At 41.7% G+C, this 144,179-nt stretch overlaps 1 protein-coding gene across 1 annotated transcript; it reads left to right on the forward strand.

Annotated features, from left to right (window-relative positions):
• Positions 1 to 18,613: 18,613 nt before the first annotated feature.
• Positions 18,614 to 84,319, forward strand: GLDN (gliomedin). The gene is made up of 10 exons (XM_060098378.1): positions 18,614 to 18,976; positions 48,754 to 48,805; positions 63,364 to 63,381; positions 63,752 to 63,859; positions 74,255 to 74,392; positions 76,682 to 76,810; positions 79,474 to 79,557; positions 79,655 to 79,780; positions 81,325 to 81,475; positions 83,842 to 84,319. The coding sequence occupies exons 1-10, from the start codon at positions 18,614 to 18,616 to the stop codon at positions 84,317 to 84,319; spliced, it is 1,647 nt and encodes a 548-aa protein (XP_059954361.1).
• The last annotated feature ends 59,860 nt before the right edge of the window (positions 84,320 to 144,179 follow it).

Raw genomic sequence — 144,179 nt, forward strand, 5'->3', positions numbered from 1 at the left:
GTTCTCCATTTCTTCTAGAATCAGGTGCCAGGGCTAATTAAATTGCTGATTAAAGCCCAAGGCACCACTAGGGGGCTAGCTGGTGAGCTGGCTGTTTAGAAAGCACAGAACAGTCCCTTCTATTTGATTTCCACAGACACTGGGATTAAATTAGTAAAGCAATCCAATATTCCCTCCACATGATATATCCACTCATTCATTCATTCATTCATTCATTCATTCAACATCCTTAATGAGCACCTTAGGACACAGGACACATCAAGCTCTCCCCTCAAGAAATTTACAATCCATTTGAGGAGATGATAGGAAATGAACTCATGGAAAGAAGTTAAGATGGAGCAAGCGTAGGAAGATCAGGAGAGGCGAGAGAGAGGTTTCTTGAGGTGGAACTGATCCAGGCAGCCTTCATGGAGGAGGCAGAGCCTATAAGCTCCTGGGAGGAACTAAGCAGGAAGCCTCTTGATCCTTCCACCCCTTGGTTAAACAAAGTAATATCTCAGTGACACTAAGGAGCAGGACACATCAGCCACTTGCCTAGGGATCTGTTAATTTCTGAAGTTACCACAAAGTGGAAGAAAAAGTTATTGGGGATCCAGTCTCCTCACTCTACACAGGCCCCCTGGGGCCAGGCTTGGGACTGACAGACAGATGAGCATTTCTTCAGGACACTGGCTCACTTGGAATAGTGGCTCTCTGTCACATTAAACCCAGTGCTCTTTTTATAACAAATCATTTGTAACTCTCCCTTTGTTATGCTCAAATGAAAACCAGAGGTAAAACAATCTGCCTATGCAAAGAATTTCCCTTCTAAAATCCATAATTTCAGAAAAATTAATACATTCACTGCATTATATTCAAGAAACAAAAGCAGTTTTAAAGTAAAATAATAAGTATGTCAATACCTGAAAAAAATGTGTACACAACTACAACTGGAAGATCTAGTGAGTAGCTGGATGTGTGCACCTACATGCAGAATGACCATGAATGCAATAGATATAAATGCACACAGATACACATGTGTTTTAAGGGCCACTCACCCACTGTGATTGACATTGCCATTCATATTATTTTCAAGAATGGTGAACAACCCTCAGTAAAAATTCTGTACAAAATTTACTACCTTCATTCAATCTTGCACTCCTGAGAAATTCAATGTATGTTAAAACTGTTAAAAAAAATCCTTTGTGTTTATATATAAAATGAAATTGGAGGCTAGACCCAGATAATTATGAACAAGATTTTCACAGACGTGAACATCCAGTGGGATGTTTGAAAGTCAAGCAACATAGTCCCTTGGGTGTGGACTGTCCTGACCACTGTAGAACATCTGACATTTCTGCCCATGTCCACTAAGTATCAGTGGCACCACCACCCCCATCATTGTGACAAATGCCTCCATAAATTTCCAAAAATGCCTCTTAGGAGGTGGAACCACCCTCTCTGGGAAGTCTAAATAACAGGGCAGGGGTGTATGTTGTTGGGGGAGAATCTTCCAAAAGCTAGAGTTAGGAGTTTTCTGCTCACCCTATTGCTCTCTGTGATGGTTAATTTTATGTGTCAACTTGACTGGGCCACGGGGTGCTATCTGGCCAAACATTCTGGGTGTTTCTATGAGCGTATTTTGGGATGAGATTAACATTGAAATCAGCTGAGTAAAGCAGATTGCCCTCCCTAATGTGGGTAGGCCTCATCCAATCCATTGAAGCCCTGAATAGAGCAAAAAGCCTGACACTCCCTCAAGTAAGAGAGAATCCTCCTGTCTGACTGTCTTCAAATTGAAATTTTGACTTTTTCCTGTCTTAGGCCTTGAACTGAAACATGGACTCTTCCTGGGCCTTGAGCCTGCTGGCATTCAGACTGGAACCACACCATCAGACTCCCAGGTCTCCAGCTTGCCAACACCCTGCACATATTGTCACCCCCCATAATGACATGAACAACTCCTTATAATAAATCTGTGTGTGTGTGTGTTTATGCGTGTGTGTGTATACAGACTATCTAAATATTATCTATACTTTTCCTATTGGTTCTATACACATCCTATTGGTTCTGTTTCTCTGAAGAGCCTTAACTAATACACTCTCACACAAGTTTGAGCCATGTCCTTGCCCTGCCCTGCCTCCTGCCTTCTGGTCCCCCATCCCAGAGCCCTGGGCTCTCACCATCATAGCCATAGTCCACCCTAAGATACCCTGAAGCGCTGTATGAGGAGGCTCCAGCTTCAGCACACAGGACCCCACCCCACCCCAAACTCAGCATGAACCAGGCAATGGCAATCAGGAAGGGGAGGGAAGGCCAACAAGGCACCCTTTAGAACTGACTGGCCCCTGGGGCTTTGGCCCCTTTTTCAGTATCTGCTTGGACATTCAGGCTTAGAGTCTCTTTTGAAACAGGGAGGAGCTTTGGGGAAAGACATCGGTATTAGTAGTGCTTCCCCAGGAAGGTCAAGAGGGCCAGGGCCAAAGGCAGGGAAGTTTTACAAGGTAGGCAGATGTAGAGGACCCCCTTCAAACACCACCTGGGATGGAGAAAGTTTCTCAAAGGAGCACCCTCTCTCATTGGGCAGAGGAGATGGCAGTGTGCAACTGTGATTACTTCCCCTTCTGCGAGTGAATCCTGTGGTCAGGAAAGGAGGCCTCAGAAAGAAACTGTAGGAAAGATATTTCATTTTATCAGGTATTTGCTCACTCATTCAAAAATGCATTAAATGTCTACTGTATGCCAGGCATGCATTAAGTTCTGAGAATATAATGATGAGCAAGATGTAGGCCTACACTTAAGGAGCTCACAGCCTGGCAGGAAGATAGGTAAAAAGGCAACTGTAAAATGATGGGATGTACACCAGGATAGGTAAACACAATTGCAGTGGGAGCACATAGCTGGGGCAGCTAACCCTCCCAAGGAGGTGGGGTCAGGGATGAGGAAGGCTCTCCAGAGGGACCACCAGGGGTGAAGTGTTTTATTTATTGAAGTATAGTTGACATACAATATTATGTTAGCTTCAGGTATAAAACACAGTGATTCAATATTTTTATACATTATGAAATGATCACCACTATGAGTCTAGTTACCATCTATCACCGTACAAGTTATTACAATATTACTGGCTATGTTCCCTCTGCTGTACAGAACATCCCCATGACTTATTTTGTAACTGTAAGTTTGTACCTCTTAATCCTCTTTACCTATTTTGCCCATCCTCCCACTCCTCTCTCCTCTGGCAACCACTAGTTTGTTCTCTGTATCTGACTCTATTTCTGTTTTGTTATGTTTGTTCTTTTATTTTATTTTTTTTAGATTCCACATATAAGTGATATCGTATGGTATTTGTCTTTCTCTGTCTGACTTATTTCACTTAGCGTAATTTTGAAGAATGAATTTAAGTTGGGCAGGTAGAGAAGGGAAGAAGGACAAAACAGGCTAGAGATGAGCGCTGCTGTGGCAGGGAGCAGGGAAGGAGCAGGTACCTCCAGGAAGCTGGGAGAAGGAATATAAGGCACAGTGTGGAATGGTGAGAGACAGGCCAGAGGGAATAGGCAGGGGTCAGATCATGGAGGGCCCTGTGTGAACCATGCCAGCAAGTTTGTTTTTCACTTTGAAGGCAATAGGAAGCAACCGAAATATTTTAAGCAAGGGAGTGACATGATCAGATTTGTATGATAAACATATCACTGGGACTGAAGAGTCAAATATAGGTGCATTAACTAGCAGACTGGGAACAGGAAGAGCATTAGGGAAAGTGCTGCAGTAGTCTGGTTGAGGCATGATGGGGACCCAAATTAAGGCACAGGGCAGGGAGGAAGGAAGGGGTATAAGGAATATCAAGTGGGGAAAGGATTCGTGTACACACACACACACACACACATGCAATTGATTGATAAAATATTTTTTAAAACCTTGCCATCACTAATAAAGTAATAAAAAGTAAAATGATATGCTGTTTCCTTCCATCAGCTTGATAAGGGTTTTTGTTTTGTTTGAGGGAATAAAGGAGCAGGAGACTTGGGGAAAGTTTGGATGTGTTGAGTTTGAGGTCACTGTGGGCCTCCAGGTGGAGGCCATTGGTAGTTGGCCCTGTGGGTCTAGAGCTCAAAAGAGAAGCCTAGGCTACAGACAGAGTTTGGGAGTCCTCCATGGTAGGTGGTGGTCAGAAGCTTTGGAAGTAGGTGAAGTCACCAAGAGAGAGTCTATAGAGAGGCTGTAAGGCAAAACCCAGGAGAATACTGGCCATTGAGGTGAACAGAGGTTGAAGAGCAGTTGAAGGAGGCTGAGAAGGAATGGTCAGAGAAATAGGAGGAAAACTAGAAGAAAGTAATGTCATGGAAGCCAAGGGAGGAAGGAGTGTCAAGAAGGAGGGAGTGATGAAGAGTGCCAAAGGTTGCAGAGAGGTCAAACAAGACTGACCTTTAGGCTGAAAAGTATGTATTGTATTTAGCAAACAAGTCATCAGTGACCTCTTTTATTTCACTTAATGTTCATTAGTTATTTCATCCCTCCCCCCGATTTCCTTTGTATTAATTAACTCAAGTTGCTATTCAATTCTTTTATTTTCCTTGTTAGTTTGGGAGCTGTACTCTTCCATTCTACCAGCTGCCTCCTTTGTGTCACTCAGTCAGACCCATTATATGAAGATGTATCCAACTATTTCCTCCAGATTCTCTATTCTCCTGCTGTTCTTCCTTCTCTGCAGGATGAAATCTTTAGAATGCTTTCACTTCCCACTCTCACACAGCAACATGAGACCTGTGGAAAACTTTTACTTCCCCTCTTTCTCCTTCAGTACTTTTAGTTCCAGGCTATTTCCCTTGAAATATGTCTCTTCTATTTTGAGCACTTCTATTACACATTCCTAAATGGTCTTTTATTATCCGTCCAAATATAACTAATTATATATTGTACAGATTCTTGCTCAACATTATTTGTTTTCTTTTCCATCCTCCCTCTATCCTGAAGCCTTTAAGCTGATTCATTTATTGTTTGGTTAGATCGTTTCTTAACATCTTTTTCTCTGATGAAAGATGTGGGTGACGTGTCCTTTGAATCCTTGCATACCCTCAAATATATTTCTATCACTCTGACAGGGGAGTAAGACCTTGCTACAGTATTCTCAGTATGCAGTTTTTTTGTTTTTTTCTGGTAATCTTTACATGATTCACTCCAGTCTTCTCTGCCTCAAGTGTTATAGATAAGAAAGTTGATGCCCCCGTGATACTTCTTCCTCTGTAAGTAACTTGTACTTTCTTTCTGGAAGAGTATAGGTTTTCTTTTTATTCTCAGACTTCAGGAATTTACCAAGCTATGACTCATTTTTCTTGCCCACAACTTACTGAAACCTTCCAATCAGCAGACTCAGTCCTTTAATTTAGCTTGGAAATTTTACTTCGTATTACTTAAGTACTACCTCTTTTCTATCTACTTAATTTGTCTGCAGATCTTATCTTCTGGTTTCAGAAAGTCTTTTTGTGCTCTACTGCAATCTTTACATCCTAGTCTTATTTTTAAAGTTATCATTGTTCTCTATCGGCTTGGTTTCATGCAAGCCTCTTCTAAGTATTGCTCGTCACTCTTATGGTAGTCTTTTCTTATGTCTGCTCTCTGGGCTCCATTCCAGCCGCTAGGGTACCTTAAGAAGGAGCAGACCCACAAATGGTGGGTATTAGTCCCCTTATCAAGGCCACAGGAGGAAGACTCTCATTTCCCAGATTTCTCACACCTCCTACTCTCAGGAACAAAGATAAACTCAGTGCACCTGTATGATTCCTCTCCCTCTCATCTAGCCAGGTCCCTTTGCCAGGATACCTACTGGTGCCAGATACTGGTGCCTTCTTATGAACACAGAAGAAGGGGCAATTTAGAGATCAGGTGCTTACATGCCCAGCTTTAAGAAAGCAGTATGATTCCATTCAAGAAGTCATCTCAGAGTAATATCTGAGAAGGATACCAGAGTAGGAAGACCTGGGCCCTCCTTCCCCCGACAAACACACCAATTCAGCAGCAATTCATCAACAAATTCCCTCAGTCAGTGAGAAATCCAGAAACCAACTGAAAGTCTCATGCACCCCAGGCAAACAGTAAGCCAGACTTACTGAAGCTACTAGGGACATCCTTTTGCCAGAATTGCTACCCCCAGCACAGCTCTATATGATCAAGAAGAAAAACCTTAGCTCCCAGTTTCTCCTAGAAAGGAAGAGTTGTTTCACATGTCCAGTGCCCCAACTTTTCTGAGGGGGCTTCCCATAGAACTGGCTTCCGTCTTGCCAGTCTTGGAGCTCTGATGTGTCCAGCACAGTCTAACCACACAGAGGAGAACAGAGACAGCCATGTGGACTGGTAGATACCATGGCTTCTCCCCTCTACTCAGCACAGAGTGAACAAACAAAAGCCATAGCTGCCTGATTCTCCTTGGCAAGGGAAAGGTTTCTTCAGGCTTCTAATACCACAACTTTCTGGAGGTTTCCTACAGGACTGGCTTCTGACTTGCTTGTCTTGGAATGTTGATGTGACCTGGCAAAATCTAGCCACCTGGGGGCTAGTGAGAACAGAGACAGAGATTTGGGCTGGCAGTCACCATAGTATCCTTTCATGTTTCAGCATAGAGCAAGCAGGTTTTTTTTTTTTTTAAAAAAAAAAACCCAGTTCCCGGATTCTCCCTGTGGAGGGAAGAAGTTGGACAGAGTGTCCAATGACCCTAGACACCTGGGGACTGCAAAGAACAAAAGAAATGGACTAGGTTAGCATGAAAGACTGAGAGGCCCTCAGAATTGCTAGCCAGGCTGATTGGTGGGAGTCTCCTCCTGTACAAGGCCAGTCTGCTTTGTCTAGTGCACAGACACTAACACAGAAAGCTGAGGAAAAGGTGTGCCAAACAATGTAACAACATACATCTCCAGAGAACTACCCTAATGAAATGGAATTATATGATCTATCTGACAGAGAATTAAAAATAACTGTCATAAAGATACTCACTGGGTTCAAGAGAACAATGCATGAACAAAATTATAATTTTAACTAAGAGATAGAAAATGTTTTTAAAAAGGACCAAGCAGGAATCATGGAGCTGAAGAACACAATAACTGAACTGAAAAATTTACTAGAGGAGCTCAGCAACTCACTAGATTAAATAGAAAAAAGGATCAGTGAACTCAAAGACAAGTCATTGAAAATAAGTCAGAAGAGCAAAAAGAAAAAAAGAATGAAAAAGAGTGTAGAAAGCTTTATGGGACATTGTAAAATAGACCAATAGATGCATTGTGAGGATCCCAGAAGGATCAAAGAGAGAATGGACTAGAAAGTTTATTCAAAGAAATAATGGCTGAACACTTCCCTAATATGGGGAAGGAAATAGACATCCAGATCCAAGAAACCCAAAAAACATCAAATAAGGTGAACCAAAAAAAAGAAACCACAAAACCCCACATTGAGGCACATTATAATCAAATTGTCAAAAGTCAAAGACAAAGAATTTTAAAAGCAACAAGAGAAAAGCAACTTGTCACATACAAGTGAGCCACCATAAAACAATCAGTGATTTCTCAGCAGAAACCTTGCAGGCCAAAAGGGAATGGTATGATATATTCATAGTGCTCAAAGGAAAAAACTGCCACCAAAAATACTACACCTGGCAAAAACTGTCCTTCAAAAATGAAGATAAGGGACTTCCCTGGCCATCCAGTGGTTAAGACTCCGTGCTTCCACTGCAGGGGGCATGGGTTCGATCCCTGGTTGGGGAACTAAGATCCTGCATGCCATATGGTGCAGCAAAAAAAATAAATAAATAAATAAAGAATTTCCAGACAAACAAAAGCTGAGAGAGTTCATCACCACTAGACCTCCTAATAATAAATGCTAAAGGGGAGTTCTTCAAATTGAAATAAAAGGCTACTAAAAACAAAATAGTATAAGAAAGCATGAAAATCTTGGTAAAGGTAAATATATACACAAATGCAGAGTTCTGTATTCCTGTAATGGTGGTGGGTAAATCATTTTTAATTCTAGTATATAAGTTAAAAAACAAAAGTACTAAAAATAACTATAACTAAAAAATGTGTTAAAAGAGATACAACATGAATACATGTAAATTGTGACAACAGTAACATAAGGAGGGTCAGGAGAAATTAAAGGGTGGAGTCTTTGTACGTGATTGAATTTAAGTTATCAGCTTAAAATAGATTGTTACAACTATGAGATGTTTTATGTAAGCCTCAAAGTAACCATAGACACAAAAATACCTAAAGTTACACAAAAGAAAAAGGAATCAAGGCCTATCAATACAAAAATAAAAATCAACAAAATACAAAGTAAGACAGCAAGAGAGGAAAAAGACAGGCAAAAGAATTACAAGATTAAAAGAAAACAATTAACATAATGGTCATAGGAAATCCTTCCCTGTAAATAATTACTTTAAATGTAAATGGATTAAACTCCTCAATCAAAAGACAGAGAGTGACTAGATGGAGAAGAAAACAAGACCCAACTACATGCTGTCTACAAGAAACTCAGTTTAGATTAAGGGCATACGTAGCTGAAAATGAAGAGATTGAAAAAGATATTCCATACAAATGGTAACCAAAAGAAAGTAAAAGTGGCTAAGCTTATACCAGACAAAATAAACTTTAAGGCAAAAGTTGTTACAAGAGACAAATAAGTATATAAGATAAAAGTGTCAATCTACCAGGAAGATATAACAATATATATACGTATATACGCACCCAACATCAGAGCACCTCAACATATAAGTAAACATCAACAGAACTGAAGGGGAAAATAGACAGCAATAGAAAAATGGTAGAATATTTCAATACCTCACTTTCAATAATGGATGGAACATTCAGACAGAAGATTGATAAGAAAACATGGGACTTGAACAACACTATAGAACAAATGACCCTAACAGATATACAGAGAACATTCTGCCCAACAGCAGAACACACATTCTTCTCAAGTACGCATTGAACTTTCTCCAGGGTAGATCACATGTTAGGTCACAAAACAAGTCTTAACAAATTTAAGATTATTATCTTTTCTGACCACAGTGGAACTAAACTAGAAATCAATACCAGAAGGAAAACTGGAAAATTCACAGATGTCTGGAAATTAAACAACACACTCTTAAACAACAATTAGCTCAAAGAAGAGATCAAAAAGAAAATTAGAAAACTACCTCAAGACAAACAAAAACAAAATACAACACACTGAAACATACGGGATGTAGCAAAAATATACTAAGAGGAAATTTTATTGAAATAAATGCCTACACTATAAATGAAGGAAGATATCAAATAAAAACCTAACTTTACACCTCAAGAAAAACAAAGAAAAAACTAAGGCCAAAATTAGTCAAAGAATGGAAATAAAGATTAAAGCAGAAATAAATAGAGTATAGAAAATCAACAGGAAAAAACAACAAAACTAAGAACTGGTTCTTTGAAAAGATAAATGAAAATGATAAACCCTAAGCTAGACTAAGAACAAAAGAGAGAAGACTCAAATAAATAAAATCAGTAATGAAAGAGGAGACATTACCACCCATGCTACAGAAATAAAAGGGTCAAAAGAGACTATTATGAATAATCATACACCAACAAATTGGATGACCTAGAAGAAATTGGAAGTTTCTAGAAACATACACTCATGTATGTCTCATGAGACTGAATCATGAAGACAAGAATCAAGACTGAATCATGAAGACAGAAAATATGAATAGACCTATAACTCATATAGCAATTGAATGAGTAATCAAAAACCTCCCAAAAAAGTAAAGCCTAGGACCAGATGGCTTCACTGGTGAATTCTACCAAACATTTAAAGTAGTATTAATGCCAATCCTTCTCAAAGTTTTCCAAAAGATTTAAAAGGAGGGAGCATTTCCACACTCATTTTATGAGGCCAACATTACCCTGATACCAAAGGCAGATAAAGACACCGCAAAAAACAAAAAACAAAAAAAAAAACCCCTGCAGGTTAACATCCATGATAAATATAGATGTAAAAATCCTCAACAAAATACTAGCAAATTGAACCCAACAGCACATTAAAAGAATCATACACCATAACCAAATGGAATTTATCTCTGGGTTGTTAAAATCTTTCAACAGATGGAAATTAATTAATGTGAGCCACCACATTAACAGAATAAAGGAAAAAAATCTCATGATTGTTGTAATAGATGCAGAATAATATTTGACAGATTCAACATTCTTTCATGATAATAACCCCTCAACAAACTAAGAACAGCATAAAAGTACCTCCATATAATAAAGGTCATATATGAGAAGCCCACAGCTATCATCATACTCAATAGTGAAGAACTAAAGCTTTTCCTCTAAGATCAGAAATAAGGTAAGGATGCCTACATTCACCACTTTTAGTCAACATAGTACTGGAAGTCCTACCAGAGCAAATAGGTAAGAAAAGAAACAGAAGGCATCCAAACTGGAAGGAAAGAAATAAAGTTGTCCTTCTTTACAGAAAACACAGTTTTATAAATAGAAAACCCTAAAGACTCCATTAGAAACTGTTAGAATAAACAAATTCAGTAAAGTTGCAAGATACAAAAATCAGTTGTGTTTCTATATACGAACAGCAAACTATCTGAAAAGGAAATTAAGAGAACAGTCCCTTTACAATAGCACAAAATAATAAAATACTTATGAATAAATTTAACTAAGGAAGTAAAAGACTTACATACTGAAAACTACAAAACTGGTGAAAGAAATCAAAGAAAATACACACAAATGGAAAGACAGTTTGTGATCATGGATTAGAAGACTTAATATTGTTAAAATGTCCATAGTACCCAAAGTTATCTACAGATTCAATCCCTATCAAAATCCCAATGGCAGTTTTTTACAGAAATAGGATAAACAATTCTAAAATTCATATGGACCCACAAAAGACCATGAATAGCCAAATCAATCTTGAGAAACAAGCACAAAGCTGGAGGCATCACACTTCCTGATTTCAACGTATATTACAAAACTATAGTAGTCAAAACAGTATGATACTGGCATGAAGACAGAAGTATAGACAATGAACCAGAATAGAGAACCCGGAAATAAATTCATGCATATACAATCAATTGATCTTTGACAGGTGTGCTGAGAAATACACAAAGGGAAAATTATAGTCTCTTCAATAAATGATGTTGAGAAAACTGGATATAAATATAAAAAAGAATGAAATTGGACCCTTATACACAAAAACCAACTCAAAATGGATTGAAGACTTAAGTGTAAGACCTGAAACTCTGTAACTTCTAGAAGAAAACATAGTGGAAATTCTTCATGACATTGGTCTTGGTAATGATTCATGGATCTAACACAAAAAGCACAGGCAGCAGAAGCAAAATAGACAAGTGAGACTACATCCAACTAAAAAGCTTCTGCACAGCAAAAGAAACAATCAACAGAGTAAAAAGGCAACATATGGAATGGGAAAAAATATTTGCAAACCATATGTCTGATAAGGGGTTAATCTCCAAACTATATAAGGAACTCCTACAACTCCATAGCACAAAAAGTAATAACCCGATTAAAGAAATGGGGTAACCACTTAAATAGACATTTCTCCAAATAATACAAACAAATGGCCAACAGGTACATGAAAAACTGCTCAGCATCACTAATCATCATGAAAATGCAAATCTAAACCATAATGAGATATCATTTCACACTGGCTATCATCAAAAAACCAAAAGTCAACAGTGTTGGTGAGAATGTAGAGAAACTAAAACCTTTGTACACTGTTGGTAGGATTGTAAAATAGTACAGCTGCTATGGTACAGTATGAAGTTTCCTCAAAAAGTTAAAAATAGGACTATCACATGATCCAGCAATCCCACTCTTGAGTATTCACCCAAAATAATTGAAATCAGGATCTCAAGGAGATTTCTGCACTTCTGTGTTCATTGTAGCTTTATTCACAATAGCCAAGATGTGGAAACAACCCTAAATGTCCATCAACAGATGAATGGATAAAGAAAATGTGGTATATACATACAATGGAACATTATACAGCCTTTAAAAAAGAAAGAAATTCTGCAATATGAGACAACATGGATGAGCCTTAAGGATATTATGCTAAAAAAGCATTATGAAAAAAGTCATCATGAAAGACAAATACATGATTTCATTTATGTGAGGTATCTAAAATAGTCAAGTTCATAGAATCAAAGAGTGGAATGGTGGTTGCCAGAGACTGGGGGTGAGAGGGGGAAGATGAAATAGAGAGTTACTAATCAAAGGATGTAATATTTTAGTTAAGCAAGATGAATACATCCTTGAGATCTGCTGTACAACATTGTACCTATAGTCAGCAATACTGTATCATATACTTAAAACTTTGTAAAGCAGGTAGAGCTCATGTTAAGTGTTTTTACCACGATAACATGTTTTAAAAAGAAAGAAGGTAGGGCCTCCCTGGTGGCGCAGTGTTTGGGAGTCCGCCTGCCGATGCAGGGGATACGGGTTCGTGCCCCAGTCTGGGAGGATCCCATATGCCGCGGAGCGGCTGGGCCCGTGAGCCATGGCCACTGGGCCTGCGCATCCGGAGCCTGTGCTCCGCAACGGGGGAGGCCACAACAGTGAGAGGCCCGCATACCGCAAAAAGAAAAAAAAAAAAAAGAAAGAAAGAAGGTAAAATGACACACAAGAATAATTCATTCCTAATTGTTTTGCAAGATCATGAAAAAAAGAAAGAGAGAGAGAAGGATAGGAGAGATAAAGCCCAGTATCACAGCTGTGCACATCTCTTAAGAAAAAAAGAAAAAGAAGTCATCGCAGTCAGGGTCTGTAGTCTGATCTGCACTCCCCCTGGCTGGGGGCAGTCCTCCAATGCCTGGCTTCAGTCCCCTGGCTCTGTAGATGTAGTGCCATCTTCTCCAGTCTTGATATTGGCAGGAATCCCTTTTGGTCCCTCCCACTTAGCCTCTGGAGAGATGAGGTATATATAATCTTGCTTGTCACTCTGGCTTCTGATCCCAGGAAGAAAAGGTCCTGGGCTCTCAGACTCCTAGTTCACCTTTCTTTCAGATTCACTATTCATCTCTGAGATGCAGAGATGGTGGTTCCACTACCTAGTCTCCAGGAAATCATATTCTGACATCATTGCTCTCTGTGAACCCTCCATAAAATGTTAGACTGGGGACTGGTTTCCTCTCCCTTGTGAAGCTCACACATTCTAGCATTCAGTGCGTACGCCGCCTTTGTTTTTAAGCCTTGGAGCCAAGTGCCACTCTAAGCCCTTTTCCATTTCATCATATTGAATCCTTTCCCTGCCCTATTTTTCCCTACTTCCTGCCCATGATCTTGAGCATTCCTGACTGGCCAAAATTTGGACCAAGAAGGTTCCCACTTTCAATGAAGAGGGCATGGATAAATGCTGGTGAGGTTACAACAGGATGATCTTGAGCAAAGCACTTACCCAACCTGAGCCTTGCTTTTCCATCTGTGAAGTGGTTGTAAGACTTACCCTGCTCACTTCACAGGCTTATTATGGGGTTCAAATGACATGAGAAAGTACTTTGAAAACTGAACTGCTCTACACATATAAAGCTTTGTTTTGTCCTTTCAAAAACAGCGGTTCAGGTTTCTTAAGTGGAGCTTTGCAGTATTATCTTACTTCCACGGATTTAGCCATTTCAAAGCCAGTCTTGGAGCTCCTCTTCATATTTTTCCTTCAGCCTCTGAAAACAATCACTTCTTTGATTTACTGAAAGGCCATAACTCCAGATGAAAAAGAAGACTTCTCTCAACAGTCTGACAAGGTTACAATTAAGAGTCTACTAATGTTGGAATTTGGGGACCTGTCTGTCACTAATCAGGTGGAAATGTGGACATGGAGATGTGCCCATGTCCCCCTTCAAGGAAGAACTTTCTGCAGGGAGTAAGGTCAAGGTGTGCCTCAGCTTCAAGAGCCACCTGGCCCAAGGCCACCCTCCCCAGGGCAGCCCACATCTGCCCCGTGACCCAGAGAGAAGAGGGAGGAAGCCCAGTCATTCTGGCCTGACACAGGACTGATGGGCAATACTCAATCCAGAGCTTCCCAGTGGGCTGGCCAAGGCTTGGCAGGACTGCACTGAGTTGGACTTCTCCTTCTGCCCAATCCTGCTTCCTCTTTCTTTCCTTCATAGATGCTGATCCCTAATATATATCTTGCACCCCAAATTCCATCTCAGTATCTGCTCCAGGGAACCCAATCTGTGACAATTGGCTACCATGTGCTAAAAGGGCAGGATGGGATGGGGGGGTATGTTTACTGCAAACAAAGGAAACAAAGCACAGAAAGGGTAGAGGGGAAATTTGAAATAGCACTACTCTACAACCTTGGACAGCTCCATGTCCAACAATAATTGGGCTGCTCAAAGGCCTAAGAAACTATAACTATGATAGGTGGAAATCTGTTACCTGATCAACTTAGACCAAAATCTCATAAGGGAAGCAATATCATATAGCCTTATTCCTAACCCTAGGCATAACCTGATTTGGTGGTCTCAGCCTGAAGCACCAAAGGCTGACTTCTCAGAAAATGCAAATATCTGCTGGGTATTATATAAAAACTCCAGCTAGTATCAAGATTAGCCAAATCATCTAAACGTTAGTTGCAGTTCTATTTTTTAAATACCTTTAAATGTGCAGTGAAAGAGAAAGTGGCACTTTCTAGAACTCAGTGTTTTCTTATTTCATTTGGAAAAGTGGATTTAAAGGCTGAGATTTAGCCTGGTGAGGGTCAGAGATCATACAGTTTCTGTAGTGACAGGAGCCACTGCACATCCTGCAAGAAAAGGTAATCTTTGAAAACGAAACGCTGTCATCTGTCATCCACCAAACCAACCCCCCCCACACACACACACATACACTTAAAACCCTTTACTGGCTTCCCACTCCTCTAACAATAAAGACCCCAGGCCTACAAAGTCCCACCCACAGAGACTGGCCCATAACTCTGTCTCTAGCCTCATTTCACTCCCTCCCCTCCTTGCTTCCAGTGCTCTCCATGCTGCAGCCACATTGGCCTTCTTAATGATTCCTCAAATAAGCCATGGCACCTCCTGCTATAGGGCCTCACACATGCTCTCCCCTCTGCCTGCAACTCTCCCACCCAAACTGTCACCTAGTTAATGACGACTCACCTTTAGTTTCCAACTCAAGCACCATCAGTTCCTCTGGGAAGCCTTCCCTGGCACCACACTCCACGTCTAGGACAGGTACCTCGGTGATATAATCTCACAGAATCACACTCCTTTATTTCAGGGCATCCATCTCATCATCTCATTTAGAATTATACCCTCGCATCTGTGAGTACTTGGTTAATCTGTCTCCCCTCTTAGACTGTAGGCCTTCAGGAAGGCAGGAATGGTGTCTGGGTTTGCTCTCTATCTTATTCCTAGCTCCTGGCACAGTTCCTGGCAGATAGTAAGCACTCGATTCGTTAAATAACTGGATAAATGAATGGTTGAATGAATGAACGAGTGAACAAACAAGGAAAATGAGAGAATTTCTAACTTTGGTTGGGTGGCTTGAAGTTTCTTGGGGTTAAAATGTAGAAATGGGGAGTTAAAACCAGAGGTGGTTGGATGGAAGATAGACGTACATGCTGGCAATTATTAGAGAGACTTTCTCCCTAACCAGTGGCAAAGAGGAAGGGTGGGGCTGGGGAGGCAGCAAAGCACCATCAGAAGTCACAACATAGCTGCCAACCTTTGGACCAAAATACCTAAGTGCCAGGCCTTAAAGTAAATGAAAATTATTCACTTCACAATCAGGAGAAAATGCCATGGAATTAAAGTTGGAGTATATTCTTGAATTGGATTTTATTCTCCAGGGCCCTAAAGTTAACCAGCTGGAATCATTTTCTAAGGACCATTCTATTTAACCTTTGGAAATGAAGCATCTGCCTTTTAATGGAAAAACTACTTCTCATTGTAAAGATAGCACATGATGTTCTTGGCTTCTTTGGTCTCCAGAAAAGGAAACTCAGATACCTCCCCATGTCCTCGCTGTATCTTGAACCCCCTATATCAACAAAACAGGCCAGATTAATAGCTAACTTTATTTTTTAATAATAAGTAGAATGTACCAGCTCATCCAGAGAATACTAGACAGGGCAGCCTACAGAGACATATCAGCCTCTCAAAAAGTCTCAGGAGGCTTAGGAAGCCACAGATTGAAGTGTCCCACATAACCAACCTCAAAGTCACTGTATTCAGACAAAAGGCCAAGTTTACCACCCACTCAAAGTCCTGTTCCTAAAAAAGCATTGACAATTAATCAAATATTACTACTTCACCCAAGTCCATGCTGTGATGGACACAGTGAAGAGAGGTCCCTTCCTTAAGCATACTATAACCCAACTAAAGAAACAAGATCTGGAAGAACTAAGAAGTTGGTCAACAGCGCAGGCACAGTATATGGATATCAGCAAGTTCAGACAGCCCACAGCCAACCACACTAAAGTCCATTGAACATCTTCTACTGCCTGTGGGCCCTGAACCAGAAGGGGTGGGGATGTGTGTGTCAGGCTACTTTCACTCTCCTGACCATTAGACAGGCAGCCTTCCAAGGAAGGTGGGGCCTGTCCTGTGGCATAAGCAGGGTTTCATTCTTAAGCCCTACCACCACTACACACACATCATTTAACATAGCCTCGCCCTCACCATACAGCCTTTCATTTGTTTGTTCATTTGCTCATTTAACAGGTAATTATTGAATGGCCATTTTAAGCCAGGGACTGTGCTGGTTGTTGGGGGGGGGGGGAGACAGGGTTAAACAGGATGTGACCCCTAACCTCAGGAGCTGTATACTCTGTTGTTAATGGTGGTTATTGGTGACAGATAGTCAGGCAACAGAAACTATGAATGTTAGGATAAAGAGCTCAGGAGGCTCCATGGGACTCCAACTGCTTACACTGCAAAAGCTGCTTGTCTTGTTCATTTCTGTACCTCCAACACCCATTACTGTGTCCAACACACAGTAGGCGCTCAGTAAGTTTTTAGTGACATAATGAAACTCTTACTGGGGCCGACCGATCTCCAACTCTGTCTCTCCATGGCTTCTCCCCATTGGTCCTAAGCCTGACAGTTGGCATCCTATGCCTAGATGAAAAGAGATGAGGGCACATGGCAATTCTTCCAATAGGTCATAGTATGTTGGAGTTGGGAGGAACTGGACAACGTTTTCTGTATCACCCCCATCCCCTCCCAGACATCATGTCCCCATAGTTGAGGTCCTTCATGAACCACTTGGGCCTTCATGCTTTCCTGATTCCTCATCCTGGATGTTCTTTTAAGAATATGCAAGTTGGTCAATGTCCCAGTCAAAACTCAGGAATCCAGACCTTGACACAGAACCTTGAAGCTCCAGCTGGCTCAGTGGCAGGGAGCCACCTCCTTCTCTGAGATAATGGGCTGTGGAAACCGCAATCTTGTCTTCTAGTTGTGGCTTCCCACACCACCAGGGCCTCCTGCAGGCCCTGGGGCCCCAGGGAGGCAGAGCCATTCTAGAGAAAGCTGAGAAAAATAGGGATGAAGAGGTCCTTGGAGGAGACGGAGAAGTGACTCTGCATGGGGGAGGGGGATACAGTGAGCCTTGAGGCACAGCAAGCAAATGAGCTAACAGGAAATGGTGGAGGCTGTAAGGGGTAGCCAGGAGGTATGAGGCAACTGCCCCCCTCAAGTAAGACAGGCTAAGTAAGGTAAGGTCCAGCAGGGACCCAGAGTCACAACCCTTCAGCCAGAAAGCACCTCAGAATCAGTCCAGAGTGGTCTTGGGACATGCTCAGAGTCCCCCAGCTGGGTAGCAGCAGGATAGGGTTAGAACCAGTTCTCCTGATTTCCACTCTGGAGGTTTTTTTCTCATCACCTTGCTACCTCCCAGATATGGGTCTCATGGGAGAGTTCTTGGCCTGTCACATCCTGAATAATCTCCCTTCACAGATGATTCCTGCTTGTCATGCAGAGCTGGGCTTTTCTGGTCCTGATGGGTGGCTTTTTTAACCCTCCAATGCCAGCCGTTTCCCTGTCTCTAGCCATTCCCTTCCTAGGAAAGATCGAGTGGGGTCTTCAGTAGCCACATGAGGCCTTATGACCCTGGGGAGGAATGATAGGCAGCCTGGGACCCAGCCCAGCAGCAGACCTCCCAGGAACAGTGGGCACATGCCTTGGCATCTGGGCATGCTGATCCTTTTCTCCAGAGAGGGCAGTGTGGGGGGAGGAGGGGGTGGAATCCAGCGACTTCTCAGGCCATAAGAATTCCTGCTCTCCCCCTCAGTCTGACCCTCGTTCTGCCCGTCTGGGCCACGGCAATGCCCACGCGCAGGGCAGCGGGGGAAAAAGAAGGAGAGACGGGTTTGCTGGTTTGCTTGGCCGGGCACCAGGAGCGTGAGCCCTGCCACCCTCCGCGGACTGTCTCCACTCGCTCCTCTCCCCCTCTCCGCCTGCCTGTCCCTCCGGGCTGCTCGGGCGCCACCACTACTGTCCCCAATCCGCCCCGCCAGCCGGGCCAAAGGGCGGCGTGACTCACGGCGCTGCCACCAGCCCACAGCTTGCCCACAGGGTATAAAGGCTGCGGGGTTGAAAGGCGGCAGAGCCTTGCCCGACCCGGCCCGAGGCGCACAGAGTATGGCCGGAGGCGCGGAGCGAGGCCGCGGGGGCGCGGGCTGGGGGCTGCGCGGCGCCCTGGCCGCCGTGGCCCTGCTCTCGGCGCTCAATGCTGCGGGCACGGTGTTCGCGCTGTGCCAGTGGCGCGGGCTGAGCGCGGCGCTGCGAGCGCTGGAGGCGCAGCGTGGCCGGGAGCAGCGCGAGGACAGCGCCCTGCGCGCCTTCCTGGCGGAGCTGAGTCACGCACCTCACCGGGCGCCCACGCCACCGCCAGACCCTGTGAGCGCCGCGCGCAACAAGCGCAGCCACGGCGGGGAGCCGGCGCAGCACATCCGCGCCGAGAGCCACGACATGCTGTTGATGATGACCTACTCCATGGTGCCGGTAGGCGGGGGCTCAGCTCCCCTTGACGCGCCCCCGCCGGGGTGGGCGGCGTACAGTGTGGGGAGAGAGCCCTAGACGCCATCTCCTCCCCTGGCCAGATGGCAGAGTGCCGTGGGGAGAGGTCCTGGGTGTGAGCCCTCTGGGGAAGTCACCTTGGCAAGCACCTTAGCCCTCTGGGGTCAGTTTTCTTCATTGTTAAATGGGTGAGGGAGTGAAGGGTTAAGTCTTCCATCTCTGACGTCGTTCAGCCTGCAGATAAATGAGGGGAGCAGGCAGTGTTTTTAAGAGCCTACTTCCTAACTTTGGACATAAGTTTTCACCTTCTGATGTGCCAGGAGCCACAGCAGCCCCGGGCTGTGCCTGTGCAATTCGTAGGGGCCCCCTGAGAGCACGGAGGTAGCATTTCTGAGAGAGCGCAGGCTTCTTCAATAAAGGGATTATTTCCCTGGCATGATCTAGTGGTCTGGCGTTTCACCTGGCCTCGGGTCATCAGCACAAGACTGCCGACCTAATAGTCTGTTTAAGTGAAAACAATCAGCCCTAATTTTACCAACCCCCGGGACCTTTCTACAGAGAAACTTAATCTTGTGTCTAAAGTGGTTATAAATAGTGGAAATCAACATAGAGCAATTTTCTTAAAACGCAATGTCAAAGCTGAGGTTCATCATATGGGCTCTGAGCAGTCTATGGAACTTCAGAAAATGTCAGCGTGTGCTCTCGCAGGAGCGTGTATCCAGGGAGAGTCCATAGCTTTTCGTTAGATTTTCAAAGGGGCTCCATTGCACTACCCCCAGAAGGTTTAAGAAACGCTGCTGTTAAAAAAAAAGTCTTTAAATCAAAGCCTCAAAAATCTTTTTTCCAGTGTTAACTTTCTTTGCTTTTGCTGATTTTATCTCAGTAATTAACAATTACATTTAGATCACATTGCAGTTCCCCATTTCATTTCATTATCCGTTACAACCGCTATGGTCTTATTTCACTTTAAAATTACAAAGATTTCAGTTCTGTCACCTCAAGTCAAGTGTGAGCCATATTTTGGAATCCTAGGTATTTGAAGATAAATCCACTTAAACCTGTTATAGAAGCTTTTAAATATCTTACATGAGCTGAAGTGCTTTTAAAACTACATGGAAGACTTCCCTGGTGGCCCAGTGGTTGGGAGTCCGCCTGCCAATGCGAGGGGGGGAGGGGGGAGGAGAGGAGGAGGGTGGGGGAACAGTTCGAGCCCTGGTCCGGGAGGATCCCACATGCGGCAGAGCGGCTGGGTCCCTGCGCCACGGCTGCTGAGCCTGCGCTCTGGAGCCCCCGCGTGAGCCACAATTGCTGAGGCCCGCGCGCCTGGAGCGCATGCTCTGCGGTGGGAGGGGCCACCGCAATGAGGGGCCCGAGCACCTCGGCTGAGAGTGGCCCTGGCTCGCCGCGGCTGGAGAGGGCCCGCGGGCAGCGGCAGGGACCCAGCGCAGCCAAAAATCAATCAATCAATCAAGGAGTATTTTATATAAAAAAGATAAAATAAAACTACATGGAAGTACTATACACTTCAAACACATCTTTTGAGAAAGATCACATTTTCCATTCCTGGATTCAGTTTTTACCCACGTTATCATTTAGAAATCTGGGCCCAAGCAAAAATTTCAAAAAGAACTCTGTAAAACGAAGAAATCTCCTTAAGGGAATTCACTCTTTCTTGGCTCTCCACCACGCATTTTGAGGGGTTTTTGAAATCGTCTGAGAAGGATGCATCTGAACATCAACATTTTATATTTTTAATCCTGCTTTTAAGGTAGAGGCTTATGTATCCAAATTGCATCCTGTTCAGTCATTAACCCAAGAGGACGCAGAGACTCATTTCTGTGTCAATATGAAAGCTGATTTAACTATCGCCACCTGCTCTGTTGCAAGTCAGCAGAAACATTACATTTGTCAGGCTGAGAAGCACTTGTAGATTATTGCCAACTCATCCCCCACTTGCAGTGGGTGTGCTTTGACCTTTTGGAGTCACTGAGGGACTTTCTATGCAGGCCAGGAGAAAACCACTATCATATTCCTCTTGGGAGTAGTTCTCAAACAGTAGGCTTAGGGATCACCTGGGAACATATTAAAAATGCAGATTTCAGGGCCCCACCCTCAGACTTGTAGAATTATAATCTCCAGAATCGGCTTCCTTAAGAAGTCCCCTGATCCCCATTCCCCCACCTTCCCAACCCCTTGATGAGTTTGATACAGGTGGTCTAGCTGCCACACTTTGAGAAAAGCTCCTCTAGACCATGGCTTCTCTAACTTTAATGTGCATGTGAATATTTGGGGGATCTTGTTAAAATACAGATTCTGATTCAGAAGGTCTAAGTTGGGGCTTCTGCATTTGTAGCAAGCTCCCGCTGACATCAGTGCTGCTGGTCTGAGAACAACACTTTGAATAACACCGTTCCAGAGCAGTGGTTGCACATTGAAATCATATGGGGAGTTTAAACATGACTGATGCCTAGGCCCCACCTCCCAGAGATTCTGAATTAATTGATAAGGGTGGTGCCCACTCACCAACACAGAGGACCTTAGCATGCCTTCCCGATGACGGTCAGCTATGTTAAGCATCTCACTCTCATCAGTTCTCCCTCGAGGTCTCTACTTTGGGCAGAGGAACCAACTTAATTGGTGAAAAGCCCTTTACATACTTTATTTTAGCAACACTCTCACCATTCACCTTTGCAGATTTTTTGCATTTTTACTCTCTGTTTTTCTCAGAACAGAGAATTATTCACATGAGGAAACAATTTTTAAGAACTTTCTCAGGGAACCTTGAGCAGAAAAGCTGCTAAGAGAACTACTTAGTGTACAGCATGGAGGTCAATGTGCCCACTTCTGAAGGCTGAAGTCTACACTTTCCCTCGCCCTTTTATATAGCACCAGTAGGTCTTGAATGAGGGTGAAATCAGAAGTCCCATGTCCTTAGAGATCTAGGAACAAAGAAGTAAGCTGTATGCAGACTAATTTCAGCATTTCAAAAAGTCTTCCAAAATGGCTCATTTATCCAAGATGAGCCTTCTTAAGCCAACTGACACTTCTAAGTTCTGTGCTTTTGGCCCTAAGTACATCAACTCAGTGTGGTCATTCTGGTTAGCACAGTCTGTCCGGAAACTGATTGGCAGCTGTAAATGACTTTGTTAAAAGGGCAACATAACTAATTATTACTTAATTACAGTTAGTTTGGTACAGCCAAACACATTAAATCTTTAAAAGTAAGTGGGTACTTTGGAGAAAAGTAATAAAAGGGGCCCTGGGTACCAGTGACTTGACCAGTAATGGAACCCATCTGCCAGGAACTCCTGCAGGAGTTGCTGCTTCTGTTTAGTCTCCACTCCCTCGCCACCCCTCTTCTCCCTCTTCCTCTCATCAGCTGCTCTCTCTCACCCATTCTTCAGGTCTCACTCCTATGGATGTTCTGGTAGCTTTATCATCCTCCCTGAAATCTTGGGTCGAGCACCCAAGAAAGTTTTACTTCTCACAATGTGCACCTTAACAAGCTTTAAATGGATCAAAGATTTACATTTAAAAAATGAAAGTCTAAAATTGCTAGAAGAAATATGAGTAAATTCATTTTTAATTTTGGAATGGGGAATACCTTTCTTTCAAACTATAACTCAAAAGACTGAGGCAAACAATAAATAAATAAGTAAATTTAACCACATTTAAAAAGCACACACAACAACAAAACTGCATCACAAACAATAAAAACAAACGCATACACCATAAACAGAGGCAAAAGATAAATGACAAACTGGAAAGAAATATTTGCAGCTCATATCATAGGTACAGGGCTACTCTTCTGAATATATATAGCAGTTCTAGAAGTTGATTTAAAAAGATAAGAATTTAATAGGGAAATCTGCAACAGAAATAGGAATCCAGTAGGAGTATGGAACAGATAGTTCTCAGGAAAAGAAATACAAATTTCTCTTAAAAACACAGGAAAAGAACTCTTGATTCAAAAATGCAAATTACAACTGCTCTGAAATATAATTTTTACCTGTCAGAATGACAACTGCAAAAGTTTGTCGACATATTCTGTTGGGGAAACTGAAGGGAAACAGACATGCTCTTGCATTGCTGTTTGGAGTGCAAAATGCTACAACCCATATGGGAGCCAATTTGGCAATACCTTTGAATTACAAACCCATTTACCCTCTGACCCAGTAATCTTGCTTGTGGGAATTTATCCTGCACAACAGACTTTATCACCTCTGAAATGACGTATGCACATAGTTATTCATTGCAGAATATTTGTAAAAACTAAAGACTATTAACCTGTGTCCACTACAGGACTAGTTAAATAAACTGACCTATACATCCACTGGGATACGAGGTAGCTGTAAAACAAGAATAAGTAAATTCTCTATGTTCTGCTATGGGAACAATCCCCAGGATGTGTGTGTGTATATATATATATATATATATATATTTTTTTTTTTTTTTTTTTTTTTTTTTTTTTTTTCGGTACGCGGGCCTCTCACTGTTGTGGCCTCTCCCGTTGCGGAGCACAGGCTCCGGACGTGCCGGCTCAGCGGCCATGGCTCACGGGCCTAGCCGCTCTGCGGCATGTGGGATCTTCCTGGACCGGGGCACAAACCCGTGTCCCCTGAATCGGCAGGCGGACTCTCAACCACTGCACCACCAGGGAAGCCCCCCAGGATATATTTTAAGTGACAAAAGTACAGGAAGAAGGGGGAAAAAATAAATGAAATTAACAAAAGTATTTAATTAGAGAGGGTGGGGATGAGGTGGGAATGAGCCTTTCACTGCATAGCTTTGTGCATCATTTTGACTTTTGAACCATGTGATTGTGTTACTCTTATCGTGAGTGAAAAGGCCATAAGCACAAGGTTACATGGCAGCTGCCCCTGGGCTGGGGGCCATAGGGCATGGTAGGGACTGCTCCAGCCCAAGGTTCATGTGCTGTGTCTATAGGGGAGGCTTTTGCTGGTGGCTGCTGTATGAGAATGAGAGCCCAGTGTGCCTGATCTTTTGATTTTGTCAAGAAAAGTAAAAAGCTGACTTTTTATGTGAAATCTCTTGGCTTTGAAGTATTGACAAAAATTCCCTCAAAATGTTTTTGAATTGACTGGCAGTGTGTTGGCCAAACAACACTCACATTGTTAGGGGCCAAGCTTAGTTTGCAGCAGGCTCATCTCATAATAATGAGTAGTTTTGAACAAAAATGCCTTTATTTAGTTCCAGCACAACCTCCACCCCCACCACTGATTTCCCAGCCTGGTTCTGAAAGGATAGTGGTATCTATGCCATTGTTATCATTATTGGTGATTAAATGGAGATGGTTTTTTGCATTCAGTTTGGTTTGGTTTGTTTCATTTTGTTTTGTTTCTGGCTGTCTCTAAACATTAACTCCACCTTCGGAGGATGGAGATTTCCTGTCACTATGGCTTTTCAAAAACATGTGTTCTGAAGGTCATTCTCAAGGAGGAGATTCCAGCTATGTTAAGCAGTAATGCATTATAGCAAACAGAACTTTTCATGATGACTGCTATGAGGTACACTTATATGGATCTATGCATTATCTTGTTTACAGGGGACAAAAATCACATTACCTGTAGTTACAGCTTCTGCTTGTATGGATGCTATATTTCCTTGAAGGAAAGGAAGGTAACCCTTGCCTTTCCCCCTCGAACTGGGTCACTTCCAGGGTGTAAAAGCTGAGGATTTAGACCAGGGGTTAACAAACTATGGCCTAAGGTCAAACAAGCCTGCTACTTGTTTTTGTGCGGCCCATGACTTAAGAATGATTTTTAAATTTTTAAATGGATAGGAAAAAAAAAAGAGTAATAATATTTCATGACACATGAACATTATATGAAATTCAAGTTTCAGTAACCATAAATAAAGTTTTATTGGAATGCATCCATGCCCACTTGTTAATGTATTGTCTGTGGCTGCTTGACACATGACAACCATAGAACTGAGTAGTTGCACCAGAGACCATACGGCCCACGAAGACTAATATATTTTCTGTCTTGTCCTTTGCAGAAAACTTTGCCAACCTCTTATTTAGACAGTGGTCCATGGGAACGGAGGGGTGCTAGGGATGGTTCCTTTGGAGAGCTAATTTAGTAAAATCAGGGTTCTTCTAGCATAGGGTTAACCCTGGAGTTTAAGACCTCCCACAAGGAAACAGAGCTGCCCTGAGACTGTGGTTTCACTCTAGAGGGAGGCTGTGGGGCTGAGCCAGCCCTCAAGCCTTTGCTCCCCATAAGCTGACTTCCCAAGTCAAGAGCAGTCAGTGTTAGGACAGCTTTTAGCCACCCATTTAACCCCATGTCTAGGCCTTGTTTCACACCCCATCTATTCTCTTCAGTTGAAGGGGAGAAACATATACCCCATTAGGTCCTGTCACATGAAGTGGACCCTGATGAGAGCTCAGAGGCCTGATAGAGCAGAATAAAAAAAGACTGGGCAGCCAAAGTAATAACCCACATGGAGAGACTGGGAGGTGGGCTTCCGTGGCCTTCCTCATAGCAGCATGTGCACATGGGCACTTGGGATGTCACACCTGATACTGTGGGGTTAATTTGCATGTTAGAAGCCATTTCCAGGTATCAAGGGTAAGAAAGAATTTGAAGCTACATCTCTGCTAAGACTGTGTCTGGTATTGGTACTGTGAACACAGCCATAAACTTCACTCATGTGAAGTATGATGGTATGTGAGGTATGTGATGATGGTATGTGAGGAAGACAGGAGAAAGGTGGCCCCTTAGCTACATCCTTCAGACACTTTCTTCATTGACACATATTTTGCACACATGCAAATAAAGCATTCAGTGTAGATATACAGTTGTCATGATTCTCTAAGGACTTATGTGAGAAACAAATGGGTCAAGACTGAGCATCTGGACCCGTAGGGACAGGGAAGTTGTGTTGACCACATTAAAGGCATTAAACCATTTGGACCTGCTCTCAGGTCCTGTGGCTATTCAAAAGTTCTTAGCTTCTTTCTAGCCAAAGCAGCAGAGGTGAGGGCAGCAGGAACAAGCCTGCTGAGCCTTTACAGCCTGAGCAGGATGGACCTGCTGGGGCCTCGTGAATTGTCCACTCTCATCTTTTTCTGCTATTTCCCTGCCTTTCCTTCAACCTTCACTGCCACTGTGCCAAGGATAAAATGAACTCAAAGTCATGGTCCCCCCCCTGGAAAAGTGCCACCCCACTCTGGGGAGACAGCAGAATCCCTCCGACCTGCCTGTCATTTTGTACCACTGCCCACTAGATGACAGGCTGAGAGATTCTTGGGCGGAGAGCCCTTTCTGGGTGAGTTGCAGCACAACTGCTCAGATCACGGGTCTTCCAGTGCCAAGGGGCTGTTCATCCTCTGTAAAGCCCGTGTCTCAGGATCCATCTTTGGCTGGGCCAAGCTCACCTCCACGTGGTGCTACTGCCACCTTCAGCCATTGTGTTCCTGCCCTTAACTTGAGAGACCCGGGGTTCCTTCTTCACAGTCAGGTTTGCAGCCCAATTCTCTCTCCCTGATGCTTCCCTGAGGTATGTTGTGGCAGTCGTCTGACCCACGAGTCGGACGGATTCTCAACCCGGGCCCACAACTTGGTAGCTGGGCAACCTTGGGCAAGCCTTTTAATTTCCCCAACCCTCAGTTTCCTCCTCTGTAAGACTGAGATAATAGTATGCACCTCATAGGGCTGTTAGGAGGTTTAAGGGAAATAATGTAGGTAAAGGACAGTGCCTGGTATAGTCAGATTTCCAGTAAGTGATCATTGTTGCTGTTACTGAGATTAATCACTATGACTTTATCATGTAGCCCTCCTTGTCCAAAGCCCTCGGTATCTTGTTTCTGGGTTTACTCTTCATCTCCACTTTCTTCAGAATGCCAAGTTGTCTGATCATATGTGCTTTTATCAGCTGCTGCTTCTGGATCATATTTGGCCTTTTGAAGCCTAGGGTGACATCACACCAACCTAAATCATCTTGTCATTGAAAACAAAACAGAATTAGCCTTGATATGGGAACAAGGCTTCTTCAACAGTTCAGGCTTTCCTGGGGCCTCACCCCTGTTTCATGGCCACTGATGACGAGGTTTGACACCCACTAGAATAGAGTCACATTCACCCCATTTCTGACTGGCGTAGCTGTTAACTCCTGCTGATTCCTGTTGGCGGCAGTCCTGAAAAAAGTTTTGGGTGCTTTCATTTGGAAAATTGACAAAATGTGAGTGGAAGGTAGAGCAAAAAACTTCTAAGAAAGGAGAACAATTTACTTCTTAGGGGTCTCATGTTCTCTAGGATATAGGTACCTATGTGAGAACTATCAAAATAGTCTTTATATCTGATAAAACATACTTATCTGGGAAAAAAAGACATTTAAAAAAAATCTACATTATTCAAACTCTCCTTCCCTCCCTCCCCCCCGCACCAGAAAAAAATCCTTGGCCAAATCTAGTTGACATTCAAGCTTCATTTACATGCATTTTATCTACAGACTAAAGGTCATGTTGTGTAAAACAAGATGATGATTTTAGGTTGTAATTCTTCTACAAAGGGAGCATTTTTCAGCCCATCAGTTGCTTTTTTTTTTTTATGTAGCTCTTTGGGTTTTAATAGCTCTATATTTTAAGTAGATATAATTTACTTCTAGTCTGACTAAAGTTGAGACACAATTTTCTTTACTGAAAGGTAGAGTTAAAACAACAAGGCCAACTAAAGATCACTTAAAATGCAATTTGTTCTGAACACAATAGGTAGAATAACCCCTTCATCTTGCCACTCAGAAAGTTTCTTGTGCTTATCAAAGTGCTGGGAACTTTGGAGATCCTGCATTGGCTGTATGTAAAAACTGAGAAGGACTTGGAAATGGATTGTGGATAACTGTACCCAAGCTAAAATGATGAGCTGGCAGCTGCAAAATAATTCCCCAGTTTTTCAGTAACTTAATGTGATTGGTGTCTGGAATCCTTTCACTCAAAGGTAGAAAAGGGGGCTTCCCTGGTGGCGCAGTGGTTGAGAGTCCCCTGCAGATGCAGGGGACACAGGTTCGTGTCCCGGTCTGGGAAGGTCCCACATGCCGCGGGGTGGCTGGGCCCGTGAGCCATGGCCGCTGAGCCTGCGCGTCCAGAGCCTGTGCTCCGCAACGGGAGAGGCCACAACAGTGAGAGGCCCACATACCGCAAAAAAAAAAAAAAAAAAAAAAAAAAAGGTAGAAAAGGCCTTCTCCCTTTAGGCAGCATTTCAGGACCTTGGAATCAATCCCTCTGAACAGGAAGACCTTTAGAGAAAAATCCTTTACAGTAAGCATCAGGGCAGTGACAAAGAGAGAAAATCAATCCTCACTAAAGTGATGAAGGCAGGTTTCATGGAGGAGACAGAACTTGTAATGGGCAATGAAGTGTTGGTGAGATTTGAGCAGGCAAGGAGGGAAAATCATTCCAAGTGCAGGTAATAACTTGAGCCAAGGTCTAGGGACAGGAATGAATGTGGTACAAGGCTTGGAAAAGCAAGAAGCTTTCCTGCACTGGGGAGTTTGGGCTATGGGAGAGGAATTAAGATGGCTACATGAGAGAGAGCCTTGAATTTCTACTTTTGAAAAGTTGAGAATGAATCTGATGGGCAATTGGGAGAATTTTTCAAGGGGCAATCATGAAGAATGTGGTTTTATAGGACTGGTCTGGCTGTACAATGCAGGAAGGACTGCACAGGGGAGAGACAAGAGACAGGGAGAAAGTTAGGAAATTATTGCATTAGTCCAGGCAGGAAATGGTTCTGTCTGGCTAAGGTGATGGCATCAGAAATGGAGAAGATACAGATCCTAGAAATACCAAGAAATAAGAATGCATTGAATTGGGAACTAATTGGATATAAGAAAGAGAAAGGAACCACCTGGTCCAGATCCATCCAAAGATGGTGGCATCATGGACAGAATTGAGGAACCTAAAGTGGGTTAGTTTAGAAGTGAGGATGCTAAATTTGTTTTGAGACTGAATATGAGAGGGAAAAAGAGGGAAGGAAAACTGAAGACTAAAAGAATATTCAAGGAAAGGAGAACCCATTTCTTCCAAGAAGAATTCTGTCTTCTCCATGAGAGAGGTCTTTACAAGTCTAAAAAGTAAAAGGCAGACCCGAAAGCCTTTATAATGAGTGCTGGAATCATACTATGTGTTTACTCCTAGCTCCCCTCTTAGCTGTGTGACCTTTAACAGATCACTCAAACTCTCTGAATCTCAGTTTCCTCATTCTTAATAAGGCAATGACAGTAGTATCTACCTTAGGTGTTATCATAAGGATTCAATTCAATAATCCATGTGAAGTCCTTAGCATGGTGCCTAGAACTCAATATATGTTAGCTTGTTGTTACTGATATGTAGTATTTCTCAAATCCTTCCTTTTTGTGCTTCAGGGACTTTTGAAGCCTTGTAATTAAAACAATGGATATTGAATCAATAGAACTTGCCAGAGAATGGGCAGGTTCTAGAATAACTCCAAGGTCTGGCATCTCGGGTGCCATAAGGGAAACACACAGACTTCTAGAAAGAATGTTATTTCCCAGAGAGTCATTTTTATGGTTCATGGGTTCAATATATATATGCTGGGTATTGAACTTAAGGACGTTAATTATACTAAGGATAATTTGCAAATATTTTATTCATGTTCAAGGTGAACTCATGCATTTATCCTTTCATAGACCAAATCTTTTTGAACCCCATAGGAACAGCATGTTTGTCAAACCAACAGTTCCATCCAGCCAGTTTTCTGATGCTAACATCATCAACAATTATTTTGTGGGTGAGCATCTCAACCCAAGGACCTCCTCTAAATATTTTCTGGGCTAACCACTTGTAGCTATTCTCTGAGCGGAGAGTAGGTTGACAAAACATCTTCACAAATGTTTTTGCTATGTACAAAGAATGCCAAAGGGCAGAGTTTGGGATAATGGATTAATTCTTTGTCCATTCCCCCAACATTGGACAAGTTACTTAACTATGGTTTATGTATACTTTTCTGACTATAAGGTGAAGATAAGAATGCTTAGATAAAAATCAAAAATTAACTGAAGATGCTTGTTGAAGGGAACAATGTGAGCACAAAATATTGTTATTAACAGTTAGTGAGAGATTATTCCAGGAGTACTCCTGCTTCAGAAAACTCCATTAGAGGCCTGGGGGAGACAAGTGATTCTTAGCTCACTTCAAAACACTCATCTCTTCCACCCCTAACCTCTTCTGCACTTATTGTCTGTATCACACAACTAAAACTTTGTTTGTGTACAGTTTTGGTCTCTAATTTGTCATCTTTGGTCACCTTGTCTCTTTAAATATATCTCCACTCTTTGCTAGACCTCTAGTGAGGTATTTGATGAATACCGCTTCACTCATAAAATGCATCCACAATTCAGCAAGGGCAAATATATACTAAGGTATCTGCCAGTCTCTGAACCTAGTTCCTTTTCATACTAAGAGTTTTGGAGGTGTGTGTTAGTTTCGGCATGTAGTTACTGAGCACCTACTATATCACAGGCGCAACTGTGGGTGCACAAGAAACAGTATGAATAAACCATGTAAATCCCTGTCCTGTTGGGGTTTATGTTCAGTGGGGGAAGGGGGGAGGAGCAGACAAGAACCAAAGTAAATAAGTAAATTATCTACAATATTAGAAAGTGATGAGTGCTGTGAAGAACAATAAAGCAGCGTTGAGGACTAGGGAGCAGGAAGGGGAAGATGCAACTGGAAGTCTTCTGGGTGGGGAAGGCCTCACTAAGAAGGTGATATTTGAGCAAAAACTTGACGGAGGTGAGGGAGTGAGCCATGTGGAAATCTAGGGGAGGGCTGTTCAGGCAGAGGGAACAGCAAGTGCAAAGACCCTGAGATAGGAGAGTGTCCCCAGAGCACAAGGAACAGCAAGAAGACTGGGAGGGGATAACTGGGGGAAGGAAGGACAAGAGGACCAGTTCAAGTAGGGCCTTGCAGGCTGTTGTGAAGACATTGGCCTTTATGGGGAGTCTTTGGATGATTTTAGGCAGAGGAGTGATATGATCTGACCTGCCTTTTCAAAGGATCACTATGATGGAACTAGACTCTCTGTGTGGGGAGGGTGGGCAGTGGTAGCAGGGAGGCCATTTATTTAGCTACTGCAGTGAAAAAAGACAGTGGCTGAGACCAGGGTGGTAGCAGTAGAATGATAAATGGACAGTGTCTAGATATGTCTGATGTCCAGCTGATGGAATTTGCTGACAGCTTGAATATGAGGGGGGGGGGGAAACGGAGTTCAGTGACTTCAGGGTTAGTGGCCAAGCAGTGCAAAGATAGAATTGCCATTAATGAGACAGAAGAATTGCAGATGGAATAATTTTGAGGGGAATATCAGGAGTTCAGTTTGGGGTATGTTGACATTGAGATTCCTGTTAGATGTTCAAGTGAAGATATTGAAGAGGCAGCTGAATACCAGAGTCTGGGAGGGAAGGAATTCCAGTTGGAGGTATAACCAGGAAATAGTGGAGATGCTGAGCATGATAATACTCATGACCTGGACACAGGGACGTTCTAACCAAGAGTCTATCTACTTCTTACTAAACCCAGATTATTTTACTTAAAACTCTTGTATAAACAACTGATTATATTAATTAACTATATTGCAAGCTTTTTGTACCCAGAGATTGTCTTACTTACCTTTATAAACATAGGGCCCAACTTATCAAGTATTTGTTAATGAATAAATAGGTACTTCTAAGTCATCAGAAGTACCTTGGAAAGAAGTTTAAAAGAAATCTTTCAGGGATTAGGTAATATGTAAGTCAGTATAACAGATGCTAAGCGCCTGTTCTGGGCAGTGTGGGTGCACACTGTGGTGATAGGAAAAACAAGAAAGGAGCCCTCAGGGAACTCATCGGCTAGTGGGAGGGGAAAATCCTCAAGCACATATGACACAGCAAAGGATAGTAAGACCCTAAGAGAAGTAAGAATAAAATCCAATGGGCAATCAAGAAAAGTTTCAAGAAGAAGGTGGCATTTGAGCTGAAACTTGGGGGATGGTCAGGGCTTCAGAAAGGGAAAAAGGCCCTTGAACGGCAGGTGGTTCGTTTTAGGTGGAGCATGATAGAGGGAGATGTAAAAAATGTCTGAAGTCCTGGCCTTCATTCTTGAAATTTATTTTGAGTATAGAATTGAGAATGTTTCCCTTTTAGTACTTGAAAGACGTCACCCCACTATCTTCTCACTTGCCTGTTTGCAATGAGAAGCCTGCTGTTCTTGTCTTTGTTCCTCTCTGTGGGTTGTGTCTTTTCTTCCCCTGGCTGCCCCTAAGATTTACCCTTTACTGAAAGTTTTAAGCAGTTTTATTATTATATGCCTTGGTGTCATTTTCTTCATGTTTCTTTTGCTTGTGTTTTGCTGAGCTTATTGGAAATGTGGGTTTATAGTTCTCATTAAAATTGGGAAATTTTCTGCCATTATTTCTTCAGATACTTTTCTGCCCACCCTGCCAGCCAGGGACTCTAATTACACATATATTGGGCTACTTTAAGTTTTTCCACAGCTCACTGATGACCTGTTTGCTTTTTAAGTCTTTTTTCTCGATGTGTTCCGTTTTGTCTAGTTTCTATTGTTATGTCTTCAAATTCATTAATCTTTCTTCTGCTCTTAGTCCCACTCAGTGTACTTTTCACCTCAGACATTCTAACTTTCATTTCTATAAGTTTGAATTTGGTGTTTTTTTATATTTTTTAAATTTCTATTTAATATGTTCAGTCTTGCCTCTAGCTTCTTGAATGTTCTCTTTCCTGCTGAGGAATGAAGAATTCATTCATTCACAGCTTACTATGTGGAAAGCTATTGGCTATGTGTTGAGGTTATAAAAATAAACAAGATATATACTTCCCCTCCCCGAAATGCTTACAATTAGTGGGGAACAAACAAGTAACCAGGCAATGACAAGATTTCCCTGATGGGAGAAGTGAGGGATGCTGTGGGGGAGATAAGAACATCTCCAACCTGAGGTGGGGAAGAAAGACTTTTGGGAAAGCAACATCAGAGCTACAGCTAGGATGATATACAAAGTGTGAGAATGACTAGGAGTTTTGCAACTTTTTTTCTGATTTTTAATGTTTCCATTATAGTAACTTGGAAAATACAGAAAGATATAAAAACTCTAATTTTAAAAGTGTTTTGCATGTTAATAAGTTAACAAAGCATGGTGACTTATGGAGAAGTTACCCTGTGATCCTTTCTGGTTTTATTTTTTTTTTTTAATTGCTGAAGAATCATCAGGAGAAGAACAAAAAGAGCCCCACCTCGTTAGTCAGGACTCTGTTCTCAAGGTCTGAGTTCACAGGGAGTTTTCTGGGAGAGGAAAACGGAGCGAGAGAGAGAGAGAGAGACTGCAGGAACTGAAAGACACTGGAACAAGCCCTTGTTTTTGGTGGTACAGGGTAGACTTCTCAAAGTGTGGGTGGGGGTCATCTTCATCAAAAAGACCTGGGAGCATCTGTTTAAAAATGCTGATGTCTGGGCTACATTCTGGATCTGCTGAGTCAGAATCAGTGGAGGTTGAGTCTGGAAATCTGTATGTAGATTACACTCTAGGTGATTCTAATACATCCTAAATTGGAGAATCACTGGCCAGATCGGGTGGGAGAAGATATTAGAGGCTTGGTAGTTTGATGTTTAAAAGAGGAGGGCCCAGGAGAGGGTTCAAGATGGCAGCATAGGAAGATCCTGAACTCACCTCCACCCACAGACACAACAAATCTACAACTACATATGGAATAATTCCCTCTAAAAAGGACATGAAAACTGAATGAACAGAGTCTCCAGAACAAAAGGTAAAAGGACAACATCAAGGCGAACAAGAGAACCAGAAATATGGTCATGCCAGGGAAAAAACCACACCCTAGCCATGGAAATCCACAATCGGGAAGGATCACAAAGGCAGAGTTTTTGTCTGAGGAGCAAGGGATTTGAGCTCCACATGAGGCACCCCAGCCCTTAGATCATGCACAGGAGAGATGAGCACCCAAAACACCTGGCTTTGAAAACCAACAGGAAATATGTCCAGGAAAATTATGGAACTCCAGGGAACAGAAAACCACCACTTAAAGAGCTCATGCACAGACTCACTCAACCTGAAAATCAGTGCAAAAACACCAGATTGAAAGTGCCTGGACTATAGGTGAGGGGGACCCACTTACTAATCTTGAAGTATCTGCCAAAGAGGCAGGAACCAGTTGGGACACTACCCTGGGACTGAGACACTGACGAGAGCCATTTTTGTGACCTCAGGCTGCCTTGCTAATACTGACACTGGAGGGCACCATTTTGGAAATCTCTATATAACCTGTTAGCATCAATGGGCATGCCCCACCAACAGCCCTGCCTACCCCTGTGCCTTGGCCAGGCCTTACAGCCAGCTGTGCAATAACTCATCCACCAGTGCATGAAAGCCAACGTGGCAGGCCACACAGCCATTTCAAGGGCTAGCCCCACCCACCAGCATACAACAGCCACCACAACCAGGCTGCACAACCATTCGTGGGGCCAGCCCCACCCACCAATGTACCGCAGGAGTAGCTACAACCTGGACACAACAGGAGGGCACATGCAGCCCACATAGGGGACACCCCTGATTACTGGCACTGGTGGCCAGGTGGGATTGCACTTCTGAGCCTCACAGGATATCTCCTACATAAGGCCACTTCTTCAAGACTGGGAAAGGTAGCTGATTTACCTAATACATAGAAACAAACACAGAAAATTAGGCAAAATGAGGAGACAGAGGAATATGTTCCAATTAAAAGAACAAGGCAAAACCTCAAAATAGGAACTAAGTGAAATGGAGATAAGCAATATACCTGATCAAGTGTTCATAATAATGATCATAAAGATGCTCACTGAACTCAAAAGAATGGACAAACGCAGTGAGAAATTCACAAAATATAGAATATATAAGAAAATACCAAACAGAAGTTGTAAATGAATTGAAAAAAAATCCAGTAGAGGGGTTCAACAGCAGATTGGATGAGGTAGAAGAAGAAATCAGTGAACTGGAAGACAAAGCAATGGAACTCACCCAAACAGAGCAGCAAAACGAAAAAAATAATTTAAAAAAAATGAAGAATACCATAAGGGCACTTTGGGACAACATCAAGTGGAATAGCATTTGCATTATAGGGGTTCCAAAAGGAGAAGAGAGGGAGAAAATGCCAGAATAATTATTTGAAGAAATTGTGGCTGACAACTTTCCTAATCTGGGGAAGGAAACAGACATTCAAGACCAGGGAGCCTAGAGAGTTCCAAATAAGATGAACCCAAAGAGACACACACTAAGATACATTATGGTTAAAATGGTAAAAGTTAAGGATAAAGAGAGAATCTTAAAATCAACAAGGGAAAAACAACTTGTTACATACAAGAAAAACCCCATATGACTATCAGCAGATTTTTCAGCAGAAACCTTATGGGCCAGAAGGGAGTGACATAACATATTCAAAGTGTTGAAAGGAAAAAGCTTCCAATCAAGAATTCTCTACCAAGCAAGGCGATCATTCAGAATTGAAGGAAAAATTGAGTTTCCTAGTTAAGCAAAAGCTAAAGACATTCACCACCACTAAACTGGCTCTATAAGAAATATTAAAGGGACTTCTTTAAGCTGAAAAAATGGCACTAATTAATTACATGAAAACGTATGAAAGTAAAAGATTTCACTGGAAAAAGTAAATATTATATAAAGCTGGTGGATAATCACCTATAAAGCAACCAGGAATGTTAAAAAAAAAACAAAAGTAGTAAAATTAACTACAATTAAAATAATTAGTTAAGGGATACATAAAATTAAAAGATTTAAAATGTCTCATCACAAGTGTAAAATGTGGAGGGGTGTAAAAATATAAAGGTTTGGAATGTGTTCACATTTAAGTTGCTACCAACTTGGAACAGACTGCTATTTACATAGGATGTTATATGTGAACCTCATGGTAACCACAGGGGAAAAACTTATAGTAAATACCCAAAAGAAAATGAGAAATGAATTGAAACATGCCACTAAAGAAAACCACCAAAACACAAGGATAGAGAGAAAGAGAAGAAGAAAGGAACAAACAGGAACCACAAAAACAGCCAGAAAACAATTAACAAAATGGCAATAAGTACATACCTATCAATAATTACTTTAAATGTAGATGGAATCAATTTTCCAATCAAAAGACAAAGTAGCTGAATGGATTGAAAAAAACCAAACAAGACTCATCTATATACTGCCTACAAGAGACTCACTTCAGAAGTAAGTACACATACACACTACTAATATTTAAAAAGGATAATCAACAAGGACCTACTGTATAGCACAGGGAACTCTGCTCAATGTTATGTGGCAGCCTGGATGGGAGGGGAGTCTGGGGGAGAATGGATATGTGTATATGTATGGCTGAGTTGCTTTGCTGTGCATCTGAAACTATCACAACATTGTTAATTGGCTACACTCCAGTATAAAATAAAAAGTTTTTTAAAAAGTATAACAAAAAAATAATAAGAGGTAAATTTTTTCCAAAAAAAGAAAAAGAAGAAGTAAGTACACACACAGACCAAAGGTGAAAGATGGAAAAAATATTCTATGTAAATGGAAAAGAAAATAAAGCTGGAGTAGATATACTCATATCAGACAAAATAGACTTTAAACAAAGACTGTAATAAAAGACAAAGAAGGGCATTAGATAATGATAAAGGGGTCAATCCAGTAAGAAGATGTAACATTTATAAATGTATATGCACCCAACAGAGGAGCACCAAGATATATAAAGCAAATAGTAATGGACTTAAAGGGAGAAATTAAAAGCAATATAATAATAGTAGGGAACTATAACACCCCATTTACATCAATGGATAAACCATACAGACAGAAAATCAATAAGGAAACAGCAGACTTAAATGACACATTAGACCAGATCTATTTTATTTTATTTTTTTAACATCTTTATTGGAGTATAATTGCTTCACAATATTGTGCTAGTTTATGCTGTACAACAAAGTGAATCAGCCACATGCACACATACATCCCCATATCTCCTCCCTCTTGTGTTTCCCTCCCACCCTCCCTCTCCCACCCCTCTAGGTGGTCACAAAGCACCGAGCTGATTTCCCTGTACCATGCAGCTGCCTCCCACCAGCTATCCACTTCACATTTTAGACTAGATGTATTTTAATACAATAGATGCAGAAAAAGCATTTGTCAAAATTCAATATCCATTAATGATAAAAACTCTCAACAAAGTAGGTATAAAAGGAACATACCTCAGCATAATAAAGGCCATATATCACAGACCCACAACTAACATCACACTCAACAACAAAAAGCTGAAGACTTTTCCTCTAAGATCAGAAACAAGACAAGGATGCCCACTCTAACCACTGTTGCTCAACATAGTATTGGAAGTTCTAGCCACAGCAATTTGGCAAGACAAATTAATAAAAGTTATACAAATAGGAAAGGAAGAAGTAAAAACTGTCACTATTTTCAGATGACATGATAATATACATAGAAAACCCTAGACTCTATCAAAAAATTGTTGGAACTAATAAATGAATTCAGAACAGTAGCAGGATACAAAATCAATATATAAAAATCTGTGGTGGGAATTCCCTGGCAGTCCAGTGGTTAGGATTCTGCGCTTCCACTGCAGGAGGCCCAGGTTCAATCCCTGGTCAGGGAACTAAGATCCCTTAGAGCTGCTTGGTGTGGCCAAAAAAAAAAAAAAAAAAAAAATCTATGACATATCTATACACTAAGAACAAACTGTCAGAAAGAGAAATTAAGAAAACAAACCCATTAGCAATGCAAACCCAAATCAAAAAGAATAAAATACCTAGGAATAAAATTAATCAAGGAGGGGCTTCCCTGGTGGTGCAGTGGTTTAGAATCTGCCTGCCAATGCCAGGGACATGGGTTCGAGCCCTGGTCCAGGAAGATCCCACATGCCATGGAGCAACTAAGCCCATGTACCACAACTACTGAGCCTGTGATCTAGAGCCCATGAGCCACAACTACTGGAGCCTGTGCACTTAGAGCCTGTGCTCCTCAACAAGAGAAGCCACTGCAATGAGAAGCCCACACACCACAACAAAGAGTAGCCCCTGCTTGCCACAACTAGAGAAAGCCTGCACGCAGCAACAAAGACCCAATGCAGCCAAAAATAAATATAAATAAAATAAATAAATTTATATAAAAAAAATTAACCAAGGAGGTAAAAGACCTATATGTTGAAAACTACAAGACATTAATGAAAGAAATTGAAGGAGACATAAATAAGTGGAAAGATATTCTGTGTTCATGGATTGCAATAATTAATATTATTAAAGTGTCCAAGCTACCCAAAGCAATCGCAGATTCAATGCAATCACTATCAAAACATCAATGGCAAATTTCACAGAACTTAAACAAATAATTCTAAAATTTGTACAGAACTACAAAAGACCCTGAATAGCCAAAATAATCTTAATAAAGAAGAACAAAGCTGGGGAAGTATCACATTCCCTGATTTCAAACTATACTATACTATACTGGCACAAAAACAGACACATAGATCAGTGGAACAGAATTAAGAACTAAGAAATTAACCTACACATATATGGACAATTAATATATGACAAAGGAGCAGTAGAGAACATACAATGGAGAAAGACAGTCTCTTCAGTAAATATTGTTGTGAAAACTGGACAGCCATATGCCAAAAAAAAAGGAAGAAAGGAGGAAAGAAACTAGACCACTATCTTACACCATACACAAAAATTAACTCAAAATAAATTAAAGACTTGAAAGAAAGACCTGAAACCATAACCATTACTAGAAGAAAACATAGGCAGTAACCTGATTGACATCAGTCTTAGCTATGTTTTTGTGGATCTTACTCCAAAGGCAAGGGAAACAAAAGCAAAAATAAACAAATGGGACCAAATCAAACTAAAAAGCTTCTGCACAGCAAAGGGAGCCATCAACAAAATGAAGAACAATCTACTGAATGGAAGAAGTTATTTGCAAATCATGTATCCGATAAGAGGTTATTATCCAAAATATATTTAAAAACTCCTACATCAGCAACAAAAAAAAAACCTGATTCAAGAAATGGACAGAGGATCTGAATAGACATTTTTCCAAAGAAGATATAGAGATGGCTAACAGGCACATGAAAAAAATGTTCAACATCACTAGTTATCAGGGAAATACAAATCAAAACCACAATGAGATATCACCTCACACCTGTTAGAATGGCTATTATTGAAAATACAGGGAATAACAAATATTGGGGAGGATGTGGAGAGAAGGGAACCCTTATGCACTCTTGGTGGGACTGTAAATTGGTGCAGCCACTATGGAAATTAGTATAGAGATTCCTCAAAAAATTAAAAATATAACTACCATATGACCCAGCTATTCCACTTCTGGGTATTTACCCGAAGAACACAAAAACACTAATTTGAAAAGATATATGCATCCCTTTGTTCATTGCAGCATTATTTACAATAGCCAAGATATGGAAACAACCTAAGTGCCCATCAATGAATGAATGGATAAAGAAGATGGAATGGAATACTATTCAGCCATAAAACATAATGAAGTCATGCCATTTGTGACAACATAGGTGGACTTTTAGAGTATTATGCTAAGTGAAATTAGATGGAGAAAGACAAATACCCTATGATTTCACTCAAGTGTGAAATCTTAAACAAAAAAACCCAAGAAACAAAATAAAACAAACTCATAGATACAGAGAAGAGATTAGTGATTACCAGAGGGGAAGGAGTTTGGAGGGTTGGGTGAAAGTAGTCAACTGTATGTTGATGGATGGTAACTAGACTTATGGTAGTCTACTCTACTGTATACAGATGTTGAACTATAATACTGTACACCTGAAACAATTTTTTAAAAGGAAGAATTGAGTTGAATTGTAGGACACTAAATAAATAAATAAATAAATAAATAAATAAGCGGGACCCAACCCTGGGACAGGTTGAATCCCTAACATCATGGAGGGGGCTGCAGGTGTTTGATTACAGTGAGGATGAATTTTTTTTTTATGTCTATTGGTGATTTGAAATCATTGTGGGAGATTTTTCATGTTTTAACTCATTTTTTAATTTGTTTAAAAAAATTTTCTTACTAATCTACAAATACCTTTTATATAGAAAAGCTATTTGCTTTTTGTGTATTACACATGTTGCAGTATTTTTCCCTTAGTAATGATTATAACATTTAGTGAGAACCTAAAACTTGCCAGGCACTATGCTAAGAGCTTTAGGTATGTGTGTCAAAAAAGTCCTTATCCTAGTAACAACCTTATGAGGTAGTTGCTATTATTATCATTATTATGATTATTCCCATTTTACAGACATGTCACTGAGGCTTAGAGAGCATCCTGCTCAAGGACACAGAGCCAGTGAGTGAAGGAATTGGCACTCAGACCAGACTTAGCTGTATCTGACTCCCAAAACTCATGTTCTTTACACCACACTGTTCAGTCCTGGGTGTTATCTTTTAATTCTGTTTGCTGGGGTTGTTTTTGGTGGGGAGTATTTAAAATTTTCCATTTTCATGTAGTCAAATCTATAAAGTCCTTCATTTATGGGTTCTTCTTTTGCTTTTATGCTTAAAATGTTCTTTCCTACCTCAAGTCTCAAGATCAAATAGTTACCAATATTTTCTCATAGTTACATATAATTTCACTTGAAAGTTATTCCATTACATTTGCATGTGTTTAAAATACACAGAGATAGAAAGAGCTTTTCCCCTTTAAGAAACAACTGGCCAGAATAAATTGTAAAATTGCTGGGCTTGAAAATAGGCAATTCAATACAAAACTTCTTAAAGTTGGATTTGAACTTAGTAACTTGATTTTTAGCTGCTACTTTCTCTTATGACTTGGGGAGAACTGTGTCAGGATGAGATGCAGTATAAGTAGATAAAACATCATGTTGTCTCCATGTTTGAGTCCATCTCCGACCTGGAGGAAGAAAGGTGTGAGCACAGGAGATAGTGGGAAAGGCGTTCTGAGCCTCCTCTGAGAGTAGCCCATCACTCCTGGTTCTGGAGCCGGGTCAGCATGTTAGCATGAGGAGTCCAGGCTGTCAGCAGCTCCCAACTAAGCAGGTGACAGGAGGAAATGCAAAAGGACAGGCCATTCCTGAGAGGTGGCTGCTTGAACTGCAGACGGGACAAGGCTGAGAACTGGGGCTTGCTGGCACTTGAGGGGCTCCTGGTGGGAGAAAGGAATGGTTTAGGAAGAGAGTTATAATACCAATCGAGGCTTATATTTAGTGGGTTAGGGCAATTATCAATTTATATCTGGTTATTTCTATAAATCCTACTCTGTTTTACATTTCGAAACTAGTAATCAGGCTTTGATTAAAATAGTATGAATTGACGATTTTTTAAAAAGCAGAATCAGCTGATTTACATTCAAATCATGAGAAATCATGTTTATGTAACACTAGTACAAAACCAAAAAGTTGTTTTTATAAGGACTCCTTCATTTACTCCTCACAGCCACTCCCTGGGGTAAGTATTGCCATGAGTCCTGTTTTGTCAAGGGGCTGGGGAGCTAGTAGGGGATCCTGCTCAGCCAACAAGAAACAAGTCACTCATCTCCCCCATCAGGTCAGACCTAAAGAAGGCCTCCAAGCACACCTGGGGAAGGAATTGCTCCTTCAGGGACTTCTGTCATGCATTTTTAGGTGTCCCCAGGGTTAATAAATGTCACAGGGCTGTTCCCCCAGGCCCTGATCCGGGCTGAAAGTAATCTTGCCGGAGACATTGGGTGAGGGCATTTGCTGGAACTGCCCCTTCCAACTGGGATTGCTGAGGAGGCCTGGGCCCAGCCTGAGCTGCTTCAACTTCTGTGACCCCCCCCAGCCTTTGTGTGCAAGAGGGCTGGCCAAGACTGTGGGTGGACTCTAAACCAATACATGTTAACTATTTGTTCAGCATTTTATTAGAGAATCCAGGCAATTACTGAGGCAGGGTGAGAAGGAGGGCAATGGGAGGCCGCACCATCACTAGCAATTCAGTTCAGCCCTTGTAAGCTACTCGGGAAAATAAATGCCTTAGGGACAAGTAGTCTGAGACCCCTGCTCCTTGGAGGGCAGGCTGGTCTTCACCTCCATTCTGATCTACTTAGCAAAGCAGGAAGAGCTGGGGAATACCATGTTTTCCCTATGGCATTGCATTTTCATTGATGTTTGAGACTCCTTTTCATTCAGCACCCCAGTCTCTACCTGGCCAACTCAGGCCTAACCAGGTATTTCTACTCAAGACAGCATGAAGTGTTTCTGTTATTTTCTGTTAGCCATGTATCAGGGACCCTATAGGATAACCCTAGCATCTCCAAGCTCCTATTTTCTAGGGATTAGTGGAGTGTTTGCCAAAAAGGTTATCTTAAGCAAATGGGCACAAAGAGAAACAGGTAACCACATGCTAGATGTTCGGTTCCCATGTACTGCTGGTCAAAAAAGGAATAATATCTTTGGTTGAAGAGCACATTCCCCTCCCAATTGATTGAGTAGTCAATAATGAAGTATTTGTTGAATATCTACTGTGTGCTCAATGCCATTCTAATGTCGGCAAAGGGACCAGATGAGTGAATGCACTGTACAGGAAGAGTACGTCCCTACCAATAGGAGCCTATCTGGTTGAGGAGCCTGAAAAACATGACAGAGCGTGCCAACAAGCAGCCACGTGGTGATGCTGCTGGGCTGTAAAGGGGGCAGTTAGTGGGAATGGAGGTCTTTGGGGAAGACTCATTAGGATTTAGCTGGGCTCTGAGGATACCAGTTTCAACTGACAAGAGCACTCGGCCCCAGGCCATTAGTGTGGGATGGCCAGGGTTTGTTCACTTGCGACAAATGCCTAGACCTTTGGCTGATCTTCCTGTGGGGCTGCAGGAAGAACGTCGTGCCTCAGTATTTCACCCGGTACATAGCAAACCGCACCTTCCTGTTAGGGTTTGCAGATTGTCATCACCACGTCTTGGTCCCAGTGTGAATTCCTGCCTTTCAGAGGGATGAGTCCAGGGTTGCTCACCGCAGCTTCAGACCCCATGAGAGATTCCGCCAATACCTGTGGTCTAACCCTCCAGCAGCTGGGCCACCACATTCATAGCTCAATGTTTTCTAAAGGATGATTTGCATACACAAAATAACAGCAATTTGCAAATTAAGGAGCACCATAAAGGGTATTCAGTTGTCTAAGAAAATGGAATTTAAGTTACAAAATAGGTCAGATCTGAAAGGTTACTTGGAACTTAAACATTGTTCCCCCCAGCAAACCAGAACCTGTACTTGGGGAACTTCAGAGAAGCCATGACAGGACACATTATTTCAGCAATACGTAAACTGGTGATGACAGGCAGGTTTGCTCCCTTACTTTTTCGTGAATCAGTCCTGAGAGTAAAAGGTGAGAGGAAGGGAGTTCAAGAGGGAGGCCAGCCAACTACCTGAGGTTTTGTGTTCTGATGAGCAGTGGCAGCACACGGCATTTAGCTCTATTCATTCTGATGAGAAACACTTTTGATTAAACCTTTCTTTTTTGCACAGAAGAGATTTCTTGAAGTTGATGCATAATCAACTGATAAAAATCTAACATCTTGTTCACATTCAAAGTAAACTAAAGCAAAAATTTGCATTTCCTGTTGAATTTCAGACAATTCCTTTTGCAAAGGCTAAATGGTATGAAAAAGTAGATGCGGGGGGGAAAAGTAGGACTCTATTCTGGAACCAGCTAGGGGAGGCTGGGCCAGCTACTTCACTTGCTTTCTTTGGACCTCAGCTTTCTTATCCCTCCTCCCCTGACTCTAGGTCTCCAGGTGTCCCTCTCCACTTCCTCCCCTGATTCCTCCTGGGAGCACAGTTTGAAATCATCTATGTAGTCCAACCCTCTCATTTTACAGATAAGTTAACCCAGAGTAGCTTCATTCTATTTGTTTTTTTATTTGGAGGATTGGCAATTTATGTGGGAAAAAGAAATATCTTACGACTAATGAACAATTTGAAACTCACTAGACAGCTGTTCTAGTTCATTCTACATTCATTTGTCTAGAAGCAACAGAGATCTGTCCAAGTTATTCCAAGTGATGGGGGTTATTGTGAAGGCATAATATTTGGATTCCCAGAGAAAGCTGGATCATTAGACCCATCTTTTGGGTTCATATAATGCTTGCATGTTCTCTTCTCTCTCTCTGAATTATTAAAGCATAGCAAAGTAAAATTCACCCATAATCCCAACATATCTTTTAAAACAATACAAACTAAGAAATGAACATCCCCCTTTTATCTCCTAGTCTCAGTCTCCAGGAGAAAAAAAATCTGTTAATGGTTTGGTTCATGAGCCTTCCAACTTTTCTCTGCACTTATCCAGACATATCTAAATATTCTTTTCCAACCAAAAAGCTGTATCGTGTTATATGGCTTGGGCTGCACCTTGCTTTTATCACTTAACAGTATGTCAAAGCCATCTTTCCAGATTAGTACATATAGATCTACTTCATTCTTTCTCATCTGTTTAACAAGTGCCTTACTGATGAACATTTAGATTTTTGGAAGGCCTTTGCCATCACAATGTTGCAATAAGCATTCTTGCCCAGATATCATTGTATAAGCTTCCTGCAAGTGAGATTCCCAGTTCATAGCATTTTCTTTCTCATAGAGGCTGCCAAATTAGTCCCATCTATTTTTAGTTTGAATTAGAGCCAGCTCAAGCCATCTGATGCCAGATTAGCAAGAAGTCCATTACTTTTCTTCAGGGGCCCCTTCCTTGCCCATGAATTTCCTAAGATCCCATGAGTTCTACTAATCCAGCGAGACCAGTTCTGTATCCAGAGAGAAAACTGGAAGGTCTGGTCAGGCCACTAATGGGACCCATTTTGGCTGTCTTTTCTCCCATTGCTGCCATATGTTGTCAAAGCTGAAAACAAGTCCCCATGCCTTATAAGGCATGGCAAAGACCAGTGATGATGGCCAGTGTGATTGGAGCAGAGCAATGGGGGAGAGCAGGGAGAGATGGCCTCGAGAAGGGGCAGGGCCACATCCTGGATGGGTCCTGCCTGACACCCCCAGGACAATGAGCTCTAAGGCCTCTCAAATCCAGCTTCACCGTTCTCAAATCCTAAATCAAGATCTAGGAAGCCTTGTATACCAAATACGACTCCTTAATTTGACAAGCTAGATTTTCTGACTTTCAATTTTGACTTTTCTTATTTTCATCCAAACTCTTAATCATTATTATCAGGAAAAAAAAAAGTTTTCGTTTTCTTATGGCCATACCTTTTCATACCACGTTTTACCTTGATACAATCTTATATAGACCATGTTTGTTAAAAGAATATTCCCGAGTGAAGATTAACACAATTTCCTGGTAAATATCTAAATTAACTTTTAGCATATAAATGAAGCCAAAAGATCAGGAAATGAAAACTCCTTCTTCATCATTTTTTATAGAAGCTGTGCCAACTGCAGACCAGTGATGAGCATAAAAGAGAGAAAGGTTAATTTTCCCTATTGATGCTTCTGTTGTTTCTAACTACTCCTTCTGCTGTGATCCCCCAGGCAACAAATGAAGCATTGTGAAGCCTCTAATGGTCCTCTCAATGGACAATTATACATTTTTTAAGATGATAAATTTTGTAGTGCAGCTGATTGCATTAATTTATGAGCATGACTAAACACAGTGAATCGAAATTTCTTATGGTCACGTTAAGATACTCATCAGAGCCATAATAGAAAGTGCAGTAAACCTGGAATCAGGAAACCTGGAGCTGAGCCTGGCTTTTCCAAGAGCAAGCTGTGTGACCTTGAATAAATGACCTCACCTCGCTAAGCCTCTCTGTTGCTATCTGTACAAAAGGGGGAGTTTCACGGCCCAATATACTTCAGCTCAGGGAGTGGTTGTGGCTGGGAGGGAAGGGTGTGCTTTGGGAGGGGCACCTGGGATGCTCTAAAGCCTTGCTTAGGTGAAGGTGGTGTATACATGTTTGTTTTATTATTCATCTTTAAACTGTTGGCACACCTTTCATATTTTTGTGATATGTATGATATATTTCACAATAAATTTCTAAAGCAGTCAGTAAGCACCTGCTGACACACTTCACAAAAAGTAAATACCATACAAGTTTCCCTCTGGATCTCCTAGCAAACAAAATAAACCTAGGTAGAAGACAAAACAAATTTTCCCTTCAAACCAAAACATGTTCTTTTTACAAAGAGTTTAATTGAGAGAGAAATCAGCAAAAATTTTGAATAAAACAGAAGGGCCAATCATGCTTAGTATAGCTCCCTCTGACCCTGGCTCTCTACTGCTCCTTACTTGAGGAGGAGTTTTTAGGTTTCAGTTCTCCTTCTTAGGTTTCTCTCCAGAAATATTCTAGAAAGCCAAAGACAAAGAGAGAATCTGGAAAGCAGCAAGAGAGAAGCATAAAGTAGCATTTTTGTATGTACTACTATTTTATATAAATGAAAGGACACTATACATACTGCTCTGTACCTTGTATTTTTTCGCTTATCTTGGAGATCTTTCAATATCAGCTTTATGGATTTAAATTTACTCTTTTTCACAGTATTTCCTTATGTGAATATGCTACAATTTCTCTAACCAGACCTCACTGATCATTATTTAGGTTGTTTCTAGTTTTTGCTTTTGCCCACATTTTTGCAACAACCATCTTTGTACTTTCATCTTCTCATGCATATATGAGTGTATCTGTAGAATAAATCTCAAAGTGTAATTGATGAGCCAAAATGTAGATCCATTTAAATTTTCATAGATATTGTCAAAATGCCCTCGAGAGAGGCAGTATCCCTTTACATTTCCATCAACACAATATGAGAGTGCTACTTTCCTGACACCCTTGTGAGAAGTGCTCTGTTATTCTTTTTATTAGCAAACCTAAGAAGTAAAAATAGTATTTCATAATTTGATGTTTTTCTTCAACTGTAAGTGAAGATAAAACACTATTTTTTTTCTTTGAACTTTCTGCCTGGTTCCAATGCCCATTTTCCTTTGTTTTTGTTTTTTTCCCTTATTGCTTTGTAACAGCTCTTTATATACAAGCCCTTTGCAATTATTTTTCTAAGTTTGTATTTCTCCTTTGTTATTGTTTGTAGTATTTTACCTCTTGCAGAAATTTTTAATTATTAAACAGTTGAATTTATCACATTTTTCCTATATATAGCGTAAGCGTTCTTTCTTTCTTAGAAAAGCCTTTCCTACTCTCATACCATTATAAATATTTTTCCCAAGGTTTCCTTCAGTATTTTCACTAGTTTTTAACTTTTAATTTTTTGATGAATGGGGCTCACTTAATTTGTTTAGTGTAAGGAGTGAAATAGGGATCCATCTTTTTAATTTTTCCCCACATTTCTATCCAGCTGTCTCAACTCCATTTCCCAACTAATAATGTTTCTTCCCACAGTTTTGAAATGCCACTTTATTTGGGTCTAAAAATTGCTCTATGTATAAATTTGAAATTCTTAGATGGTAAATTGATAAATTAACTAAGTCATTCTAGGCATATCCAAGGAACCATCAAAACAGTAGCATAAATAGAGTTTGCTTATCATATGCCGGGCCCTGTTGTAAGAGTATTGCCTGTATTCACTCATTTACCCACATAACCATGCTTTAAGTAAGGTAGGTACTGTAAACTCCATTTACAGACAAGGACACTGCAGCACAGAGAGGTTAAGTAACTTTCCCAAGGTCACACTGCTTGTGAATGGCAAAGCCATGATTAGAACACAAGCAGTTTGACTTCAGGATTCATGCCTCTATCTGCACTCTCTGCTGCCTCCACAAAACAGAAAACACTTTTGTGTGTGCTTCCTACATGGCAGGCACTGTTCTAAGAGCTTCACATATAACTTCACTAAAACTTCACAACAATCCTAAGATGTAAGTACTACAAATAGCCCCATTTTACAGATCAGAAAACTGAGGCAGAGTGGAACTAGAGAACAGAAAGGGAGGGGGGAATGGTGTGAGCTGAGGCCGGAGAAGGAGGAATTTTGCTGTATCTTTAGAGCAGCAAGGAGTCACAAAAGTGTTTGAAGCAGGGCTGACCTGATCAGATTTGGGTTTTGTGAAGCTCATTAGCAGCAGCGTGGAAAATGCATGGGAGGAGGAGTGTAAAGTGGTGTGTGGGAACCAGGTGTCAGGATGGTACCACAATGCAGTGACCATGTATTCCAGGTGGCCATCCAGTGGCAAGTAGGCAGTGTCCACATGGCATGAGAATCACTCCTCTAAGGGCAGTTTCCACATGCCAGACATGGAGCTGCCTAACCCTCAAGACAGCTACTCATATAATCTACAATTTCAGAGGAAACCAAAGTGTCAAGGAGTTAAGTACCTCACCCGTACTCACTCAGATAGTTAAGTGTTTGCTTCTGACTGCTAAGCTCACCAGCCCTCTTTATTCAGACCCACAGATTGAGCCCTTCAGACACTGTGGGGGCCAGCCTGGATGTAGATTTGGTGATTTCTTCCCCATCCTTGGCCTTCTCAGAGTTTGGTAGAAATCAAGGAGATTCTGTTGACAATGTTGATAGATGAGCTGCAGATATAAAAAAAAATCTTTAGATCTTTTAAGGGTTTCTTTTCAGTTTTAGGTTAACTTTTCCTCAGACTTCTACATATTCTCCTGAAGTTATTTTGTAAATTTTTATAATTGCTTTCTGCTTGTCTGAATAAAGGGCAAGTTCAGGGTCCACTGCCTACCATACCTCTATTAATGGTTCTCTCTTCCTGCAGATCCGAGTGATGGTGGACCTGTGCAACAGCACCAGGGGTATCTGCCTGACAGGTAGGCTGGCCAAGCACTGACCAAGAGCAGCTTACGCGGGAAACACATATGCTGGCCAAAGGGCTGGGGCAGAATGAACGCCTAGGAACTCCTTAGGTTATAAAAATATATGTTGGTTTACTTGTATACCAGATGTTTTCAATGGGCTGAAAATCAACAGTAATATAATTTTGAAAAATAATAATATTTTTGGTATTGCCATAGAAATACAGCCATGGAAAATAACTAGGTCTTGGATAATTAGAAATGTGTGGTACCCTGAACTGAGGCCATTGATGTTTTCCTTATTTCCATTAGTTTTTTAAACGGGAAAAGAAAGGAAAAAGACCTTGCTAAATAGTAGAGAGCGCTTACCAGAAGTCATTATTTCCCTATATCATACATACAGCTTGAATGGGAAGCTCTAGATGCAAACCGCTAATTAGTTAAGAAAATACTTTTTATGAAGAGTGCTTTGTGTGGTGACTACTATGTGCTGGGTGGGACTGGAGGTTGGTCATACTCTGTCCCCCTCCACTCAGTGAATCAAGGACAAGTAGAAAGGAGGGAGGGAATTAACCTCAAGGCACATCAAGCCTTAGGACCTGGAATGGCTGGTGGATGGGGCAGGGGAAGAGGAGAGTGGTCTTTTGTTCTTGTTTTCTTTTGGCTGCTCAAGATCTTAGTTCCCTGACCAGAGATTGAACCTGCACCCCCTGCAGTGGAAGCACAGTCTTAACCACTGGACTGCCAGGGAAGTTCCAGGGGAATGGTCTTGATGTGATTATTCCAGAGTCTGAGAGAGACCAGCCTCTTGTCTCAGGGCAGGGACGCCTGCCTCATGCTCATATGGGGAACACCTGTGCTGGCCAATGGGCCAGGGACAGAATGAATACCTAGGAACCCTTTAGGTTATGAAAATACATGTTGGTTTGCTTTTACCATATGTTTTTACTGGGCTAAAAGCCAATTATAATGTAATTATGAAAAATAATAATATTTTCAGTATGGCCATAGTAATATGGCCATGGAAAATAACTAGGTCTTGGGTAATTAGAAATGTGTGGTACCTTGAACTGAGGCCAGTCACCCAATTCATCACCCTCTGCCCCAGCCAGGCACTAACCAGGCCCAAGGATGGGCCTATGGTGCCTGATTTCAGACACTTCATTTCCTGCCTCTGAGAAGGGGGTGTAGCATTCTGAGGAAACAGAGGGAAATTAGTTTTGCATTAAATGTGCATTATGGAGAGGTCCACATCCAGAGGGCAGAGTGGGAAGACCCTGAGCTCACTCCCTCCCGTGGACACACCGAAACTACAATTACTTATAGAACAACTATCTCTGAGAACCACCTGAAGACTAGCAGAACAGATTTTCTAAACTAAGAACAGAAAGCAAAGGACGCAGTGAGACAGGCAGGAGTGGCAGAGACACAGTCTAGTCCAACCCACACCCCCAGTGCAGCAACCCACACACAGGAGTGATGTCACAGCCACAGAGATTCCCCCTGAGGAGCAAGGGCTACAAGCCCCACATCAGGCTCCCCAGCCTGGGAGATCTGTACTGGGAAGACAAGCCCCCATAATGCCTGGTTTTGCAAACCAGTAAGGTTTACGTTTAGGAAAGTGGAAGGGCTGTGGGAGACTGAGACGCTCCTGAGGGGCTTGCACACACATTCACTCACTCTGACTCCCAGCACAGAGGCAGCAGCTTGAAAAGTGCTTGGGTCACATGAGAAGGAGACTCACTGATGAATTTTAAGGCGTGCGCTGGAGGGGCAGGGTTCTGGGGATGGAACCACTGGCAGGCACCATTTCTGTCACTGTCCATCAACCTGACTAACACTGTGTGCCCCACCCTGACTTTCCCCTGAGGACCCATTCCAGCTGGTCCCTCCAAAACACTTTCTGCCCTGCCCCAACCGCTGGGCAGCCCTGGCTGGCACCAGCACCACTCCAAAGTGGCTCCCACTCCAGGGGGCCAGCCCTGCACCACAGAGCACCCACAGTAGTCCCAGACTGGCCTCGAAGTCAGTTGCACTGAAGACCAGCCCCATGCATCAGCATGCCCATAGCAGTGCTCTGGTGACCAGGGGGGATTGCACCACTGAGCCCCACACGACACCTTTCACGTAAGGCCACTCTTCCAAGACTAGGAGATGTAGCCAGCATCCCTAATACATAGAAACAAACACAGAGAGTTAGGCAAAATAAAGAGACAAAGGAATACCTTCCAAATGAAAAAACAAGACAAAACATCAGAAAAGGAACTAAATTAAACAGAGATAAGCAACTTATAAGATAAAGAGTTCAAAGTCATAGTCATAAAGATGCCCACTGACTCTAGAGAACAATGGATGAACTCAGTGAGAATTTCAACAAAGAGAAAGAAAACATAAAAAAGAACCAATCAGAACTGAAGGATACAATAATTGAAATGAAAAATACACTAGAATGAATCAATAACAGATTAGAGGATGCAGAACAGATCAGCAATCTGGAAGACAGAATAGTGAAAATCACCTAATCAAAACAGTGAAAAGAAAAACGAATTTTAAACAATGAGATAATTTAAGGGACCTCTGGGTCAAGCATACTAACATTTGAATTACAGGGGTCCCATAAGAAGAAGAAGAGAGAGAGAGAAAGGGACAGAAAACCTACTTGAAGAAATAATATCTGAAAACTTCCCTAACTTGGCAAAGGAAACAGACATCCAAGTCCAGGAAGCACAGGGAATCCCCAAAAAGATGAACCCAAAGAGGCCCACACCAAGACACATTATAATTAAAATGTCAAAAGTTAAAGAATCTTATAAGCAGCAATAAAAAGACTAGTTATGTACAAGGAAACCCCCATAAGACTATCAGCTGATTTTTCAGCAGAAACTTTATAGCCAGAAGGAAGTGCCATGGTATACTGAAAGTACTGAAAGGAAAAATTTTACAACCAAGAATACTTTACCCAACAAGGTTATCATTCAGAATTAAAGGAGACATAAAGAGTTTCCCGGACAAGCAAAAGCTTGTAAAGGAATTCATTACCACTAAAGAGGCCTTACAAGAAATGTTAAAAGCCAATAACAGAGAAAAGACAGTCTCTTCAGTAAAATGGTGTTGGGGAAACTGGACAGCCACATGCAAAAGAATGAAACAGGACTACTTTCTTATACCATATGCAAAAATAAACTCAGTATGGATTAATGACTTAAATGTAAGAAGAAAACAGGTAGTACACTCTTTGACATCAGTCTTAGCAATATTTTTTTGGCTCTGTCTCCTCAGGCAAGGGCAACAAAAGCAAAAATAAACAAATGGGACTACATAAAAATCTTTTGCACAGCAAAGGAAACCATCAACAGAATGAAAAGGCAACCAAATAAATGGGAGAAGATATTTGCAACTGATATATCTGTTAAGGGGTTAATATCCAAAATATATAAAAAACTCAAACAACTCAATATCAAAAAACCAAACAATTCAATTAAAAATGGGTAGAGGACATGAATAGACATTTTTCTAAGGAAGACATACAGAGGACCAATGGACACATGAAAAGATGCTCAACTTCACTAATCATCAAGGAAATACAATTCAAAACCACAATGAGATATCACCTCACCCTGTTAGAATGACTGTTATCAAAAAGACAACTAAAAACAAGTGTCAAGGAGGTGGGGAAAAGGGGACTCTCATGCCCTGTTGGTGGGATTATAAGTTGGTGCAGCCACTATGGAAAACAGGAGGTTCCTCAAAGATTAAAAATAGAACTACCATATGATCCAGCAATTCCACATCTGAGTATTTATCTGAAGAAAACAAAAAACTAATTAGAAAAGATATATGCACCCCTATGTTCATTGCAGCATTATTTACAATATCCAAAATATGAAAGCAACCTAAGTCCCCATTGACAGATGAATGGTTAAAGAAGATGTGGTATATATATACAATGGAATACTACTCAGCTATTAAAAAGAATGAAATTTTGCCATTTGCAGCAAAATGGATGGACCTAGAGGGTAATATGCCAAGTGAAATAAGTCTGACAGAGAAAGACAAATATTATATGATTTCACTTATATGTGGAAACTAGAAAACAAAACAAATGAACAAACATAAAACAGAAACAGACTCACAGATATAGAGAACAAACAGGGAGGAAAGGGGGGTTAGGGAGTAAGTGAAGTAAGTGAGGGAGATTAAGGGGTACAAACTTCCAGTTATAAAATAAATGAGTCATGGGGATGTAGTGTCCAGCATAGGGAATATAGTCAATATTATTGCAGTAACTTTGTACTGTGGCAAACTACTAGACTTATGGTAATCAATTTATAATGTATATAAATGTTGAATCACTATGTAGTGTACCTGAAACTAATATAATATTGTAGGTCAACTCTACTTCAATTTAAAAAAGAAAGAAAAAATCCTTTTACGGAGTAAATGCATAGCTCTCATGGACTTTAAAGATAACCACAAGACTTTGAAGCCATCTGAAGCTTGTGTTGGATCTCCTCAGTCTATTGCCCCAGGCTCTGGGGAGGTCCTGGTCACTTCACAGTGCACAGTGTGTGTGGAGTTGTAAGAAACCTCTTCTGCAATATTCTCCCCAGTACCTCTCGTTACCTGCCATGTGTTAGGAGCTCTAGTTGAGTCTGTTGAATGACTAAACCTGTGATTTATGTAAGTGATTAATGGGAGTGGTGGGCTGGTAAGAAAGATGCTTCTCTGAGGAACCCTGTGTCCAAGTCTGACTCTTGTTCGCTTAGCTTAGCCTCAGAGAGAAAAGCCATAATCCTGTGGCTTCTTAGAAGATGCTAATTGAGTTACTCAAGTCACATTTCAGCCCTCACAGAAAATTAAATATCTTCAGAACAGCTTGATCCTTTATTCTGAAACCCTTGTGGCTTAAGCAGCTTTCTTCCATCTCCGGAAGTCCCTTTTCAGCGTTCCCGTGTGTGACAGTAATGAGCGCTAGAGAAATGCTCAAATGGATGGAATTACAGGCACAAAAGCCCTGTTGAGAGGCACAGGAAAAGCCTCTTTCTTTCTGATTTTTATAGTGATAGAATGAGAGCCAAGCTGTTCAGTGAATGTGGGCTGGAGCTATTGAGACTACTTAGGAGAGACTGGCGGGATCGCATCTATGCTGGAAATGGGTTGAGGAGGTTACTCTTTGGCACCTAAAAATGCTTTTCAAATGCCAGCCCCTTCATTTTTCATGATAGCTTGAAATTGGGCCTCCTTTTACACAGAAATCCCTTCAATTAAAACTTAGGTGTGAAAAGTACAAGTTGAAAGGCAAGGAGGTACCTAGGGATAGGCCAAGCTGCCTGGATTGGGGGCAGGGAGGTGACAGGACCCAGGACTGAATTGGGGAACTTCGGGGAGAGGGGAAGAGAGCCTTGGTCCAGAGCTCCCAGAAAATGCCTTCAGGAAGGATTGCCAGGGCAGACCCTGGGCTTGGGGCCTGAGAACAAGATCTAGCTCCACACTAGATTCATCTTTAAAAAAGCAGGTGCATGTGACTTGAGGCTAGTCCGGCTGTGACCATGAAACCCCATTCCTGTCCCTTTCCCAGGACTCAGCTGTGGTTGCTCTGGGGACAAAGACAGATGCCGTGTAGTTTTGTGCAGCTGGTGACATCTCAGGTGAATAGTGAGGGCAGTTCACTAGCTAGAGTGGTCTGGGGTTTTTGCTAGTGCAGAGTTTGTCAAATAACATGTGGTTTTCTGGATACATCTTACCCCTGAGCCCAGGTTTCCTTGGGACCCCAGAAGCATATCTTCTGGAAGAGCAGATATCTTGAAGAAGGCAGGTCTTGGGTAATTCTTCACCTCCAGTGGCCTCCACATAGGGGCTTGTTGGAAAATCTCTAAACCATAATATTGCTGAACTGCTTGTTGCAACAGAGTTGCTTGAAATCCACAGTGCCCATTCTCCTTGCAGCCACGAGACTCCAACCCAGTGATAACACTTCTTATCCTATTTCCAGGCAGACATCAATAGTGGATCACAGTTGCTGCCAAGCATGGCCTCAGGTCTCAGGTCATTCTTTTCTGGTGTTGCAGAAAGTTGTACTAATTGATTAGAATTGGCACTTGAAATAAAACCTATTTGCTGGAACTTCCCTCATGGTCCAGTGGTAAAGAATCCGCCTTCCAATGCAGGGGACACGGGTTCGATTCCTGGTCAGGGAACTAAGATCCCACATGCCACGGGGCAACTAAGCCCATGCACCACAACTACTGAGCTCACGTGCCTCAACTAGAGAGCCCGTGTGCTGCAAACTACAGAGCCAACGCACTCTGGAACCCACCCACGTGCCCTGGAGCCTGTGCGCCACAGCTAAAGAAGAGAAAACCCACATGCCACAACTAGAGAGAGAAAACCCACACACCACAACTAGAGAGAAGCCCATGTACCGCAACAAAGAGCCCGCATACCTCAACAAAGTTCCTGCGTGCTGCAACTAAGACCCAAGGCGGCGAAAAATAAAATAAAATTAAAAACAAAAAAACTTCTTTGCTATCCCTACTGTACTCATTTTTAAGGTTGCCATGGTCATAATCCAAAGTTGAAATGCACCAAATAAATGAGATTGGACCAAAGCTTCAGTTTAATGGGAGCATATGAGGAAAGATACATACTTTCCCACGTCAGGTGCCCTGGGACTGGCAGAATAGCTGGCAGCAGGGGTGGTTGCAGAGGATGGACCAGCACACAGAGGGTGGGAACTGAGGCCTCAAAGCTGTAGACAGTTCAACCTTTGGTAAACAAATGGATAGGCCATTCTCAGAACAGCTAGTGTAGCTGATGATGTTTTCACTCAACTGGCCTCACTGAGCAAGCTAGCAAGTTGTTTTAGTGTTGGTGGATTCGGGCTCCAAATGTGGAATCGGGCTTGGACCCTGTCAGGCCATCCCTTAAGGAAAGCCAAGCATGCCTGCCTCCCAAGGGAAAGAGGGGACCACCCCCACTCTGGCCAGAGCTCTTCTCTGGCACTGAAGCTGTGGCTGGCATGAATCCTGAGGCCCAGGGAGTCCTTGCTGGGAGCAGGAGTAAGAAAGAGTCAAGCCTAGAGACCTCGGAGGTGTTCCAGGCCTGGAAATACCAGGTTTATGAAGTTACATCTTTCACTACCTCTTCCTATGGCAGCAGACCCAGGCCTTACTTACTTTCTTTTTTTTTTTAACATCATTATTGGAGTATAATTGCTTTACAATATTGTGTTAGTTTCTGCTGTATAACAAAGTGAATCAGCTATACGTATACATATATCTCCATATACTGTCCCTGTTGTGTCTTCCTCCCACCCTCCCTATCCCACCCCTCTAGGTGGTCACAAAGCACCGAACTGATCTCCCTGTGCTTTGCAGCTGCTTCCCACTATCTATCTATTTTACACTTGGTATTGTATATATGTCAATGCTACTCTCTCACTTCGTCCCAACTTGCCCTTCCCCCTCCCCATGTCCTCAAGTCCATTATCTACATCTACATCTTTATTTCTGTCCTGCCACTAGGTTCGTCAGAACCGTTTATTTTTAGATTCCATATATATGTGTTAGCATACGGTATTTGTTTTTCTTTCTGACTTACTTCACTCTATATGACAGACTCTAGGTCCATCCACCTTACTACAAATAACTCAGTTTCACTTCTTTTTATGGCTGAGTAATATTCCATTGTATATATGTGCCACATCTTCTTTATCCATTCATCTGTTGATGGACACTTCGGTTGCTTCCATGTCCTGACTACGGTAAATAGTGCTGCAACGAACATTGTGGTACATGACTCTTTTTGAATTCTGGTTTTCTCAGGGTATTGCTGGGTCATATGGTAGTTCTATTTTTAGTTTTTTAAGGAACCTCCATACTGTTCTCCATAGTGGCTGTATCAATTTACATTCCCACCAACACTGTAAGAGGGTTCCCTTTTCTCCACACCCTCTCCAGCATTTATTGTTTGTAGATTTTTGGTGATGGACATTCTGACTGGTGTGAGGTGACACCTCATTGTGGTTTTGATTTGCATTTCTTTAATGATTAGTGATGTTGAGCATCCTTTCAAGTGTTTGTTGGCAATCTGTATATCTTCTTTGGAGAAGTGTCTATTTAGGTCTTCCACCCATTTTTGGATTGGGTTGCTTGTTTTCTTGATATTGAGTTGCATGAGCTGCTTGTATATTGTGGAGATTAATCCTTTGTCAGTTGCTTCATTTGCAAATATTTTCTCCCATTCTAGGTTTGTCTTTTCATCTTGTTTATGTTTTCCTTCACTGTGCAAAAGCTTTTAAGTTTCATTAGTTCTCATTTGTTTATTTTTGTTTTTATTTCCATTTCTCTAGGAGGTGGGTCAAAAAGGACCTTGCTGTGATTTATGTCATTGAGTGTTCTGCCTGTGTTTTCCTCTAAGAGTTTGATAGTGTCTGGCCTTACATTTAGGTCTTTAATCCATTTTGAGTTTATTTTTGTGTATGGTGTTAGGAAGTGTTCTAATTTTATTCTTTTACATGTAGCTGTCCAGTTTACCCAGCACCAATTATTGAAGAGGCTGTCTTTTCTCCATTGTTTAGTCTTGCCTCCTTTATCAAAGATAAGGTGACCATATGTGCGTGGGTTTATCTCTGGGCTTTCTATCCTGTTCCATTGATCTATATTTCTGTTTTTGTGCCAGTATCATACTGTTTTGATTACTGTAGCTTTGTACTATAGTTTGAAGTCAGGGAACCTGATTCCTCCAGCTCCGTTTTTCTTTCTCAAGATTGCTTTGGCTATTCAGAGTCTTTTGTGTTTCCATACAAACTGTGAAATTTTTTGTTCTAGTTCTGTGAAAAATGCCATTGGTAGTTTGATCGGGATTGCATTGAATCTGTAGATTGCTTTGGGTAGTATAGTCATTTTCACAATGTTGATACTTCAATCCAAGAGCATGGTATATCTCTCCATCTGTTGGTATCATCTTTAATTTCTTTCATCAGTGTCTTATAGTTTTCTGCATATAGGTCTTTTGTCCCCTTAGGTAGGTTTATTCCTATGTATTTTATTCTTTTTGTTGCAATGATAAACCTATTTGGATTTTTTGGCTTCTTTTTTTCTTCTATCAGCAAGGCTTTGGGAAAGGTGTAGCCACTTCCTCTGTGGTCATTGCTGTGCTAAGCAGGTCACTTGGGTCAGGCAGCATCAGTTCTGACACCATCCCAGGTTGAAAAGGGAGGCCACTAAAAGGAAATTTGAGATAAGCATCTTCTCCTATGACTTGGAATGACTGTGGTGGGAGCATCCAAGGAGTCAGGTTTTCCAGAAGCCTGTAGCATTAGCCACTGGCCAGCGCCTGCCCTTGAAGACAGGAAGTGAGACTTACACTTCTTTATTATTCACTCCCCATAACTCTGGTGCCTATATATCCTGTCTCGATTAAGATTCTACTGTTTGCTTGTAGCAGGAACCCATTAGAGCTTATCTGAGGGAAAGCAGGTGAGAGGTTATAAATTATTAAAAAGATAGAGGGATGTATTTGTCAAGCTAGGTTTGGTCATGCTCTGGTAACAATTAAACCTTAAAATCTCAGCGGCTTAACACAGCAAAGGCTTATTTCCCATACCACAAAGTCCAGCGAAATTTGGATGACTCTCCTAGGCAGTTCTGAGGACTCAGAGATCCAAGTGCTGCCGTCTTGTAGCTCCATCATCTGAGCACCAGGTGCCAAGGTCACTCCCAAGGGAAGAGAGGGGAACAAAGGATGGCACCCATTGGGTACTTTAAAAGGTCAGGCCTGGAGGTATCTCACTTCCCCACCCTCACCATGGAAGGAAGGCAGGGAAACGCAATCTGTCTGTGGGTCCAGGAAGATGACAATGAAACCCAGTCTGGTGAAAACAAAGCCTGACTCATGAGACAGAAGGGTATCTCACAGACAGACCAGGAGGGCAGGGGAAGCAGCCTGACCCAGGGAGCTGGAGCCAGGAACTGGAAAGCCACTGGGAACCCATACAGCTCCTGTCTCAGCCTTTCTGACTCTCTAGCAGACACCCAGTCCCTCATCTCTGCTTCTCTCTCCTTCATTTTCTTCTCTCTGCAGACTGACATTTTTCACTGTGCATGGCCATCCACAGACCTCTACTTTACATAAGTAGGGGCATTGTGGGTCAACTTTAGATTGCAAGGAGAAAAAAATCTAAGTGGTTCCGCTCCTATCACGCATCTACCCAATTCTAATCAACTCCAGCTAAGAGTGTTGGGTGGGGTAATTAGAGCCATTTGCAGGGCCCAGTGTAAAATGGAAATGCAGGGTCCCTTGTTCATGAAGCAGGAAAAAGGCTTTTTCCTTTCTTCCACAACCTCTCTTGACCTGCCATGGTGGGGCTTTTTATTTGCTACTTAATGTCGTACTCCTTGAGGCATGGGCTACTCACTACATGAGTACAAACCCTCACAGGCACAGGGGCCCCCTGGGACAAAAGCACTCAGGGCACACACCCAACCCTAGCCTCCCCTGCCCTTGAGCCTGGGCCCCCACTGGGGTGGCAGGTGGCAGCAGTTACTGATGGGGCAGGGAGTGGGGAGGACACATCAAGGGGCACAGGAGCAGGCAGGGGAAATCTGTCCTGGGGAGGCAGGGAGGAGATAGGAGGCAGGGCCACATACAAACCAAGACTCAAAGCCCCTGGGCCATGGTCCACTGTCCCAGCAGACTTCACTTACAAAGCACAAATTCAAAGAAAAAATGGTTAAGAATGTCCAAACGGCAACTGCAGAGCATTTAAACCCAAGCAGGGAGCTCCCTTCTTAGCGTGGAGTCCTGTGTAGCTGCACTGCTGGCAGGCCCAGGAAACAGCCCTGCGTACAGTGTTAACATGAATGTGGCTGCCCACACGTGTTCCTAGAGGGTCTGTTATTCCAGAAGAGGAGAAGGGTCAGGAGCTAAAAAAAATTCTGAAAGATGGTTTGCTAAATAGCTAGTAGGCACACATTTGACGTTATTATAATGACTCATATTTGGGGCTTCTTCTGGGTGTAAGGGTCTGTGAGCAGCTCAATTGGCATCCCGGGATATTGGGACAGTCATCATCACTGTAGCACTCTGCTCCTGAGCTCTTTGGAACCGTTTGTCATCCTTTCTCTTCTGAAATTCTCTAGCTTCAAGGCATGAGACCTGCTGGCTTCCCTCCTCCATCTTCAGATCACTCTCTCTCTCTTTCCTCGTGCTTCTTCTATCACCTGTCTCCCTCCAGATGGGGTGTGTCCCCCTCTCTACATCCCCAAATTTGGCTCAGACATTTCACTCTTACCTGAAGGCTAGTAGCTTCCAGTATTTCTAGGGACAGGAGCCCCTTTAAGGTGAGTGACTGACTCTTTTCCCAGAAAATTTTCACATCAGGTCGAGGGGACCCAGGAACACCTGCATCCCATACAGCTGTGGTGCTTGGTAAAAATGCCAGTTCCTGGGCCTTACTCTAAATCCAAACCAAATCAGAATCTCCAGATGGGGCCTAGGTATCTGCATTTTTACAAGCATTCTAGTTGATTTTGTGGCCTCAAATGTGTAAAAACTGTAGCCTTAGGGTATCAAGGATCTCAGGTCAGTGTCAAGAAACGCTGACCTAAACACTTCATCATAGTGATACCCTTGGCCATAACTAATGTGTCCTAAGTATACAGCTCCAGCCAGGACCTCTCTCCAATACTCCACTGCATGGAAATGGTTATTGGACTGTCCTTTTTCTTTTTAATTAATTTTTATTGGAGTATAGTTGATTTACAATGTTGTGTTAGTTTCTGCTGTACAGCAAAGTAAATCAGTTATGCATATACATATATCCACTCTTTTTTAGATTCTATTCCCATGTAGATCATTACAGAGTATTGAATAGAGTTCCCTGTGCTATACAGCAGTTTCTTATTAGTTATCTATTTTATATATAGTAGTGTGTATATGTCAGTCCCTATCTCCCAATTTATCCCTCCCTGAGAACTCTTGAAACCTACTATATACAGTTGATTCTTGCTTGTTTACCGTTTTCTACCAATCTGCACATCTGAATTTGGCTCCATCTGCAGTCGGGGCTGATGATTGATTGATTTCTTCTGACAGCTCTCAAAGGGCCATATCACCTCCTTACCAGGGCATGTGTGCGCCATCTGGCGGTAAACTGACCACACTGACTACAGGCTACACTGACCGTAGAAAATGCCGTGCCGTTTTCAGCAAATCATTTTTGCCCAACATAGGACTGTATGTATTGAAAGCATACCTTCACACACTTATTCTTCCCAAAGTTTTCATGTCTGTCAAATAGGCTCATCAGTGTCCAGGCTCAGTCGTCTGAGAGGCCTCCTCAGCTGTTTCCTACCCAATCAGACAGGGACACGTCCTGCCCATTCTTCTGCGGAAATACCTTTCGAATGTCTAGCTCCCTCTAGAACTCTACAGTCACCAACCGCATTTATCCACAACCTTGTCCCAAACTTTAACTACAAAGATCCTCTGGATATTTTCCCCCTGCCCCACCCCCTTCCTTCCCTGTCTCTTTCTCTCTCTCATCTCATTCCCTAGTTCTATTCCATATCCATCTATAGAGAGGATATCAAACACACGCTGATTTCAGTGTCATCCGCCCCTGCTTAAGAATCTACTGTTGGGCTTCCCTGGTGGCGCAGTGGTTGAGAGTCCGCCTGCCGATGCAGGGGACACGGGTTCATGCCCCGGTCCGGGAAGATCCCACGTGCCGCAGAGCGGCTGGGCCCGTGAGCCATGGCCGCTGAGCCTGCGCGTCCAGAGCCTGTGCTCCACAACGGGAGAGGCCACAACAGTGAGAGGGCCGCATACCGCAAAAAAAAAAAAAAAAAAAAATCTACTGTAGCTCTGCACTGCCTTGCACATACCGTCTACACCCCTCCACTTGGTCTTCAAGTGCTGCTGCCCCACATCCCTCTGCCAAGTATACACTTCAGCCTCGTCTCTACACACTCCAGCTGAGCCATTCTTCCTCCTTTCTCTCACCCTGAATCACGCAAGCTCCCCGCCCTGTACCTTTTCTCCAGCTGGTCTCCTGCATGGGATGCCCAGCCCTCACCCCTGCAGCCATCTCAGGCCACTGTGTCTTCAGAGCCACAGTTCAAGGCTCACTCTCTCTGAGAGCCTTCTCCGACTGCCATGTGCCCAGACTTCCCCGGCACCTCTGTAGGGGTTTGCTTCTCTGTAGCTCCCTCATCTCGTTGTGGTTTCAAAGTATTCACCTTCCTCAGATAGGTCGTAAACACAGCAGACACAAGAATCAAGATTTCTACTTATAGGAAGATTTTGGTGCACACAGAAGTGCTTAGTAAATGGTGGTTTTCTTTTATATATCTATATCTATCTATCTATCTATCTATCTATCTATATGTGTGTGTGTATATATATATCTTTATTGGAGTATAACTGCTATTCAGTGTTGTGTGTGTTAGTTTCTGCTGTACAACAAAGTGAATCAGCTATATGTATACATATACCCCCATATCCCCTCCCTCTTGGCATTTCCCTCCCACCCTCCCTATGCCACCCCTCTAGGTCATCACAAAGCATCGAGCTGATCTCCCTGTGCTATGCAGCAGCTCTCTACTAGCCATCCATTTTACATTTGGTAGTATGTATATGTCAATGCTACTCTCTAACTTCGTCCCAGCTTACCCTTCCCCCACTGTGTCCACAAGTCCATTCTCTACATCTGCATCTTTATTCCTGCCCTGCCACTAGGTTCATCAGTATAAATGGTGGTTTTCTGAAGAGTCACAGGCTTGGATCTTTAGAAAGACCTACCCACTCCAATATTGGTGATTGTTATATGTGGTCCGGAGAAACAAAAGACCCTCAACTGTTCATGTTATGACCTCACTGGCTTGTCCGAGTGCTTAAATGGAATAACTGACACTAAGACTATTTGTGGAAGCAAAATTATTGTGTTAGATTATGTGTAAATTACTCACATGAACCCCTTAGATCTTTGGGTAATTACACACTAAGAAAGGTGTCTGTTACCTGATCTGGGCCCTTGAGTTTTCTCAGGCTATTTTATGCAACAAAATAGGGACCAAGCAAACCAGCTTCTGCTCTCAATTCCCCTTGGCGGCCTAGAGGAGACAGGCTGGCTGGATGAGCGTGTTTGGGGCTGCTCCTGGGACAGCTGGATCTCAGCCATGCAAAAGCAGCACTTCCTGACACCTACCTGTGCCAGGGCTGCACTAGTGCCCACCCACATTGTCACCAAACCTCATTTAATTAAGTTGATTGCTTAAGAGATGACTGATTTATGAGTCTATATTGAAGCCACTTAGAAATTATTCTTAGTCCATTGGAATTTAAGCAAAAGTGGTTTTGATTGGCAAATGGGTCTTTGTTGAATTATTTTTAAGAATCTTTGGGCATATATACTGAGTTCTAAATAAAAGGCATGGGATGGTTCCTTAGGGCCCATAGATGATTAGTACGTTTTAAGAGGGGGAAGGTGCTCTTTGTTTTTTGGGTTGTGGTGTTGGCTTCACTTTCTTCCATCTGTGGTTTATCGTCTAAATTTTTTTTTTCTGTTGTAGGACCACCTGGCCCAGCAGGTAAGAGCCCATGGATTTTCCAAGTTCACGGGAAGGATATGGGTGGCTGGCTCCCCAGGATCACTCAGAAGGGACTGAGGCAGGGAAGGAAGAAGAGTCTGAAGGCAGCCTTGACTATCACTGTGTCCCCCTCCTTCTCTTTGCCCCAGTCAACAGCTCTCCTGTTCCCTCCCACTTGAGAACTTGCTATCACCATTCCCCACCTGTCACTGCTTCAGGCGGGGGCAGGGAAGGTAGAGAAGGAAAGGAAGAAGCCAGAGAAGATCTGGAAGAGGTGTCAATGCCTGGCCAGTTTCACTGGCTAAAGGAAATCATGTTAACTTCCGTGAAGATTTTTTTAAATGTTCCCATTTCCTGTGTTTTGATGCAGGACCTCCAGGAATTGGTGGGTTACCAGGACACAACGGATCAGATGGACAGCCTGGTCTCCAGGGCCCAAAAGGTGAAAAAGGAGCAAATGGAAAAAGAGGAAAAATGGGTATTTTGTCACTCTTCTAATTCATTTCCTTGTTTTCTGTCTCCATTATTGCATTTTGGACGAACCAAAGCTGGTGCAGTGGGGGAAAAGTGCTGCATCTCTGAATGCAAGGCTGTTTAATGCTTGCCTGGAAGCTGCTGTGTTCTGGGGCGGCAAGGACCTTCTCTTTGGTCCAGCCCTGATAAGATTTATATCCAGTCTGCCCGAGAGAAGCAGTATACCTGACAGCTGATGTCCACTCCTCTGCTTGCTCTGATGCAGACAGACAGATGGAAGGGTCAGGAGTGAGCAGTCCTGGGGAGGGGCACTACACGGGCTGTGAAGGCTGTCTGTGCTGGTACCCCACGTTCTTTCAAGGGTCGTTCCTGCCTGACCTGCTCGCTGCCTCCTCCTGCCCAGAAAATTTTTGTGTTTGACTGAAAATCAGTTGACTGATATTGACCCCTAGGTTTTCCTGGCTGGAGGAATCACTAGAATGATTTGAGTAGAAAGGCAGCATCCAGGCTGACACTCAGGTTGTGTGGTCACACAGCTGTCAGGGTCTCCTGTCCAGGGGTCACAGGACTATTAAGAAGATGTGGCTGGCATCTCTGAGAGACCTCCTCTGCCCTGCTGTGAGTGGTGACATTGCCACCACCCAAGCAAAGACCTGGAAACACCAAGGTGTCAGATGTCTCAGGGAGCAGTGACCAGCAGGGGCTCAGGTGAGGCCTGGCAGGGTCTGGGGGCTAGAGGCTGGGGCAGGGCGAGTTCTGAGGGGCTCTGAGCACCAGTCCTGGGAAGTCCATGGGGAAGGCCGGGGCAGAGTCACCTGGAGAGAGCTGGCACATGGCACAGTGGAGGCTTGAGGGCAGGGGTTAGAGACTCCTCAGGATGCTTCGAGGAAGGCCTGGTTCTTAGCCACAGCTGAGGGTGGAGGCTCCACCAACCCTCTTATCTATTTTCAATCTCTTGGTTACACTGCCCCAACTCACCTGGACAGGCCCCAGGCTAGAAGAACCACTAGAACAACTCTTCCAGACAACACAGGAACCCCTTCCAGCGTTTCTGCTCTTAAACAATTTGAGTGAGAGCCAGTGGAAAGGGAGAAAATTGTTGAGGGGCTCTGCCACTTGCCAAAGCCTGCATATCTGTGTTCCCAGGGGCAGCCTCTGTGAAAATGGGCCCATGCAGCCCATGTCAACTCCGTCCCCAGAAGTCCAGCAGTTACAGCCAGAACTGCAGAGCAGAATGGACCCTTACATGTCAGATAATAACTATAATTATAAATGAATATCAGCATCAATTAATGATGACCGTCAGTGTTCAGGCACTTGGTTTATCCCAGAAAGACCCCGGAAATGGGATCCAGTCCTGAGGATTCAGTAATGAGTATTATGAGAGCCAACAGTGAGGGGGAGGGACCACCATACAGCACTGGATGTGGGTCAGGTGAGAAAGGGGTAGCTCCAAAAAGGTCTGAGACAGATCTCTAGCTTTGAAGAGATATGCTTAGCATGTAGCCCACAACCCAGTGAGGGCAGAAAAGAAAAAGTCTGTTTATTTCTGTAAGACATATTTATGTGGCAGGTATTATTCTAGATGCTGGAGATCCAGAAATGAAAAAGCTGACAGAATCTCTGCCCTCATGAGGCTGACATCCTAGTCTGGGCAGATGGACAGTGAACAAGATAAATAAGTAGAATATATTGTCTGTTACGCGGTGCTAAGTGCTAAAGAGAAAAATAGAGCAAGGGGAGGGGATAGGAAGTTTGTAGGGTGGGGCGTGACTGTAGGCTGGGAGGCCAGGTGAGGCCCCCTGAGAAGGGACCTTTGAGCAGACACCTGGAGGAGAGGAGAGCGCAGGTGGCGGACTGTCTGGGGGAGAGGGTTCCAGCGGAGCCTGTAAGTCCAGTGTGCCTGCAGACGCTGAGGAGTGGCAGGGAAGCCAGCGTAGCTGGACAGAAAGGATGAGAGGTGAGCATGGTCAAGTTGAAACCAGAGAGGTAACAAGACCAAATCAGGTTAGCCCTGAGCATTTTAAGAACTGGGGTTTGTACTCAGACACCTGCCCTGCACACCTCCCTGGCAGCCACACAAAGGAGCCTACAGGAGGGAAAGGAGGAGGCTTTGAAAAGCCTAGCTCTATGAGTAGGTTGTTGGAAGCATTGCTCAGCCCTCGGCCAGCCTAGGCTCTAGCCTGGACCATCCGACGTCAGAGCAAGGGCTGTGCTGTCCGCGTCACCCTGCCAAAGCCCCACAGCTCTGCTTTCCCTCCCCTGCTCCCTTCCTGAGCCCAGGATGGATTCCCATCCCACACAGCAATCAACAGAATTGCAGGGAGTGGGAGGCGGGACCAGAGCTGGCAGGGCCACGGAGGGGAATTGACTTTATTCCGGGAGCCGTGAGAAGCCACGAAGGGGTTTCAAGTAGGTGAGTGACATGATCAGATCTGCCTTTCTGTAATACCCCCACCACTGCTGGTGGGGGACACACTGGAGCGAGCGCACAAGCGCTGCTGTTAGGGAAACAGGGCAGAAGCTACTCAGCGTGAGGGCGGAAGGGATGCAGGTGAGGTGTGCAAAGGCCGATGAGCTGAGTGATATTTGGGGGTGAACTCAACAGGACTTGGGGGAAGGTGGATATGAGAAAGAAGGGGAAGGGCTCACCAAGACCGACTGTGAGATTTTCATCCTGCCTGACTGCTCTTCCCTGAGGTGAGGGGCCCCAGACTGACTCAGGTCCAGGGAGAGTCATGGCTCAGCATGGGATGTGCTGAGTTTGAAAAAATGCCTTGAAACATCCAGGAGGAAGTGTCGGGGGGGGCCTTGAAGATGCAGGTCTGCAGTTAGAGAAGTCCCCGGGGCTAGAGGTATACATTAGGGCGTCACCCAAGGCAATGGGCTTGTGGGCTAGGGTGCAGTCTCTTAGGGAGGGAGCTACCGGCAGAGGAGAGCCTGGGTCAAGCCCTGAGAAGTAACAGCATCTAGTGACCAAGTAGAAGGGGAGGAGCCAGCAAAGGAGGCCAAGGACAGACTGAGCAGCAGGAAGAACAGCAGCAGAGGGTGGGAACATTCGTCAGCAAATACTTATTGAGAGGGTTCCAAGTTCTAGTGGGGAAACAAAATAGATGTAGCCCCTATTGTGGAACTTTCCATCTTTGGTGGGGAGGCAGACATAAATAGTCGACACAAGTACATCTGTAATCGCAATGTGAGGTGCACATTTGAAGGAAAGAACAGGGTGTTATAAGCTACAGCGCAGAGACGGCGAGTCGGGAGGTAACGTCTGAGGTCAGGCCTGAGGGATGAGGGCGAGGCGGAGGGTGGCCCAGGTGGAGGGCACACACCTGCCAAGGCCCTGCTGGGGCAGCTGGGGGAGGGGGTGTGCAGCAAGGTGAGATGGGAGGCGGGGGCCAGGCCCTTCCAGAGCCTTCACGTTAGTGGTCTGGGTCTCTCTGTCAGCCACAGGGCCTCATGCAGGATGTGACCTGCTGGGCCAGGGTCATGGCTGTGGAGAAGGAAGGGCCGTCATTTCGGCTGAGAGTTCCAGCATCGTTAGTGGTTTGCCAGGCAAGGGGTGGGAGAGGGGAGGAGTGGGCGTGCATTCCACAAAGAGGGAACAACAAGTGCTATTACCAAAATCAGGAAAAAGAGACTGTGTTCCACAGAGATAGGACTGGGTTAGGCTGGACCGTGCCCTCTAGCAGTGATCCTCTGGACAATAGTAAATAGCTGACCTTTACTGTCAGGCGCGTTACCAAGTCCTCTCTACACTCACCTCATTTAGTCTTCACAGCAACCCCAAGGAGATGGGTATTTTTACCAGCCGTATTTTTCCCAGATGAAGAAACCTTATCTTTCTGTTTTCCAAACAGGTCAGGCCCACCCTTGTCCCAGGGCCTTTGCACTGCTGTGGCCCGGCCCTTCTTGAGGCCCGTCCTTCCCACAGAGCAGATCTCAGCTTATAAGTCACTTCCTCTTCAAGATCATCCCTGACCTCTGTGTCTGGCCCCTGCCTCACCAGCTCAGTCACATTCCCTGCTCTTTTCCAATAACATATCCCTCCCTGAAATTCTCTCCCAGTTGTCGCCTGTTGATATGCTGATGGTCTGACTCCCTAGGGAGAACGTGAGGTCCGTGAGAACCAGGCCATGTCACTCTTGCTTAGACTCAACCTCCAGAGCCTGGAACAGCCAGCGAAAGAGGGCAATCAAGTCATGGTTGAACTAATGGACATAACTTGTCCAATGTCCAAAAGCTAATAAGTGGAGGAGGTGGGACTTGAGCCCAGGCCTCTCTGACTCCTGGACCCCTGCTCTTAAACACGACTGCACTAAACGTCTAGGCTTGAGGGGGTTGGGCCCAAGCTGTGAGAGCGACGTTACTGGAGGTGCCGCAGAGCAGGAGCCGAGGGAAGGAAGGCTGGGCCTCGGGAGCTAGTGCTGTTAATTGTCGAAGGATAATGCTGAGCCTGACCCTGAGTTTTCCTGGGAGGGTGGGAGAGCGCCAGCCCTTCAGAGAGGCCCGCAGGACGTGTGCAGGAACGCACAGTTCAATGAGTACTAACCCGTCAGGCAGACAGAATGGTCCCTGCTCTCCTGGCAGAGGGGAGCCAGGAAAGGAGTTCCCGGGAGCACCTGCCTCGAACCCCGACTGGCTCTGAGGCCTTGGGCGGGTCAGTCCCTCATCGGGCCTTGGTCTCCTCTGTATGCTAAGGAGGTTGTCTTCCAACAACTCCAGCATGGCTTCCGGTTTTTAAACAGCCTGCTCTAGTGTTTGCCTATGAAGGAGAGACTATTACTTGGCATAGCTCTCAGCCAACCCCAGCTGAGGCTCAGTAAATAATTAATGAGTGAAAAATGAAGGAATGCATGAATGAGAAGAATAGAACATAATTTCTGTCCATAAGAGCTTACAGTCCTGTTGAAAGAGAAGATGTAGTGTATATACAGGATGAATTCAATAACTGGTTATTCTGATATGGAGATGCTTTATACTACACAGCAGAGAATACTGCTAGAAGAAAAATCTGAACTTTCCTGTACAGATAATGAACAAATAGAATCCAGTGGAGAGGACGGATCGTACAGTAGAGACAAGTGTAAAGGACAAGAGAGATAAGTGTGATCAACATCTTGGAGACAAACAGAGGGGAGATGGGGAGGGCATTGCAGGGGGGAGAACAGAAAGGCCACGCTCGGAGGAACCTCTAAGGAGGCTGCCCCTGCATCTAAGAGGGGACCCAGGTGAGCCTGGGGTGGGGTCAGGGCCTTTAGCTCCATGTCTGCAGGAGGCCGCCGGGAGCCACTGCAGGCTCTTGGGAAGAAGACTAACCTGACGAAACCAGAGTTTAGAGCTTTAGACCAAAAGCTGTTTCCAGGATATTGAAATACGAAGATAACCCTCAATGTCTGACCTTAGGGATGCTAAGAACAAGGGTGCAGTAGGCCAGAGCCAGAGCTTGAAGTCTTGGTTTGGGTCCCGGATCTTCCACTTACTAGCTGTGTGCACTTGGGCAAGTTACTTAATCACTCTGTTTCCTTATCTGTAAAATGAGAACAGTCATAGTATCAGCCTCATAGTGTTGTAAGGAAGATTAAATTAATTAATATATATATAAAGTGCTTAGAATAGGGCCTGACACATAGCAAGTGCTATGTGAGTGTTAGATATTACTGTTGTTGGTGTTTCCAAGGGTGAGGAAGGAAATCTGAGCGGAAATGCCTGTATTTATTTGAAAACACCGACTTAGATTTAGAGAGAATTGGACTTACATGTTGTCAATTTTGCAACTAGCGTCTTTTTCGGAGTTTGACGTGCTATGCCTCAAAACCAAGCATTTTCTTTCTCTCCATCTGCCTCTCACTTTCTCACTCAAGAGTTAATGCCTCAGTGTCTTCTCTAAGAATCGAATCTCCACCAAAACAGAAATAAACGCCCTCCTCCTTATTCATCCCAGTCTTGGGTCTGGGTTTTGCCCAACACCCTCGGCTCCCTTTCCTCTGCCTCAGTTGGTGATAGATGGTCCTGCCAAAAATAAGATGTCCTCCCTCACCCCTTGCAGTGAAGATGATGGCGTTGACCCCAGCTGGTCACACAACCCCAAACTCTAAAGCTGGGAAACCAGCTTGTTTTGAGTGGGCGCCACTGGGGAAGGAAAATAGCAGAAAGCCACATCCAGTGCCCGAGCGAAGCAAGAGGAATCTGGCCTTTCTTTCCTGGCAGAATGTGCTGACTCAAAGCCTGCCAGGAATCACGGGACAACAATGCCAGGGTCCAGGCCACACAATGTTTAACAGTGTCCCTGTGCACAGCTGAATCAGGGGAAGGTAGAAAGTGCCACATTCAAGTCCTCTGATGAGGTGGCGGTATACTTCTGACACACCATGGCCCGTGCGTGGCCAAGACAAGGGAAAACTTTGCGGAGGCAGCAAAGACGGTACGTAGACAAAACATCCCCTACCCTTTCTTAATGAAAGCTTAAAAATTATCATGCACACACAGCTGAGAGTCAGAATACATCCATAAACAAAGGTCCTTAATATCCTGAGCTTTAAACACCTGCCCCTGTGCAGGCTGCATTATAACAGCTGCATTACAGTATGAACGTTTTTCTATTTCACACCTTGCCTTTTTGAGAAAGGGGGAAAATGCATAAGAGGAAGGAATTAAAGAAAAGAAGGGGAAATCAAACGATGGTGCTGAGAGGCTCTTTGCGACTAGAATAAATGCCTGAAAAAAGAAACCCCTTAAGTAACTAGAAGATACCATTTCCCTGAGCATTGCTGAATGTAGGTCATGTGACACCTTTAGAAGGTATCAGTTATACTCGGTGCATTGTGCTGGCTGGACACTATGGCAACGTTCTCTTTTGTGTCCTTCAGATAATGTGCTAAATCGCCTATTTAAAATACTGACAAAAGAACGTGTGCTCATGCAGAGGTCCCTGATTAACAGAGGTCCCTGCTCTTCTTCACATCCTCTTCCACTGTGTCCCCAGCAACTCCATCAGTGCAAGATGACACCCAAGATCACCCCTGGCAGAGGCAGGGAACCAGGGGCTTCTGACCCCCATCTACAGCTGAATTGCACGTTTTCCACTGAGTTGTTTTTTTTTTAGTAGTTGGCTGAAATCTAGCAAATGTTTCTTTGTTCACCACATTTTTTAACAGTGATCAACACTTTAAGTTTCTTTCATACACTGCTGACTTCCTTGGGATGGTCTGTGTAGGGTGCCTTGAATCTGGAAGACCTTTTCATTCCCTCGGCTTAAAGGAAAGCTGCTAAGAGCTCCAGATGTATGTTTTAGGGAATAATGGCCTCCGACGGCAGTGCAGAGTATTACAGCGCGATCTGTGGTGTGATGTGATATAATAACCTCCCCATTGCTGCAAGGGCTTGAAAGGAGCCAGTCGGGTGGTGGAGAGGGGCTTTCAGGGTTGGATGGGAGGTTAATCTAAGTGACCCCTAAGGTGCCTTCCGATCTGGAATTCTATGATTCTCTTGGGGCAGCTGTATAGGAATCCTATGGGGCTGGTAGGAAGTTGGGGGTAGGGTTCAGAATTGGTCTTAAATCTGGGGGGAGGACAATTGCAATGGCACAGAATGACAATTGGAGAATGGGGATTGGCCGGGTTGATGGGGCACAGGAGAGGGGTGAATGGGCAATCACTCAGCCAGGACCTATAAGAAGGGGCTTGGGACTGGCAAGGTAATTAGAAAAAACAGTGAATGCTAAGCCCTCTTGGTTAAAGAGGTTGAGAGAAACTGAAGTTTTGCACTAAAACATGCCTCTGGCTCTTCCCTATTGCCTGAAATCTCTGCCACTTTGAAAAATATCTCTATTGAGCAGTATCTCCAGGAGGCTCTTGTCAAAATGAGCAAATGGGGGCTTCCCTGGTGGTGCAGTGGTTGAGAGTCCGCCTGCTGATGCAGGGGACACGGGTTCGTGTCCCGGTCCGGGAAGATCCCACATGCTGCAGAGCGGCTAGGCCTGTGAGCCATGGCCGTTGAGCCTGCGCATCTGGAACCTGTGCTCCGCAACAGGAGAGGCCACAACAGTGAGAGGCCCACATAACGCAAAAAAAAAAAAAAAAAAAAAAAAAAAGAGCAAATGATCCCTGCAATAGGGTATCGTATTAACTGATCCATATCTGGCAATACCTTTGCACAATAGTAAGTAATCACTTTCCTTCTCAGTGTGCCTAGGTGCTCATGAGTTCTAACAACTTTTTAATAGATTTTCTACATAAATAATCATGTCGTCTGCATATAAAGACAATATTAATTCATCCTTTCTAATCTGTTTGCCTTTATTTCTTTTTCTTTGCTTTATTGCACTGGCTAGAACCTCCAGTACAGTGTGAAATAAAAGTGATGAGAATAGATACCATTGTCTTTTTCCTGACCTTAGGGGGAAATCATTTAGTCTTTCATCATTAGGGATGATGTTAGCTGTAGGTTTTTTCATAGATGCCCTTTTTCAGATTGAGGAAGTTTCCTTCTATTCCTCTTTTTTTCATAAATTTTTATTTATTTATTCATTTATCTTTGGCTGCTTGGCTGCTTTGGGTCTTCATTGCTGCACGCGGGCTTTCTCTAGTTGTGGCGAGTCGGGGCTACTCTTCGTTGTGGTGTGTGGGCTTCTCATTGCAGCGTCTTCTCTTGTTGCGGAGCACAGGCTCTAGGCACACGGGATTCAGTAGTTGCAGCACGTGGGCTCAGTTGTTGTGGTGCGTGGGCTCGGTGGTTGTGGCTTGCAGGCTCTAGAGAGCAGGCTCAGCAGTTGTGGCGCACAGGCTTAGTTGCTCCGTGGCATGTGGGATCTTCCCAGACCAGGGCTCGAACCTGTGTCCCCTGCATTGGCAGGCGGATTCTTAACCACTGCACCACCAGGGAAGTCCCCTTCTAGTCCTCATTTGATGAGAATTTTTATTAAGAATGGGTGTTGAATTTTATCAAATGTCTTTTCTGCCTCCACCAAGATGGTCATATAATTTTTTTCTTGCTTAAATTATTAATATACTACATTACATTGACTAAATGATTAAACTACTTTCAGTAGTTTAAACTACAGTTTAGAGACATTTGGCTGGGCAGTTAAACTACTTTCTGCTCAGTTTAATCCTTTTGAAGCTTGTTTTTAAGCTTTGTTATGATAGATCCACAGCAGCCTTGACTCTTGGGCTAATTTAGCCTCACTACTAAGAGAAGACTTTCCAAGGACTCGACCTAACAGCGCACCATTCTCTGAGATCTCTCTGCTTTGACTGGTGGGAATGAGAACCTTTCCCTGTGCAAGCTCTGAGAGTTGTGTAGTGAGTGGCTTTCTTTTCATTCTTTTCCCTACCTTGTAGACTTTCACCCTGCACAGACTATTACTCTGACAAAGACTTGAGGAAACACCTCTGAAGTTCTCCAGAGCTCTTTCTACATGATTACCCCCTCTCTCATATTCTGTCTCATGAATCCTAGCCACCTTTATCTCCCCAAACTCTACTTTTTGTCTCCTCACCTCAGTGAAATTGCTGGGCTTTGTTTAGGTTCCCCCTCCCTGAGCTGCTGTGTGGAAACTACTATGAGCCGAGGCAATCATATTATGCATGTTGTTTGCTTCCTTTCTCCCAGGCATCAGAATACTATGCTGCTGTAGTACAATGCTCAGGTGAGTCACTGCGTAGAACTTGACTATTCCTAGCTGTGGATGGTAGGACTGTAGTTCCTATAGTGATGCCTCCCTCTGAGCAGAGACAGAGATTTCTTCCATTATATTTTGTTCACACTATCACCATCCCTTGTAATGCTTGTCCTAAAGCAGCTTTACCTGTTTTGCTACTTTGATTAAAAGCATTTTGCATTGGAATGTCACAGAAAAGGGCATTGGAGTTGGAATCAAGATTTTTGCTTCTCACTTAGCATCAATTGTAACCCCTGAGGCCTTAGTTCCAACTTCTATAAAATGAGAGTAAGGATAACTGACCAGCCTACCACTCCAATGTTGTGAGAAATATACCAGATAATGCAGAGGACAACATCCACCCTTATGGTGCCAAACAAACCCCTCTGAGTTCTCAGTCCTTCCTGCTGGGGTGAGGAGGGCGTGGGGTGGGGGAGGGCAGACTTCCAATTAGGCTTTACCTTCTTTCTGCTCTTGCTGTGACTGTCCTTCTAGGGGTTCACTCCTCTCCAACCTGTTGGCCCAGCCAAACGTCTCTAAAAAGAATTCAACAGAACCACCTGGAGATACTATTCTTTCATGAACTGAGAACATGCTGCTGTCCTAAAATGGTTATGAAGTGTTATGTATTTGGTTTCTGAAGCTACTTCACCTTAAAAATACAAAGTACAATATTACAAAGTAGCTACTGTGCCAGAATTTCCTGCACAACAGGCTAATAAATCATTTTTCTCTCAGGGCCACCTGGAGCCACAGGAACTCCAGGGGAAAAGGGAGACCCTGGTGAGCTGGGCTTGACTGGAAACGAGGGCCCAGCAGGGCAGAAGGGTGACAAGGGAGACAAAGGGGACGTGTCTAATGATGTGCTTCCTTCAGGTAAGGGGCTGGCGCTCAGGCCCTCTCCCAGGGTGAATGGGCCCAGAAATTGGCCTGGCTTCTAGTACCAAGGCTGCTCCGGGTCTTTTCTCCTTAGCTGCCTATGTGCCCACCTGTTTCGCAGCATGTTTTAGAGTTCTGTGCTTTCAACAAGGAGAGAACCATGCATGTAAGCCCAATGTTGGTGAGACCAAATCTGATATCTAAGCATGAGCAGTTGAGATAATGCAGGTCTAAGTGTCATGGCTGGATGGATTTTGGATGAAGGAAGCTTCCTTTTTCCAAATAGCTATTAAATCCAGCACAATCCAGAACAAGGCAAGTAAGCGAGCAATTTCAGATACCTCAGAGGACAACAGACAGAAAGCACAGCTTCAGAGTTGAGCTAGAGCCATCCTCAGGCCCTTATCCTAAGACTTTTGACATAGAATTGGGGCAGACATCGTTGCTGATCTTCTTTTTCTGGTTTCCAGCGCAGGTTAAAAACAGATAATTGCTGTGTATGGGGGAGGAGGTGGAGGCACAGCAAGCCTCAGAAAGACAATTACATGGTGGAAAGAGTAGGTGACAGCTGGTGGTCATGGCACAGAAAGAGGCAGAAGAATTTCAAAAGCACACTACTTTGGAGACCATTTATACCATAAAAACATAACTATCCTATTAATGTGTTCAATAAGCATTTTTTAATATCAGAGAACACCATTTATGAATTAGGGATTTTGCTAGTAGCTGGAAATAGGAATATGAAAATGAGTTAAGACAATATCTGTCCTCAAGAAGCTAGGATGATAGATGTTCAGAACAATGACCCTGAATCAGTTGCCCATCCAGCCATTCAAAATTTATTGAGCACCTGCTATTTGCCAGGTACCGTGCTAAGACCAAAGCACCAAGGAAAGATCAAATTAGGTTTAGCATGCTTTGTTTAACAAACAGGGAAGCTGCCATGCAAAATATGTAAAATTTAATAAGTGTTTTGACAGGATCATATATATGTGAATATACTTTGAAAATATAAGTTCATGTTATACTCAGTTATACAGGAAATCTACACATCCAGAATACCACACTCCCCTATACTACCAGACAAGTGAGGGTGACCACAAACCATTCAGGAAAGCAACATCTCTGAGTGTACCCCAGTTCTAGAGAACAGGCCAGAGCTGAGTGTGTCCTCTTGGCCAGAGAGCAGAGAAGGAATAGGAGGGTTGGACTGTGTTTGCCTGCCTACAGATCTCTGCCCCTTCCACAGTGGGCTTAGACCCACTGTTAGCCTCTGTGACCCCTGCTTGCCCACTCTAAAGCAACTGAAAGTGCTTATTTGGTGGGGCTGGGAAGAGGCAGCTAAAGAGATCTTAGATCACCAGTCAGCCCAGGAAAGGAGGGTAGAACAAAAGGATTGAATATCCCAGCCTAGCGGCATCTTTATAAAAGTTCCATAACCAATGGCCCCTGCAAAGGGCTGTACCCACACTGGCCACCTGAAGCTGGAAGTGTGTAGGGATTCCACCTGCTGATGTGTAGAGAATCCAACTGTCCGAGCACTCACCCTGATGACTTCAATGTATTCTCACAAGTCAGGACAAGGAGTATGAGACAATCTGGAAATGAAGAACCAGTCTCAGAGGGTTAAGCTGCCTGCCCAAGGTCACAAAGCAGGACAGGAGCCCCTGATTTCTTCCACCACATAGAGGCAAGTTTCTCATACCTGACATCTTAGGAAGAAAACATCTTAGGAAGAAAACATCTTAGGAAGTTTTTAAAAATACAGATGACCAGCTTCCCCACCATTTTGATCTAATTGATCTGGGATGGGGCCCAGGCATTAGAATTGTGTTTGAGCTCCTTGGGTGATTCTAATAAGTAGTCAGGGTTGAGCTTTCCCAACATCAGCCAACGAAAAAAGGATGAGCTTAGGAGCAAGACACCCCTAAGGGTGAGTCCCAGCTCTATTCCAGTTGTGACCTGGGGCAAAGCACTGAACTTCCGTGAGACTCGGGTCACTGAGGAACTGCTGATACTATCTCACAGAGTGGCTGAGAATGACAAAGGGGAGGAGATTTATAAAATTCCTAGCACAGTTCCTGGCACATAGTTGGAACTCAGCACCTGCTATGGGTGCTCCCTCGACTCTGTGTGAACAAGTGCTGGAGGACAGCTATGTCTGGGAAGGGGGACTCAGCAAGCCTTCCTGGAGATGCTGGGTCCCCTTCTCCCTTGTGTGAAGCCCATCTCTGCCAATGGCTCTTTAATCAACCCCCATCCCTCCTTCTCTCTCTCTTTCTCCAGGTGCCAAAGGTGACCAAGGCCCACCCGGCCCACCTGGGCCCCCGGGCCCTCCGGGTCCCCCAGGGCCCCCTGGAAGCAGAAGATCCAAAGGCCCTCGTCAGCCAAACATGTTCAACGGCCAGTGCCCAGGTCACCCACCCCTGCCCCAGGGAACCACCTTTTCAGTTAATGATCCCAAACTCTCAGGCTTCACCCAGGATTTGTGACCAGATTTGTTTTAAACAGAGGGAAATTTTGCCCAAAGCCAGTGTCCCCCCTTGCAACATGTTCCTGGGAGGCCTGAGCAGTCTGCCTGGGGTGAGGACTGGTGGCAGGTTTAGAATTGGGCCTCCCACCCCCTGGCCTCATCCCTCTCCCTTCACTTATCACCAGACTCTTTGCTCCTCCCTGCCAGATCCGCCATCCCTGGAGCATGAAGGGCTTGACTGATGCTGGGGAGTTGGAGATGATGGGGAGATTCAGATCGGCTAACTTCCCACAATACCCCAGTACTACCATCACCACCACTAATGTTGATGTTCCAGGCACAGGGCTAAGTGCTCAGTTCATTTAATTCTACAACAGTCCTATGATATAGGAGTCGTATTCTTACCAGTTTACAGATACAAAGCTGAAACCCCAAGGAACTACATAGCCTGTCCACGGTCACTCAGTTAGTAAGTGACAGAGCTAGGATTCAAACCGAGATGTGCCTGCCTGTAAAGCCCCTGCTTAGAACATCTTCCTTTCGGAGACAGAAGGAAGTCCACACTTTGAGAATAAGCCAGTCAAGGCCAAGGGACACCTGATCTCTGGCTGGCCTGGACGGTTTGTTCCTCGGCCAGTTGTTACAGGGGTGGCCATGGGGTTGAAAGCTAAGGAGAAATCAAGGGCCATATTAATGGGAAATCCTTCTAGGGTAGAGCTAGAACTTCTCCCCACGGTGGTGACCAGGGACTAATTCACCTAACTTAGGCCGTGAGAAAACACAACTTGATGCCTTGCTTCCTGGCAGAGAGGAGGGTCCTGACTGGAGTTTCTTTGTCACTTGCTGTGGATTTCATTGCCACTTTCTTAAACAGTCTTTCATTCTGTCTGGTGCACTGTTCTTTCTGGAAGACATTTGGGGAGCACACACAGTCAGAGTGGGTGAATCTGAGCTTTCAAAGATGTTACCACCCCCAGTGAATGGAGCCTGATTACATCCTGCCCAGCTGTTAAATCACCGCAGAGCTGCTCCCGCCCCGGTCAGTGCCACCCCCTCCATTAGCATCACCCTTTGTTCAGCCTCCCTTGGACTGTGAGCTCAGTGGGAACCTTCCTCTGACCTTGCTCTTTGGGGATTCTGATTTGCCAGAGGCTCTGTCCGCAGTGAGAGGGGTGCTGGAGAGGTGCTCTCCTCCACCTCGCCTGTCTACCAAGAGGCTGGTCTGCAGGGGATGGGCTCCAGGGTTGTGAAAACTGCTTTAAAAGAGAGGCCGTTATCTTTCACTCTTCCTCCTGGAAATGAGCCCTCAGTTGCACCCAGCATCTGAACTTGACCCTCTCTCCTGCTCCAACTCCCTTTCTTTAACCCCCATCCCACTCCCACAGCCTTAGAAGCTGGTGGGCGCTACATGACTTAATGAGAGCCTTTTCTTCAGACTAAGAATGGGAGGGTCTCTCTGTCCCCACCTTGTGCGAAGCCCAAGCCCCTAAGCGGAAACTCCAGATGAAACCCAGGACGGCAGCATTGCGTGGGGTGGGGTGGGGGGGAGTCTAACAGATCCCGAGACTGCTCTCTTTGGGTGACAAAGGGCTTCAGAGAGACACAGGCTCATCCAGCTAAAGGAAGATTAGAGACCGCGGAGGGTCCTGCCTCCTTATTTTGCTGATAAAGAAACCTCTCTAGTTTATTTTGTGTTTCCCTAGTGACAGTGGAGGTGCTCCTTTCTATCAAGCAACCACAGGGTGATTGGAAATCCTCAGAATTTGTCTAGGGAAGTGGGCCTGGCCTTTCTCAGAAAGCCTGATTTGCCCCGACCTGCCCCCAGGTAGGGGGTCCTTACCCCCAGGCAGTCCACTCCCTCTTGTCTTCACACTGACCATATTCCTCCCTGCCTCCTGTCCTGCTTCTGCCACCCTGAGCCACCTCTCCACCAAAGGTCTGAAATAAGCCCGTTTGCTAAGGGGAACAATGACAAGCCAAGAGGGATGAATTTGAGCTCAGTTGTAGCCTCAAACCAACTATGGATCAGGTGCCCCTCAAGGACCTGGGTCCTACAGGCCTTCAAGCAGAAACAGGTGGGAAATGGAGTGGGAAGGGGCTCAAATCTCTCTGTGCTGGGCTGCCTCTAGGCTCCTTCTTCCTCTGTGATTCTACTCCCTGGCAGTTCAGGAAGACAGGGTAAAGTGGGTCACCCCATCATGAGACTGCTCCCTCATCCCCATCAGCTTCCCTGAAAGTGAAAATCCCTCCAGAAAAATACAGACTGTGATAGATTCCCACTGGCCCAGAGGGACCAGGAACATGTCAGTAAGCTTGTCTTTCTCCCAGGTTGCTCAGTGCTTGGATGGCTGACACATTTTCCTGATTGTAGTATCTTAGCAAATATTGTCATGGAACGCTTGTTGGAAACTCCCCAGGGAGGGGAAAAAATTTGGAAGTGTATGACTTGGTGCTTAAAAGCAAGCAAGCAAAAACCTCAGTGAGCCTATTGTAAAGGATGCTTACGGAACTAGAGTCTGGTTTGAGGTTGTGTAACCAGTTATAAAGTTATATATATCTCACTGTGCCAACTAGTTTGCTCTGATTATCGTTGTTGTTGTTTTAGGTGAGACGTGTGCTGTACCAAATGATGATACCTTGGTTGGAAAAGCTGATGAGAAAGTCAGTGAACACCATTCCCTGCAAGCAGGTACAGAAACAAAGCACCCTGTTTTAAAATTCAGAAATCAGATGGCTAAAAGTCATAATTGGTAGGTGAGTAACTTTCTTTTCTCTTCTTTTGGTAGAATCCATGATCACGTCCATTGGAAATCCAACACAAGTTTTGAAAGTTAAAGAGACGTTTGGGACTTGGATAAGAGAGTCTGCTAACAAGAGTGATGAACGGATCTGGGTGACTGAACATTTTTCAGGTGCTTTCACTTGGCGGATGATCCATATCTGTGTTGTAATTGTATCTTTCATCCGTTGCCTCCTTTCAGGCTTATCCTATTTCTGTGTCTGAAGCCCCTGCTAATTGGTGTAACAGACTTGCTCTTTATTTTAGAAAGCCCAAATGAGTAGGCAGAATACTTTTCTCAGTTGAGCACACTGGTGACAAGCCTTTCAGTTCAGGTCACAGGGACATGACCAGGGCACCCTCAGTGTAGCTTATTCCAATTTTCAGCAAAGTGTCCAGAAGGAAACAAATAGCATTATGACTGATGGGTTTATAAATCCCAAAAACCGTAATGTGGAAGAAATGTTGGAGACAAATTCTTCTGCATGGTCTATCTTTCTTTAAGGAGAGACTTTTGGCCACTTTTCTCAGATATCTGTAGGCAGAGGGCCCAGGGGAGAGGGTGAAGTGTCATCTTGCAGGTCTGCTGCATCTGAACATGACCCTAGTCACACTGCCCCAAAGGAATGTGGTCAGGAATTGCCAGTGGTAGTAGCGGTGGCCCCATGCCAGAAGAGGCCTGGCCATACCTACTAGTCAGAGCAATAGCTGAGATACGCTGCTTCATTTCATCAAGGCTCACACATCAGCTGGCAGTGACTGCCTGGATGACCAGCTGAGAAGGATTCTGTGGCTCAAAAGGAAAGAGCAAGGTCATGAGTCAGCATGGCCACCGTGGAGTGCAAGAGGCAGAAGGTGACTGCATGGTGCTCTTCCCGATACAGGCCTATGTCAGCCTGATAGAAAATTTTATAAAATTGTAGGGGAGAGGGTGATGCCATTTTCCTGGGAGGATCAAAGCCAACTCTGTGGTTACTATGTTGAAAAGATGGTTCGGAAAAAGAAACGAAACTGAGTTATTTGTAGTGAGGTGGATGGACCTAGAGTCTGTCATACAGCATGAAGTAAGTCAGAAAGAGAAAAACAAATACCGTACGCTAATGCATATATATGGAATCTAAAAAAAAAAAAATGGTTCTGAAGAACCAAGGGGCAGGACAGAAATAAAGACGCAGACGTAGAGAATGGACTTGAACACACGGGGAGGGGGAAGGGTAAGATGGGATGAAGTGAGAGAGTGGCATTGACATATATTCACTACCAAATATAAAATAGCTGGCCAGTGGGAAGCAGCCGCATAGCACAGGGAGATCACCTAGGTGCTTTGTGACCACCTAGAGGGGTGGGATAGGGAGGGTGGGAGGGAGGGAGATGCAAGAGGGAAGAGATATGGGGACATATGTATATGTATAGCTGATTCACTTTGTTATAAAGCAGAAACTAACACACCACTGTAAAGCAATTATACTCCAGTAAAAATGTTAAAAAAAAAAACTAAAAAAAAAGATGGTTCGGGAATCCATAGAAGAGAATTGGCCTTTGGTTTGAGAGCCTGAGACGTTTGAAAGTGGACAAGGACCCTTACAGGACATCTCACTCTCATCTTCCGTCCTTTTAACTTCCTCCCCCGGCTCATTGCCAAGCTGTGATTGCCTTTCACTGGCTTCCCTCCTGCAGGCCTCAGGGTGAAGGAATTCCAGGACCAGCCCTCACTGCTGAACGGCAGTTACACGCTCATCCACCTCCCGTACTATTTCCATGGCTGTGGGCACACCGTTCACAACAACTCTCTCTACTACCACAAAGGAGGCTCCAACACCATAGTGAGGTGAGTCCCCTGGGGCCCCTGGCACCCTCCTCTCTGCCCCACAGCCCATCCTTCAACTACTTAGGGGAAGGGACTGTGGTTCCATCATCTTTATGTCCCCAGGGGTGACACACAGCCAGAGATCAGTGAGGGTTTGCTGACCAAATGAACCACAGGACACGATGAGTGAGCCCCATATCTGCATTTATTGCTGGTCTGGACACCAAGAGTAAGGTCAGGGCCAGAGAGAAGGAGGCCTGGAGTGATAACAGCAGGAGCTTTCTCATCCTTTGGGAAAGGAAGCAGCGGAACCCAGAGCTCCCTCTAGAGGGAAGGTATCATACCCCGAAATCGTTTTTGCTCTGAAAAATGTTGGGTATGAAGAATTTCATGTCACGGCTGAGATCACTGAGGACTAGAGACTGCAAGGCAAAGTCAGAGTCCCTGCCTTCAGATCGCTCTGTCATCCTGACGGAGCCCTCGCCAGGCCACCTCCCCTGCTCCCTCCACTTTCCCACGGGGAGGGGAGGTGGCCACACGGTAGTCGGGTAGTCGGTGCCCAGGGCAGCAGCCCAAGCTTCCTGGCTTCACACAAGAATTGCTGAAAATTGTCTGCATGGCTCCTGAAGAAATCGAGTTCTGGGCTTTAGAGACAGAAGCGGGTCATCTTGGGCAAATCAAGAGAGCAGTGAACTCAAGTTCCAACTCTCCTGCCTACTTACTCGTGGCCTCAGAGGAGAGACTCCAACTCCTATGACCTCATTAAAAATGCAAAGGCAGACCAGAGCCTCTGCAGCCCTCCACTGTACCCCGCTCTGAAATGACAATTCCAGTGTTACGAAAGCCATGGTCCTCGTCGTTCCAAACAAGAGACAAGGGAGGGAGGACTGGGTCCCTTCTCTCTCTCCCTCTGTGAGATCCAGCTTCAACAACCTTGTTGGTGCTGCAGAGCTAGGCTAGGATCGGGGCAGGTCTCCTAGTACATCGTGCAGTTAAACCAGCCACATTAGACACACGTGTCAGCCGTGGATGCAAGCGTCCCCTCCTGTGCCTCTCACCCCCCTCTACTGGGCTTCTGCACCACCTCGTCATCTGGACAGCATCTTGTGCTAACAGAACAAGATAACTGACCCTCCTCCCGTTCAGAAGCCCTCTCTCCCCAGACACACTCCTTTCTGTGACATTTGTTCTTATTCAATCCTGTGGCTCCCGGGGACCACTGTTACATGGGGTGGTAGGAGGGGAGCTCTGGGGTAAATGAGCCCAAAGGAGGACTGACCACCCTAAGAAAGAGAGTCTTCTAATGACACTAAGTTTGCGTGAGGCACTGGTTAGGAGACCTATGCTGGGGCCCTGCTCCAGTGCCAGTCCACAGACTGGGAGGAGAAGGAGAGGCAGACTGGAATTAGATGCTTTTTTTGCTGGGAAAAAAGGAATGCAATTGTAGGTGCCAGTACTAGTCAGGAACCCAGTGGCAGTCCTGAATCCCGGGCATTCAGAGGAAGGAGAACCCCGAGAGTTGAGATGGGCAAGCAGGGCCTTCTCAAGCCCTCACTCTTGCTTCTTTTCAAGCTTACTTCAGGGTTTCTTGATTGGTTTCAAGCTCGCTATGTTCCAGTGCATACCCGCAGCTTCACACCCTTCTCAGTTCTTCTGCTGCTCAATGGCACCCTCTAGTGTTTTTTCTTTTCCTTTAGCCTAAAGTTCCTGAATTTTCATTCCTGCAGTTGAATCATAATCCACTTTTGATATGATCTAGATGTGGAGTCTGCCAAATCAGACGGCCTCTGGGAGCTGAGGGGCATGGGATTTCATGCCGTCACTTCATTGATCCAGTCACTTATCAGACAAGAAAAATGACGTCACAGCCATGACTTTGCTGCTTCGCTTCTCAGTTGGTGACTTCCTTCATTGAGCCTCCTGTGAAACTTTTGTCTTAAAACTCCAGCATGGAGTAGAGGAAGAACCCCCAAACTTGGAGTCAAAAGCCTGAGTTTAAACTCTGGCTCTGATACTTACTTGTGTTCCTGGGCCAGTCACTTCTCCTTTTCTCATTAGTAAAATGAAACAACTGGACTAGATTATCTTTTAAGGCCCCTTGCAACTTTGAGAGGGCATTTCAGGAGGTCAGCAAACACCTGAGGATTCAGGAGGTTAAGGAATTTTATCGGGGTCACATGGCTAGTAGGTGGACACTGGGATGTAGTCACCATCCTCTACATCCTTGCTGCTCACAGCACTGCAGACGGAACAGTAGAATGAGCACAACCCGGGAACTTACTAGAAATGCAGAATCTCAGGCCCCACCCCAGTTTAATGGAGGAGCCTAAAAAACCACCCTTGTCCACAAAAATGGTGGCTCATATCTACTTTTTTATACATTTCAGATTTGAATTTGGCAAAGAGACATCCCAAACTCTGAAGCTTGAAAATGCCTTGTATTTTGATCGAAAATACCTCTTTGCAAATTCCAAGACGTACTTCAATTTAGCTGTAGATGAAAAGGGCCTTTGGATTATCTATGCTTCCAGTGTGGATGGCTCGAGCATCCTTGTCGCACAGCTGGATGGGAAGACCTTCTCTGTGGTGCAGCACATCAACACCACGTACCCAAAATCCAAGGCTGGCAACGCCTTCATTGCCCGAGGGATCCTCTATGTCACGGACACCAAAGATATGAGGATAACATTTGCCTTTGATTTGTTAGGAGGGAAACAGATCAATGCAAACTTCGATTTAAGAACTTCCCCATCTGTTCTTGCCATGTTATCATACAATATGAGAGACCAGAATTTATATTCTTGGGAAGATGGCCATTTAATGCTTTATCCTGTACAGTTTTTGTCAGCTACATTAAACCAGTGATGGGATGTATTCTATTCCCCTCAGTAAATTTCAGCTGTTCTCTGGTACCATGTATATCCCAATAGAAAACTTGTCTTTAAGGGTGGTCAGGTACTTAGCTGTCATAATCACATGACATGGGTATTTATATGGTCGCTGACCCCCTTTTAATTCAGATTCTGTAGGAGAAAATAACAGATTGGAACTCAAAAATGGCTGATATTTGGTGATTCCTTTACAAACTAGCTGGGCAAGTTACCTCTCCCTCTTTAGGTTTCGTTTTCCCCACTGGTAATTTGAAAGGGCTGGCTAAGATGATTGGTAAGATTTCCTCAAGTTGTAGGGAACTCTGTGATTCTTAGCTGTTGCTGCTCTCACAACTTTTACATATTTGGTTTTGATTTTTGGTTTTTAGCTACATGCTGAGCAATTTTACCTCTGAGTTGATCAGCCTGATTGCTTGAGCAACAAATTCCTTAGTGATGACTTGGTGCCTTGGAAGCTGCACTGACCCCTTAAGGCTGCTGAGGTACCTTATTACCCCTAATTTATTACCTTTCTCTGCATCTGCACCTGCCACCACAGCACCAGAGTGGTCATTATCCTCAGCTCCTGATTACCACTCCAAGATTAGCAAAAGCCAGGAATAGCTACCTGCTTGTGTTGCCTAATGAAACAGAAACAGGCCCTTCCAGGTTCCTATCAATTTTTGATCATGCTGATTCGCAGGTTGGGTCATAAACATTGAATCCTCAGGTCTTGCAGGGTTCTTCTGCCACAGATATGGATCTGCTATCAGAGTAAATTCTGTGCTAGTGGGCATTACTCTGGCGAGAACCTTGGGAAGCACTTTGCAGTTTTCAGAAGGCACCATTCGTGATTATTATCTAGAAGAGGGATGAGCAAACTGTGACCCTCCGGCCAAAGCCAGCCCATCGTCTGTTTTTGTAAACAAAGTTTTATTCCACACCGTCACAGGCATTTGGTTATGTATTATAGTATATGACTACTTTTCCTCTACACTGGCAGAGTTGAATCACTGCAAGAAGGTTGAGTAACAGCCCAAAAAACCTAAAACATTTACTCTCTGGCCCTTTACAGCAAAAGTTTGCCAACCCCTGATCTAGAACATAAAGTGAGCCTAATTCTTGAAAGGGCTTATTCACCTGAGCCTGTTTGTTATATTTTGTTTTGTTCCAGACAAAAAAGTGGTCATTTATATGGCTTGAGTTTTTGGTAAAGAAGAAGGGTGAGAACAGCATAAAATTAAGTGGCCCTCCCAAAAAGTAGTTAATGAACTGTTCTTACCCTAATACAGTTTTAAAGAATGTGATCTGGTTCCTTCGGACGCAAGGAGAAAATCCAGTTTAACCTGCTCCTAAATGCCCTTAGATATGCATATTTTCCCTTCAGCCCAGCACTGAGGTCCAGGCAGCGCCACTGAGAGTCGAAAGGAATCTGGAAAGTTTCTGTGGTCCTGCAGCCAGGAAAGAGACCTAGGGAGATGCTTATGTAAAGATTTTTCAGCAACTTGCTCTCACTGAGTACATGAATGTGTTGGGGGGAGAGCTTCTGAAACTTTTTCACTGGAGCCAAATCGATTCTCAGTGGCCCTGAGTCCTGGCTTTATACCTTATTAATAAAAGCATTTTAAAACTTAGGGGAAGTACAGATTTAAATATTTAAATCTCCCCACACCCTGAATAAACCTAGGCAGCTATTAGGGAATTTATTGTTGTTGTGTTCTCAAAATAATGGGTATTTGAAACTTTTTTCCCCACTTTTTAATTAGATTGGTTGTGTCATGTCATCACAGCTTTTAAAAAATACTCTCTTCAGATTCATGTTTTATAACAAAGTAAAATAGAGTTTCATGTTCAAGATCAATGTGTTTAATATATACTAGTCTTCTTTTAAACTATTTAAAAATATGCATTGCTGTTTCTGGACATAGGGGACCTGAATATGTGTATAATTTCATAGTGGTAGTTGTAATAGTAATATATACAATACTAATTGTATATACAGTAGCAACCAAAAGAGGTTACTTATTGAGTTAGCACATATTTCTTTTAGAAAAAAAGTTTTAGAAACCCTAGTCTTTATATTTGAGCTATCTTAGCACCGTAAATTTTTGGTAAGGAATCATATACTCACTCACTCACATATACTCACATATAGCGAAGTTTATACTGGGATTTCTCTCTCTCTCTCTCTTTTTTTGCTATGGCAGAGTAATATAAGGACAACTGAGTTTGACCAACAAACAAAAATGAGTAATTTCATAATAAGGGTGACAAGTTTGTCTTTACAGAGTGAAAAGAATTCAGATTTTACTCATTCTTTCCTGCACTGTTTGATTTAAAAAAAAAAAAAGAGAGAGAGAGAAAGGTTTGAGCTCACTGCTAAAATAGAATGTACCACCTAATGTTTTTAAGTCAAGATATCATTTTAGCCGTTTACATTGTCACTTATAACCAAAGTTACTTTAAAGCACTTTCCAGATGTCTGCACTTCTGATGTCAGAATCAAACCAGATAATTCTCTAATTCTTCTTTAATCTAAAGCAGATAGCTTCCCACCAGAAAGTAAATAAAACCACCCCTCCCAACCTCAAATGTGGGTGAACCCTATTTCAAAGCATTTTCTTGCAAACTGATAATGTGTCCTATTGAAGCCATGTGGTGGTTATGGTCTCAACGTATCACTAAGCACAGGTGTTATGACAAAGAAAGAGTCCTGGGGGAAAAGTTTTAAAATGAGGAATTCTGATCTTAGGTACCTTCACAGTCTCTTACCTTCCAAGTTTGCAAGATAAAAAAGTCAAATGAGACACCAAAATGCTTGAAGAACCAGGTGTCATTTTATAGCTGCGCAGACTACACTTTGGCTGTGACTGGCTGATCACAAACCAGATGAAGGAGAAGTTCGTGATCAGGCTTTTCAGTCTTCATGAAGCTGCTGTGACGTGGTGTACCACACTGCATTAAAAGCCATAATATCCAGTCTGTAACCACAGATTCTGAACTATTCTGAACAACAAATGAATCATGGTGAATGTCTCTTTTTTGGTTAGAATTTATTTAACTTTAATCTAATTAGTCAATAAAAATAATAATTGCTGAACACAATCACGTGTTGAAACAAGTGTAGTGTTATCTGTACCTCTTATTAATTTACATGTAACATTTAAAAGAAAAAATAACAACCAAAAACCAGTAGTACTGTGGTAGAATTATATTTGTTGTTCCTCTGTCCAAACTCTCACAGTTTGCTAGCTCTTTTGAATACTGAAAAAAATCATTGATATGGACTATGTTTTCTCTATAGGAAAACATGAAAAAGGTACTAGTTACTAAGACTAGATGCTTACTGACATAAATGCAATGAATATTTGCTAACTAATTGGCTTAGGTGAGGCAAGTACAAAGGACATGACTTTTTAGGCTAAAAATAAAAAAGAAGAAATTTTTAAAATTGGATTTGTGTGAATTTGGGCAAGTCTCTCAATCCCTCAGAACCTGTTTCATATGTAAAATGTGGATAATAGTACTATGTACCTCCCTTGATTTTTCTGTGTGAAATGAGAAATGCTCTAAAAATTGATTCTTAATAAATTATAAATGCAACTTTTATAGTTCATCCCTACAGGGAACCAGAGTGACCCTGTTATTCTTACAGCCTTATTCAAGGGCTGCAGAGATGAGTGAGGGGCACAGCATCAACAGTTTCTATCTATTGGTCTGTTTGATGAGGTAGTTAACACTTCATGTCACCAAAAAATGGTCCCTTAGTCACACAACAAATTTACAATAAAACTGCCCTCAAATAATGAAAAAAACAATTCAAGGACCTGCTGCCTTGATCTACAGAGCTTCTTTAAAACCTTCCCTAGAAGTGTCTCTGTTACTGGGAGGCCCAGGCATGTGCTACTGATGACTTTTGTCTTTAAAATAATACAAAACAAAAAAGAAATAAAAGTCCATGAAGAACATAGCCTTGCCCCTTTAATTGAACCATTCAGACCTTGCATGGGATGTTAACATATTCAATCTTATAGCTGTTCACTCTATGATTTAAAATAAGAAAGAACTTAACTTGTCTTCCTACCTTTCCCTCCAAGTAATTTGCCATGATCAGTCTCAAAAACTGAGCTACTTGAAAAGTGGTGGTTAAACTACTTTCTAAAATCTAAAAAATTAATTTCAAAATTGCTGAAGTCTTGTGTCTAGCAATCTGGCATGGTCAGTGTCCCAATCTCATTTGCCAAGAGGCCACATACACATTCACAGGATTACAAATGGTCAACACTAGATAGAACCTTCACAGAATACCCACTCCAACCCTCTCATTTAAAAGCCTAGAAAAGTGAGGCCAGAGAAGATTCACCCAACATCACAGCTTAAGTGCCAAGGTAAACATGAGACACTGTTTCCTGACTTTATGATCATGTTTTCCACCTCACTCTGCCACTTTCAAAGGGAAGATCTGGTCTCTGTAACAGGAAAGAGAAAATAATTAACTTTGAAGATTTTTTCAAAAGGCATTCCTTTTTGAAAAGCTCTATCTAGAGGAAAATGCCAAATCAAGCCTAGTCAGGCAGAGAACACTCCCCACCAAAGAATTTCTCAACAGTCATCACCTTCTGACTGTTGGTAGGTAAGCATGCTGAAGCAGTGCCACGTGTTACTCTAAAAACTGCCCCACCACTGGACAACCCTTCCTGCCCAAAGTTTTAGAGACATCAACACAACTACTGCCTGGTGCTTACCAGCTATGGGCCATGGTCTCTTCTAGGCAATCTGAACACATTATTTCACTTAATCATAGATGCTCAAGTGGAAAAGCCCTTAAATATGATCTATTCTCTCTGCTCAATGTTTTAATCCTGTCTCCAAGCGTAGTAGACACTGTGATGCACTCACTACATGGATTCCACTTCAGGAAAGCCTTTCTGCCCCTGGTGCTGGGAGTGCTGTTGGCATATAGCCTTCAGCCGTCAGCCCCTTCAGGAATTGCCTCGTCTGCAGAGATCCCCTCCACCCAGAAAGCACTCCCTCATCCAATGACGGATCAGTGTGAGTATAAGGGCCTGGACAACTCAGCCCAACTTGGAACTACTCTAAAGGGCCATTCTAGTGCCAGAGATCCCCAGAGCTCAGCCAAATCTGTCACTGGACCTGCATCACGGACTGACTTTTCCTTCTGCCCTCTTGCTTCCTTCTCCTCCAATCCTTCCAAAGGTATTGATAACAAGGGCACTCTTTAATGACATCCTACTAGCTAAACTCCATCTCAGAGTTTGCTTCCTGCGGAACCCAACCTGTTGTAGAGTTACCAGGTGAAATACAGGATGCCCAGCTAAATTTTAATTTCAGGTAAAGAACAACAATTTTTTTAGTATATAAATATGTCCCGGATAAGGCATGGGATATACTTACACTAAAAATTTTGTTTTTCTGAAATTCTTACTTAACTGAGAGTACTGTATTTATATTTACAAAATCTGGGAACCCTAACCATGTGTGGTCCCAGAATGAAGCCACTGATGGGGCTTTGGAGCTGAATCCTTCACCACCCTGTTTGCAATAAGGACCTCATGGCTGACAATAGATTGAGCACAAATAGCCACTGGAACAATGTGGTGGTTCAATTGTTAGAACTTTCATTGGTGGGAAGCTGGAATGGTATAGCAGTGGAAAGGAATACATCAGCTAATGTTTTATATCAGGTGTTTGAGATCATGGAGAAATAGGGACTAAAAGGATAAAGAAATCCGGTGGCTATTGCTAAGCTTGATTGACCCTCTAAAAGGAAAAAGATAAGAAAAAGCTGAGAGCAATTAATTGCCAACTGAAAGCTATGTGGGAAAGCTCAGGGCCTCCTTAGCAGCTCACAAAGAGGCTCTTGTCTCCTGCAGTAGAAGTGCAGAAAAAGCTGAGGACCAGACCCCGGACTTGAAGATCAGCTCCAAAGAAGCTTTTTGCGAAGCTCCAAAGATTAAACTCCCAACAGAAGAAAGACGCTATACCCAGGTGAGGACCTGGCCAGAGAAAGATTGGGACTCTGCCATTTAGGATGGAGATATCTGAGTCGGCAGTTTCCAAGTTGCAGTTTGTGTAGTGTTTGTGGTCATTTAGAAACAAGGGCGAAGTTCAAGGATGCATTAAATCAAGCTTGTTGGCAAACTTTTTTCTGTAAAAGGTCTGATAATAAATATATTAGGCTTTGTGGGACACGCGGTCTCTGAACTGTTGCAACTCCTGAACTCTGCTGTTGTGGCTGAAAACACTCACAGACAATATGCCAATGAGTGAGCATGGCTGATTCCAATACAACTTATGGACACTGAAATTTGAGTGGTATCATTTTCATGTGTCACAAAATGGTTTTAACTATTTAAAAACACAAAAAGCATTCTTAGCTTGCAGACTGCACAAAAAAGGTGTGGGCCGGATTTCACCTACACCTGGTTTCAAGTTGCTGAAACCTGGTGTGATCTTGTGATTTATAATAAGAAATATATATTGGTCTTTGTCTCCTTTCTGGCACGGAGCTCCTAGACCTCAGAATTTCCTGTGATGAGAGCCATAAGGGTGTCTTTTGTTGTTAATGAAGTGACTTTTGGAAAGCCCCTAGGTAACATAGCATAGGGGCAGGTTGCCATTATAGCCAACTATGATTAGAGGGTTGGAACTTTCAGTCCCACACCAACCCCTGGGGAGGGGAGAGGGGCTGGAGGTTGAATCAATCACCAGTGATTTAATTATGTAGGCATGATTTAATCAATCATGCCTGTATAATGAAGTCTCCATAAGAAAACCAAAAAGACAGGGTTTGGAGAACTTCTGGGTTGGTGAACATGTGGAGATTTGGGGAGAGTGGTGCCCTCAGAGAGGGCATGAAAGCTCCAAGTCCTTTTTCCATACCTTGCCCTATGCTTCTCCTCCAACTGGCTATTCCTGAGTTTTATCATTTTATAATAAACTGGTGATCTAGTAAGGAAAATGTTTCTCTGAATTCTGTGAGATGCTGTAGCAAATTAATCAAAACCAAAGAGGAAGTCATTGGAACTTCTGATCTATAGCCGGTTAGTCAGAAGCACAGGTAACAACGTGGACTTGCAATTGGCATCTGAAGCAGGGGCAACCTTGTAGGACTGAGCCTTTATCCTGTGGGCTCTCATGCTATCTCCAGGTAGATAATGTCAGAATTGAGTTGAATTTTAAGACACCAACCAGTATCCAAGAATTTCATAGTGGGTGAAAACTCCCACACATCTGGTGTCAGAAGTATTGTGTGTTGCAGGAGCGTGAGAGTAGAGGGGAAATGTGGAAAACTTGAGTTTTTCCTTATTCACCTGGGTTAAGTCATGCCACCCCAAATGGTACATTTTTTTACATATACATATATCCACTCTTTTTAAAGATTCTTTTCCCATGCATTTCATTCCAGAGTATTGAGTAGAGTTCTCTGTGCTATATAGTAGGTCCTTATTAGTTATCTATTTTCCAAATGGTACTTATATTTAAGAACATTTTACTCCTAGAGGATGGGGGTCATTGTGTCAACTTAAAGATTGTTGCACAAGCAGGGTACAACGCTTCATTTTCTCCAAAGGAATACCACAGTGGTTGGCAACATCAGTGTCATCATCATAGTTCACATTTATTAAGTACTGACTATGTGCCAGGTGCTGTACTAAATGCTTCACATGTATTAACTCATGTAATTCTCATGGGAAGTCCATAAGGTACAAACTTATCCCCATTTCCCAGATTAAAAGAGATTAAGAAACTCACTCACTCTCACTCGGTTTGTAAATGGTAAAATTAGGATTCAAACTCAGGCTGTCTGACACAAGAACCCACACTGTTAGTAACTATTCTTTACTGCCTCTCAGAAAGAAGCTTAGGATTCCTCCATTCTTTCCAGCTCCTTTGACCCTTCTAGTACAGTAGCAAGGGCTAAAGGCACACCCACATGAAGGAGGTTCGACAAGTCCTTTTCTATCTTACTTGGTTGGCCTCATTCCTAGGAGTCTGGCAATGAAATACGTATTGGCAACCTTATCCATTTGGCAGAAGGTGTAGCCATCTTACTGCTTGCTGACTCTCTTTGCACCCTATCCTTCCTTTTGCTCTCTAGATGTACTCTGGCTAATATTAACATAGGCCCTCCAGCTTTCTTTTTTTTTTTTTTTTTTTTTTTTTTTTTTTTTTTTTTTTGCTTTACGCGGGCCTCTCACTGCTGTGGCCTCTCCCGTTGCGGAGCACAGGCTCCGGACACACAGGCTCCGCGGCCATGGCTCGCGGGCCCAGCCGCTCCGCGGCATGTGGGATCCTCCGGGATCGGGGCACGAACCCGTGTCCCCTGCATCGGCAGGCGGACTCTCAACCACTGCGCCACCAGGGAGGCCCCCTCCAGCTTTCTTTTGATTCATATTAGCATGGTATATCTTTTTCCATCCTTTTACTTTTAATTGGTGGGTATCATATTAAAATATTTTTTTGTAGGCAGCATATATTTAGGTCTTGCTTTTTTTCTCAATCTATTTCTGCCTTTGAACTGAGGTAAACAAGGGACTAGTAAACTATGGCCTGCTATGCTTCCTGTTTTTGTAAATGTTTTATTGGAACACAGCCACATCCATTTCTTTATGTATTGACTGTGGCTGCTTTTGTGCTACAACAGCAGAGTTAGGTAGTGACAACAGAGACTTTATAACTTGCAAATGTAAAATATGTACTATATGGCCTTTAAGAAAATGTTTGCTGATCTGTGGTTTACAACATTTACGTATGATGTAATTGTTGATATGGTTGGCTTAAATCTACCATCTTGCTATGGTCTCATCTGTCCTTTGGTCCTTTTTTTCTATCTTTCTGCTACCTTGTGGACTAATGAAAACTGTTTTTATAATTTCACCTTACTTCCTTTCTTTGCTTATTAGTTACATTATTTTGTGTTATTTTACTTTAGTTTTTACTGTTTATCACAGTCTATCTTCAAGCAATACACCATTTTACACATAGTGTAAGAACTTTTTGACAATATACTTTCATTCTTCTCTCCTAGTCTTTGTGATATTTTTGTCATGTATTTCACCAGTACATAGATTATAAAACCAGAAGTATATTTTTATTATTTTTGCTTCAAGCAATCAACTGTCTTTTTTTTATTGGAGTATAGCTGTTTTACAATGTTGTGTTAGTTTCTGCTGTACAGCAGTGAATCAGCCACACGTATATGTATATCCCCCTCTTCCTTGGATTTCCTTCCCATTTAGGTCACCACATAGCATTGAGCAGAGTTCCCTGTGCTATACAGTCGGTTTTCACTTGTTATCTATTTTATACATAGTAGTGTATATATTCAGTTGTTTTTAAAAGAGATATAAATAGTGAGGTAAAAGTCTTTATATAATTTATCTATGTAGTTACAGCTACTGGTGCTCTTCACTCTTTTGTGTAGATCCAAACCTCCATCTGGTATCATTTTCTTTTGGCTTCAAAGACTGACTGCCTTTACATTCCTTTTACATTTCTTATTGTACAGATCTGCTGGTGACATTGATCTTTTGCACATTTAAGTCTTTATTTCACATTTGGAGGGAATAGGCAATCAGTTGTTTGGATGTTTTTTTCCCTCCAATTTTATTGAGATATAATTGACATATAGCATTAGTTTTAGGTGTACAACATAATGATTTGATAAATGTATGTATATGTATATATAATGCAAAATGATTATCACAGTAAGTTTAGTTAACATCCATCACCTCACATAATTAAAACTTTTTTTCCTTGTGATGAGAAGTTTTAAGATTTACTCTCTTAGCAGCTTACAAATATGTAATACAGTATTATTAACTATACTCAGCATGTTGTACATTACATCCTCAGCACTTATTATATAAATGGAAGTTTGTATCTTTTCAACACCTTCTTCTATTCCCCCCACCACCACCACAACCCCCTCCTCTGGCAACCACCAGTCAGTTTTCTGTACCTATGAATTTGGGATTTACACTTTCCACTTTTAAGAGATCATATGGTATTTGTATTTCTGTCTGACTTATTTCACATAGCATAATGCCAGTGAGGCCCATCCATGCTGTCAAAATAGGCAAGATTTCATTCTTTTTATGGCTAAATAATATTCCATTGTATGTATATCACATTTTCCTTTTCCATTCATCTAACGGTAGACACTTAGGTGGCTTCCATATCTTGGCTGTTGTAAATAAGGCTGTAACGAATATAGGGGTGTATATATCTTTTTGAGTTAGTGTTTTCATTTTCTCAGCTAAATACCCAGAAGTAGAATTGCTGGATCATATGGTAGTTCTATTTTTAATTTTTTGAGGAGCCCTCATACTGTTTTCCATAGTGGCTGCACAAATTTACATTCCCCCCAACAGTGCAAGAGGGTTCCTGCTCCACATCCTCACTAACACTTGTTATCTCTTGTCTTTTTGAAAATAGCCATTCTGAGAAGTGTGAGGTGATATCTCATCATGGTTTTAATTTGCATTTACCTGATGATTAGTGATGTTCAACATATTTTCCTGTACCTATTGGCCATCTGTATGTCTTTGAAAAAATATCTACTCAGATCTTCTGCCCATTTTTAATCAGTTTTGTGTTTTTTTGCCATTGAGTTTGTTCTTTATTTATTTTGGATATTAATCCCTTGTCAAATGTATGATTTGAAATATTTTCTCCCATTCAGTAGGTTGCCTTTTCATTTTGTTAATGGTTTCTTTTGCTGTATAGAAGTTTTTCAGTTTGATGTAGTCCCACTTGTTTGTTTTTGCTTTTGTTACCTTTGCTTTTAGTGTCAAATCCAAAAAAATCATTGCCAAGACCTATATCAAGGAACTTACCACTTACCTATGTTTTCTTCTAGGAGTTTTATGATTTCATGTCTTATATTCAAGTCTTTAATCCATTTTGAGTTGATTTTTGTGTAAGATAGTGTAAGATAGTAGTCTAGTTTCATTCTTTTGCATGTTGCTGTCCAGTTTTTCCAAAACCATTTATTGAAGAGACTGCCTTTTTCCACTGCCTATTCTTGGCTCCTCTGTCATAAATTAGTTAACCTTATGTGGTTGGGTTTATTTCTGGGCTCTCCATTCTGTTAACCTGTTAACTTAACTCTCCATTAACCTATGTGTCCGTTTTTATGCCAATAACATACTGCTTTTATTACTGTAGCTCTGTAATATAGTTTGACATCAGTAAGTGTGATGCCTCCAGTGTTGTTCCTCTTTCTCAGGATTGCTTTGACTATTAGGGGTCTTCAGTGGTTCCATATAAATTTTAGGATTATTTGTTCTATTTCTGTGAAAAAATGTCCTTGGAATTTTTATAGGAATTGCAATGAATCAGTAGGTTGCTTTGTGTAAAGCAGACATTTTAACAATATTGATTCTTCTAATCCATGAGCACAGAATTTACTTATACCTTCAATTTCTTTTTAAAAATTTTTATTTTATATTGGAGCATAGTTGATTAACAGTGATGTTAAACTAACAGTGTTAGTTTCAGGTGTACAGCAAAGTGATTCAGTTATACATATACATGTATCTATTCTTTTTCAAATTATTTTCCCATTTAGGGTATTACACGATACTGAACAGAGTTCCCTGTCCTATACAGTAGGTCCTTGTTGGTTTTCTATTTTAAATATAGTAGTGTGTGTGCGTGTCAATCCCAAACTCCCAGTCTATCCCTCCCCCCAACAATTCCCCCCGATAAGCATAAGTTCATTCTCTAAAGTCTTTGAGTCTGTTTCTGTTTGGTAAATAGGTTCATTTGTATCGTTTTTAAAATTACACATATAAACGATATCATATGATGTTTGTCTTTCTCTGTCTGACTTACTTAACTTAGTGTGATAATCTCCAGCTCCATCCATGTTACTGTAAATAGCATTATTTCATTTTTTATGCCTGAGTAATATTCCATTGTATATATGTACCACACCTTTATACATATATCTGTCAATGGACATTTAGGTTGCTTCTATGTCTTGACTATTGTAAACAGCACTGCAATGAACATTGGAGTGGATGTATCCTTTCGAACCATGTTTTTCTCCAGATATAGGCCCAGGAGTGGGATTGCTGGATCATAGAGTAGCTCTATTTTTAGTTTCTTAAGGAACTTCCATACTGTTCTTCATAGTGGCTATACCAGTTTACATTCCCACCAACAATAGAGAGGGTTCCCTTTTCTCCACACCCTCTCCAGCATTTATTGTTTGTAGACCTTTCGATGATGGCCATTCTGACCAGTGTGAGGTTGAATCTCATTGTAGTTTTGATCCACATTTCTCTAATAATTAGAAATGTTGAGCATTTTTCATGTACCTCTTGGTCATCTATATGTCTTTGGAGAAATATTTATTTAGGTCTTCTGCCCATTTTTCAATTGGTTGTTTTTCTGATATTGAGCTGCATGAGTTGTGTGGAAATTTTGGAAATTAATCTAGGTCTCGTTTGCAAATATTTTCTTTCATTCTGTGGGTTGTCTCTTCATTTTGTGTATGGTTTCTTTTCCTCTGCAAAAGCTTTTGAGTTTAATTAGGTCCCTTTTGTTTATTTTTGTTTTTATTTCCACTACTCTAGAAGACAGATCAAAAAAGATTGTTGAGATTTACTTCGAAGTGTGTTCAGCCTATAATACTCTAAGAGTTTTACAACATCTGGTCTTACATTTAGATCTTTAATCCATTTTGAGTTTATTTTTGTGTATGGTGTTAGGGAGTGTTCTAATTTCATTCTTTTACATGTAACTGTCCAGTTTTCCCAGCACCATTTATTGAAGAGGCTGTCTTTTCTCCATTGTATATTCTTACCTCCTTTATCAAAAATAAGGTGACCATATGTGCGTGGGTTTATCTCTGGTCTTTCTATCCTGTTCCATTGATCTACATTTCTGTTTTTGTGCCAGTACCATACTGTCTTGATTACTGTAACTTTGTAGTATAGTTGGAAGTCAGGGAGCCTGATTCATCTAGCTCTGTTTTTCTTTCTCATGATTGCTTTGGCTCTTCAGGGTCTTTCGTGTTTCCATACAAATTTTAAATTTTTTTGTTCTAGTTCTGTGAACAACGTCATTGGTAATTTGATAGGGATTGCATTGAATCTGTACATTGCCTTGGGTGATGTAGTCATTTTGACAATATTGATTCTTCCAGTCCAAGAACATAGTACATCTTTCCATCTGTTTGTGTCATCTTTGATTTCTTACATCAGTGTCTTATAGTTTTTGGAGTACAGGATTTTGCCTCCTTAGGTAGGTTTATTCCTACGTATTTTATTATTTTGATGCAATGGTAAATGGCATTGTTTCTTTAATTTCTCTTCCTGATCTTTCATTGTTAGTGTATAGAAATGCAAGAGATATCTGTATTTATTTTGTATCCTGCAACTTTGCCGAATGCATTGATGAGCTCTAGCAGTTTTCTGGTATCATCTTTAGGATTTTCTATGTATAGTATCATGTCATCTGCAAACAGTGACAGTTTTCCTTCTTCTTTTCCGATTTGGATTCCTTTTATTTCTTTTTCTTATCTGATTGCCAAGGATACAATTTCCAAAAATATGTTGCATAACAGTGGAAAGAGTGCACATCTTTGTCTTGTTCCTGATGTTAGAGGAAATGTTTTCAGTTTTTGAGAATGATGTGAGCGGTGGGTTTGTCATACATGACCTTTATTATGTTGAGGTAGGTTGCTTCTATGCCCACTTTCAGGAGAGTTTTTATCATAAATGGGTGTTGAATTTTGTCAAAAGCTTTTTCTGCATATATTGAGATGATCGCATGGTTTTTATTCTTCAATTTGTTGATGTGGTGAATCATGCAGAGTGATTTGCAGATATTGAAAAATACTTTCATCCCTGGGATAAATCCCACTTGATCATGGTGTATGATCCTTCAAATGTATTATTGGATTCAGTTTCCTACTGTTTTGTTGCAGATTTTTGTATCTATGTTCATCAGTGATATTGGTTGGTAATTTTCTTTTTTCTGAGGAATCTTTGTCTGGTTTTGGTATCAGGGTGTTGGTGGCCTCATAGAATGAGTTTGGGAGTGTTCCTTCCTGTGCAATTTTTTGGAATAGTTTCAGATGGAGAGGTGTTAGCTCTTCTCTAAATTTTTTTTTAATTTTTTAATTTAATTTAATTTATTTTTTATACAGCAGGTCCTTATTAGTCATCAATTTTATACACATCAGTGTATACATGTCAATCCCAATTGCCCAGTTCATCCCACCCCCACACCGCTTTCCTCCCTTGGTGTCCATAAGTTTGTTCCCTACATCTGTGTCTCAATTTCTGCCCTGCAAACCGGTTCATCTGTATCATTTTTCTAGGTTTCACATATATGCATTAATATACGATATATTTTTTTCTCTTTCTGACTTACTTCACTCTGTATGACAGTCTCTAGATCCATCCACGTCTCTACAAATGACCCAATTTTGTTCCTTTTTATGGCTGAGTAATATTCCATTGTATATATGTACCACATCTTCTTTATCCATTCGTCTGCTGATGGGTGTTTAGGTTGCTTCCGTGACCTGGCTATTGTAAATAGTGTTGCAATGAACATTGGGGTGCATGTATCTTTTTGAATTATGGTTTTCTCTGGGTATATGCCCAGTAGTGGGATTGCTGGATCATATGGTTATTCAATTTTTAGTTTTTTAAGGAACCTCCATACTGTTCTCCATAGTGGCTGTATCAGTTACATTCCCACCAACAGTGCAAGAGGGTTCTCTTTTCTCCACACCCTCTCCAGCATTTGTGGTTTGTACATTTTCTGATGATGCCCATTCTAACTGGTGTGAGGTGATACCTCGTTGTAGTTTTGATTTGCATTTCTCTAATAATTAGTGATGTTGAGCAGCTTTTCATATGCTTCTTGGTCATCTGTATGTCTTCTTTGGAGAAATGTCTATTTAGGTCTTCTGTACTTTTTTGGATTGGGCTGTTTGTTTTTCTAATATTGAGCTGCATGAGGTGTTTATATATTTTGGAGATTAATCCTTTGTCCATTGATTCATTTGCAAATATTTTCTCCCATTCTGAGGGTTTTCGTCTTGTTTATGGTTTCCTTTGCTGGGCAAAAGCTTTGAAGTTTCATTAGGTCCCATTTGCTTATTTTTGTTTTTATTTCCATTACTCTAGGTGGTGGATCAAAAAAGATCTTGTTGTGATTTATGTCGAAGAGTGTTCTTCCTATGTTTTCCTCTAAGAGGTTTATAGTGTCCAGTCTTACATTAGGTCTCGAATCCATTTTGAGTTTATTTTTGTGTATGGTGTTAGGGAGTCTTCTAATTTCAGTCTTTTACATGTAGCTGTCCAGTTTTCCCAGCACCACTTATTGAAGAGACTGTCTTTTCTCCATTGTATATCCTTGTCTCCTTTGTCATAGATTAGTTGACCATAGGTATGTGGGTTTATCTCGGGGCTTTCTATCTTGTTCCATTGACCTATGTTTCTGTTTTTGTGCCAGTACCTTATTGTCTTGATTACTGTAGTTTTGTGGTATAGTCTTAAGTCAGGGAGTCTGATTCTTCCAGCTCTGTTTCTTTCCCTCAAGACTGCTTTGGCTATTTGGGGTCTTTTTTGTCTCCATACAAATTTTAAGATTTTTTATTCTAGTTCTGTAAAAAATGCCGTTGGTAATTTCATAGGGATTGCATTGAATATGTAGATTGCTTTGGGTAGTAGAGTCATTTTCACAATATTGATTCTTCCAATCCAAGAACACAATATATCTCTCCATCTGTTGGTATCATCTTTAACTTCTTTCACCAATGTCTTATAGTTTTCTACATACAGGTCTTTTGTCTCCCTCGGTAGGTTTATTCCTAGGTATTTTACTCCTTTTGTTGCAGTGGTAAATGGGAGTGTTTACTTAATTTCTCTTTCAGATTTTTCATCATTAGTGTGTAGGAATGCAAGAGATTGATGTGTATTAATTTTGTGTCCTGCAACTTTACCAAACTCATTGATTAGCTCTTGTAGTTTTCTGGTAGCATCTTTAGGATTCTCTATGTATACTGTCATGTCATCTGCAAACAGTGACAGTTTTACTTCTTCTTTTCCAATTTGTATTCCTTTTATTTCTTTTTCTTCTCTGGTTGCCATGGCTAGGACTTCCAAAACTATGTTGAATAATAGTGGTGAGAGTGGATATCCTTGTCTTGTTCCTGATCTGAGAGGAAATGCTTTCAGTTTTTCGCCATTGAGAATGATGTTTGCTGTGGGTTTGTCGTATATGGCCTTTATTATGTTGAGGTAGGTGCCCTCTATGCCCACTTCATGGAGAGTTTTTATCATAAATGGGTGTTGAATTTTGTGGAAATCTTTTTCTGCATCTATTGAGATGATCATATGGTTTTTATTCTTCAATTTGTCAATATGGTTTATCACATTGATTGATTTACATATATTGAAGAATCCTTGCATCCCTGGCATAAATCCCACTTGATCAGGGTGTATGATCCTTTTAATATGTTGTTGGATTCTGTTTGCTAGTATTTTGTTGAGGATTTTTGCATCTATATTCATCAGTGATATTGGTCTGTAATTTTCTTTTTTTGTACTATCTTTGTCTGGTTTTGGTATCAGGGTGATGGTGGCCTCATAGAATGAGTTTGGGAGTCTTCCTTCCTCTGCAATTTTTTGGAAGAGTTTGAGAAGGATGGGTGTTAGCTCTTCTCTAAATGCTTGATAGAATTCGCCTGTGAAGCCATCTGGTCCTGGGCTTTTGTTTGTTGGAAGATTTTTAATCACAGTTTCAATTTCAGTGCTTGTGATTGGTCTGTTCATATTTTCTATTTCTTCCTGATTCAGTCTTGGCAGGTTGTGCATTTCTAAGAATTTGTCCATTTCTTCCAGGTTGTCCATTTTATCGGCATAGAGTTGCTTATAGTAATCTCTCATGATCTTTTGTATTTCTGCAGTGTCAGTTGTTACTTCTCCTTTTTCATTTCTAATTCTATTGATTTGAGTCTTCTCCCTTTTTTTCTTGATGAGCCTGGCCAATGGTTTATCAATTTTGTTTATCTTCTCAAAGAACCAGCTTTTAGCTTGATTGATCTTTGCTATCGTTTCCTTCATTTCTTTTTCATCTATTTCTGATCTGATTTTTATGATTTCTTTCCTTCTGCTAACTTTGGGATGTTTTTGTTCTTCTTTCTCTAATTGCTTTAGGTGCAAGGTTAGGTTGTTTATTCGAGATGTTTCCTGTTTCTTAAGGTGGGATTTTATTGCTATAAACTTCCCTCTTAGAACTGCTTTTGCTGCATCCCATAGGTTTTGGGTCGTCATGTCTCCATTGTCATTTGTTTCTAGGTATTTTTTAATTTCCTCTTTGATTTCTTCAGTGATCACTTCGTTATTAAGTAGTGTATTGTTTAGCCTCCATGTGTTTGTATTTTTTACAGCTCTTTTCCTGTAATTGATATCTAGTCTCATAACATTGTGGTAGGAAAAGATACTTGATACAATTTCAATTTTCTTAAATTTACCAAGGCTTGAGTTGTGACCCAAGATATGATCTATCCTGGAGAATGTTCCATGAGCACTTGAGAAAAATGTGTATTCTGTTGTTTTTGGATGGAATGTCCTATAAATATCACTTAAGTCCATCTTGTTTAATGTATCATTTAAAGCTTGTGTTTCCTTATTTATTTTCATTTTGGATGATCTGTCCATTGGTGAAAGTGGGGTGTTAAAGTCCCCTACTATGAGTGTGTTACTGTCGATTTCTCCTTTTATGGCTGTTAGTATTTGCCTTATGTATTGAGGTGCTCCTATGTTGGGTGCATAAATATTTACAATTGTTATATCTTCCTCTTGGACTGATCCCTTGATCATTATGTAGTGTCCTTCTTTGTCTCTTCTAGTAGTCTTTATTTTAAAGTCTATTTTGTCTGATATGAGAATTGCTACTCCAGCTTTCTTTTGGTTTCCATTTGCATGGAATATCTTTTTCCATCCCCTCACTTTCAGTCTGTTTGTGTCTCTAGGTCTGAAGTGGATCTCTTGTAGACAGCATATATATGGGTCTTGTTTTTGTATCCATTCAGCCAATCTGTGTCTTTTGGTGGGAGCATTTAGTCCATTTACATTTAAGGTAATTATCGATATGTATGTTCCTATTCCCATTTTCTTAATTGTTTTGGGTTCGTTATTGTAGGTCTTTTCCTTCTGTTGTGTTTCTTGCCTAGAGAAGTTCCTTTAACATTTGTTGTAAAGCTGGTTTGGTGGTGCTGAACTCTCTCAGCTTTTGCTTGTCTGTAAATGTTTTAATTTCTCCATCAAATCTGAATGAGATCCTTGCTGGGTAGAGTAATCTTGGTTGCAGGTTTTTCTCCTTCATCACTTTAATTATGTCCTGCCACTCCCTTCTGGCTTGTAGAGTTTCTGCTGAGAGATCAGCTGTTATCCTGATGGGGATTCCCTTGTGTGTTATTTGTTGTTTTTGCCTTGCTGCTTTTAATATGATTTCTTTGTGTTTAATTTTTGACAGTTTGATTAATATGTGTCTTGGCGTATTTCTCCTTGGATTTATTCTGTATTGGACTCTCTGTGCCTCCTGGACTTGATTAACTATTTCCTTTCCCATATTAGGGAAGTTTTCAACTATAATCTCTTCAAATATTTTCTCAGTCCCTTTCTTTTTCTCTTCTTCTCTGCAACCCCTATAATTCGAATGTTGGTGCATTTAATGTTGCCCCAGACGTCTCTGAGACTGTCCTCTGTTCTTTTCATTCTTTTTTCTTTATTTTGCTCTGCAGCAGTTATTTCCACTATTTTATCTTCCAGGTCACTTAGCCGTTCTTCTGCCTCAGTTATTCTGCTATTGATCCCATCTATAGTATTTTTCATTTCATTAATTGTGTTTTTAATCGATGCTTGATTCATCTTTAGTTCTTCTAGGTCCTTGTTAACTGTTTCTTGCATTTTGTCTATTCTATTTCCAAGATTTTGGATCTTGGAAATAGAATCTTGGATCATCTTTACCATCATTATTCTGAATTCTTTTTCAGGTAGACTGCCTATTACCTCTTCATTTGTTAGGTCTGGTGGGTTTTTATCTTGCTCCTTCTCCTGCTGTGTGTTTTTCTGTCTTCTCATTTTGCTTATGTTACTGTGTTTGGGGTCTCCTTTTTGCAGGCTGCAGGTTTGTAGTTCCTGTTGTTTTTGGTGTCTGTCCCCAGTGGCTAAGTTTGGTTTAGTGGGTTGTGTAGGCTTCCTGGTGGAGGGGACTAGTGCCTGTGTTCTGGTGGATGAGGCTGGATCTTGTCTTTCTGGTGGGCAGGTCCACGTCTGGTGGTGTGTTTTGGGGTGTCTGTGGACTTTTTATGATTTTAGGCCACCTCTCTGCTAATGGGTGGCATTGTGTTCCTGTCTTGCTAGTTGTTTGGCATAGGGTGTCCAGCACTGTAGCTTGCTGGTCGTTGAGTGAAGCTGGGTGCTGGTGTTGAGATGGAGATCTCTGGAAGATTTTCACCGTTTGATATTATGTGGAGCTGGGAGGTGTCTTGTGGACCAGTGTCGTGAAGTTGGCTCTCCCACCTCAGAGGCACAGCACTGACTCCTGGCTCCTCAATTTGGGATGATTTGTTGTCTATTCATGTACTCCACAGATGCAGGGTACATCAAGTTGATTGTGGAGCTTTAATCTGCTGCTTCTGAGGCTGCTGGGAGAGGTTTCCCTTTCTCTTCTTTGTTCTCACAGCTACTGGGTCTCCACTTTGGATTTGGCCCTGCCTCTGCGTGTAGGTCACCGGAGGGCATCTGTTCTTCGCTCAGACAGGACAAGCTTATGCTTGTCTGGAAAGCTTTTGATTTCTCCATCGAATCTGAATGAGATCCTTGCCAGGGAGAGTAATCTTGGTTGTAGGTTCTTCCCTTTCAACACTTTAAGTATATCTGGCCACTACCTTCTGGCTTGTAGAGTTTCTTCTGAGAAATCAGATGTTAACCTTATGGGAGTTTCCTTGTATGTTATTTGTCATTTTTCCCTTGCTGCTTTCAATAATTTTTCTTTGTTTTCAATTTTCGCCAATTTGATTACTATGTGTCCTGGCGTGTTTCTCCTTGGGTTTATCCTGTATGGGACTCACTGCACTTCCTGGACTTGGGTGGCTATTTCCTTTCCCATGTTAGAGAAGTTTCCAACTATAATCTCTTCAAATATTTTCTCGGGTCCTTTCTCTCTTCTCCTTCTGGGACCCCTATACTACGAATATTGTTGCATTTAATGTTGTCCCAGAAGTTTCTTAGACTGTCTTCATTTCCTTTCATTCTTTTTTCTTTATTCTGTTCCACAGCAGTGAATTCTACCATTGTGTCTTCCAGGTCACTTGTCCGTTCTTCTGCCTCAGTTATTCTGCTATTGATTCCTTCTAGTGCAGTTTTCATTTCAGTTACTGTATTGTTCATCTCTGTTTGTTTGTTCTTTAATTCTTCTAGGTGTTTGTTAAAAATTTCTTCCATCTTCTTGATCTCTGCCTCCATTCTTTTCCTGAGGTCCTGGATCATCTTCACTATCATTATTCTGAATTCTTTTTCTGGAAGGTTGCCTACATCCACTTCATTTAGTTGTTTTTCTGGGGTTTTATCTTGTTCCTTCATCTGGTACATAGCCCTCTGCCTTTTCATTTTGTCTACCTTTCTGTGAATGTGGTTTTTGTTCCACAGGCTGCAGGATTGTAGTTCTTCTTGTTCTGCTGTCTGCCATCTGGTGGATCTTCTCTAAATGTTTGATAGAATTTGCCTGTTAACCAATCTTGTCCTGGACTTTTGTATGTTAGCAGTTTTTATTTATTTTTTAAACATCTTTATTGGAGTATAATTGCTTTACAATGGTATGTTAGTTTGTGCTGTATAACAGAGTGAATCACTGCACATACACATATATCCCCATATCTTCTCCCTCTTGTGTCTCTATTACACCCCTTCTAGGTGGTCACAAAGCACTGAGCTGATCTCCCTGTGCTATGCGGCTGCTTCCCACTAGCTATCTATTTCACATTTGGTAGTGTATATATGTCCATGCTACTCGCTCACTTCATCCCAGCCTACCCCCAAAAGCCCTTATGGGGGTTATGCTACAGACAAAAACCCCATAAGCTTATGTCTCAGTACATCCATTCCCACATCTGGTTACTAGGACAGAAGAGCCTTCCTGGGTCTAATGTTCCAAATTGTAAATTAGAATGAAATGTGCCAGGAAAAACACCAATATGTTTATGTATCATTACTTCTTGTTGGTTTTCTTAATTTAATTTTTATTTGTTATCTCAGCAAATTTGATTACAATATTTTGTTTGTTCTAGGTGTGCAAGATGTGGTCCTTTTACACATATACATATATCTATACATCTTCAGATCCATTTCCCATGTGGGTTATGACACAATGTTGAGCAGTCTTCTCTTGGTATTCCCTACGTCTTTGGTGCTTATATATTTCACATGTGTTGGTATATCTCTGTTTACCCCAATATCCTAATTTATCCAATCCTCACACCTTTGCATTTGGTTAACCATATGTCTGTTGATTGAATCTTTGATTGCCTTTCTCTGTGGAAAAATCTTCATTGGTATCCATTTTAGATAACACCAATAAGTGATATCATAGGATATGTGTCCTTTGCTTTCTGTCTTACTTCAAGTTGTGATTACACCTAGACTCATGTATGGTGCTGCAAACAACATTGTTCCATTTTTTTCCTCGGCTAATATTCCACCTGTACATGGACCAGTTCTTTTCCATTCATCTGTTGATGGACTTTTTGGTAGCTTCATGCCTTGGCTATTGTAAAAGTGCTGCAGTGTAGTTTTGCCTACCTGTGTCTTTGCAATTCTGTCTTCTTAGGTCATAGTCCCAGGAGTGGCCCTGCTGAATCACATAGTAGCTCAATGTGTACCTTTTAAAAGCACCTCCATTCTGTATTCATTAGTGGCTCTTACCAGTTTAGTCCCACTTAGAGCTGAGGGTACACATTTCTCCACAGCCCCTTCAGCATTTATTGTTTGCAGAAGTTTTGCTGATGGTCATTCTCATGGGTGTGCGCTGATACATGTTTGTAGATTGGATTTGCATTTTTAAAATAATTCCTAATGATGAGCATTTTTTCCACACCTTTTTGTTGTTGTTTAAAAAAAGTGCAAGTAAAATATACCTGTTGAAATTATCTTCTTAAAACCCTGCCCTGTTTTGAATTGTTTGGTCGATTTTTGACCCCAGGATTTTTTTTGAGGGTGCCTGTCACTTACAGGCTTCCAATTGTTAATATTTAGTGACCATTAGCACTGGGTTGAAGGCTGCTGTTGTGAGAAACGGCCACACTGTGGGAGCATTTCTCCATTCCCAAATCTGGTTACTAGGGCAGCAGAGCGTTCCTGGAAGTCCTGTTCCTAGGTTGTCAATTAGAATGGAATGTGCCAGGAAAACCCCCAGAAGTTCATATCTCAGTACATCTTCTTCATTGTTTGAATTTAATTATTTTTATCAGGGTAATGATTAGAATACTATTCATTTAGGTGTGCCCAATCTGGTTCATTTATACAATATATATATCTATGCATATACAGATCCTCTTCCCATGTAAATTAATACAGAGTGTTCCATAGACCTCCCTTGGTATATGGTAGGTCTTTTTGATATATGTATTTAATATGTGTTGGTATACGTATGGTAAGCCTAATCTTAATTTATCCATTTCTCCCACCTTTCCTTTTAGATAACCAGTTTCTTTTCTAAGTCTGTGAGTGTCTTTCTCTGTGGAAATTAGTTGATTTGTGTCAATTGTTAGATAACACCTATCAGTGATATCATAAGATATTTGTCTTTTGCTTTCCAACTAACCTTATGTTCTGTGATTATCTCTAAGATCATCTATGGTGCTGCAAAGAGCAGTGTTTCATTGTTTTCCATGGCTAATATTCCATTGTGTACATGGACCACTTCTTCTTTGTCCATTCATCTGTTGTTGGACATTTTGGTTGCTTCCATGTCTTGGCTTTTGTGAATATTGCTGCAGTGCACCTTTACCAGCCTGTGTCTTCTCGACCCTGGTCTTCTAAGGTGAAAGGCCCAGCAGTGGGACAGCTGGATTGAATGGTACTTCAGTTTATACTTTGAAACACAGTTCCTTTCTGTTCTCATTATTGGCTCATACCACATTACATCTCACCAGCAGCTAGAGGGTACACAGTTCTCTAAAACCTCTTCAGCATTTATTGTTTGTAAACTTTTTGCTGATGGTCATTCGACTGGTGTGTGTTGAAACCTTTTTGTAGATTAGATTTGCATGAGTCTAATAATTCCTCATTTTGACCTTTTATCCATTTCCCTTTTTTAAAAAGGGTGTGTAAAACTTACCTCTCATACGTTCTTCTTGAAAAATTTGCTCTCATTTGAGTTTTTTTGGCCACTCCATACCTCAGAGAATATTTTTGAGGGCAGCTGTCCTTTACAGCCCTGAGTCATTGTGGATATTAAGTGACCATTAGCCATGGTTTAAAGCCGCTCTTGTGGGAAATGGCCACAAGGCGGCAAAATTTCTACATTTACCACTCAGGGTACTTGGGCAACAGAGCCTTCCTGGAAATCGTGTTACTAGGCTATAAATTAGGGTGGAATGTGCCAAGGTAAAGCCCCAACAGCTTATATCTCCTTACTTCTTCTTTGTTTTTAAATTTAATTTTTATTTTTTATCAGAGCAAATTTGATTAAAATGTTGTGTATCTTCTAGTTGTACAAAATCTGGCTCATTATATCTATGTGTCTATCTATTCATCTTTGGATCCTTTCCAATGTATGTTATTACAGATTGTTGAATAGACCTCTCTTAGTATTCCATATGTCTTTGGTGATTATATGTTTCATACGTATTAGTATATGTCTGTCACCCCCATATCCTAATTTATCCATTCCTCACACCTTTCCATTTGGTTAAACGTAATATTGGATTCGTAATCCATTAGTGGACTTTTCTTGGAAATAAGTCCATGGTTATCATTTTTTAGGTAACACCTATAAGTGGTATCATAGCATATCTTTCTTTGGGTTTCTTTGTTACTTCAAGTTGTGTGATTATATCTAGGTCCTTCTATGGTGGTGCAAAGAGCACTGTTTCATGCTTTTCCATGGTTAATATCACATTTTGTAGATGGACCAGTTCTTCTTGGTGCATTCCTCAGGTGATGGACATTTTGGTTGCTTCCAAGTGCTGGCTGTGGTAAATATTACTGCAGTGTAGGATTCCTAGCCTGTGTCTTTTGATTCTGGTCTTCTCAGGTGATAGGCCCAGAGGAGGGCCTACCAGATCATGTGTAAGCTCAATTTTTACCTTGAAACTCACGTTGATTCTGTTCTCACTACTGGCTGTTACAAGTTTACATCCCACCAGCAGCTAGAGGGTCCAGAGTTCTCTAAAACCCCTTCAGCATGTATTGTTTGTGGACTGTTTAGCTGATGATCATTTTGAGTGTTTTGAGGTGAATGTTTTTATACATTGGATTTGCATGTCTTTATTAATTTCTGATGAGGAGTATTTTTCCATGACCTTTTTCAGCTTAAAGAAAAAGACAGAAAGAAAAGAGAAACTGTGTTTATAATATGCCTCTTGAAATTCTCTTCTTGAACAGTGGCTCTGTTTTCAATTTTTTGGTCACTTTTAGACCCCAAAAATTTTTTTGAGGGTAGGTGTCATTTACAAGCCTGAAATTGAGGTGAAGTTTAACTGACCATTAGTACTGGGTTTACAATTGCTGCTGCAGGGGCTTCCCTGGTGGCACAGTGGTTGGGAGTCCACCTGCCAACGCAGGGGACACGGGTTCGTGCCCCAGTCCGGGAAGGTCCCACATGCCACGGAGTGGCTGGGCCCATGAGCCATGGCCGCTGAGCCTCTGCGTCTGGAGTCTGTGCTCTGAAACGGGAGAGGCCACATCAGTGAGAAGCCCACGTACCGCAAAAGGAAAAAAAATTGCTGTTGCAGGAAGGCCAAAATGCTATAGTATTTCTCCATTCTCAAATGTGGTTACTAGGTCAACTGAGCCTTCCTGGAAGCTGTGTTTCAAGCTTGTAAGTTAGAATGGAATGAGCCAGGAAGAACCCCCATAATTTTATGCCTCATTAATTCTTGTTTTCTTTTTAATATAATTTTAATTTTTTATGACAACAATTTGATTGTAATGTTTTGCCTGTTCTAGGTGTGCAAGATGTGTTTCTTTTACACCTATTCATATATGTATTCATCTTTGGATCCATTTTCCATGTAGATTATGACACAGTGTTGAGTAGTCTTCTCTTGGAATTCCATAGGTCTTTGGTGATTACATATTTCACATTTGTTTATATATCTGTGTTAACCCTAATATCCTAATGTATCTAATATTCACAACTTTCCAATTGGCTAACCATCCTTTTTTTAATAAATCTGTGACTGCCTTTCTCTGTGGAAATATCTTCATTGGTTTCAATTTGTAGGAAACACCTGTATTTGATATCATAGGATACGTGTCTTTAGCTTTCTGACTTACTTCAAGTTGTGTGATTACCTCCAGAGTCATCTATGTTTCTGCAAACTGCATTGTTTCGTATTTTTTCCGTGGCTAATATTCCATCTGTACATGTACCAGTTATTCTTTGTGCATTCGTCTCTTAATGGACTTTTTGGTTGCTTCCTTGTCTTGGGTATTGTCATACTGCTGCAATGCTATTTTGCCTTCCTGTGTGTTTCCATTTCTGTCTTCCTAGGTTACAGGCCAAGGTGCGGGCCTGCGGGATCATATGGTATCTCAATGTTTACCTTTTATTTTTATTTATTTATTTATTATTTATTTATTTTTTTTTGCGGTATGCGGGCCTCTCACTGTCGTGGCCTCCCCCGTTGCGGAGCACAGGCTCCGGACGCGCAGGCTCCAGACGCGCAGGCTCAGCGGCCATGGCTCACGGGCCCAGCCGCTCCGCGGCATATGGGATCCTCCCAGACCGGGGCACGAACCCGTATCCCCTGCATCGGCAGGCGGACTCTCAACCACTTGCGCCACCAGGGAGGCCCTGTTTACCTTTTAAAGGGAGCTCCATTCTGTTTTATTAGTGGCACTTACCAGTTTAGGAGCCACTTAAAGTTGAGGGTATCCATTTCTTCACAACATCTTCAGCATTTATTGTTTGTGTTTTTCTGCTGAGGGTCATTGTGACTGCTGTGAGCTGATAAATTTTTGTTGTTGGATTTGCCTATGTCTCGTAATTCCTTATATTGAGCTTATAGCCATGTACTTTTTTGTGTGTTTTTAAGAGTACAGCTTACCTGTTCAAATGGTTTATTGGAGTATGTGCCATATTATGAATTTTTTTCACCATTACCTCCCTCAAAACATTTTGTTGGCAGGTGTCATTTATAGCCCTTCAGTCCTTGTGAATATGAAGTGAAGACCTTAGTACAGGTTTTAAAGCTGCTGTTTCGGCAACCGGCCACAGGGCGGCAGCATTTCTACATTCCCCACTCAGGTTACAAGGGACAGAGTACCTTCATGGAAGTAGTGTTCCTTGGTTGTAAATTAGAGTGGATTGTGCGCGGATACACCCCCAAAGCTTATGTCTCCTTACTTTTGTCTGTTTTTTATATTTAATTTATATTTTTTTATCGGAGTAATATTCCTTTGTGTACATGGACAACTTCTTCTTTACGGACTCATCTGTTGATGGACATTTTGGTTGTTCCAAGTCTTGGCTAGGAAAAATAGTGCTGCAGTGTAGGATTATCAGCCTGTGTCTTTTTGATTCTGGTCTTCTCAGGTGATAAGGCCACTAGTGGGCCTACCAGATCATATGGTAGCTCATTTTTTACCTTTAAATGCACTTCCTCTCTGTTCTCACTACTGGCTGTTACCCGTTGATATCCCACCAGCATCTAGAGGGTCCACAGTTCTCTAAAACCCCTTCAGCATGTATTGTTTGTGGACTGTTTTGCTGATGATCATTCTGACTGTTGTGAGGTGAACCATTATTATATATTGGATTTGCATGTCTTTATTAATTTCTGATGTTGCGCAACTTTCAATGCCCTTTTTTTGGTTAAAGAAAAAAAGAAAGAAAAGGAAAAATGTGAGTTAAATATGCCTCTTGAAATTGTCTTCTTGAAAGGTTGCCTTCTTTAAAATTTTTTGGTCACTCTTCGACCCCAGAATTTTTTTTCAGGGCAGGTGTCATTTACAGACATGCAATGAAGGTGAATTTAAACTGACCATTATCACTGGGTTTAAAACTCTTGTTGCAGGAAAGCCAAAATGCTGCAGTATTTCTCCATTGTGCACCCTGATTACTAGGTCAACAGAGCCTTCCTGGAAGCCGTGTTCCAAGGTTGTAAGTTCGAATGCAGTGAGCCGGGAAGAACCCCCATAATTTTATGCCTCATTACTTCTTGTTCATTTCTTTAATATAATTTTTATTTTTTATCACAGCAAATTTGATTATAATGTGTTTTTTTGTTGGTTTAGGTGTGCAAGATGTGTTTGTTTTACACCTATACACATATCTATTCATCTTGGGATCCATTTGCCATGTAGGTTATGACACAGTGTTGAGCACTCTTCTCTTGAAATTCCGTAGGTCTTTTGTGACTATATATTTTACATGTGTTTGTATGTCTCTCTTAACCCCGATATCCTAATATATCCAGTCTTCACAACTTTCAAATTGGTTAACCATAAGTTTGTTTAATAAATGTGATTGCATTTCTCTGTGGAAATATCTTCATTTGTATCAATTTTTAGATAACCCCTAAAATTGATATCATAGGATATGTGTCTTTCACCTTCTGACTTACCTCAAGTTGTGTGATTACCTCTAGACTCATCTATGGTTCTGCAAACTGCATTGTTTCATTTTTTTTTCCGTGGCTAATATTCCTTGTGTACCTGTGCCAGTTCTTCTGTGTCCTTTCATCTCTTGATGGACTTTTTGGTTTTTTCCATGTCTTGGAATTGTAATACTGCTGCAGTGCAGTTTAGCCTGCCTGTGTCTTTATATTTCTCTCTTCTTAGCTTATAGGCCAAGGAGTAGGCCTGTGAGATCATACAGTATCTCAGTGTTTTCCTTTTAAAGGCAGCTCCATTCTGTTTTCATTAGTGGCACTTACCAGTTTACAAGCCACTTAAAGTTGAGGGTATGCATTTCTCCACAACCCCTTCAGGATTTATTGCTTGTATTTTTTCTTGTAGGTCATTCTGACCGCTGTGACCTGAGCTATTTGTGGTTGGATTTGCACCAGTCTAATAATTTGTTATATTGAGCTTATAGCCATGTCCTTTTTTTAAAAACAGTGAGTATAGCTTACCTATTCAAATGGCTTCTTGAAGTACGTGCCATAGCTTGAACTCTTTTGACCATTACCTCCATCAAGTCATTTTGTTGACAGGTGTCATTTATAGCCCTGCAGTCTTTGTGAAGATGAAGTGACCTTTACCAAAGGTTTTTAAGCTGCTGTTGCCTCAAACGGCCACCAGGCGGCCGCATTTCTACATTCCCCAGTCTGGTTACTAGGGAAACAGTACCTCCCTGGAAGTAGTGTTCCTTGGTTGTAAATTAGAGTGGATTGTGCCCGGATACACCCTCAAAGCTTCTGTCTCCTTACTTATGGTTGTTTTTTTTGTATTTAATTTATATTTTTATCAGAGTAATATTCCTTTGTGTACATGGAACACTCCTTCTTTGTGGATTAATTTCTTGATGGACATTGTGGTTGTTCTAAGTCTTGGCTAGGGTAAATAGTGCTGCAGTGTAGGATTTTCAGCCTGTGTCTTTGATTCTGGTCTTCTCAGGTGAAAGGGCCAGTAGTGGGCCTACCAGATCATATGGTAGCACAATTTTTACCTTTAAATGCACTTCCTTTCTGTTCTCATTACTGGCTGTTACCAGTGGACAACCCACCAGCAGCTAGAGGGTACACAGTTCTCTAAAACCCCTTGAGCATTTGTTGTTTAGAGATTTTGGCTTATGATCATTCTGATTGTTGTCAGGTATAAGTTTTGTAGATTGGATTTTCATCTCTTTAGTAATTTCTGATGTTGAGCTTTTTCCATGGCTTTTATTGTTAAACCAAGAAAAGAAAGAAAAAAATGTAGGTTAAACATACCTCTTCACATTGTCTTCTTGAAAGTTTGCCCTCTTTTGAATTTTTTCAGTGATATTTGATCCCAGGTTTTTTTTTTTAGTTCAGGCATCATTTACAGGGCTGCAATTCTTGTGAATATTAAGTGAGCCTTAGCAGTGTGTTTAAAGCTGCTTTTGCAGGAAACGGTCACAAGGCTGTTGCATTTCTCCATTCCCACATCTGGTTACTAGGGCAAAATAGCCTTCCTGGGTGTAATGTTGCAACTTGTAAATTAGAATGGAATGTGCGAGGAAAAACCCCCATACGTTTATGACTCATTACTTCTTGTTGGTTTTGTTAATTTAATTTTTATTTGTTATCACAGCAAATTTGATTGCCACATTTTGTTTCTTCTAGGTGTGCAAGATGTGGTTCTTTTACACATATACATATATCAATTCATCTTCGGATCCATTTCCCGTGTGGGTTATGACACAACGTTGAGTAGTCTTCTCTTGGTATTCCCTACGTCTTTGGTGCTTATATATTTCACGTGTTGGTATATCTCTGTTTACCCCAATATCCTAATTTATCCAATCCTCACACCTTTGCATTTGCGTTTGTTGATTGAATCTTTGATTGCCTTTCTCTGTGGAAAAATCTTCATTGGTATCCATTTTTAGGTAACACCAATAAGTGATATCATAGGATATGTGTCCTTTGCTTTCTGACTTACTTCAATTTGTGATTACCTCTAGACTCATGTATGGTGCTGCAAACGGCATTGTTCCATTTTTTTCCTCAGCTAATATTCCACCTGTACATGGACCAGTTCTTTTCCATTCATTTGTTGATGGACTTTTTGGTAGCTTCGTGTCTTGGCTATTGTAAAAGTGCTGCAGTGCAGTTTTGCCTACCTGTGTCTTTGCAATTCTGTCTTCTTAGGTCATAGTCCCAGGAGTGGCCCTGCTGAATCACATGGTAGCTCAATGTGTACCTTTTAAAAGCACCTCCATTCTGTATTCATTAGTGGCTCTTACCAGTTTAGTCCCACTTAGAGCTGAGGGTACACATTTCTCCTCAGCCCCTTCAGCATTTATGGTTTGTAGAAGTTTTGCTGATGGCCATTCTGATCGGTGAGAGCTGATACATTTGTGTAGATTAGATTTGCATGTCTTTAATAATTCCTAATGATGAGCATTTTTCCACGCCTTTTTGTTGTTGTTAAAAAAAAGTGTGGTTAAAATATAACTCTTGAAATTGTCTTCTTAAAACCTTGCCCTCTTTTGAATTGTTTGGTCAATTTTCGACCCCAGGATTTTTTTTTGAAGGCACCTGTCATTTACAGTCTTGCAATTCTTGTTAATATTTTGTTAATAATTAGCACTGGGTTGAAAGCTGCTGTTGTGGGAAATGGCCACACCGCGGCAGCGTTTCTGCATTCCCAAATCTGGTTACTAGGGCAGCAGAACTTTCCTGGAAGTCCTGTTCCTAGGTTGTCAATTAGAATGGAATGTGCCAGGAAAACCCCCAGAAGTTCATATCTCAGTACATCTTCTTCATTGTTTGATTTTAATTATTTTAATCAGGGTAATGATTAGAGCACTGTTCAGTCTACGTGTAAACAGTCTGGTTCATTTGTACGTTATATATATGTATTCATGTACAGATACTATTCCCATGTAAGTTAATACAGAGTGTTCAGTAAACCTCCCTTGGTATATGGTCGGTCGTTTTGATATATGTATTTAATATGTATTTTTATATGTATGGTAATCCTAATCTTAACTTATCTATTTCTCCCGCCTTTCCTTTTAGATAACCATAGTTTGTTTTCTAAGTCTTTGAGTGTCTTTCTCTGTGGAAATAATTTGATTTGTGTCAGTTGTTAGATAACACCTATCAGTGATATCATAAGATATTTGTGTTTTGCTTTCCGACTAACCTTATGTTCTCTGATTATCTCTAGGATTATCTATGGTGCTGCAAAGTGCAGTGATTCTTTGTTTTCCATGGCTAATATTCCATTGTGTACGTTGACCAGTTCTTCACTGTCCATTCATCTGTTGATGGATATTTTGGTTGCTTCTATGTCTTGGCTTTTGTGAATATTGCTTCAGTGCACATTTGCCAGCCTGTGTCTTCTCGACTCTGGTCTTCTCAGGTGAAAGGCCCAGCCGTGGGCCTGCTGGATTGAATGGTACCTCAGTTTTTACTTTGAAACGCAGTTCCTTTCTGTTCTCATTATTGGCTCTTACCACTTTACATCTCACCAGCAGCTAGAGGGTACACAGTTCTCTAAAACCTCGTCAGCATTTATTGTTTGTAGACATTTTGCTGATGGTCATTTGACTGGTGTGTTTTGAAACCTTTTTATAGATTAGATTTGCATGAGTCTAGTAATTCCTCATGTTGACCTTTTATCCATTTTCCCTTTTTTAAAAAGTGTGTGTTAAACTTACCTCTCATACGATCTTCTTGAAAAATTTGCTCTCATTTGAGTTTTTTTGGCCACTCCGTACCTCAGAACATATTTTTGCGGGCAGGTGTCCTTTACAACCCTGAGTCCTTGTGAATATTACGTGACCGTTAGCTGTGGTTTAAAGCCGCTCTTGTGGGAAATGGGCACAAGGCGGCAAAATCTCTACATTTACAACTCGGGGTACTTGGGCAACAGAGCCTTCCTGTAAATTGTGTTAGTAGGCTATAAATTAGGGTGGAATGTGCCAAGGTAAAGCCCCAAAAGCTTATATCTCCTTACTTCTTCTTTGTTTTTAAATTTAATTTTTATTTTTTTATCTGAGCAAATTTGATTAAAATGGTGTATATCTTCTAGTTGTGCAGAATCTAGCTCATTATATCTATGTGTCTATCTATTCATCTTTGGATCCTTTCCCATGTACATTATTACAGAGTGTTGAATAGACCTCTCTTGGGATTCCATAGGTCTTTGGTAATTATATGTTTCATACGTATTAGTATAAGTCTGTCACCCCCATATCCTAATTTATCCATTCCTCACACCTTTCCATTTGGTGAAACGTAATCTTGAATTCGTAATCCATGAGTGGCCTTTTCTTGGAAATAAGTTTTATGGGTATCATCTTTTAGGTAACAACTATAAATGATATCATAGGATATCTCTCTTTCAGTTTCTTTGTTACTTCAAGTTGTGTGATTATATCTAGGTCCTTCTATGTTGGTGCACAGAGCACTATTTCATGCTTTTCCTTGGCTAATATTCCATTCTGTAGATGGACCATTTCTTCTTGGTGCATTCCTCGGGTGATGGACATTTTGGTTGCTTCCAAGTGTTGGCTGTGGTAAATATTACTGCAGTGTAGGATACCAGCCTGTGTCTTTTGACTATGGTCTTCTCAGGTGATAGGCCCAGTGGTGGGCCTACCAGATCATATGGAAGCTCAATTTTTACCTTGAAATGAACGTTCATTTTGTTCTCACTACTGGCTGTTACAAGTTTAAATCCCACCAGCAGCTAGAGGGTCCACAATTCTCTAAAACCCCTTCAGCATGTATAGCTTGTGGACTGTTTTGCTGATGATCATTCTGATCGTTGTGAGGTGAACGTTTTTATACATTGGATTTTCATTTCTTTATTAATTTCTGATGTTGAGCACTTTCCATGACCTTTTTTAGCTTAAAGAAAAAGACAAATAGAAAGAAAAGAGAAACTGTGTGTAAAATATGCGTCTTGAAATTCTCTTCTTGAAAGATTGCCCTCTTGAATTTTTTGGTCACTTTTCGACCCAAAAAATTTTTTTTAAGGGTAGGTGCCATTTACAAGCTTGCAATTGAGGTGAAGTTTAATGGGCCATTAGCACTGGGTTTACAATTGCTTTTGCAGGGGCTTCCCTGGTGGTGCACTCGTTGGGAGTCTACCTGCCAATGCAGGGGACATGGGTTTGTGCCCCGGCCCGGGAAGGTCCCACATGCTGTGGAGCAGATGGGCCTGTGAGCCATGGTCATTGAGTCTGTGCGTCCAGAGGCTGTGCTCTGCAACAGGAGAGGCCACATCAGTGAGAGGCCCGCGTACCGCAAAAGGAAAAAAAAATTGCTGTTGTAGGAAGTCCAAAATGCTACAGTATTTCTCCATTCTCAAATGTGGGTACTAGGTCAACTGAGCCTTCCTGGAAGCTGTGTTCCAAGCTGGTAAGTTGGAATGGAATGATCCAGGAAGAACCCCCAGAATTTTATGCCTCATTAATTCTTGTTCATTTTTTAATATAATTTTAATGTTTTATGACAAAAAAATTTCATTGTAATCTTTTGCCTGTTCTAGGTGTGCAAGATGTGTTTCTTTTATACCTATACATATATGTATTCATCTTTGGATCCATTTTCCATGTAGATTATGACACAGTGTTGAGTAGTCTTCTCTTGGAATTCCGTAGGTCTTTGGTGATTACATATTTCACATTTGTTTATATATCTGTGTTAACCCCAATATCCTAATGTATCCAATGTTCACAACTTTCTAATTGGCTAACCATCCTTTTTTAAAATAAATCTGTGACTGCCTTTCTCTGTGGAAATATCTTCATTGGTTTCAATTTGTAGGAAACACCTGTATTTGATATCATAGTATACGTGTCTTTAGCTTTCTGACTTACTTCAAGTTGTGTGATTACCTCCAGAGTCATCTATGTTTCTGCAAACTGCATTGTTTCATTTTTTTACTGTGGCTAATATTCCATCTGTATATGTACCTGTTCTTCTTTGTCCATTCGTCTCTTGATGGACTTTTTGGTTGCTTCCTTGTCTTGGGTATAGTAACACTGCTGCAGTGCAGTTTTGCCCGAGTGTGTGTTTCCATTTCTGTCTTCCTAGGTTACAGGCCAAGGAATGAGCCTGCGGGATCATATGGTATCTCAATGTTTACCTTTTAAAGGCAGCTCCATTGTGTTTCTATTACTGGCACTTACCAGTTTAGGAGCCATTTTAAGTTGAGGTTATCCATTTCTTCACAACATCTTCAGCATTTATTGTTTGTGTTTTTCTGCTGAGGGTCATTGTGACTGCTGTGAGCTGATAACTTTTTGTTGTTGGATTTGCCTATGTCTCATAATTCCTTATATTGAGCTTATAGCCATGTACTTTTAAAATTTTTTTTTAAGAGTACAGCTTACCGGGCCTCCCTGGTGGCGCAGTGGTTAAGAGTCCGCCTGCCGATGCAGGGGACACGGGTTCGTGCCCCAGTCTGGGAGGATCCCATATGCTGCGGAGCGGCTGGGCCCGTGAGCCATGGCCGCTGGGCCTGCGCATCCGGAGCCTGTGCTCCGCAACGGGAGAGGCCACAACAGTGAGAGGCCCACATACCGCAAAAAGAAAAAAAAAAAAAAAAAAAAAAGTACAGCTTACCTAATTAAATGGCTTATTGGAGTATATGCCATATTTTGAATTTTTTTCACCATTACCTCCCTCAATACATTTTTTTCCCAGGTGTCATTTATAGCCCTTCAGTCCTTGTGAGTAAGACGTGATGACCTTAGCAAAGGTTTTAAAGCTGCTGTTTTGGCAAACGGCCACAGGGCGGCAGCATTTCTACATTCCCCACTCTGGTTACAAGGGAAACAGTACCTCCCTGGAAGTAGTGTTCCTTGGTTATAAATTAGAGGGGATTGTGCGCGGATACACCCCCAAAGCTTATGTCTTCTTACTTTTGTCTGTTTTTTTATATTTAATTTATATATTTTTTCGCAGTAATATACCTTTGTGTACATGGACAACTTCTTTTTGGACTCATCTGTTGATGGACATTTTGGTTGTTCCAAGTCTTGGCTAGGGTAAATAGTGCTGCAGTGTAGGATTGTCAGCCTGTGTTTTTATGATTCTGGTCTTCTCAGGTGATAGGGCAAGTAGTGGGCCTACCAGATCGTATGGTGGCTGAATTTTTTTGGGGGGGCGGTGTACACGGGCCTCTCACTGCTGTGGCCTCTCCTGTTGCGGAGTACAGCCTCCAGATGCACAGTCCCACTGGCTATGGCTCGCGGCCCCAGCTGCTCTGCAGCTTGTGGGTTTCTTCCTGGACCGGGGCACGAACCCGTGTCCCCTGCATCGGCAGGCAGACTCTCAACCACTGCGCCACCAGGGAAACCCGGTAGCTCAATTTTAACCTTTAAATGCACTTCCTCTCTGTTCTCACTACTGGCTGTTACCAGTTGACATCCCACCAGCAGCTAGAGGGGCCACAGTTCTCTATAACCCCTTCAGCATGTATTGTTTGTGGACTGTTTTGCTGATGATCATTCTGACTGTTGTGAGGTGAGCCATTATTATAGATTGGATTTGCATGTCTTTATTAATTTTTGATGTTGAGGAATTTTCCATGCCCTTTGTTTGGTTAAAGAAAAAAAAAAGAACGAAAAGGAAAAATGTGAGTTAAATATGCCTCTTGAAATTGTCTTCTTGAAAGGTTGCCTTCTTTTAATTTTTTGGTCACTTTTGACACCAGAATATTTTTTCAGGGCAGGTGTCATTTACAGACATGCAATTAAGGTGAAGTAAAACTGACCATTATCACTTGATTTAAAACTCTTGTTGCAGGAAGGCCAACATGCTACAGTATTTCTCCATTCTCCAACCTGGTTACTAGGTCAACAGAGCCTCCTGGAAGCCATGTTCCAAGGTTGTAAGTTTGAATGGAATGAGCCAGGAAGAACCCCCATAATTTTATGTCTCATTACTTCTTGTTCATTTCTTTAATTTAAATTTTATTTCTTATCACAGCAAATTAGATTATAATGTTGTTTTTGTTTTAGGTGTGCAAGATATGTTTGTTTCACACCTATACATATATCTATTCATCTTGGGATCCATTTGCCATGTAGCTTATGACACAGTGTTCAGAACACTTCTCTTGGAATTCCGTAGGTCTTTGGTTACTATATATTTCACCTGTGTTTGTATTTCTCTTAACCCCAATATCCTAATATATCCAATCTACACAACTTACAAATTGGTTAACCATAAGTGTTTTTTAATAAATATATGATTGCCTATCTCTGTGGAAATATCTTCATTCATATCAATTTTTAGGTAACACCTAAAATTGATATCATAGGATATGTGTCTTTCACCTTCTGACTTACCTCAAGTTGTGTGATTACCTCTAGACTCATCTATGGTTCTGCAAACTGCGTTGTTCCATTTTTTTTCCATGGCTAATATTCCATGTATACCTGTGCCAGTTCTTCTGTGTCCATTTGTCTCTTGATGGACATTTTGATTTTTCCATGTCTTGGCTATTGTAATACTGCTGCCATACAGTGTAGCCTGCCTGTGTCTTTATATTTCTCTCTTCTTAGGTTATAGGCCAAGGAGTGGGCCTGTGGGATGATACGGTATCTCAGTGTTTTCCTTTTAAAAGCAGCTCCTTTCTGTTTTCACTAGTGGCACTTACCAATTTATGAGCCACTTAAAGTTGAGGGTATGCATTTCTCCACAACCCCTTCAGGATTTATTGTTTGTATTTTTTTTCCTGATGGTCATTCTGACGTCTGTGATCTGATACTTTTTGTGGTTGGATTTGCACCAGTCTAATAATTTGTTATATTGCGTGTATAGCTGTGTCCTTTTTTTTTTAAAACAGTGAGTATAGCTTACATATTCAAATGGCTTCTTGAAGTACGTGCCATAGCTTGAACTTTTTTGACCATTACCTCCCTCAAATCATTTTGTTGACAGGTGTCATTTATAGCCCTGAAGTCTTTGTGAAGATGAAGTGACCTTTACCAAATGTTTTAAAGCTGCTGTTGTGGCAAACGGCCACGAAGGGGCAGCATTTCTACACTCCCCACTCTGGTTACTAGGGAAACAGTACCTCCCTGGAAGTAGTGTTCCTTGGTTGTAAATTAGAGTGGATTGTGCCTGAATACACCGTCAAAGCTTCTGTCTCCTTACTTATGGTTGTTTTTTATATTTAATTTATATGTTTTATCGGAGTAATATTCCTTTGTGTACATGGACCACTTCTTCATTGTGGATTAATTTCTTGATGGACATTGTGGTTGTTCCAAGTATTGGCTAGGGTAAATAGTGCTGCAGTGTAGGATTTTCAGCCTGTGTCTTTTGATTCTGGTCTTCTCAGGTGATAGGCCCAGAGGTGGGCCTACCAGATCATATGGAAGCTCAATTTTTACCTTGAAACACACCTTCATTCTTTTCTCACTACTGGTTGTTACCAGTTTACATCCCACCAAGAGCTAGAGGGTCCACAGTTCTCTAAAACCCCTTCAACATGTATAGTTTGTGGACTGTTTTGCTGATGATCATTCTGACTGTTGTGAATTGAACGTTTGTATACATTGGATTTGCATGTCTTTATTAATATCTGATGTTGAGCATTTTTCCATCACCTTTTTTAGCTTAAAGAAAAAGACAGAAAGAAAAGAGAAACTGTGTATAAAATATGCCTCTTGCAATTCTCTTCTTGAAAGGTTGCCCTCTTGTGAATTTTTTGGTCACTTTTCGACCCCAAAATTTTTTTGAGGGTAGGTGTCATTTACAAGCCTGCAATTGAGGTGAATTTTAACTGACCATTAGCACTGGGTTGAAAATTGCTGTTGCAGGAAGGCCAAAATGCTACAGTATTTCTCCATTCTCAAATGTGGTTACTAGGTCAACTGCGCCTTCCTGGAAGCTGTGTTCCAAATTTGTAAGTTAGAATGGAATGAGCCAGGAAGAACCCCCAAATTTTATGACTCATTAATTCTTGTTCGTTTTTTTTTCTTTTGCAGTATGCATTCCTCTCACTGTTGTGTCCTCTACGTCACGGAGCACAGGTTCCGGAAGCGCAGGCCCAGTGGCCATGGCTCACGGGCTCTGCTGCTCCGCGGCACGTGGGATCCTCCTGTAACAGGGCACGAACCTGTGTCCCCTGCATCAGCAGGCGGACTCTCAACCACTGCGCCACCAGGGAAGCCCATTGTTCGTTTTTTTAATATAATTTTAATTTTTTATGACAAAGAATTTAATTATAATGTTTTGCTTGTTCTAGGTGTGCAAGATGTGTTTCTTTTACACCTATACATATATGTATTCATCTTTGGATCCATTTGCAATGTAGGTTATGACACAGTTTTGAGTAGTCTTCTCTTGGAATTCCGTAGGTCTTTGGTGGTTACATATTTCACATGTGTTTATATATCTGTGTTTAACCCCAATATCCTAATGTATCCAATCTTCACAACTATCCAGTTGGCTAACCATCAGTTTGTTTAATAAATCTGTGACTGCCTTTCCCTGTGGAAATATCTTCATTGGTTTCAATTTGTAGGTAACACCTGTAATTGATATCATAGGATACGTGTCTTTCACTTTCTGACTTACTTCAAGTTGTGTGATTACCTCCAGAGTCATGTATGGTTCTGAAAACTGCATTGTTTCATTTTTTTTCCTCATGGCTAGTATTCCACCTGCACACATACCAGTTCTTCTTTGTCCATTCGTCTCTTGATGGAGTTTTTGGTTGCTTCCTTGTCTTGGGTATAGTAACACTGCTGAAGTGCAGTTTTGCCTGCCTGTGTGTTTCCATCTCTGTCTTTCTATGTTACAGTACAATGAGTGGGGCTGTGGGATCATATGGTATCTCAATGTTTATCTTTTAAAGGGAGCTCCATTGTGTTTTATTAGTGGCACTTACCAGTTTAGGAGCCACTTAAAGTTGAGGGTATCCATTTCTTCATAACATCTTCAGCATTCATTGTTTGTATTTTTTGCTGATGGTCATTGTGTCTGCTGTGAGCTGATATCTTTTTGTGGTTGTATTTGCATATGTCTCATAATTCCTTATATTGAGCTTATAGCCATGTACTTTTTTTGTTTTTCAAAGAGTACAGCTTATCTATTCAAATGGTTTCTTGGAGTATGTGCCATATTTTGAATTTTTTTGACCATTACCTCCCTCAACACATTTTGTTGGCAGGTGTCATTTATAGGCCTTCACTCCTTCTGAATATGAAGTTGACCTTAGCACAGGTTTTAAAGCTGCTGTATCAGCAAACTGCCACAGGGCGGCAGCATTTCTACATTCCCCACTCTGGTTACAAGGGAAGAGTACCTTCCTGGAAGTAGTGTTCCTTGGTTGTAAATTAGAGTGGATTGTGCGCGGATACACCCCCAAAGCTTATGTCTCCTTACTTTTGTCTGTTTTTTATATTTAATTTATATATTTTTTATCAGAGTAATATTCCTTTGTGTACATGGACAACTTCTTTACGGACTCATCCATTGATGGATATTTTGTTTGTTCCAAGTCTTGGCTAGGGTAAATAGTGCTGCAGTGTAGGATTGTCAGCCTGTGTCTTTTTGATTCCAGTCTTCTCAGGTGAAAGGGCCAGTAGTGGACCTAGCAGATCATATGGTAGCTCAATTTTTACGTTTAAACACACTCCTCTCTGTTCTCACTACTGGCTGTTACCAGTTGACATCCCACCAGCTGCTAGAGAGTCCACAGTTCTCTAAAACCCCTTCAGCATGTATTGTTTGCAGACTGTTTTGTTGGTGATCATTCTGACTGTTGTGAGGTGAGCCATTATTATAGATTGGATTTGCTTGTCTTTATTAATTTCTGATGTTGAGGAATTTTCCATGCCTGTTTTTGGTTAAAGAAAAAAAAGAAAGAAAGAAAAGGAAAAAATGGAGGTTCAATATGCCTTTTGAAATTGTCTTCTTGAAAGGTTGCCCTCTTTTAAATTTTTTGGTCACTTTTCGACCCCAGAATTTTTTTTCAGGGCAGGTTTCATTTACAGACATGCAATTAAGGTGAAGTAAAACTGACCATTATCACTGGGTTTAAAACTCTTGTTGCAGGAAGGCCAACATGTTGCAGTAGTTCTCCATTCTCCACCTGGTTACTAGGTAAACAGAGCCTTCCTGGAATCCATGTTCCAAGGTTGTAAGTTCGAATGGAATGAGCCAGGAAGAAACCCCATAATTTTATGCCTCATTACTTCTTGTTCATTTCTTTAATTTAATTTTTATTTCTTATCACAGCAAATTTGATTATAATGTTGTTTTTGTTTTAGGTGTGCAAGATGTGTTTGTTTTACACCTATACATATATCTATTCATCTTGGGATCCATTTACCATGTAGGTTATGACACAGTGTTGAGTACTATTCTCTTGGAATTCCATAAGTCTTTGGTGACTATATATTTCACATGTTTTTGTATGTCTCTCTTAACCCCAATATCCTAATATGTCCAATCTTCACAACTTTCAAATTGGTTAACCATAAGTTTTTTTTTAATAAATATGTGATTTCCTTTCTCTGTGGAAATATCTTCATTCGTATCAATTTTTAGATAACACCTAAAATTGATATCATAAGATATGTGTCTTTTGCCTTCTGACTTACCTCAAGTTGTGTGGATACCTCCAGACTCATCTATGGTTCTGCAAACTGCATTGTTCCATTTTTTTCCGTGGCTATTTTTCCATGTGTACCCGTGCCAGTTCTTCTGTGTCCATGGACTTTTTGCTTGTTTCCATGTCCTGGCTATTGTAATACTGCTGCAGTGCAGTGTAGTCTGACTGTATCTTTATATTTCTCTCTTCTTGGATTATAGGCCAAGGAGTGGGCCTGTGGGATGATACGGTATCTCAGTGTTTTCCTTTTAAAGGCAGCTCCTTTCTGTTTTCACTAGTGGCACTTACCAGTTTACAAGCCACTTAGAGTTGAGGGTGTGCATTTCTCCACAACCCCTTCAGGATTTATTGTTTGTATTTTTTCCCTGATACTCATTCTGACCACTGTGATCTGATACTTTTTGTGGTTGGATTTGCATAAGTCTAATAATTTGTTATATTGAGCTTATAGCCATGTCCTTTTTTTTTAAAACAGTGAGTATAGCTTTCCTATTCAAAGGGCTTCTTGAAGTAAGTGTCATAGTTTGAACTATTTTTGACCCTTACCTTCCTCAAGTCATATTGTTGACAGGTGTCATTTATAGCGCTGAAGTCTGTGTGAAGATGAAGTGGATTTTACCAAAGCTTTTAAATCTGCTGTTGTGGCAAATGGCCACCAGGCAGCAGCATTTCTACATTCCCCACTGGTTCCTAGGGAAACAGTACCTCCCTGGAAATAGTGTTCCTTGTGTGTAAATTAGAGTGGATTGTGCCCGAATACACCCTCAAGGCTTATGTCTCCTTACTTATAGGTGTTTTTTATATTTCAGTTTTATTTTTTATCAGAGTAATATTCCTTTGTGTACGTGGACCACTTCTTTGTGGATTCATTTCTTGATGGACATTGTGGTTGTTACAAGTCTTGGCTAGGATAAATAGTGCTGCAGTGTATGATTGTCAGCCTGTGTCTTTTTGATTCTGGTCTTCTGAGGTGAAAGGGCAAGTAGTGCGCCTACCAGATCATATTGTAGCTCAATTTTTACTTTAAACACATTTCCTTTCTGTTCCCATTACTGGCTGTTACCAGTAGAAAACCCACCAGCAGCTAGAGGGTACACAGTTCTCTAAAACTGCTTGAGCATTTATTGTTTAGAGATTTTTCCTTATGATCATTTTGACTGCTATCAGGTAAAAGTTTTAATAGATTGGATTTGCATGTCTTTATTAATTCTTGATGTTCAGTTTATTCCATGGCCTTTATCGTTAAATAAAAAAAAGAAAAAAATGTAAGTTAAATATGCCTCTTCACATTTTCTTCTTGCAAGGTTGCCATCTGTTGAATTTTTTCACCGATATACAAACCCAGGGTTTTTTTGAGGGCAGGTGTCATTTACTGTACTGTAATTCTTGTGAATATTAAGTGAGCCTTAGCAGTGTGTTTAAAGCTGCTTTTGCAGGAAATGGACATGAGGCTGTGACATTTCTCCATTCCCACGTCTGGTAACTAGCGCAAAAGAGCTTTCCTGGGTGTAATGTTCTGACCTGTAAAGTAGAATGGAATGTGCCAGGAGAACCCCCCATATATTTATATCTCATTACTTCTTGTTGGTTTTCTTAATTTAAGTTTTATTTGTTATCACAGCAAATTTGATTACAATGTTCTGTTTGTTCTATGTGTGCAAGATGTGGTTCTTTTACACATATACATATATCTATTCATCTACGGATCCATTTACCATGTGGGTTATGACACAATGTTGAGTAGTCTTCTCATGGTATTCCGTAGGTCTTTGGTGCCTATATATTTCACATGTTTTGGTATGTCTCTGTTTACCCCAATATCCTAATTTATCCAATCCTCACACCTTTGCATTTGGTTAACCATACATTTGTTGATTGAATCTTTGATTGCCTTTCTCTGTGGAAAAAATCTTCATTGGTATCCATTTTTAGGTACCACCAATAAGTGATATAGTATATGTGTCTTTCTCTTTTGGACTTACTTCAAGTTGTGATTACACCTAGACTCATCTATAGCTCTGCAAACGGCATTGTTCCATTTTTTTCCTTGGCTAATATTCCACCTGTACATGGACCAGTTCTTCATTGTCCATTCATCTGTTGATGGACTTTTTGGTAGCTTCCCTGTCTTGGCTATTGTAAAAGTGCTGCACTGCAGTTTTGCCTGCCTGTGTCTTTCTAATTCTGTCTTCTTTGGTCATAGTCCCAGGAGTGGGCCTGCTGAATCACATGGTAGCTCAATGTGTACCTGTTAAAGGCACCTCCATTCTGTATTCATTAGTGGCTCTTACCAGTTTAGTCCCACTTAGAGCTGAGGGTACACATTTCTCCACAGCCCCTTCAGCATTTATTGTTTGCAGAAGTTTTGCTGATGGTCATTCTCACCGGTGTGAGCTAATATGTTTTTGTAGATTGGATTTTCATGTCTTTAATAATTCCTAATGTTGAGCTTTTTCCATGCCTTTTTGTTGTTGTTGAAAAAATGTGTGAGTAAAATATACCTCTTGAAATTGTCTTCTTAAAACCTTGCCCTCTTTTGAATTTTTTGGTCGATTTTCAACCCCAGGATATTTTTTGTGGGCCCCTGTAACTTACAGGCTTGCAATTGTTGTTAACAATTAGTGACCATTAGCACTGGGTTGAAACCTACTGTTGTGGGAAATGGCCACACCATGGCAGCATTTCGGCATACCCAAATCTGGTTGCTAGGGCAGCAGAGTTTTCCATTAGAATGGAATGTGCCAGGAAAACCCCCATAAGTTTATATGTCAGTACGTATATTTCGTTGTTTGAATTAATTATTTTAATCAGGGTAATGATTAGAACACTATTCATTCTAGGTATACACAATCTGGTTCATCTGTACATTATATATATGTATTCATGTACAGATCCTCTTCCCATGTAAATTAATACAGAGTGTTCAGTAGACCTCCCTTGGTATATGGTCAGTCTTTTTGATATATGTATTTAATATGTGTTGGTATACGTATGGTAAGCCTAATCTTAATTTATCCATTTCTCCCACCTTTCCTTTTAGATAACCAGTTTCTTTTCTAAGTCTGTGAGTGTCGTTCTCTGTGGAAATAAGTTGATTTGTGTCAGTTGTTAGATAACACCTATAGGTGATATCATAAGATATTTGTCTTTTGCTTTCCGAGTAACCTTACATTCTGTGATTATCTCTAGGATCATCTACGGTGAGGAAAAGGGCAGTGTTTCATTGTTTTCCATGGCTAATATCCCATTGTATACATGGACCACTTCTTCATTGTCCATTCATCTGTTGGTGGACATTTTGGTTGCTTCCATGTCTTGGCTTTTGTGAATATTGCTTCTGTGCACATTTGCCAGCCTGTGTCTTCTTGACTCTGGTCTTCTCACGTGAAAGGCCCAGCGTGGGCCTGCTGGATTGAATGGTACCTCAGTTTTTACTTTGAAATGCAGTTCCTTTCTGTTCTCATTATTGGCTCTTACCACTTTACATATCACCAGCAGCTAGAGGGTACAGAGTTATCTAAAAACTCTTCATCAAATATTGTTTGTAGACATTTTGCTGATGGTCATTCGACTGGTGTGTGTTGAAACATTTTTGGAGATTAGATTTGCATGAGTGTAATAATTCCTCATGTTGACCTTTTATCAATTTTCCCTTTTTTAAAAGAGTGTGTAAAACTTACCTCTCATACGATCTTGTTGAAAAATTTGCTCTCATTTGAGTTTTTTTGGCCACTCCATACCTCAGAGAATATTTTTGAGGGCAGGTGTCCTTTAGAGCCCTGAGTCCTTGTGAATATTAAATAACCATTAGCCATGGTTTAAAGCTGCTCTTGTGGGAAATGGCCACAAGGCAGCAAAATTTCTACATTTACAACTCAGGGTACTTGGGCAACAGAGCCTTCCTGGAAACCGTTTTAGTAGGCTGTAAATTAGAGTGGAATGTGCCAAGGGAAATCCCCAACAGCTTATATCTCCTTACTTCTTCTTTGTTTATAAATTTAATTTTTATTTTTTATCACAGCAAATTTGATTAAAATGTTGTGTATCTTCTAGTTGCACAGAATATGGCTCATTATATCTATGTATCTCTCTATTCATCTTTGCATCCTTTCCCATTTACGTTATTACAGAGTGTTGAATAGACCTCTCTTGGTATTCCATAGGTCTTTGGAGATTATATGTTTCATACATATTAGTATACGTCTGTCACCCCCATATCCTAATTTATCCATTCCTCACACCTTTCCATTTGGTTAAACGTAATTTTAGATTCGTAATCCATGAGTGGCCTTTTCTTGGAAATAAGTCCATGGATATCATTTTTTAGTTAACACCTATAAGTGATATCAGAGGATATCTTTCTTTCAGTTTCTTTCTTACATCAACATGTGTGATTATATCTAGTTCCCTCTATGGTGGTGCAAAGAGCACTATTTCATGCATTTCCATGGCTAGTATTGCATTGTGTAGATGGACCATTTCTTCTTGGTGCATTCCTCGAGTGATGGACCTTTTGGTTGCTTCCAAGTGTTGGCTGTGGTAAATATTACTGCAGTGTAGGATTGCTAGCCTGTGTCTTTCGATTCTGGTCTTCTCAGGTGATAGGCCTAGAGGTGGGCCTACCAGATCATATGGAAGCTGTATTTTTACCTAGAAACCCACATTGATTCTGTTCTCACTACTGGCTGTTACCAGTTTACATCCCACCAGCAGCTAGAGGGTCCACAATTCTCTAAAACCCCTTCAGCATATATTGTTTTTTGACTGTATTGCTGATAATCTTTCTGACTGTTGTGAGCTGAACCATTATTATAGATTGGATTTGCATGTCTTTATTAATTTCTGATGTTGAGGAATTTTCCATGCCCTGTTTTTGGTTAAAGAAAAAAAAGAAAGAAAAGGAGAAATGGGAGTTAAATATGCCTCTTGATATTGTCTTCTTGAGATGTTGCTCCCTCTTTTAAATTTTTTGGTCACTTTTCAACCCCAGAATTGTTTTTCAGGGCAGGTGTCATTTAGAGGCATGCAATTAAGGTGAATGTAAAATGACCATTATCACTGGATTTAAAACTGTTGTTGCAGGCATGCCAAAGTGCTGCAGTATTTCTCCATTCTGCACCCTGGTTACTAGGTCAACAGAGCCTTCCTGGAATCCGTGTTTCAAGGTTGTAAGATCAAATGAAATGAGCCAGGAAGAACCACCACAATTTTATGCCTCAATATTTCTTGTTCATTCCTTTAATTTAACTTTTATTTCTTATCACAGCAAATTTCATTTTAATGTTTTTTTTCTGTTTTATGTGTGCAAGATGTGTTTCTTTACAGCTATACATATATCTATTCATCTTGGGATCCATTTGCCCTGTAGGTTATGACACAGTGTTGAGTAGTCTTGTCTTGGAATTCCATAGGTCTTTGGTGAGTATATATTTCCCATGTTTTTGTATATCTCTCTTAACCCTGATATCCTAATATATCCAATCTTCACAACTTTCAAATTGGTTAACCGTAAGTATTTTTAATAAATATGTAATTGCCTTTCTCTGTTGAAATATCTTCATTCATATCAATTTTAAGATAATCCCTACAACTGATATCATAGGATATGTGTCTTTCATCTTCTGACTTACCTCAAGTTGTGTGATTACCTGCAAACTCATCTATGGTTCTGCAAACTGCATTGTTTCATTTTTTTTCCGTGGCTAATATTCCATGTGTACCTGTACTAGTTCTTCTGTGTCCATTGGTCCCTTGATGGACTTTTTGGTTTTTTCCATGTCTTGGCATTGTAATACTGCTGCAGTGCAGTTAAGACTGCCTTTGCCTTTATATTTCTCTCTTCTTAGATTATAGGCCAAGGAGTGGGCCTGTGTGATCATATGGTATCTCAGTGCTTTCCTTTTAAAGGCAGCTCCATTCTGTTTTCATTAGTGGCACTTACCAGTTTACAAGCCACTTAAAGTTGAGGGTATGCATTTCTCCACAACCCCTTCAGGATTTATTGTTTGTATTTTTTTGCTGATGGTCATTCTGACCGCTGTGACCTGATACTTTTTGTGGTTGGATTTGCATAAGTCTAATAATGTGTTATATAGAGTTTATAGCCATGTCCTTTTTTTAAAGAGTGAGGATAGCTTACTTATTCAAATGGCTTCTTGAAGTACATGCCATATTTTGAATTATTTTGACCATTACCTCCCTCAAGTCATTTTGTTGACAGGTGTCATTTATAGCCCTGCAGTCTTTGTGAAAATGAAGTGACCTTTAACAAATGTTTTAATGCTGCTGTTGTGGCAAACGGCCACCAGGCGGCCGCATTTCTACATTCCACACTCTGGTTACTAGGGAAACAGTACTTCTCTGGGAGTAGTGTTCCTTTGTTGTACATTAGAGTGGATTATGCGTGCATACACCCTCAAAGCTTATGTCTCCTTACTAATGGTTGTTTTTTATATTTAATTTATATTATTTTCAGAGTAATATTACTTTTTGTATATAGAGCACTTCTTCGTGGATTCATTTCTTCATGGACATTGTCGTTGTTCGAAGTCTTGGCTAGGGTAAATAGTGCTGCAGTGTAGGATTGTCAGCCTGTGTCTTTTTGATTCTGGTCTTCTCAGGTGAAAGGGCCAGTAGTGGGCCTGCCAGATCATATGGTAGCACAATTTTTGCCTTTAAACCCACTTCCTTTCTGTTCTCATTACTGGCTGTTACCAATGGACAACCCACCAGCAGCTAGAGGGTACACAGTTCTCTAAAACCCCCTGAGCATTTATTGTTTAGAGATTTTTGCTTATGATCATTCTGACTGTTGTCAGGTAAAAGTTTTGTAGATTGGATTTGAATGTCTTTATTAATTCCTGATGTTGAGCTTTTTCCATGACCTTTATTGTTAAACCAAAAAAAAGAAAGAAAAAAAAGAAATGTAAGTTAAATATGCCTCTTCACATTGTCTTCTTGCAAGGTTGCCCTCTTTTGAATTTTTCCATCAATATTCGAACCCAGGGTTTTTTTTTAGTTCAGGCGTCATTTACAGTGCTGCAATTCTTGTGCATAGTAAGTGAGCCTTAGCAGTATGTTTAAAGCTGCTTTTGCAGGAAACAGTCCCAAGGCTGTTGCATTTCTCCATTCCCACATCCGGTTACTAGGGCTAAAGAGCCTTCCTGGGTGTAATGTTCCGACCTGTAAATTAGACTGGAATGTGCCAGGAAAAAACCCCATATGTTTATGACTCATTACTTCTTGTTGGTTTTCTTAATTTAAGTTTTATTTGTTATCTCAGCAAGTTTGATTACAATGTTTTGTTTGTTTTAGGTGTGCAAGATGTAGTTCTTGTACACATATACATGTACCTATTCATCTTCAGATCCATTTCCCATGTGGGTTATGACACAATATTGAGTAGTCTTCTCGTGGTATTCCGTAGGTCTTTGGTGCTTGTATATTTCACGTGTGTTGGTATATCTCTGTTTACCCCAATATCCTAATTTATCCAATCCTCACACCTTTGCATTTGGTTAACCATACGTTTGTTGATTGAATCTTTGATTGCCTTTCTCTGTGGAAAAATCTTCATTGGTATCCATTTTTAGGTAACACCAATAAGTGATATCATAGGATATGTGTCCTTCACTTTCTGACTTACATCAAGTTGTGATTACCTCTAGACTCATCTATGGTGCTGTAAACGGCATTGCTCCATTTTTTTCCTCGGTTAATATTCCACCTGTACCTGGACCAGTTCTTCTTTTCCATTCATCTGTTGATGGACTTTTTGGTAGCTTCCCTGTCTTGGCTACTGTAAAAGTGCTACAGTGCAGCTTTGCCTGCCTGTGTCTTTCTAATTCTGTCTTCTAAGGTCATAGTTCAAGGAGTGGGCTTGCTGAATCACATGGTAGGTCAATTTGTACCTTTTAGAAGGACCTCCATTTGCATTCCTTAGTGGCTCTTACCAGTTAAGTCCCACTTAGAGTTGAATGTAAGCATTTCTCCACAGCCCCTTCAGCATTTGTTGTTTGCAGAAGTTTTGCTGATGGTCATTCTCACGTGTGAGCTAATATGTTTTCATAGATTGGATTTGCATGTCTTTAATAATTCCTAATGATGAGCATTTTCCATGCTTTTTGTTGTTGTTAAAAAAAAGTGCAAATAAAATATAACTCTTGAAATTGTCTTCTTAAAACCTTGCCCTCTTTTGAGTTGTTTGGTCGATTTTCGACTCTTTGAATATGTTTGTGGGCGCCTGTCACTTACAGGCTTGAAATTGTTGTTAATATTTATTGACCATTAGCACTGGGTTGAAAGCTGCTGTTGGGGGAAACGGCCACACGGTGGCAGCGTTTCTCCATTCCCAAATCTGGTCACTAGGGCAGCAGAGCTTTCCTGGAAGTCGTGTTCCTACGTTGTCAATTGGAATGGAATGTGCCAGGAAAAGCCCCATAAGTTTATATCTCAGTACATCTTCTTCATTGTTTGAATTTAATTATTTTAATCAAGGTAATGATTAGAATACTATTCATTTAGGTGTGCACAATCTGGTTCATTTGTACATAATATATATCTATTCATGTACTGATCCTCTTCCCATGTAAATTAATTCAGAATGTTCAGTAGACCTCCCTTGGTATACGGTCGGTCTTTTTGATATATGTATATAATATGTATTGGTATATGTATAGTAACACTAATCTTAATTTATACATTTCCCCCACCTTTACTTTTAGATGAGCACAGTTTCTTTTCTAAGTCTGTGAGTATCTTTCTCTGTGGAAATATGTTCATTTGTGTCAGCTGTTAGATAACGCCTATAAGTTATATCATAGGATATAGGCCTTTTGTTTTCCGACTAACCTCATGTTTTGAGATTATCTCCAGGCTCATCTATGGTGCCTCAAGGAGCTGTATTTCATTGTTTTCCATGGCTAATATTCCATTGTGTACATGGACCACCTCTTCTTTATCCATTCACCTGTTGATGGACATTTTGGTTGCTTCACTGTCTTGGCTATTGTGAATAAGGCTGCAGTGCAGCTTTTGCAGCCTGTGTCTTCTCGGTTCCTGGCTTCTCAGGTGAGAGGCCCAGTGGTGTGCCTGCTGGATTGAATGGTACCTCAATATTTACTTTTAAACACAGCTCCTTTCTGTTCTCATTATTTGCCATTACCACTTTACATTTCACCAGCAGGTAGAGGGTACCCAATTCTCTAAAACCCCTTCAGCATTTATTGTTTGTAGACGTTCTGTGGATGGTCACTCGACTGGTGTGAGTTGAAACCTTTTTGTAGATTAGATTTGCATGAGTCTAATGATTAATGAGGTTGAGCTTTTTAAATTTTCCTTTTTAATAAAAGACAGTGAGTAAAACTCACCTCTTCATACTATCTTCTTGAAAAATTTGCCTGTTTTGATTTTTTTTGGCCATTCCCTACCTCAGCACAGTTTTTGAGGGCAGGTGTCCTTTACAGCCCTGAGTCCTTGTGAATGTTAAGTGACCATTAGCTGTGGGTTTAAAGCCGCTTTTATGGGAATCTGCCACAAGGCGGCAGCATTTCTACATTTCCAACTGTGGGTTTTTGGGCAACAGAGCTTTCCTGGAAATCGTGTTAGTAGGCTGCAAATTAGTGTGGAATATGCCAGCGCAAACGCCTAAGAGCTTATATCTCCTTACTTGTTGTTTTTTACATTTAATTTTTATTAATAATCAGGCCAAATTTGATTAAAATGTTGTTTCTCCTAGGTGTATAGAATCTGGTTCATCATTTCAATGTATCCGTGCATTCATCTTTGGATCCTATCCAGTGCAGTTTATTGCAGACTGTTGAGTAGACCTCTCTTGCTATTCCATAAGTATTTTGTGATTATATATTTCATATGTATTACTACATGTCTGTTAATCCCCATATCCTAGTTCATCCATTCCTTACACCTTTCCATTTGGTTAAACATAATTTTGTTTTCTTAATCCATGCTTTTCCTTCTCTTTGAAATAAGTTCATGGGTAACCATTTTTAGGTAACACCTAGAAGTGATGTCATAGGATATCTCTCTTTCAGTTTCTTTCTTACTTCAAGTTGGGTGATTATTTCTAGGTCCTTATATGGTGGTGCAACCGGTTGTGTTTCATTGTTTTCCATGGCTAATATTCCATTGTGTACATGGACACGTCTTCTTTGTGCATTTTTCTGTTGCTGGTCATTTTGGTTTCTTCCAAGTCTTGGCTATGGTAAATGTTCCTTCAGTGCAGGATTGCCAGCCATTGTCTTTTCATTCTGGTCTGCTCAGGTGATAGGCCCATCAAAGGACCTACCAGATCACATGGTGGCTCAATTTTTACCTTTAAACGCACTTCCATTATGTTCTCACTACTGGCTGTTACCAGTTTACATCCCCCCAGCAACTAGAGGGTACACAGTTCTGTAAAACACCTTCAGCATTCATTTTTTTCGTTTGTTTTGCGGTATGCGGGCCTCTCACTGTTGTGGCCTCTTCCATTGCAGAGCACAGGCTCTGGACGCACAGGTGCAGGGGCCATGGCTCACGGGCCCATCCGCTGCATGGCATGTGGGATCTTCCCGGTCCGGGGCATGAACCCGTGTCCCCTGCATCGGGAGGCAGACTCTCAACAACTGTGCCAACAGGGAAGACCAGCATTCATTCTTTGTAGACTTTTTGCTGAATATCATTGTGATGGCTGTGAGGTGAACGTTTCTGTACATTGGATATGCATGGTTTTATTAATTCCTGATTTTGTGCATTTTTCCATTCCTTTTTTTTTAAGATAAAAAAAAGAATGAAAAGCCAAAATGTGCATAAAATATGCCTCTTGAAGCTGTCTTCTTCAAATGTTGACATCTTTTCAATTATCATTTCGATTTATGACCCTAGGATTTTTTTGGATGGCAGCTGTCAGTTACAGGCCTGCAATTATTTTGAATATTAAGTGACCATTAGCGCTGAGTTTAAAATTCTGTTGTTTGAAATGGCCAGAAGGCGGCATCATTTCTCCTTACCAAATATTGTTACTAGGGCAACAGATCCAAAATGGAAGTTGTGTTATAGGTTGTCACTAAGAATGGAATGTGCCAGCAAAAAGCACCTTTAGTTTATGGCACGTTACTTACTGTTCATTTTTTCAATTTAATTTTTATTTTTCATCACAGCAAATTTCATTACGATGTTTTGTTTGTTGCAGTGTGAAAAATACGGTTCTTTCACATGTACACATATATCTATTCTTCTTTGTATCCTTTAGCCATGTAGGTTATGACACAATGTTGAGTAGTCTTCTCTTGGTATTTTGTAGGTCTTTGGTGATTATATATTTCACATGTGTTTCTATATCTCTGTTAACCCCAATATCCTAATGTATCCAATCCTCACACCTTTCCATTTGGTGAACCATAAGTTTGTTTAATGAATCTGTGATTGCCTTTCTCTGTGAAAATAACTTCATTTGTATCAATTTTTAGGTAACAGCTATAAGTGATATCGTAGGATATGTGTCTTTCGCTTTCTCACTTTCTGCCACTTGCGTGATTACTTCGAGAGTCACCTGTGGTGCTGCAAATGGCATTGTTTGATTTTTTTTCCTTGGCTTATATTCCATCTGTACATGTACCAGTTCTTCTATGTCCGCTCATCTGTTGATGGACTTTTTATTGCTTCCATGTCTTGGCTATTGTAATAGGGCTGCAGTGCAGATTTGCCTGCCTGTGTTTTCCAATTCTGTCTTCTTAGGTTATAGGACCAGGAGTGGGGTTTCTGGGTCATACAGTAGCTCAATGTTTCCCTTTTAAAGGCACCTCGATTCAGTGCCCATTAGTGGCTCTTACCAGGTTATATCCCACTTCAAATTGAGGGTATGGATTTCTCCACAACTCCTTCAGCATTGATCATTGGTATTTATTTTGCTGATGGTTTTTCTGAGTGGTGTGAGCTGATACCACTGTGTGGATGGATTTGCATGTGTCTCATAATCCCTTGAAATTCAGCTTTCAGGCAAGTCCTTTTACTTTTCAAACTATGAGTACAGCTTACTTCAAGAAAATAATTTGAAGAATTATGTGCCACATTTTGAAATATTTTCACCTTTACCTGCATCAAGACATTTAGAGGGCAGGTTTCATTTACAGCCCTGCAGTACTTGTGCATATGAACTGATCATTAGCACAGAGTTTAAAGCTGTTGCAGGTAATGGTGAAAGGGCAACAGCATTTCTACCTTCCCCACTCTGATACCTAGGGAAACAGAACTTTTGCCAGTGCTGTCCCTCTTTTATAAATTAGGCTGGAATGTTCCCTGATAAATACCCACAAGCTTATGTCTCCTTACTTATGTTTGTTTTGTAAATTTAATTTATATTTTTTATTGGAGTAATCTTCCATTGTGTACATGGTCCACTTCTCCTTTGTGCATTCCTCTGTTAATGGACACTTTCATTGCTACGAACTGTTGACTATGGTAAATATTGCTGGAGTGCAGGATTGCCAGACTGTGACTTTTTGTTTCTCATTTTCTCAGATAATAGGACCAGCACTTGGTATGCTTCATTGACTGGTAGCTGAATGTTTACCTTTTCAAAGCACCTCCATTGTGTTTTCATTAGTGTCTCTTAAGACGGCCCCCTCAGAACTGAGGGTGCGAATTTCTCCACAACACCTTCAGCATTTATTGTTTGCAGCATTTTGCTCTTGGCCATTCTGACTGGTGTGAGCTGGTGGGTTTTTATAATTTGTGTTTGCATGTCTTTAAAAATTCCTAAAATTTACCATTTTTCTATGCCTTTTTCTTTAGTGTTACAAAAATAAAAGAAAAATGTGAGTACAATATACCTCTTGAAATTGTCCTTTTGGAAGGGTGCCCTCCATTGAAATTTTTGGTCGATTTTCGACCCCAGGATTTTTTTGGAAGGCCGGAGTCATTTACAGAACTGAAAGTTTGGTGAATATTCAGTGACATTTAGCAATGGGATTAAAGCTGCTGTTGTGGGAAATGGCCACAAGGAGGCAGCATTTCTCCATTCTCAAATCTGGGTACTAGGGCAGCAGAGACTTTCTGGAAGTCGTGTTCCTAGGTTGTATATTAGAATGGAATATGCCAGGAGAATCCCCCATAAACTTATGTCTCATTATTTCTTGCTTTTTAAATTTTTTAAATCGGGGTAATGATTAGAATATTGTTTATCCTAGGTGTACACAATCTGGTTCATTTGTACATTATATATGTCTATTCATGTACAGATTGTCCTCCCATGTAAAATATTACAGAGTGTTCTGTAGACCTCCCTTTTTATAAGGTGGGTCCTTTTGATATATGTATATAATATGTATTGGTATACATATAGTAACACTAATCTGAATTTATCCATTCCCCCAACCTTTACTTTCAGATGAGCACAGTTTCTTTTCTAAGTCTGTGAGTATCTTTCTCTGTGCAAATATGTTCATTTGTGTCAGCTGTTAGATAACGCCTGTAAGTTATATCATAGGATATAGGTCTTTTGCTTTCCGACTAACCTCATGTTTTGTGATTATCTCCAGGCTCATCTATTGTGCCACAAGGAGCAATGTTTAATTGTTTTCAATGTCTAATATTCCATTGTGTACATGGACCACCTGTTCTTTATCCATTCACGTGTCGATGGACATTTTGGTTGCTTCACTGTCTTGGCTGTTGTGAATAAGGCTGCAGTGCAACTTTTGCAGCCCGTGTGTTCTCGGATCTTGGTTTCTCAGGTGAGAGGCCCAGTGGTGTGCCTGCTAGATTGAATGGTAACTCAATATGTACTTTTAAATGCAGCTCCTTTCTGTTCTCATTATTTGCCATTACCACTTTACATTTCACCAACAGGTAGAGGGTACAGAGTTCTCAAAAACCACTTCAGCATTTATTGTTTGTAGATGTTCTGCTGATGGTCACTCGACTGGTGTGAGTTGAAACCTTTTTGTAGATTAGATTTGCATGAGTCTAGTAATTAATGAGGTTGAGCTTTTTAAATTTTCCTTTTTTAAAAAAGACAGTGAGTAAAACTCACCTCTTCATATAATCTTCTTGAAAATTGGCCTGTTTTAAATTTTTTTGGCCATTCCCTACCTCAGCACAGTTTTTGAGGGCAGGTGTCCTTTACAGCCCTGAGTCCTTGTGAATGTTAAGTGACCATTAGCTGTGGTTTTAAAGCCGCTTTTACGGGAATCTGCCACAAGGCGGCAGCATTTCTACATTTCTAACTGTGGGTTTTTGGGCAATAGAGCTTTCCTGGAAATCGTGTTAGTAGGCTGCAAATTAGTGTGGAATGTGCCAGCGCCAACGCCCAAGAGCTTATATCTCCTTACTTGTTTGTTTTTAAATTTAATTTTTATTTATAATCAGGGCAAATTTGATAAACATATTGTTTCTCCTAGGTATACATAATCTGCATCATTATTTGAATGTACCCGTGTATTCATCTTTGGATCCTATCCATTGTAGGTTATTGCAGAGTGTTGAGTAGACCTCTCTTGCTATTCCATATGTATTTTGTGATTATATATTTCATATGTATTACTACATGTCTGTTAATCCCCATATCCTAGTTCATACATTCCTTACACCTTTATATTTGGTGAAACATAATTTGGTTCTCTTAATCCATGCTTTTCCTTCTCTTTGAAATAAGTTCATGGGTATCCATTTTTAGGTAACACCTGGAAGTGATATCATAGGATATCTCTCTTTCAGTTTCTTTCTTACTTCAAGTTGGGTGATTATCTCTATGTCCTTATATGGTGGTGCAACTGGGACTCTTTCATTGTTTTCCATGGCTAATCTTCCATTGTGTACATGGACACTTCTTCTTTGTACAGTATTCTGTTGCTGGTCATTTTGGTTTCTTCCAAGTCTTGGCTATGGTAAATGTTCCTTCAGTGCAGGATTGCCAGCCATTGTCTATTTCACTCTGGCCTGCTCAGGTGATAGGCCCATCAAAGGACCTACCAGATCACATGGTAGCTCAATTTTTACCTTTAAATGCACCTCCATTATGTTCTCACTACTGGCTGTTACCAGTTTACATCCCCCCAGCAACTAGAGGATACACAGTTCTGTAAAACCCCTTCAGCATTCATTCTTTTTTCTTTGCGGTATGCAGGCCTCTCACCGTTGTGGCCCCTCCCGCTGTGAAGCACAAGCTCTGTATGTGCAGGCCCAGCGGCATGGCTCATGGGCCCAGCTGCTCCATGGCATGTAGGGTCTTCCTGGACCAGGGCACGAACCCGTGTCCCCTGCATTGGCAGGTGGAATGTCAACTGCTGCGCCACCAGGGAAGCCCAGCATTCATTCTTTGTAGACTTTTTCCTGAAGATCATTGTGATGGTTGTGAGGTGAATGTTTCTGTACATTGGATATGCATGACTTTATTAATTCCTGATTTTCAGCATTTTTCCATTCCCTCTTTTTTAAGAAAAAAAAAGAAAGAAAAGACAAAATGTGCGTAAAATATGCCTCTTGAAAGTGTCTTCTTCAAATGTTGACGTCTTTTCAATTTTCTGGTTGATTTACGACCTAGGATTTTTTTGGACGGCGGCTGTCATTCACAGGCCTGCAATTATTTTGAATATTAAGTGACCATTAGAGCTGAGTTTAAAGCTGCTGTTGTGTGAAATGGCCAGAAGGCGGCAGCATTTCTCCTTACCAAATATGGTTACTAGGGCAACAGGGCCACAATGGAAGTTGTGTTGTAGGTTGTCACTTAGAATGGAATGTGCCAGCAAAATGTACCTTAAGTTTATATCACATCACTTACTGTTCGTTTCTTTAATTTAATTTTTATTTTTCATCACAGCAAATTTCATTACAATGTTTTGTTTGCTCTAGGTGTGCAAAATGTGGTTCTTTTTCAAGTATACATATGTGTATTCTTCTTTGGATCCTTTTGCCATGTAGGTTATGACACAATGTTGAATAGTCTTCTTTTGGTATTCTGTAGGTCTTTGGTGATTATATATTTCACATGTGTTTCTATATCTCTGTTAACCCCAATATCCTAATGTATCCAGTCCTCATACCTTTCCATTTGGTGAACCATAAGTTTGTTGAATTAATCTGTGATTGCCTTTCTTTGTGGAAATATCTTCATTGGTATGAATTTTTAGGTAACAGCTATAAGTGATATCATAGGATATGTGTCTTTTGTTTTCTCACTTTCTACTACTTGCGTGATTACTTCTAGAGTCATCTATGGTGTTGCAAATGGCTCTGTTTCATTTTTTTCCTTGGCTTATATTCCATTTGTATATGTACCAGTTCTTCTATGTCCACTCATCTGTGGATGGGCTTTTTGGTTGCTTCCATGTCATGGCTATTGTAATGCTGCGGCAATGCACATTTGCCTGCCTGTGTCTTTCCAATTCTGTCTTCTTAGATTATAGGTCCAGGAGTGGGCCTGCTGGATCATAGAGTAGCTCAATGTTTCCCTTTTAAAGGCACCTCCATTCTGTGCCCATTAGTGGCTCTTACCAGGTTACATCCCACTTCAAATTGAGGGTATCGATTTATCCACAACCCCTTCAGTATTGATCATTGGCAGTTATTTTGCTGATGGTTATTCTGAGTGGTATGAGCTGATACCACTGTGTGGTGGGATTTGCATGTGTCTCATAATCCCTTCAAATTCAGCTTTCAGGCATGTCCATTTACTTTTCAAACTGTGAGTAGAGCCTACTTCAAGAAAACAATTTAAAGAATTATGTGCCACATTTTGAAATGTTTTGGCTTTTACCTGCATCAAGACATTTAGAGGGCAGGTTTCATTTACAGCCCTGCAGTACTTGTGTATATGAACTGAACATTAGCACAGAGTTTAAAGCTGGTGTTGCAGGTAACGCCCAAAGGGCAAAAGCATTTCTACCTTCCCCACTCTGATACCTATGGAAACAGACCTTCCTGCCAGGGCTGTCCCTCTTTTATAAATTAGACTGGAATGTTCCCTGATAAACCGCCACAAGCTTATGTCTCCTTACTTATGTTTCTTTTGTAAATTTTATATTTTTTATTGGAGTAATCTTCCATTGTGTACATGTTCCACTTTGTGCATTCCTCTGTTGATGGACACTTTCAATGCTACCAACTGTTGACTATGGTAAATATTGCTGGAGTGCAGGAATGCCAGACTGTGACATTGTGATTCTCATTTTCTCAGATAATAGAACAAGCAGTTGGTATGTTTCACTGACTGGTAGCTGAATGTTTACCTTTCAAAGCACCTCCATTGTGTTTTCATTAGTGACTCTTACCACGCCCCCCTCAGAACTCAGGGTACGAATTTCTCCACAACATCTTCAGCATTTATTGTTTGCAGCATTTTTGCTCTTGGCCATTCTGACTGTTGTGAGCGGGTGGGCTTTTATAATTTGTGTTTGCTTTTGAAAATTCCTAAAATTCATCATTTTTCCACGACATTTTCCTTACTGTTAAAAAAAATAAAAGAAAAATGTGAGTGCAATACGCCTCTTGAAATTGTCCTTTGGGAATGGTGCCCTCATCTGAAATTTTTGGTCGATTTTCGAACCCAGGATTTTTTTGGGAGGCAGGTGGCATTTACAGAACATCAAGTTTGGTGAATATTTATTGACCTTTAGCAAAGGGATTAAAACTGCTGTTGTGGGAAACGGCCAAAGGCGGCAGCATTTCTCCATTCCCAAATCTGGTTCCTAGGGCAGCAGAGCCTTTCTGGGACTAACGGAATACAGAAGAAGGCATCATTGAAGTGTAATACAGAATACCATGTCCTGGTGGATGGTACAATGACCAGCAGGGTGTAGGAATTAGGAACTACTGGATGTATATCCTCGGTGGCTTCACTGACTGTCCTGACATATTTTACCAGGTACCCAGCAGCCCACGGGGCTCTTGTGGTCAGGACCCTCCCAGGATATGGAGCTCACCTGGGCAGGTCCCCAGCAGCCAACGGGGCTTTCATGGTCAGGCCATTCGCAGGTTATGGAGCTCAACTGCACAACTACCTAGCAGCCCATGAGGCTCTTGTGCTTAGACACCTCCCATGATACAGAGCTCCCGTGGGCAGGTACCATGGCAGGGCTGGGCACACAGGAACCGTGCACATAGCCCTCATTGCAGAGCACCCCAGAATGCCTGTCACGCAGAGCTGACACAGAGCACCTCAGAGCAGGACTTGAACTAACAAACAGCAGCTCCGACAGCTCTCTGACCCTGGGCATCACTGTGCAGCCTCCCTCTGCCTGGTCTTCCAGAGACTTCCACTGCAGCCGGGACACCAGGCCTTTGTCTCCAACCATCACCCCTCCTCTCCCTGACTCCTGGGCTCCTCTCATTAGGATTAGGTCTTCTTGAAATTGTCTCCCACTCATGGGCCAGATAAAATGATTAGCAAACAAGCCGGAGATGCAGCCCCTTGTCTATCCTGACTCTCAGGAGCCCACACCTGTTCCTTAGACATGGCCTGTTCAGCGAGGTCTATTTTCTGCAATGTGAGACCCTGAGGGGTGAGGATTGGCTGAGCCGGGCAGCCTGTCCCTGCTGGCCAGCCCTGCCCAGGTGTGCCTGGGTTGAGGTCAATATAAACACCGCTCCAGGCAGCAAGAGCCACTGCATCTGTGCCTGACGCCATATTCTCTGCCCCATCAGCAGTCTCGGGGCTGTGCTGGTGCGAGGGAGTGTGGGTCAATGGCTTTGTGGGTGTCCCAGCGTGAGTGGGGCTCTGCTGGACTTTCTGAAGGAGTTGCCAGACTGCCACCTGCTAAAGAAGAGGATGTGTCACCCATACCTTCCGCTGGAATTTCTACCCAGGCAGAGGTGAGGAAGGAAAAAACAGTGGGGGCCGGGACAGGAGGGGTATCTCAGGCAGGGAAATGGAAAGCTTCCAGAAGAGCGCCCAGGGCCAGGACCATCCTGGCTGGCCTGCAGGCACCAAGTCGGCCTGCGTGCTGTCGCCGGTGTGGCTCCACGGCCCTTCCTCTAGGCTTACAAGTCCTTGTACATATTCAGGTGTTTTACCTGGGAAGGGAGGGAACAGTTCAGCAGCAGCTGGCCTGGGGCTCAGCTCATGTTTACTCACAGACGCCTTGGCATGGTACCCCAGCTTTGCAAAGAGGATGCTCCTTGCGGGCGGGGGGCTGCATGGCTGCATGGGAGATGATTCCCCACCTCTGACCAACTTCAGAATTGTTTACCACTGGAGCAAGTGCCCTGATAGGGTGTTCCTCTGTATAACTAGTGGGTTCTGTTTATTTTTTCTGTTTTTTTCAAGGTAGATTTTATTCCTCATTTATGTATTTATAGATATAAGCATGGAAATAATTCATTCATATATATACATCTGTGTGAAGAGAAGAAATTTTG

Source organism: Mesoplodon densirostris, chromosome 4 (assembly GCF_025265405.1).
Source record: "Mesoplodon densirostris isolate mMesDen1 chromosome 4, mMesDen1 primary haplotype, whole genome shotgun sequence".
Lineage (NCBI taxonomy): Eukaryota > Metazoa > Chordata > Mammalia > Artiodactyla > Ziphiidae > Mesoplodon > Mesoplodon densirostris.

Excerpts from the sequence above, each read along its gene's own strand:
- GLDN (XM_060098378.1), top strand. The coding sequence starts at position 18,614 with ATGGCCGGAGGCGCGGAGCGAGGCCGCGGGGGCGCGGGCTGGGGGCTG. Across the intron at positions 63,860-74,254 it reads TGGAAAAAGAGGAAAAATGG|GGCCACCTGGAGCCACAGGA; the intron begins GTATTTTGTCAC and ends TTTTTCTCTCAG. Across the intron at positions 79,781-81,324 it reads GGTGACTGAACATTTTTCAG|GCCTCAGGGTGAAGGAATTC; the intron begins GTGCTTTCACTT and ends TCCCTCCTGCAG.